Source organism: Choloepus didactylus (genome assembly GCF_015220235.1).
Source record: "Choloepus didactylus isolate mChoDid1 chromosome 23 unlocalized genomic scaffold, mChoDid1.pri SUPER_23_unloc3, whole genome shotgun sequence".
Classification (NCBI taxonomy): domain Eukaryota; kingdom Metazoa; phylum Chordata; class Mammalia; order Pilosa; family Megalonychidae; genus Choloepus; species Choloepus didactylus.
In genome coordinates this window covers 243803-387981 of record NW_023637597.1, presented here as the reverse complement: position 1 = coordinate 387981, position 144179 = coordinate 243803, and the positions used below count along the sequence as shown (strand labels likewise).

Genomic DNA, 144179 nt, shown 5'->3' with positions numbered 1-144179 from the left:
GATTGCCCTTCCTGGGATTCAGATTGGTTGTGCTGCATCATCTGGGAAAACACAAGCAAACCCGCGCCCCTGGGCGAGGAGTGGGGAGGGACCCTTCCAGGCATTATTCTCTGGGTCCTTCCAGTAAACCATCGGGGCCTGGGTGGGCCTATACGAGGGCCCCCAATGTTTATGTAGGGGCGAAAGCCCTTCTTTATTGAATGTGAGTAGATTAAGGTGAATAAGGGCTGCTATGATAAGGTCCCCTGGAGTTGCCTGGGGGAGCATTGCCCTTTCTTTTTCAATTTGTGTTTTTAAGCGGCGATGGACTGCTTTTACAATGGCTTGTCCCTGAGGATTATAGGGGATGCTGAAATGATGGGTAATGTTATATAACTGAAGAAAGGCTGCAAAGGAGGCACTGCGATAGGCAGGCCCATTGTCTGTTTTTAGGTCCTAGGGGACTCCCATGAAGAGAATTGCTTGTTTTAGGGCCTTGATACAGTGTTTGGCTGTTTCCCCGGCAAGGGGGACTGCATAACACATGGCCGAGAAGGTGTCAATTATTACATGCACATATTTGAGGCGTCCAAAGGACGGAACGTGAGTGGGACGGAACGTGAGTGGGTTTTAGGCCTCGTGGGTTGACTCCCTGAGGTTGCAGGGGGCCAAGTGGCGCAAAGGGCGCACAAGTTGCGCAATTGCGGACAAGATGTTTACAGGTGTCTAGGGGGAGGCCACATAAATGATGTAACGACGTAGCCGAAAAGTGAAACCTGGAATGCAATAACTTGGCCTGGTTAACAGCATTCCCCGGAGGGGCTGCCGTGTTGGTTAGCATAGCTTGGGTATTCTGAGCTGAGACCGCTTGGTCTACTATACTATTGCCAGTAGCCAGGGGCCCCGGAAGGCCTGAGTGACTACGAATGTGGCTAATGAACCAAGGATTCTGTCGATGCTCCAGGATGCTCCTGAGGTCAGAAAGTGCTTTATCAATGGCTGAGTCTCCCGGGAAAAAGGTGGAAAACGCGAGGACTCGGCAGACCTGATACGTGTAGAGGCTGTCTGTGAAAATGTTTACTGGGTGGTTGCAGTGGGCGTTTAGTGCGTATGACACCGCCAGAATTTCCCCCACTTGGACTGAATGAAGGTTGACATAGCTGAATAGGTGGGGTTTTGGGTGGCCTGGGGGATAAGAGAGGAAGGCGAAACAGGTCTTGGAGGCGTCAGTAAAGACGGTAGTGGCACCCGGGATGGGTGCAGAGGAGGGGAAAGGGTGGAAAGGGCTGCGGAAGGGAAGCTTGGTGAGCCCCTGTAACAGTCGATGGCTAGGATAGTGGCAGCTGAATTCTCCCTGAAATTCTTCTAAGAGGATTTGCATGTCCGGGTTATCATGTATAAGCAGGCGGGTTTGGCCCGCGTCCAGGGGCCAAACAATTTTTTCCGGCGGCTCTCCAAATACATGAACAGCCAGGGTGACTAGATCTGAAGCTAGGCTGATCCAGAGCCGCACTGCGGGGCAAATTTTCCTAAGCCGGCTTTTAGCGGGGTGCACCCAAAGTAGAGGGCCTTCCTGCCACAGGCAGCCCATGGGTGTGCCGGGCGTAGGAAGGATGAGTGCTATAAGATTGCCCTCTTTAGTGCTAAACCTGTTGAGACAGCAGGCGGCGAGCGCCTTGTTAATGGCGGCAATGGCTTCCTTTGCCTCCTGGGTGAGCTTAATGCGCCGAGAGATTGCTAACGGCGGGGCTTCAGGGACACTTAGCAGCATAAAGAGTGGTTGGAGCTGCGCGGTGGTGATTGGCAACGCAGAGCGGAGCCAATTGATCTGGCCGCAGAGCTGTTGGAGCTCAGTGATAGTGACCCGATCCGGTATGTCCAGCTGGGGAGCGGACGGGGCAATGGTTTTATTAATACTAAACCCTAAGAAGGCTAATGGAGGCACAATCTGAACCTTTTCGGGCTGAACCGTAAGGCTGAGGTCAGCTAAATTAGTGGTGAGGTCTTTAAGGATTAGAGGAAGCGCCTCGGCGTCCTCAGAGGCCACCAAGATGTCATCCATGTAATGGATGAGCATGGCCCGCTTTCGCAGGGGGGCCACTGCATGATTAACATACATTTGGCAGATGGCCGGACTGTTACGCATCCCTTGAGGGAGGACTTTCCATTGGTACCTGCTAGCCGCGCCCGCGTGATTGGGGACGGGAACTGTAAAGGCAAAGCGCGGGCGGTCTCGCTCATGTAGCGGGATGGAAAAGAAACAGTCTTTGATGTCAATAGTGGCTACATGATAGTGGGCTGGGATGGCCACCGGATGGGGGAGACCAGGCTGCGGGGAACCCATGGGAAGAATATGCTTATTGATCTCCCGCAGATCATTGAGGAGCCTAAATTTCCCTGTGGCCTTTTTATGAATAACAAATACTGGCGAATTATATGGACTAGTAGAAGGTTCTATGTGGTTTGCGTTTAATTGTTCTTGGACAAGGGCTTGGAGTGCGACTAATTTGTGCGTGGGAAGGGGCCACTGCTCCACCCATAGCAGGGTGAAACGAGCAGTGGCGCACATTATTGGGGGGGCTGCGTGGTAAGCACTGCCCCAGAGGCGGCGGCAGCTGCCGGTAGTGGCTCCGAGGGGGAGCTTGTCGAAGGGGGAGGCGGAAGTGGGAGGCCCCAAGCGTCGCAAGATGGCGGCGCGGTAGGCGTGGCTAAGACACAAGATGGCGGACTAGCTCCGCCCTGTGAAAGGGCGGGGTCTAAGGCATAAGATGGCGGACTAGCTCCGCCCTGTGAAAGGGCGGGGCCTAAGGCATAAGATGGCGGACTAGCTCCGCCCTTTGAAAGGGCGGGGTAAAGCGCATGTGGTCTCCGGCCTGGCTTAGGGCTGACGTCATCACTAGAGCACTTCCTCCCCTTAGTAGAAGAAGAAGGAGGAAGTTTGCCATTTTGGAGCAGTCTGGGGGGGTGGTTGCAAAGAGGCACACGGCGCCAAACAAAGAAACAAAGACACAAAGGACTACAGCAAGGTAATGGAGGGGAAGAGGGAGAGCTACTGGAGGAAGAGTGTCAGGAGGAATGGGGGACATAGGAAGAGAAGACGAAAGGTAGTCGGGGGCAATAGCTGGGTTAATACGGGAAAGGAGGAGCGGTCCGGGCGCGGAGCGGTGAGGGAGAGGCGGCTCCGGACGTGGAGCGGCGAGGGAGAGGTGGCTCCGCGGGGCGGCGAGGGAGAGGCGGCCCTTACCTTGCAGGCGAGGAGAAGGGGAGTTGGAGAGGCGTCCGGGTGAGCGGGTGGTTTACTGGACCGCTGCGTGGAGAGGACCGGCCCCACGTTGGGCGCCAGTTGCAGTCGCAGTTGATTTGTCTGGTGGGGGGGCGGCCGGTTGCTGAACCCTTGGCTCTCGGCATTGCTCGGAGGGTACCGGCGGCGGGGGCTCTTTCCCGGAGGCGAGGGCGAGGCGGGGGACTGGGCCCGGTCCCCGGCGGAGGCGTGCAAGGTGTGGAGGGCGGCAAGAAGGAACAGGCAGGACACGGTTCTTTGAGGGTGAAGAAGCCAAGAGAGTTTATTAGGGGTGAGCACAGGTTATATAGGCTGGCATAGAGGGCGGGGGTTGTTACAAGCCAATGCTGAGGGGATAAAGGCTAGGATTGGTTCTGAGAGGGTGCGGAGGTTAGGATTGGTTCTAAGAGGGCACGGAGGTTGTTTGAAAAGGGGCGGGAGTTGCTCTGGCAACGGTGTCTGGCAACAGTGTATGCGCACTGGTGGTGATGGGAGTTGCACTGGCAACGGGGAGTGTCCGGGCAAGATAAGGGGGTGGGGAAAAGGCGGTTCCCTCCAGCAAGCCTCCCCTAACGGTGGTATTTTGGGTGAGGAAATGGGGCCTGCCTCCAGCCTCACTTTCCCAGGCCTGGGGGGCTGTGGAGGGCGCTGTCGCCCGTGCCCACCACCCTCCCCAGGGGCGGATCCGGTCCCCTGGCCCAGGCCCGCCAAGTTGAAGCACGTAATCAGTGTCCCGCACCCAGCTCCATTTTAAAATGTATTGCTTAATTTCCAAACTATTGTTTTTTTTTAAATTATCTGTTATTGATTTCTAGTTCAACTCCACTGCAGTCATGGGTAGCTGCAGCAAGCCCTATATCTAATACCATAATTAATGGTGTACTATAGAATATGAGTTTAGGAACAAGACACAGATGTCCACTATAACCACTTCAAGTGAACAAAGCCTCTGGAATAGCCAAGAAAATTTAAGACCAAAGCTGGAACACTTAAAGAGACACAGACTTACATAAAGCTACAATAATTAAGATAATGTGGAATTAGCACAAAAATAGAGAACTGGACAAACAGAATGGAATAAAATCCAGATACACATAAACAGTCACTTACCTAGTTCACATTAAGTTTTGCTGCAATACAGTGGGGTAAAGAGTGGTTGTTTTAGTAAATGGTGCTGGTTAATTTGGATATGCATATGGGGAAATTTCAACCACGAAGGCTTAATTTCTAACACCTTAAAGAAACAATGAATTTGAGATGGATCATAGACCTAAATGTTAGACAGTAAAACTTTTAGAAGAAAACATAGCTGAAATATCTTAAATTTCTTAAAAAGCACACATAAAGCCCCAACCACAATGTACATAAACATACACATGAAACCACCATCAGTTCAAGACTCGGGTCATTTCAGTGCCCCAGCATTTCCCTCACCCCCCATTCCAAATGACAACTGAGTTTAAAAAAAATCAAGACTTAAAACAGACACCACATGAGATACCACTACAACTTTAAGTGAATAGCTCTAATTACAATGTCTGACAGTACCAAGTTTTGGAAACGATTTGTATCAATGGAACTCTCAGTATGGCTGGTGGGAATATATATTGTTTCTATTACTTTTGAGAAAATTTGATGGTATCTACACTTTATCTGCAGTTCCAGCACTTTTTCACATAGTTATATATACCCAAGAAAAAATGAGTCCAGGTGCCCACAAAGAGTGGCACAAGAATGTTCAGAGCAGCTTCCTTTAAACAGCCAAAGAATCAGGCTAAAAGTCAGTCAACAGTAAAATGAATACATAGAAGTGTGTTATATTCATTTAATGGAAATCCACCATGAAAAGGAATGCATTTCTGCTACACACATCCAGGATGCATCTCACAGACATAATTTAAAAGAAAGCAAAGGCAAGAAGACATTGCATGATTCAATTTATATTAAGTTAAAAAACAGACAAAACTAACCTATGGGAGTAGAGATTAGAAAAGATGTTACTTAAGGGGAAGATGGCTGGAAGGGAGCATGAATGAAACTTTGGGCTACTTCTTGAAACCAGAGAGCTAAAGAATTGGCAATGGAAAACCCACATTTGATGACATTGCTTGTGAGCATCAACACCCAAGATATTCAGATGGCCTAGCCTAGCTTGTGTCTTTCATAATTCCTATAAGTGGGCACAAAATATACATGTCAGCCAGAACGCTAGGTGCAAGGGAGTCTGGAAAATCGAGTGTTCATGGCCATTCCCATTTTGGTTTTAGCAGGTGACAACCTAGGGTCAATTCTGTGACTGATGCTGACAACAATGGATGCTGCATCTCTTGATCCTGGCTGAACTGAAGTTTGAATAATAACCTCTGTTTTAGGAGCAACTCTTCCAGTTGCTCTGGCTTTTTAAATGTTTCATGTTTCTTGGTTCTGTGCTCCATGTTCTCTTTCAAAGTCAAAAACTCTAAAGCTGGCACTAGGAAAACTGAAAGACTCTCTTGTTCCAATGCTGCCAAAAATGATCCGCATATGATGTTGCTGTTATGTAAATTTTCAGACCAAATGGACACAGCAAATTTTTAGTGTTTTCATGGCAGGCTCTAAAATGCATTTCCACATCAGCAAAGGCTGATGGCCTACAATTGCAAACCTTGCATACATAAGGCATTTCACCAGGTTTATGATTGTCCTTCATGTGTTGTAAGAGAATCTGATCTGTTTATGACAATTCACAGATTTTACAAACAGTAGAGGGTCCATGGGGGATGTGCAAACTTTCAATGTGACACTGCAGCTGGAAGGGAGTGGGAAACTTCCAGTGGCAGTGCTGGCCTGTGGTGTGGCTTTCCCAGCTGTCACTCCTCTGCTTCTCAAGTTTCAAATGGTGCTTCATATGGTTCATAAACTTAACATTTTTTTAGAACTTTCAAGCAGCTGAGGTATTTAAAGTTTGTGTGAGTCTTCTCTTCTGGCCACCTGTCTCCTTTATGCTGTCCATAGTAAAAGTCATGAAGTAGCAAGATCTTATTTCCTTTCTTGGAATCCACTGTCTTGCTCTGGCTTGTTATGCTTTTATTTGCTATGTCCAAAGTTACAAGATCCAAATGTGTCTTGTCATCTGCACATGCCCATGGAAACATTGTTCCATTTTGATCATGTTTTAATGAGGTGGGAACACCTTTTGAGGGTGTACCAGCATTCATAGTAGAAAGGATACCTGAAAGGGTTTCTGAAGAATGTTCTCCTGGGATTCTATCAGTGAGTTTATGCCTTTTGGGATTTCCACTGTTTACATCAGAAGGGGAAAATTGCTTTGAATCATTAGGACTTTCACCCTTGCCTCCTATAGAATGGATAGGGCAACAACTGCATGGAAATAATTCAATGAAAACTCTCACCCACAGTTGATTGAATCACATCTCCATGGAAACACTGAACCAATAGGTTTCAACCTAATCGAAATTAATTTATCTGCCCCCACAAGATTGTATCCAAGATAATGGCATTTTGGGGGACATAATACATCCAAGCTGGCACAATAATTGAAACAGAAGTTTGGTAGAATAATAACTTCACTACATGGGATATACTCTATCTTCTATGCTGTTAACACATTTCATTGATTCTAAGGGGCCTGCTTATATTCAGTTTCATATTTACATTTTAACATCTCTGACATCAGATTACATATCCTCAATAGCATTTCATTAGTTTGTTTGGCAGGATGTATTCTTTTTATTTTATAGCAGTCCAAAAAATTATGCATCTTATAATTCATAGCATCTTAGAGTCAACTAAAAACTCTTCTTCCTTTTTGTAAGTTGACTGCAGCCCATGAAATTGATTTAACAATTCACTGTTGGGATGTTAGCTGCGTTTTGGCAGAACTTGGTTTAAGGCAGAAATTAGCAAATTGGCCTGCCATGTTTTTGTAAACTAGGAAGCTAAGAATGAATTACTAACTTTTTAATTTTTTTTACATTATGAAGGATTTTTACATTTTTACAAACATTTTCGAATTTTTCAAGTTTTTATTTTTCAATTTAGAAAAAAAGGCCAAAACCTTCCATCAAGTCCATCTAAAGAAAGAATGTGAGTGGGGTCACAGGGCCAGGCCCAGAGCCTCACCAGGTGGGGTCCAGTGGTGGGAGTTGCCCTCCTCTCTCAATTTTGCAGAACCCTAGCACCTTATCTCCAGTTCACCAGGGTCCTGAGCTATTGGGGGTGGGCAGTGTGTCCACACAGCAGTTCAGAAAGGGCTAGACAGGGATAAGGAACTTAAAAGGGGAAAAAGTCTTCCCAGATACAGTTTGTTATTTCTAGGATGTCAATGTCTATAAATAAAATTTTATTAGAACACAGCCATGATCATTGTTTTACTGCTGTCTATAGCTGCTTTCAACACTGCTGCACTCCTGCAGAGTTCAAGTAGTTGCAATGATGGTAAGGCCCCACATAGCCTAAAATATTTACTACGTTGCCCTTCTGGAATCCAACCCCTAGTTTAAGAGAAGCAAAATGGACATACGAAATTTCTTAGTTCATCAGTTCCTGAACTCCAGAGAACTAAAACCTGCCAGGATCCAGTCCTGGGGCAGCCTGAGGGAGGGTCCCACTCCTTGGATGGATGCCTGGGTGTTCTGCACTTAATCCCTGCAGCGTTTTTCATGCAACAGCCCACTTCCTTCTTAAACCATATCCCCCAGGGCCCAGGATTGTATTGTGGCTGCACTGGGGCCTCTCACTGTCTCCCCTTCTCCTTCCCTTCTCCCACCTTCTAGATTGAATCCTACTTTCCCTCCCACCTCCCTTACTTCCTCTGCAGAAAGCTCCTCCAGGGAAGGGAGGGCTTCAAGCTTCCCAAGACAGGCAAGAATTATGAGTATTCCACCCCTTCCAATGCAACTGAGACACAGAATTAAAGCAAAAATCCACTTGCAAATTAAAATGTTCGAAAGTGCCTTTCTATGGAAATGTGACTAGTGAAGCCCAAGATTCCCGTATGGCTGCACCAACAGTGGCCGCCGGAGCTGGCCACAGTGCCGCTGGGCCTGAAGTCCACCTGCGGCGTCTGCAAGACCATGTCGTCATCCATGTGAAAGAAAGGCCCGCGCGCGGCAGGAGATCCTCTGTCGCCACTGCACGGGCGGGGGAGGCGGCTAGGAGCGGCCGGCGCGACTGAGGGCAGCTGCTGCAGCTTCAGAGCAGCAGCCTGCGCCAGCACCTCCGCCGCCCCGCCGCAGAGAAACGGGGGTGGGGGCAGCAAACAGAGTAGCAGGAAATTCGCAAGACGTCTGCTGGGCTCAGAAATACGAAATACAAATCTGCTCCGGCTGCTGAAAAAAACAGTTTCCCCTAAAGGAAAAGGGAGAAGACACATTTTTTAAGTTTAAAAGATCCCATCCAAAGCTCCTGGGTCAGTTTCCACCATAATCACTGCAGAATCAATCTTCTACAAGGAAATGTATTCCCAAATTGGAGATGTTTCTGTGTTTGATGAACAATATGGAAAACCTTGCTCAGATCAGGGGTTTCATCCAGGATCAGTACTGCGAGACGAGTGCAGCCCTGACACGGCTCATCCCACCCTCTCTAGCCCCAGAGACCAATCTGTTCCCTCATCGTGTATGGTAGAAGCACAGGAACATCTTCTAAGGAAAATGGAATATCTGGAATTTGTCATTCACCTTCTGAATATTTCAAGTCACGATCGTTACCATTTCACACAGTTCCTACCAGACCAGAGAAGGCCTATATACGGACTCATCTTGGACCCAGTCCTGCAGTAACTATTAAGGAAACAGTTACCAACCACTAATAATTTGAAAATTAAAACTGGATTTCCTGGTTATCTTATATTCATACCATATAAGAAGCTCTTAAATGGGAAAAAAGTGTTTTCCCTACTACCCAGTAATCTGTTAATATTTTTTAATAGTCACTTGGAAAAGTAAAGGGGATAGAAAAGAATGAAATATATTTTGAAGTGTAATGTTACATTCTATATGTGTATCTTGCCATGCAAAGGCTGTACTTTCCAGGTGAAACCATTAGGATCAGGTAATCTCCATTTTTCTCCAAAATTTATTTCTAGAAATTGTCAAAATCGATTGTGTCCGCAAGAACAAAATGCTAATTAAGGTTTATTTTTCTGAGCAAGGGCTTACAATCAAGTAAGGGGTAAATGTGACCAACAGTGTCATAAAGTCACATGGAAATGCTAAGACAGTTCAAAATTCATTGTTTGCTTCAAGAAAGTGGAGGATGATTTTATTGGCTCAGGTTTCTTAAAACTTTCATCTAATTCTGTAGCAAACAGGCATTCAGAATCAGTTGATTTTTGTATAGCTGCTCTTCATTGCTCTCACCTACAACATCTTCAGTGAAAATGAGGATTCCAGTCAAACCAAAGAATTTTATAGTGCAGATAGCTTCACTACAACCACACAGGAAAAAGGTACTGTTCATCCTACTTGCCAGTTTCCACCCAGAGGTAATCCAGCTGCTATGGACTCAAAGGAGCAGACCCAAAACAATGTCTTGCAGTAGAAGACATTGTGTATGAAACTGTCCAGAATTTCACGTATGGATTTTACTTCAAGTGCAGATCAGTGAAATGAGGGAGTAACAGTGTAGAAAATGAGGAAAGTGAGAGGCGGGGCAAGATGGCGGACTGGTGAGCTGTATGTTTTAGTTACTCCTCCAGGAAAGTAGGTAGAAAGCCAGGAACTGCGTGGACTGGACACCACAGAGCAATCTGACCTTGGGCATACTTCATACAACACTCATGAAAACGTGGAACTGCTGAGATCAGTGAAATCTGTAAGTTTTTGCGGCCAGGGGACCCGCGCCCCTCCCTGGCAGGCTCAGTCTCGTGGGAGGAGGGGCCGTCAGCTCCGGGAAGGAGAAGGGAGAACTGCAGTGGCAGCCCTTATCGGAAACTCATTCTACTGATCCAAACTCCAACCATAGATAGACTGAGACCAGACACCAGAGAATCTGAGAGCAGCCAGCCCAGCAGAGAGGAGACAGGCATAGAAAAAAAACAACATGAAAAACTCCAAAATAAAAGCGGAGGATTTTTGGAGTTCTGGTGAACATAGAAAGGGGAAGGGCAGAGCTCAGGCCCTGAGGCGCATATGCAAATCCCGAAGAAAAGCTGATCTCTCTGCCCTGTGGACCTTTCCTTAATGGCCCTGGTTGCTTTGTCTCTTAGCATTTCAATAACCCATTAGATCTCTGAGGAGGGCCCTTTTTTTTTCTTAATCCTTTTTTCTTTTTCTAAAACAATTACTCTAAGAAGCCCAATGCAGAAAGCTTCAAAGACTTGCAATTTGGGCAGGTCAAGTCAAGAGCAGAACTAAGAGAGCTCTGAGACAAAAGGCAATAATCCAGTGGCTGAGAAAATTCACTAAACACCACAACTTCCCAAGAAAAGGGGGGTGTCCACTCACAGCCATCATCCTGGTGGACAGGAAACACTCCTGCCCATCGCCAGCCCCATAGCCCAGAGCTGCCCCAGACAACCCAGTGTGACGGAAGTGCTTCAAATAACAGGCAAACACCACAAAACTGGGCGTGCACATTAGCCTTCCCTGCAACCTCAGCTGATTGTCCCAGAGTTGGGAAGGTGGAGCAGTGTGAATTAACAAAGCCCCATTCAGCCGTCATTTCAACAGACTGGGAGCCTCCCTACACAGCCCAGCAGCCCAGAACTGCCCTGGGGGGATGGCACTCACCTGTGACATAGCACAGTCATCCCTCAACAGAGGACCTGGGGTGCATGGCCTGGAAGAGGGGCCCACTTGCAAGTCTCAGGAGCCATACGCCAATACCAAGGACTTGTGGGTCAGTGGCAGAGACAAACTGTGGCAGGACTGAACTGAAGGATTAGACTATTGCACCAGCTTTAAAACTCTAGGATCACCAGGGAGATTTGATTGTTAGAGCCACCCCCCCTCCCTGACTGCCCAGAAACATGCCCCATATACAGGGCAGGCAACACCAACTACACACGCAAGCTTGGTACACCAATTGGACCCCACAAGACTCACTCCCCCACTCACCAAAAAGGCTAAGCAGGGGAGAACTGGCTTGTGGAGAACAGGTGGCTCGTGGACGCCACCTGCTGGTTAGTTAGAGAAAGTGTACTCCACGAAGCTGTAGATCTGATAAATTAGAGACAAGGACTTCAATTGGTCTACAAATCCTAAAAGAACCCTATCAAGTTCAGCAAATGCCACGAGGCCAAAAACAACCGAAAATTATAAAGCATATGAAAAAACCAGACGATATGGATAACCCAAGTCCAAGCACCCAAATCAAAAGACCAGAAGAGACACAGCACCTAGAGCATCTACTCAAAGAACTAAAGATGAACAATGAGACCATTGTACGGGATACAAAGGAAATCAAGAAGACCCTAGAAGAGCATAAAGAAGACATTGCAAGACTAAATAAAAAAAATGGATGATCTTATGGAAATTAAAGAAACTGTTGACCAAATTAAAAAGATTCTGGACACTCATAGTACAAGACTAGAGGAAGTTGAACAATGAATCAGTGACCTGGAAGATGACAGAATGGAAAATGAAAGCATAAAAGAAAGAATGGGGAAAAAAATTGAAAAAATCGAAACGGATCTCAGGGATATGATAGATAATACGAAACATCCGAATATAAGACTCATTGGTGTCCCAGAAGGGGAAGAAAGGGGTAAAGGTCTAGGAAGAGTATTCAAAGAAATTGTTGGGGAAAACTTCCCAAATCTTCTAAACAACATAAATACACAAATCATAAATGCTCAGCGAACTCCAAATAGAATAAATCCAAATAAACCCACTCTGAGACATATACTGATCACACTGTCAAACACAGAAGAGAAGGAGCAAGTTCTGAAAGCAGCAAGAGAAAAGCAATTCACCACATACAAAGGAAACAGCATAAGACTAAGTAGTGACTACTCAGCAGCCACCATGGAGGCGAGAAGGCAGTGGCATGATATATTTAAAATTCTGAGTGAGAAAAATTTCCAGCCAAGAATACTTTATCCAGCAAAGCTCTCCTTCAAATTTGAGGGAGAGCTTAAATTTTTCACAGACAAACAAATGCTGAGAGAATTTGCTAACAAGAGACCTGCCCTACTGGAAATGCTAAAGGGAGCCCTACAGACAGAGAAACAAAGACAGGACAGAGAGACTTGGAGAAAGGTTCAGTACTAAAGAGATTCGGTATGGGTAGAATAAAGGATATTAATAGAGAGAGGGGAAAAATATGACAAACATAAACCAAAGGATAAGATGGCTGATTCAAGAAATGCCTTCAAGGTTATAAACATTGAATGTAAATGGATTTAAACTCCCCAATTAAAAGATATAGATTCGCAGAATGGATCAAAAAAAATGAACCATCAATATGTTGCATACAAGAGACTCATCTTAGACACAGGGACACAAAGAAACTGAAAGTGAAAGGATGGAAAAAAAATATTTCATGCAAGCTACAGCCAAAAGAAAAGCAGGTGTAGCAATATTAATCAGCAGTATAAAATAGACTTCAAATGCAGGGATGTTTTGAGAGACAAAGAAGGCCACTACATACTAATAAAAGGGGCAATTCAACAAGAAGAAATAACAATCGTAATTGTCTATGCACCCAATCAAGGTGCCACAAAATACATGAGAGAAACACTGGCAAAACTAAAGGAAGCAATTGATGTTTCCACAATAATTGTGGGAGACTTCAACACATCACTCTCTCCTATAGATAGATCAACCAGACAGAAGACCAATAAGGAAATTGAAAACCTAAAACAATCTGATAAATGAATTAGATTTAACAGACATATACAGGACATTACATCCCAAATCACCAGGATACACATACTTTTCTAGTGCTCACGGAACTTTCTCCAGAATAGATCATATGCTGGGACATAAAACAAGCCTCAATAAATTTAAAAAGATTGAAATTATTCAAAGCACATTCTCTGACCACAATGGAATACAATTAGAAGTCAATAACCATCAGAGACTTAGAAAATTCACAAATACCTGGACGTTAAACAACACACTCCTAAATAATCAGTGGGTTAAAGAAGAAATGGCAAGAGAAATTGCTAAATATATAGAGATGAATGAAAATGAGAACACAACATACCAAAACCTATGGGATGCAGCAAAAGCAGTGCTGAGGGGGAAATTTATAGCATTAAAATGCATATATTAAAAAGGAAGAAAGAGCCAAAATCAAAGAACTAATGGATCACTGAAGAAGCTAGAAAATGAAACAGCAAACCAATCCTAAACCAAGTAGAAGAAGAGAATAACAAGGATTAAAGCAGAAATAAATGACATAGAGAAACAAAAAAACAATAGAGAGGATAAATATCACCTAAAGTTGGTTCTTTGAGAAGATCAACAAGATTGACAAGCCCCTAGCTAGACTGACAAAATCAAAAGAGAGAAGACCATATAAACAAATCATGAATGAAAAAGGTGACATAACTGCAGATCCTGAAGAAATTAAAAAAATTATAAGAGGATATTATGAACAACTGTATTGTAACAAACTGGATAATGTAGAAGAAATGGTCAATTTCCTGGAAACATATGAACAACCTAGACTGACCAGAGAAGAAATAGAAGACCTCAACCAACCCATCACAAACAAAGAGATCCAATCAGTCATCAAAAATCTTCCCACAAATAAATGCCCAGGGCCAGATGGCTTCACAGGGGAATTCTACCAAACTTTCCAGAAAGAACTGACACCAATCTTACTCAAACTCTTTCAAAACATTGAAGAAAATGGAACACTACCTAACTCATTTTATGAAGCTAACATCAATCTAATACCAAAACCAGGCAAAGATGCTACAAAAACGGAAAACTACCGGCCAATCTCCCTAATGAATATAGATGCAAAAATCCTCAACAAAATACTTGCAAATCGAATCCAAAGACACATTAAAAAAATCATACACCATGACCAAGTGGGGTTCATTCCAGGCATGCAAGGATGGTTCAACATAAGAAAATCAGTCAATGTATTACAACACATTAACAAGTCAAAAGGGAAAAATCAATTGATCATCTCAATAGATGCTGAAAAAGCATTTGACAAAATCCAACATCCCTTTTTGATAAAAACACTTCAAAAGGTAGGAATTGAAGGAAACTTCCTCAACATGATAAAGAGCATATATGAAAAACCCACAGCCAGCATAGTACTCAATGGTGAGAGACTGAAAGCCTTCCCTCTGAGATCAGGAACAAGACAAGGATGCCCGCTGTCACCACTGTTATTCAACATTGTGCTGGAAGTGCTAGCCAGGGCAATCCGGCAAGACAAAGAAATAAAAGGCATCCAAATTGGAAAAGAAGAAGTAAAACTGTCATTGTTTGCAGATGATATGATCTTATATCTAGAAAACCCTGAGAAATCGACGATACAGCTACTAGAGCTAATAAACAAATTTAGCAAAGTAGCGGGATACAAGATTAATGCACATAAGTCAGTAATGTTTCTATATGCTAGAAATGAACAAACTGAAGAGACACTCAAGAAAAAGATACCATTTTCAATAGCAACTAAAAAAATCAAGTACCTAGGAATAAACTTAACCAAAGATGTAAAAGACCTATACAAAGAAAACTACATAACTCTACTAAAAGAAATAGAAGGGGACCTTAAAAGATGGAAAAATATTCCATGTTCATGGATAGGAAGGCTAAATGTCATTAAGATGTCAATTCTACCCAAACTCATCTACAGATTCAATGCAATCCCAATCAAATTTCCAACAACCTACTTTGCAGACTTGGAAAAGCTAGTTATCAAATTTATTTGGAAAGGGAAGATGCCTCGAATTGCTAAAGACACTCTAAAAAAGAAAAACGAAGTGGGAGGACTTACACTCCCTGACTTTGAAGCTTATTATAAAGCCACAGTTGCCAAAACAGCATGATACTGGCACAAAGATAGACATATAGATCAATGGAATCGAATTGATCATTCAGAGATAGACCCTCAGATCTATGGCTGACTGATCTTTGATAAGGCCCCCAAAGTCACTGAACTGAGTCATAATGGTCTTTTCAACAAATGGGGCTGGGAGAGTTGGATATCCATATCCAAAAGAATGAAAGAGGACCCCTACCTCACCCCCTACACAAAAATTAACTCAAAATGGACCAAAGATCTCAATATAAAAGAAAGTACCATAAAACTCCTAGAAGATAATGTAGGAAAACATCTTCAAGACCTTGTATTAGGCGGCCACTTCCTAGACTTTACACCCAAAGCACAAGCAACAAAAGAGAAAATACATAAATGGGAACTCCTCAAGCTTAGAAGTTTCTGCACCTCAAAGGAATTTCTCAAAAAGGTAAAGAGGCAGCCAACTCAATGGGAAAAAATTTTTGGAAACCATGTATCTGACAAAAGACTGATATCTTGCATATATAAAGAAATCCTACAACTCAATGACAATAGTACAGACAGCCCAATTATAAAATGGGCAAAAGATATGAAAAGACAGTTCTCTGAAGAGGAACTACAAATGGCCAAGAAACACATGAAAAAATGTTCAGCTTCACTAGCTATTAGAGAGATGCAAATTAAGACCACAATAAGATACCATCTAACACTGGTTAGAATGGCTGCCATTAAACAAACAGGAAACTACAAATGCTGGAGGGGATGTGGAGAAATTGGAACTCTTATTCATTGTTGGTGGGACTGTATAATGGTTCAGCCACTCTGGAAGTCAGTCTGGCAGTTCCTTAGAAAACTAGATATAGAGTTACCATTCGATCCAGCGATTGCACTTCTCGGTATATACCCGGAAGGTCAGAAAGCTGTGACACGAACAGATATCTGCACGCCAATGTTCATAGCAGCATTATTCACAATTGCCAAGAGATGGAAACAACCCAAATGTCCTTCAACAGATGAGTGGATAAATAAAATGTGGTATATACACACGATGGAATACTACACGGCAGTAAGAAGGAACGATCTCGTGAAACATATGACAACATGGATGAACCTTGAAGACATAATGCTGAGCGAAATAAGCCAGGCACAGAAAGAGAAATATTATATGCTACCACTAATGTGAACTTTGAAAAATGTAAAACAAATGGTTTATAATGTAGAATGTAGGGGAACTAGCAATAGAGAGCAATTAAGGAAGGGGGAACAATAATCCAAGAAGAACAGATAAGCTATTTAATGTTCTGGGGATGCCCAGGAATGACTATGGTCTGTTAATTTCTGATGGATATAGTAGGAACAAGTTCACAGAAATGTTGCTATTTTATGTAACTTTCTTGGGGTAAAGTAGGAACATGTTGGAAGTTAAGCAGTTATCTTAGGTTAGTTGTCTTTTTCTTACTCCCTTGTTATGGTCTCTTTGAAATGTTCTTTTATTCTATGTTTGTTTTCTTTTTAACTTTTTTTTCATACAGTTGATTTAAAAAAGAAGGGAAAGTTAAAAGAAAAAAAAAAGAAAAACAAGGAAAAAAAAAAGATGTAGTGCCCCCTTGAGGAGCCTGTGGAGAATGCAGGGGTATTGGCCTACCCCACCTAGTTGGTTGCTAACATGACCACAGACATAGGGGACTGGTGGTTTGATGGGTTGAGCCCTCTACCATAAGTTTTACCCTTGGGAAGACGGTTGCTGCAAAGGAGAGGCTAGTCCTCCCTATGGTTGTGCCTAAGAGCCTCCTCCTGAATGCCTCTTTGTTGCTCAGATGTGGCCCTCTCTCTCTGGCTAAGCCAACTTGAAAGGTGAAATCACTGCCCTCCCCCCTACATGGGATCAGACACCCAGGGGAGTGAATCTCCCTGGCAACGTGGAATATGACTCCCGGGGAGGAATGTAGACTCGGCATCGTGGGATGGAGAACATCTTCTTGACCAAAAGGGGGATGTGAAAGGAAATGAAATAAGCTTCAGTGGCAGAGAGATTCCAAAAGGAGCCGAGAGGTCACTCTGGTGGGCACTCTTACGCACACTTTAGACAACCCTTTTTAGGTTCCAAAGAATTGGGGTAGCAGGTGGTGGATACCTGAAACTATCAAACTACAACCCAGAACCCATGAATCTCGAAGACAGTTGTATAAAAATGTAGCTTATGAGGGGTGACAATGGGATTGGGAAAGCCATAAAGACCACACTCCACTTTGTCTAGTTTATGGATGGATGAGTAGAAAAATAGGGGAAGGAAACAAACAGACAAAGGTACCCAGTGTTCTTTTTTACTTCAATTGCTCTTTTTCACTCTAATTATTATTCTTGTTATTTTTGTGTGTGTGCTAATGAAGGTATCAGGGATTGATTTAGGGGATGAATGTACAACTATGTAATGGTACTGTAAACAATCGAAAGTACGATATGTTTTGTATGACTGCGTGGTATGTGAATATATCTCAATAAAATGAAGATAAAAAAATAATTAAAAAAAAAAAAAAGAAAATGAGGAAAGTGCAGACTGTACATACTTGCTGCCTCTTCTGTCCTGATTTAAACAGCATTTTTTTTTAACCCCAGGATAATACGTCAATCTAATCATAATGATTTTAAGATTTAGCAGTATGAACTATTACCCTTTCTCAACACAGTTATGATTTGTATGTTGGAAAGAAGCAACTATAGATAGGTCTCAATATTGTTCCACGTACATAGTTACGTCGTTCAGGAATTCACACAACGCAGCGAGTCATGGTTTAAGTAGAGAGTTTAAGATTTATTAGAGGAAGAAAGCAGGTGGGAGCCATCAGAAAAGAAAAAGGAAGAAAATGGCTCTGGCTCTCTATCTGAGAGCAGCATTTTTTAAAGGAAAAACCTACGCTGGGTGTTGGGGGGGAAGGTCCTGCTGAGTGTGTTCTGTGCCTCGATTGGATGAGTGCTTATCAGTTTCTGAGCCAACTGGTTACTAAGGTTCTAACACACTACTCTTCTTTGATGTGCACTGTATTATCTATGTGGAGGAAGAAGGCCTTTTGGCTTGTTTGTGGTCGTTCATCTTATGGGCCTATCTGATCCTGCCTTGTCCACCCCCTGGGTCTAGGTGCCACTGTGGCTGGGATTCCTAAAACAGCCTTCAACCCTTAGTTTATGGCACACCTGGTATCTATGAGATAAGCAGCAGGGCCCCTGAATCAGACATTCCTTCTATACGTTAGACTCTTTTTTCTGCGGTCTGACAATAGTTACCTATATAATAAGGGGTATAATAAATTGATGGTATATATCATTGTAAATAACTTTCTAAATGCTAATATTCAAAACTTTTGGTTAAAAAGTATTTTTCACAATGTAAAGAACATATATATATATGGCAGAGGGTCCTGAGCTTTATTGGGGCCTGGGAGAGGGCTGCCTGAATGAGTTTCAAGTACCTAAGGGCATTTCCCATAAGGAAACAGGATTATATACTGTGGTGAGGTTTAAACAATAGAAAGTCCTAAAGCATCTGGCCCTACTCTTCCTTGGCCCCTCCCACTTCCCCCTCCATCCCACTACTTTACTCTTTGTTACTCAGTCATTTTGCCTTCCTTGTCTAGGACCTTTGCACCTTAGTTCCCTTTTTCTGGAATATTCTTCATCCAGACATCCTCTTGACTCTTTCCCTCACATCATTCAAGACCTTATGGCAGCAAGTGGGGCAAGATGGCAGTATAGGGTAGTGTGGAATTTACTTAGTCCTCTAGAGTAGCTAGTGAACAGACAGGAACAACTACTAAATAGTCTGGAACAACTGTTTGGGGGACACATGACCAGGCACGCATCGTACACCAGGCTGGAATTGATGAAAGGGCTGAGATCACAGCATAAAACTGTAAGTAAAGCCCCTCAAATGGCAGAGGCTGGCACCCCTCACCATCTGGCATTGCAGGCTGAGATGGAACACTTCCCTATGGGAATAAGAAGCAATGGAAGGTAGCCCAACCAAGCACCAATCACAGTTTTACTTAACAAATTTGAAGCTACAAGCACAGATATCTGGAGCAAGCAGTAAAGGAACCCTGAGGTCTCTCTCAGCAGAGAGGAGGTGGGATTGATGGGAAAAAATAAATTAAATAAATAATTAAAAACAGAGGCTTTTGGAATCAACCAAACTCAGAATACTAGAAAAGGGTTCTGCCCCCTTAAAAGGGGCACATAGAGTCTGGTACCAACCCTGGATCTTGACTGGCAAAACTAGGGGGGCTGGGGAATGCCTCTGAAAAGGGGATTCCCTTTTTATGTCTCTATCTTTTTAAAAATTATTCTAAGTAGTTAATTAGAAAAGCTGCAGGCATTTTCCATTGTCAGTGCCAACCCAGGCAAGTGTGGTGTTAAGATAGGTCTGAGAGAAAAGTAAGAGTCAAATGAAGGAGATAATTAGTTTGGATGTATTGTGTCCCCCAAAATGCCATGTTCTTTGATACAATCTTGTGGGGGCAGATGTGTTAGTGTTGATTAGACTGGAAACCTTTGATTGAGTGTTTCCATGGAAATGTAACTCAATCAACTGTGGGTGAGACCTTGATTTGATAATTTCCATGGAGGTGTTATCCCATCCATTCAGGGTGGGTCTCAGCTGAATCACTGGAGGCCTATAAAAAGGATTCACAACAGAAGGCACTCAGAGCAACTGAGAGTGACATTTTGGAGAGAAGCTATAGCTGAGAGACACATTTTGAAGACAGCTATTGGAAGCTGACACTGATTTTCTGGAGAAAGCCATTTTAGAACCAGAACTCCTGAGCAGCCACCAACCACATGCCTTCCCAGCTAACAGAGGTTTTCCAGATGCCACTGGTCATTGTTCAGTGAAGGTACCCAATTGTTGATGTCTTGGACACTTTGTAACCAAATAAACCCCCTTTATAAAAGCCAGTCCATTTCTGGTGTTTTGCAAAAGGGCAGCATTAGCAAACCAGAACATTCCCTAAAGGGCATATCTTCCCCAAGAAAAGCAGGGGGGGAGGGAGACATGGCCCTGCTTAAGTAGCAGCTCTCCTTCAGAGAATTCAGACCATAATGGCTGGGAAAAAATCAGAAATGGCTTGAGCTTGGTTTCTGACTCACCCTCAGTCCCAACCATGCACCTGGCAGGGACAGGGTCTGCTGAGGATTAAAGGCAACACTCTTGTTTATGTGGGTGGGGAGCTGCAGGCTGACAAACACCACTTGCTGGGCAGGATAAGAAAAGCACAAATGCTAGAGACCTCTCCAGAATGTCTGACAACCTACTGGTTCTCATCCTTAGGGAAACGTGATACTGATTACACCCTCCTCCTGAGATCTGGAATTGTCTGCTCTGGGAAAATATGTTTGGGGTCAATCATATCTGGGTGTACACTCCTCAAAAAAGAAAAATGTTCCATATAGGCAGGGCAAGAACCAGAATAACAAGAGCTGAAAAATTCTGATCAGTTAAACAGAAGTTATGCTAGAGGTTAGAATAAGTTGGCCCAAATGTCAAAGAACTGGTAGAGAACAAAGCCAGCCAATAAGAAAACCCTAGGAAAAAAGAAAAAACAACCCCCAGAACAAACAACTCAAGGAAATCAGATGCCTAAACACAGCAAAAAATCACAAGTCATACCAGGAAACACAAAGAAAGGAAACAAATGAAACAAAATAGAGTTTCAATGACTGAGAGATTTCAAATGGAGTAAAGAGGTCATTCTGGAGGTTATTCTTATGCATTATATAGATATCCCTTTGTAGTTTTAAGTGTATTGGAATAGCTATAAGGAAATACCTGAGACTATTGAACTATGATCCATTAGCCTTGATTCTTGACGATGATTGCATAACTATATGGTTCTTAAGGTGTGACTGTGTTATTGCAAAAATCTTGCTTTTGAGCTCCCTTTATCAAGTGTATGGACAAATGAATAAGAAAACAGAGACAACAAATAAATAAATAAATAAATAAATAATAGGGGCATAGGGTTATGGGATATTTTGGGTATTCTGTTTTTTAATTTTATTTTTATTCTCTTTTTTTGGAGAAACAAAAATGTTCAAAAATTGATTGTGGTGATGAATCCACAACTATATGATGATATTGTGAACTACTGATTGTACACTTTGGATGATTATCTGGTGTGTGAATATATATCAATAAAACTGCATAAAAAAGCAGAACTAGTGATTAAACTTAGGCAATCTAATACTCTTCTGATACATGTATTTGTTCAGATCCTTTCACCTATTGAAAGTTAATTCACTATTAGAATGGTATCAATAATAATTTGTGTCTTTATCTTCATAAGAACTTTTTAAGGAAAATGTATGACAGAAATTTGCTAGCAAATTTCCTTTTATATGAAGTGTGGAAAGCATTCTGATTTCAGAGATTTTAAAATATATTTTTAAAGTGAGCAAATATAAAAGGCAGAAATTTTTTTGTGTATGTCAGTTTTCTTGGTTAGAAAACATGAAATAAACTGTGCTGTGCTTGCTATTGGAATTTATTGAAAAGATAAATTTATTTGTATGTATTGAAGAGGACAGATTTCAGTAATGGAGAAGAAAGTGAAGGGGGAAATAAAAAAATAAGAGAAGGAAGCTTCACATTACTAGGGGATTTCTATTTTGATAACTGATTATCGTAATGGTAGAGCAGTGTAATAATGACACACCACAATTCTCAGATTGAAAATAAACAGTGATAGCAATTATGTCATCTAGGGATATGTTAGTGACAAGTTAGAAACTGTAATAAAAACAAATCCCTTGGATATGCTCTTAACATGACTAAAATATTAAATTTCTATATTAAAAAAAATAGGATCTTATGGCAAATCTGCTTCCCAATGAAGTCCACCCTGAATGCCCTATTTAAAATTGCCACTTTCCCCCATTTTAAAATCCCCTCTCCCCCTTGCCCTGCTACATTTCTTCTATGGTTTTTCCCCAGTCCTCTTCCCGTTCTAATAGACTATGTAATTAATTACTAATTATTTATGTTTACTGACTGCTCCCCTTCATAGAACTTAAGCCCCATGAAGAGAGGAATTTTTTTTTGTCTGTTTCATTCATTAACATATCCCAAATACCTAGAATATAGCAGGCATTCAAGAACATTCATTGAACAAACAAAACATATCTAGATAGATGTAGAAATAGATTCAGCAAAAGGATGTAAAGCCCAACAGTGGGTCAGAGCATTCAGACTGGGAAATCAGCCAGTTCCCTCAGTTATTTGTGATTCACTGAGGTGTGTCTGTGCCATGCCTGTGAACTTGGAGCCAAGAAGAAGAATGCCTCCCCCCGTGATGTCATCACTCCTCTGCAATCGTGGATTCGACTGTTGGGAGGGGAAATGTACAGTTGGGACCTGCAACCAAAAACTCCTTATGGGGCTGTGCTTCAGGCAGCAAACAGGTTTGGTCATTCTCCAAAGTTGCTATTTATTCACTTCTTCTTACTTCCAGAAGCAGCATCCTGGTGAGAAGATTCCAGGACATGTCAGCTTTGGAAGGGGGTGGAAATGATGCTTGTTGAAAGTGGTCAAGGTGATGTTGAATGTCTAGAAACAGCTGGAAACATCTCAGAGTGACTCCTTCATCTCATTACCTGCTATTGCTCAGTTTTAATTCATTTTTTAATGTTTGTAGGTTTACAGAAAAATCATGCAGTCAGAATTCCCATATACACCCCTCACACAGCTTTCCCAATTATTAACATTTTGCATTAGAGTGCTTCATTTGTTACAATTGATTAATCATATAATTATAATCATAGTATAAGCTAAACCTGTAGTTACATTAGAATTCATTCTTTGTGTTGCACAGGTTGATTGTTTTTTTCTTTTGTTTTGTTTTTTAATTTAATTGTGATACCATAAATGCAATATAAAATTTCTGTTTGACAATTTTGAAGCATACAATTCAGAAGTATTAACTGTATGCACAATGCTGTGCTGCCATCAACACCATCCATGGCCAAACTTTATCATCCCCAAACAGAAGCTCTTCACCAAGTAATATTAACCCCCCTTTTCCTACCCCAACCCTGCCCCTTATGACCTGTATTCTAACTTCTGACTTGATAAATTTGTTGCTCAGTTTTAACAGTCCAAAAACTACAAAAATGATACCTCATCCATAAACCAAGCTATTCTAACAAATTCTGTAGTGTCAAAATCAGATGGTCTGAATATAATTTTGCAGATGGAGGCATAACTTTTCCAATAAATGAAATATTTGCTCCTTGAAAAATTTATCCTCTGCTGGCACTAGGGTAACATGCAGACCAAATCAGTCATAATGGATGTAAAGCCTATGGATGTGGTAAGGCATCCTCAGAGCTGATACTCCATCCCAGCTGGGTGGGAGCAGGCACCAGTCTCTTTAGGGGGTCCTCTGCTTTAGAGAGACTCTCACTGGGAAACTCCCTACAGGACTCTCAGAATAGCTCCTCTTTACGGACACATAAGTCTAGTAATTAGCTTAAAGTTTATCATAATTGTATTATTACATACTTTTCAAATGATTAGTTGCTTCAAACATTAATTCAATCAGATCTATTGTGTGTTATTTATTGAATCATTTATTCATTCAAGAGACAGAATAGAAAATGGATTGAGGGTCATGAAATTGCAGAGATCAAGGATAAGTTGGAGATGGCTGGCATCTACCATATTGTGTAAATGAAACAGCCAGAAGGCTGAAAGTTAGATGCTGGTAATGCAGAGAGTGGCCCAATCAAATAGACTCAGACTTGAAATTACTGTTTTTTAGGCAGACAAGAAAAAAAAAAAAGAATGTGGGGAGGAAAGAATGAGAGGTGACTAGCAGGGAAAACTATTTTCCAGACAGAGGAAAGGCCCAGTGGCACAGGTATTTCTTGGCCTATAACAGGAGAAGCAAGGAGGCAAGTGTGGCCCGAGTTAAAGGGACAGAGGGAAAAAAGGAGATAAAGGCAGAGATGTGGCCACTGAAAGGATTTTGGAATTTATGCTGAATGAGACAGGAGATCTCAAAGAGAGGAAGTGGTTTATGTTTTAGTCTTCATCACATTTGAAAAATCTTCTGCCATTATTACGTCAATATTTTTTCTGTTATCCTCTCTCTTTCTCTCCTGTCCTTTGGGGCCTCCATTTACATGTATTATTGGGCTGCTAGAAGTTGATGCACAGCTCACTGATGCTCTGTTCATTTTCTTTTTCAGTAGTGTTTTTTTCCTGTTTGGAGAGTTTCTATTGCCATGTCTTCCAGTTTACTAATCTTTTCCTCTTCAGTGTTTAATCTTCTCATCTTCTATTAATCATATTCAGTATATTATTCATTTCAGATATTGAGTTATCTTTTCTTTTTTTTACTCCCTAGAACAATAGTTTAATTATAGCAACTTTTGCATAGTAATGCTTAGAGGAAGTTGGACACTTCAGTTTCTTCTGGAAGAAAAGGAGGGAAGAGGATCTTCTGATTCAGATTTTTTTGGGGAGGCATTAATTTGCTTCCTTCAGGAATGATTACAGATGCCAAATCTCCATTAAGTCTGTCTCTTAAACAGTGAACAGTTCTATCTGGGCCTTCAAGGGGAATATCATTACAAGAGTCTGTATCTGAGTAGGTTCTTCAGCATCACTGGGATGATCAGTGATGTATGGATTCTGGTTCTTTTATAGAGTGGCTACTCCTTTCTGAACTGTAAGAACCCAGGGTGGCTGACAGAATGTTTCATCATTTGAAGAGAAGAAATTGACACAGAGTTTTGAAACTAAGGGAACTGATGAGGCAGTTGAAACATCTCAGATTTAAACTTGGCATTTGCTATCTTCACACATTCCTCAAGTGTTGGAAAAGTGATGGATATTAAAAGCCTTGCATGAAATCCTCTCTTGTGAGCAGGACCCATTGGATGACTTTCTTTCCTCCCCATTCCCTCCACCTCCTCCCCCTGTTGGGGCAGAGAGTATCACACTCACTGTCTCTGACACCTGGGGGAGAAGTGACACCTCCCAGTGCAAGTCTGGCAGCAGTGCCATCCCTGTCTGCAAACTTGGAAAATGCAGGTCTGATGACAGTGCTGTTTCCACACCCTCTCCTGCCTGTGAGCCTGGCTGAGCTCCTTAGCACTCCTCCAGTACCCCCATATGATCCTGCTGGAGGAATAACCTCCCCATCTCTTACCCATAGTGGTGTGCAATTTGGACAGGGTGTGACCTCTTCTGGGGCAGGGCAATTCCCAATGTGTCAGGTCCATTTAGAAATTGATGAGGAGGGACACTCTTGGGGAACTATGTTGGTCCACATGCCATTTTCAACATCTGACTTGTTAAAGTGGAAAAACACACCTGGTTACAGGGCTGATCTGGACCAAAGGGAAAGACTGTTTGTGCCTATTTTTGCCACACACACCCCAAATTGGGTTGATATTCAGTCACTGATGAATGTGTTGCTAACTTTGGAGGAAAGACAATGGTGTTAAATAAAGTGAGGCAGGAGGCAGAATGCTCATGAAAGGTTTCTCCCCAGGGCTCCATTTATGCTGTCCCAAGTGCCACTGATCCCTGCTGGGATCCTAATGACTCTGGGGAGCATGCTCCTTTAGAGCATTATAAAACATGCCTTTTGGCTGGCCTTAAGAAAGGGGCCCCTAAACAAAAATCTCTGAACAGAATATGGGAGGTGCAGCAGGAGCCCTTTCTTAAAGAGAGTATTTGAAGCATACTACAGGTATTCTGCTATAGATCCAGAAAGTCCAGAAAATATCAGAATAATTAACATGACTTTTATTAGTCAGAGTGCTCCAGACATTCGGTGCAAATTACAGAAGCTAAGAGGGTGGGCTTAGGATGCCCATGGCAATGCTCATAGATATTGCTTTCAAGGCATTTAACAATCCATAACAAGCCCTGCAAAAACAGCAGATGAAGCAACAGACTGCCCTTCTGGCAGCTGTTCTAAGTGGAAGCTGCACACATGACAAAAAAATGGCAGAGACAAAAAAGAGCCCTAGTAAAGATCAGTGTGCTTACTGCAGGAAGTCCCAAACTGACAAATAAGAAAAAAGAAAAGAATAAGATCACATTAAAGTCCCGTGGATATGGACTAAAAGATTCTGATTAGGGGTGCCTGAGGGCACTGGCAGCATTTTCTTCTGCCATACCTATATCCTGCAAAACCTTGGGTAAAGATAAAGGTGAGAAGTAAATTAGTGGACTTTCTCATTGATACAGGAGCAACTTATTCTGTGATAAACCAGCAATTAGCCACTGAGACAAATGAGCAAATTATGATTGTTGGAATAAATGGCCAAAATATACCTAAGGTGCTGCTACAACCTTTAGATTGTAAAATTGGAAAAGAATATTTGCAGCATCAATTTCTGTATGTGCCTGAATGCCCTATACTGTTGCTGGGAAGGGATCTGCTAACTAAATTAAATGCTCAAGTTGTGTTTTCAGAAGGAGAAATAGAGATCCAAGTGCCTCCAAACAAAGGACTGCATCTGCAAGCTGCTCTTTTACAAGCTGAAGAACCTAAAAAAGAACTGGAACCGGCTCACATACTAGAACATGTCACCTCTGAGGTATGGTTGTCTGGCACTCTGGGAAGAGCTGTAACTGCCCATCCTGTAAAAATTAAGCTCAAGGCAGGATCAAATCAACCCAAGGTATGTCAATATCCTTTGTCATTATAAGTGAGGAAAGGCATTAAACAAGTAATAGAAACTATGAAAGAAAGTGGCCTCATTCGGCCTTGCCAGTCTCCATATAACATGCCTATACTCCCAGTCTTAAAACCTGGCACTAATAGAGAATATACATTTGTACAAGATTTAAGGGCTATAAACAAAATTGTGAAAAACATTTGTCTAGTTGTGCCTAATCCTTACACTCTATTAACAACTCTGACTTGGGAACTTCAAGTGGTTCTCTGTATTAGAATTAAAGGATGCTTTCCTGTACATACCTCTGGACCTTGAATCCCAAGAACCATTTGCTTTTGAATGGGAAGATCCAGACACTAAAGTTAAAGAGGAACTTACATGGATTGTTTTACCACAAGGATTTAAGAATTCTCCCACACTCCGTGGAAAATTCTTAGCAAAAAACTTGCATGATTTACAACTGCATCAAGGGGTCCTTTTGCAATATGTAGGTAACACTTTAATAGCCAGTGAAACTGCTGAGGATTCAGATGCAAATATTAATAAGACTCTGAACTTTCTAAATGCTAGGGAATATAAAGTGTCTCAGAGGAAAGTTCAAATCACTAAGCCCCAAAGTATTTAGGATATTTGCTCTCCCAAGGTCAGAGAGCCCTTCTTCCTGGTAGGCACCAAGCCCTGATGAATATTTCAGCCCCTAAGACAAAGAGGCAGTTATGGGGATTTCTAGGAAAGGCCAGTTTCTGCCACATCTGGATCCTCAATTTTGGGCTTATTCCCAAACCATTGCACATCACTGTGCAGGCTCAGACAGAGAAGCCCTGAAATGGACTGCAGAGTGTAATCAGGCCTTTCATCAAATTAAAGAAAAGCTGAGCACTGCTCAAGCCTTAGGACTGTCTGATGTGCACAATCCTTTTAATCCATTTGTACATGAAAGGCAGGAAATAGGGCTTGGTGTTCTCACACAAAACTTTAGGGGGCATGAACAACCAGTAGCATATTTTTCAAAGAAACTGGACTTATTGTCACAGGGATGGCCACCTCTCTTCAGGCTGTGGCTGCCTCTTGTGATATTTTATAAGAAGCTAAAAAATTTACCTTTGGTCAGGAGGTTGTAGTACACACTCCACACAGTGTGCTCTCTCTGCTTGAACAGAAAGGAGGTTACTGGCTCTGCCAGTTTGAATGTATTATGTCCCCCAAAATGCCATTATCTTTGAAGTAATCTTGTGTGGGCAGATGTATTAGTGTTGATTAGATTGTAATTCTTTGAGTGTTTACATGGAGATGTGACCCAGTCAACTGTGGGTGATGACTCTGATGGGATGGTTTCAATGGAGGTGTGGCCCTGCCCATTCAGCATGGTCTTTGATTAGTTCACTGGAGCACTATGTAAGCTCAGACAGAAGGAGCAAGCTTGCTATATAGCCAAGAGGGACACTTTGAAGAATGCACAGAAGCTGAGAGAGTAGCTGCAGATGACAGTCAGTTTGAAGATGGCTGTTGAAAGTAGATTCTTGCTCCAGAGAAGCTAAGAGTGGCATTTTTGAGGAACTGCAGCCTAGAGGGGAATGTCCTAGGATAAAGCCATTTTGAAAACAGAACTTTGGAGCAGATGCCAGCCACATGCCTTCCCAGCTAACAGAGGTTTTCTGGACGCCATTGGCCATCCTCCAGTGAAGGTACTTGTTTGCTGATGTGTTACTTTGGACACTTTGTGGCCTTAAGACTGTAACTGTGCAACCAAATAAATCCCCTTTTAAAAAAGCCACTCCTTTTCTGGTGTTTTGCATTCTGGTAGCATTAGCAAACTAGAACACTGGCTAACTGCTGGCAGGCTGGGAAAATACAAGCCATATTATTAGATAACCCTAACATGTGACTCTACAGTCTTAAGTCCAGCTATGTTGTTACCTGAATCTGAGGGACCTGCTTTGCATGACTGCATTCAGGTAATTGAGGAAGTGTTCTATAGTCAACCAGATTTGGGGACACCCCTCTAAATGAACCTGACCTGAAAATGTTCTTGGATGGGAGCAGTTTTAGGGACCATGGACATCAAAGTTCAGGATATGCCATAGTAACCCTGACAGAGGTGCTAAAAGCCAAACTCCTGCCACCAGGAACATGAGCCCAGAAAGCTGAACTCATTGCCCTGACCCAAGCCTTGATCATTGGACAAGGTAAAAAAATAAATATTTATACAGATGCTCACTATGCCTTTTCTGTAGTGCATGCTCATGGTGCAATTTGGAAGGAAAGAAGACTTTTAACCATGAATAATAAAGAAATTAAGCACCCGAAGACCATATTAGCTTTATTAGAAGCTGTACTACTACCATCAGAAGTTGCTGGGATGTATTGTTTGGGGAATCAAAAGTCAAACAGCTATTTAGCAAAAGGGAATCATAAAGCAAATTTGGCAGCAAAGGCAGCTACTAGGATTCTTTTTAAACTGCAAAGACCAAGGAATTAGCTCTTATCCTGACTGCAGACCTCTCATCATTCACCCTACTTTATGAAACAAAAGACTTAAACAGAACTAAAGAATGGGGAGTTAATATCAAGAGAGAAAAGGAATGTTTGCAATCAAAGTTAAGCCAAGCTTTGCTACTCCCCCCCCCCCCACAAAAAAACTAGTAGAACCTGTGCTGTCATATTTGCACCAGGGAACTCACTTTTTTAAAACAGCTTTTGCAATCTAGGTCAGAGGCTGCATTGCAGGACCAAAAATGCAGGCAACAATCCATAAAGTAATCAGCATATGTGTCCTATGTCATAAAAATAATCCCAAAACTAGCAGTCCCCCTTTGACAGTAGGAGTGCAGGCTCATGGGTTCTCATATGGAGAAAACTGGCAAATAGACTTTACAGTGATGCCCTGAGCAACTAGAAATTTCTGCTATCTCCTAGTGTTAGTTGACACATTTTCAGGGTGGGTAAAAGCCTTCCCAACCCACAATGAAAGAGCAACTAGTGTCACAAAAGTATTGTTAAAAGAAATACCTAAATTTAGGGTTCCATTCACTGTTCAAAGTGATAATGGCAGTGCCTTTGTTTCAAAAATAACTCAAGAAGTTTCACAAGCACTTGAAGTAAAGTGGAAATTGCACACATCTTGGAGACCTCAATCAACTGGAAAGACTGAAGAAATGAATCATATTCTGAAAAAAAAACTATTGCTGAGATATGTCAAGAAACTAACCTCACCTGGGGCAAGGTACTACCTAGTGCCTTCCTCAGAATACGGGCTGCCCCTAGAAGTGGACTACATTTAACTCCTTTTGAAATGGTCTATGGGAAGCCCTTCCTCAAAAACGCAATTAAGAATATGTCTAAGCAAACCCTGTATAATAAATTGCCAAGGGATGCAGTCATCTCCCTTGGGATACTATAAAGATAATTTCTGAGTTTGCTGATAATTGACTTTCTTTCCCTACAAATATAGCCTTATACCCTTACAAGCTGGGAAACCAAGTGTTATTAAAAACATGATAGAATAAACACCCTAAAGATCAACTTACCCCCAAGTGGGAAGGACCTTACATTGTGTTGCTAATCACTCACTTTTCTCTCAAACTGCAGAGTATTAAGCCTTGGATTCACCATTCATGAGTGAAGCCATCCCCATAAGAGAAAGAACTAGAAAAAGATACCTCCTACTCTTGCACCCCCACTGCTGACTTAAAATTACTCTTCTGCAAATTGCCTAAAACAGTATAATAATTAGGATTAAGTTGTACAACTTTTTTTCCCTATTCTGTTTTGTTCAAGGTAATATCTTCCTAAACTGGACTGCAAGAGTAGCAAATATCCACCAGAGGAATGATTACTGGGTATGTACTTATTTGCCTACTGCTGAAAGTTCAAGTTTGCCCTGAGCCATCTTACCTTCCTCAACACAAAATTGGTCTGATTGGTTAATCCTAATTTATCCTACTATGCCACTTTTCCTTACACAGTGGAACTTTCCAACACCCAGCCTGGGCCCTAACATAAGCCCTTGGGAGAGTCCTCAGTTTAACTTCATGGTGGCCCAGGAAAAGTACTTCCAGTCTAAGCTAGAAGACTATTATTTCTCATCACCCCCCTTGCATACCTTAGCTCGGATGGGAAAGGGTGGCTAATAGCAGGAAATGGGGTGCTACATGATAACACTCCCCTTTATGTAAAACAACAAAACACTTCTGCCCAACATAGCTTTGTAGGAGATATACCCCATTCTAAGAGTGATAAAGTCATCTCTCCTTGGAAAGATAAATGGGCCAGTGTGAACCCATTACAGCCAAGGAATCTAATCCCAGAGCTAGCCTCTGTAGGAAAAGAATTACCAACCTATTTGCCCCCAGCTGGAGCCAGGTGGCTCTGCAGGTCTAACTTCTAGCCATATTTGCCATATAATTGGATAAATAAATGCACTATTGGATACCCCTTTTGGCCTGGGCAAATACTTAGCAGTCTACCTGAAACACCAACTAATGTAAAGGCCTTAGAGGCCCATTTAAGTTTGCATAAGAAAGACTTATACTCAGGCAGGACCAAGAGAGCCTTGTGGTGGTGGGAAAGGCCTTTAGCTGTCTTCCTCCCAGGATCTGGTGCAATAGATGCCCTTTCACAAGTTACTGCCCTGGCTAAGGTCACAGCCCAGTTTATGCAAAACACCAAATGAGAGCTTAGTCTCTTAAATAAAGAGGTTGCTCAAACGAGAAAAGTTGTTCTTCAAAACAGAATGGCTTTACACCTCAGCAGGTGAACTCACTGCCCTCCCACCTACATGCAACCTGACTCCCAGGGGTATAAACCTCCCTGGCAATGCAGGATATGACTCCTGGGGATGACTCTGGACCTGTCATCCTGGGATTGAGAACATCTTCTTGACCAAAAGAGGGATGTAAAATGAAAAAAACTAAAGTTTCAGTGGCTGAGAGATTTCAAATGCAGTTGAGAGGTCACTCTGGTGGACATTCTTATGAACTATATACATAACCTCTTAGGTTTTAATGTATTGGAATAGCTAGAAGTAAATATCTGAAACTATCAAACTCCAACCCAGTAGTCTGGACTCCTGAAGATGATTGTATGGCAATGTAGCTTACAAGGGGTGACAGTGTGACTGTGAAAACCTTGTGGCTCTCACTCCCTTTATCTAGTGTATGGATGGGTAGAAAAATGGGGACAAAAACTAAATGAAAAATAGGGTGGGATGGGGGGAATGATTTGGGTGTTCTTTTTTACTTTTATTTTTTATTCTTATTCTGATTCTTTCTGATGTAAGGAAAATGTTTAAAAATAGATTGGGGTGATGAATGCATAACTATATGATGGCACTGTGAACAGTTGATTGTGCACCATGGATGATTGTATGGTATGTGAATATATTTCAGTAAAACTGAATTTAATTAAAAAATAGAATGGCTTTAGATCTACTGACAGCAGCTCAAGGAGGGACCTGTGCTCTCATTGGCATTAAGTGCTGCACCTACATACCAGATGAATATAATATCTCTTCAGTATTAAATCATATGTAGGATGATATTGATAGTGGTAAAGATTATAGTAAACTGGACTCATTTTCTAAGTGGTTAATAAACTTACCTATGAAATGGAAAATAGCCCTTATTAGCATAACGTTCATTCTGCTTGCCATATGTTTGTCTTTTTGTTGCCTATATTGTATCTGTGGGTTTATGTCCAGAGCATCTTCCAGATTAATTTAGAACCTCTTGCCCTTGCTCAGCAGGAAGCAGTTACACAAGCTAGGCCTTCACCCACTTTCCCTTTTATAAGAGATGCTCATAAGATACTGTTACTTAAGAACAAAAAAAAAGTCTCATGAAAGGGGGATTTGATAGCTGGATAGGTAGAAAATACCCAATATAATTCTTTAGCTGGAAAATGTTTAGTATAGTCTTCAATAGCCAATAGAGGAAAAAAAAAACACAACTGTTTATTAAGATCACTTCATTCAAGCAGCCTTGAGTTATTCTGACCATGAAAAGCCCTTGTTAAAATAACTTGCTCTTGCTCTAGTCTCAACAACAAGAAAAAAACTTGCTCTCTGCTCCCAGGAACTTTCCTATCATTGCCCACAGGAGGAACTCACCATATGGTTTGATAAAAAACTGGCTTTTTGAAAAACAAACCTGAATAAGGGGAGGAATTCAGAACTTCAAGATAACAAGGAGATGCTGACAAAACAGCTTTTCTCTTTTCTATTTATTTTTCCTTTCTGCTTTCTTTCTGGCTTCTGACCATTTCTTTGTCTGTTTGGGATTATAAAAGCCCAAACAACTCTTCTCACTCTGAACCAGGCTTGAAAGGTTTTTCTTTCCCTCCGGTTCCTTGTTGATGCATCTTCAGTTAAACTCATCTTCTCACCAAAGCAAAGAGACTTGTTTCTCTGTTTGATGAGGCATCAGGTGGGCTATTTAGGACTGTGTTTTCTAGCAGTAATATTTTCATCTCTAGAAGTTTGATTTGGGACTTTATTTTATATTTTTCCATGTCTCTACTTAACATCTTCAATCTTTCCTCTACCTTCTTTTAACATATGGAGTATAGTTAGATTACAGTTAAAATAACTGCTTTTGTGGCCATGCCTACTAATTCTATCATCTGTGTTATTTCAGGGCCTATTTCTATTGATTGCTTTTTTCTCATTATGAATTGTACTTCCCTATTTCCTTGCCTGTGTCTGGCAATTTTTTATTAGGTGCCAGATACTGTGAATTTTATCTTGCTGGGTGCTGAATATTTTTGTATGACTTTGTAGTCCTTTATAGGCCAAGGAATATCTGTGCCTCTGGGCCTTTCTTCTGTCTAGAAAATTCTTTCCCCTGATATCCACCTTCTGTTCCTTCCTCCTCTCCCTCATTCTTTCCTTTGACATTGCTGTCTCAAAACAGCAATTCCAACTCTGAGTCCATTTGATTGGGCATCTCTCTTCATCTCCCAAATTTAACTTTTAGCCTTCTGTCTGTTTCATTTACATGGTATGGTGGATGTAAGCCACCTTCAACTTATCTTTGACCTCTGCTCTTTCATGAACCTCAATCTACTTTTCCTATTCTATCCCTTGAATGAATAAATGATTTGGTCAATAATAATGATAGGTCAGATTAAATTTATGATTGAAGCATTCAATCATTTGAAAAACATATAGTATGATTTTGATAAGCTTTAACCTAATCACTAGACCTGTTTGTAAATTGGGGCTGCTCTGAAAGAGTCCTATAGAGGGTTCCCCAGTTGAAGTTTCCCCAATATCCCTAACATTCTTGTAAGTCTATGAAGTGTTTAGATCAGGATTCTTAAACTCAAATGCCTGTAAGAGCCAAGTAAGAAACACAATACTGCAAGGAGATGATCAAGTATAGAAGAAAGGGCCCCCAAAGAAATCAGAATCATTGAGGGGCCATCCAAATAATGCTACTTGATTTCATTTTATTTCTGCCCAGTCAGTGGCAATGTCAGTGTTGTTGATCAATTTTGCAGCAAAGTTGAAAATCTGAATTTTTATGTTGTCTCCCAATTTTAAAATGTTAGTAATTTTAAAACACTTTAGTAATTTAAAAATATGTATAAAGGACAAATAATTTACAGCTATCAGCATGTTATTTTTGCCTGTGGACTGCAGATTAGCAATCTGTGGTTTAAGGTAGATATATATTTTATAATTCTCTAGTTTCAGAATTTACAGATTGGTGGCATGCTGTGAAATTGATGTGGTGTAATGCAGTTCCTCATGTTCCACAGAAGTACCTCCAGCAATTGTGGTATCTCAGTCTAATTGAAATATCCCATGTCTGCCTCCCACCCTAAATATGTATTAAGACATTTTTGCAAGCCATCTAATACAGGATGTTTAAGCCTGTGGCTCTGGCTGTGCCTCCTCATTAGGCATGCCTGGTACCTTTTAGAAACACCAATGGGCAGCCCCACCCCAGGTCTATTAAATTAAAATTGAGGGGAATCCCTTTCCAGATCCTCAACATCCATGTACACTCCACCTGAGAAAAGGCCAGTGGTGGTCCACTTGATGGAGAAAGGCTGGATCTTTCTAGGTTAGATGGCTCAGGGTATAAAATCCTCCCAAGGCACCAAACTATGGAACAATTTGAAATATTGGTGAAAAGTGAATGCTTCTAATGACTGGATAACAAGCCTTTCAATTTCTTTGTGTGTATAACTCAAAAAGTGTCCAAACAAGTGAATGAAGCTGATAACTCTCTCCATTCCTATTTACTTATGTATTATACATTTCTCAATATTATCACCTAGAAAAATTAAAAGTAGAAAGAGAATCAATGCTGAAACCTGTCTCATTCTAGAGCAATGATTCTCATTTGGGACAACTTTGGCCCCTAAAATATATTTGGCAATGATTGGAGACAGTTTTGATTGTCACAACTGGGGGTTGCTACCAGTGTTTAGTGGGTTAAAAGCCATGGATACATCCTACAACACGCAGGACAGCTCCCCAGCACAAGGAATTTTCTGGCCCAAAGTGTCGATAGTGCCAAGGTTGAGAAACCCTGGCTAGATTTGCGATGGTTACCTTCATGTGTCAACTTATAACTTGGCTATGTTATGGTGTCCAGGGGTTTGTTAAAGCAAACACTGACCTGATTGTTACTGTGAGAGTATTTCACAGATGGATTTAAATCCTTAGTAAGTTTGATTGCATTTATGGCTGATTGCATCTATAGCTGATTGCTTCAACCATCAATAGGCTGACTGCCTTCAGCCATGAGAGGACTCTCCTCACTACATCAGGTAGAAGTCTGAAAGTGAGAACAGAGGATTTCAGCAACCAGAAAGAAGACTATTTCTACTTCAGACAGCCCACGTCTCCTGGAGAAGTCAAGGTCACTTTCTTTGGAGTTCCCAAGTTGTAGCCTGCCCTACAGAATTTGGACTGGCCAATCCCCATGGTTGCATGAGCCAATTCCTGTAAACACTTGCATAGATATACAGATGGATCTGTATATATTTATTTCTTCTGTCAGTTCTGTTTCTCCAGAGAATCCTAATGTTGAAGAAAAAAACAAACTGTTCCACACTAAGTCTGTATGACTTCCTTGGTACCCTCCTTCTAGGAAGAAGTTAGCATTTCTGACAATAGTGCTTAGACAAATATGTGATGAACTTTAGCAGGATTAAGATTTATTTTTGAAAATTAGCAAATTCTTCCTGTATGACTCTCAGTGGAGTTATTGACTTACCCTTTTATTTTTCTTTTTTGATTTAGTGAAATGATTACTAAACTTTCCATTTTTCCACAACATTTCCCTACCAAGAGTAAATCTTTGATTTGGATTGACTTGCTTTTGGCTGGCTATACCTTTCTCCTTGTAGCAAACTTGTAATAAAACTAAGACAAGTGCTCATAACTGAATTGTCTTGAATATTTTTCTTTTCTTTTTTCCTTTATGGTGGTAAGAGCCCTATTTCCAATAAGGTTTTGTTTTTACATTTAAAAATTACATGTAAAAACTAGGAATATATTTTTGTTATGTTATCAATTCTATATTATTAATTATTTTATAGATAACAATAAAAACATTGAGCATATGCTCCCAGGAAATTATTTTTAAAACTTAAATTTTAATTTATAAATGTGTTTTTGTGTAGAGAGACATGAGAGGGTAATTAATAATGATTTTCATGCATAAAGTCCATTGCATTATCATAAAATCCTATAGGGAAAGTAGGTTAGAAACAAGAGTTGATAGAGTTAAAGCAACAGAATAGAAGTTTTAATAAGAGCTTATTGGTGTATTTGTTTTTTAAAAAAACATGATGGTATCAAACCGTATGTTATTTACAGTATTTGGATACAGTTAAGAGAGATATTAATAGCTTTATTTAGTGTCAATTTTTAGAGCATGCCAGAAATGGCATTCTTTCTAGGGTTTAAACTTATGATGAAAAATTTTGGATGTCAACTTGAAAATGTTTGATGATGAACATAGCTTTGCAAAAATAATTTAGAGGAAAAGAAGGAAAAATGTGACCACTACAGGTTTAGATCATGTTCCTGAAAATTCTTCAAATATTAGAATTAATTCAGACATTTGTTAAACATACAGACTCAAGGAAATTCACACCTAGGAAATTCAGTTATTCAGGGGAATTCAATTATTCCTCCTCAGAGTTTCCAGGAACTCCACCTTCATTTCAGGGGCTTGTGATACCTGCAATGCTGAGGGAGGTTGGGAGGTACAAGCAAAGCCAGGGATCTGGGTCATACTTCTCACTTGTACTTCGCACTTTTGAATCACTGCAGCCTTGCTTCTTAAGCTTCAATGAATCAAATGAACTGCCTGTGAGTTTTGTGAAAGCGCACATTCTAGTGCAGTGGTTCTGGAATGGGCCTGACAGTCTAGTTCCTAACAAGCTTCCAGGTGATCCCATGTGGTGTGAATGTGAACTAAATTTTGAGCTGCAAGGGCTAGGGAACTTGTAAAAATACCCATATCCTAGCCCTCCCCCATGCCAAGTGAATCAGTCTCTCCAGGGGTGCAGTCTGTGTTATTAAAGCTTCCAGATATTTCTGAGTGAGATTCCAGATATTACAGATGAGAAACCTGGATGGAAAGCCACTGCTATAAGTGGGTACCATCCCTACTTAGCATTCCCCAGGTGAAGCTCTCTTGCCAATGAAGCCCTTACTATCACTCCCCAAAACAGAGTGTGACTTTGCTCAACTCTATGAGTAGCCAATGGGAATGATTCCCTCCAGAATAGGTAGGGGGCTGTGCAGGTGATAATTCAGCCTGCAGGTGATTCCTGACCACAAACCAAGAGACACAGGGCCCAACCCTATCTTCAGATGTTGGGAAGGTCTGCTAGGGCAAGTGACTACTTACCCAAGGTACTTTCCATGGAGAGGGAAAAGATACATTTGCAGATGGGTTGAGAGAAAACAAACATCATAAAGAACATTGGCCTATTGTCAGTAAGGGAATATGAGCCAGAGGAGGAATAGGAAAGTGGAGTATGATCTTCTCAATCTCTCCACCTCCAGAAGCCTCCATAATATGAGCTGTGGGCACAGGAGCTCCCTGGAGCTAGGGAGGAATGTCTAGTCTTGACCTCATCAAAGTCTGTAGCCATACAGGCTGCCCCCACCACCACCACCCAGCCAGCATGGAGATATACTCCCACAGGAAGTCCCGCTCAGGAAATTACCTGTTTCCACCCCCGTTTCTCCTACGGATATTCCATGGCCAAACAGAACCCCTCTGAGCAGCAGTCAAGGAGGCTGCCACTGAACCCTTCAAATTGTTCTGGGACCTGTTGATGCAGTCAGCAGAGAACTGAGGCCTCCTTCCAAGTGAGAGAGCCATCTTGTTGCAAGACCCTCCAGCCCCATTCAAGCAAGCTCTGCTAATATTTTTGAGGGTAACCTTATGAGAGGCTCTAGAGTTAGAACCACTTAGCTAAACCAGAGTAACTATGAAATGTTAAATACTTATTGTTGTTTAGAGCCAGTAATTTTTGTGGTAATTTTCAATGCAATTTTATTGAGATATATTCACAAACCATATAATCCACCCAAAGTATACAGTCAGTGGCTCACAGTATCATCATATAGTTGTGCATACATTGCCACAAAAAATTTTATAACATTTTCATTACACCAAAATAAGGAAAAAATTAATAAAAATGGAAAAGAACAATACAGACATCCCATACTTGGGGAAAGTGTTAATGTAGCAATAGATTACTAATTGTTTCATTTTCCTCCAGCTGCTCTTTGTCTCATGCATCACACCTGAACCTCCTGTAACCTGACAATGCCATGACACTTCCCTCATCTGTCCACCTCTGTGGCTCTCCTCAATTATGCTATGTCCAAGCCCAGATGACAGTCATGCCTGCTCAGGGTTCTCCCTTCCTCCACAGCAGCTCCCTTTCAGCATCACTGTAGTGAGCTATAAAACATGAATCAGGACTTGAAAAGATTACTGGATCCTCTTTTCATTTAGAAAAACACCCAGCTCTCTTATCTCTTCTCCCCTGTAATCTGTAGCTTCCCTTCCTGCCCCTCTCATCTCCCTCCTCTACACCTCCATTTTATGGCTTCTTCCTGTTCTAAAACTGGCCAAGCTTAGGCAGTATGTCCCAATGTCCAGACTGCCACCCCCTCAAGCTCTCCTGCCTTTGTCACTTGCTATATCAAGTTGACTGTTTCTTCAAGAATTAGATACAATGTGCTACGTCAAAACAAAGTTCTTCTTGATTTGTGTGTGTGTGTGTGTGTGTGTGTGTGTGTATTTTCTATGTTCTCAGCTAAGCATCACCAGTCAGAGCCAGTGTTTTTCTCCTTGAGCCCTGCATCTGCTGCCACTCAAGGAAAAATGTTTGTTGAATGAGTCAAGGAAGGAGGCAGCTGAATGTCTCAATCCCAATGGTGAGAAAATGAAGGTTTTTACATTGGCATCACAGGTCTAATGGGAATAAATGCAATGACCTCATTTATGTTCATTCATTCATTCATTCATTCATTCATTGTGTATCTGGGAGCCTGAAGCTCTGTAGATCACAAGCAGGAATATGTCTGGGGAAGAGCAGGGAGGTCCAGAAAGGAAAGCCACTGTGACTTTGGTGGCACCATGACCATTTGTGCCAGTTTGAATGTATTATGTCCCCCAAATGCCATTATCTTTGATGCAATCTTGTGGGGCAGACATTTTAGTGCTGATTAGATTGGAATTCTTTGAGTGTTTCTGTGGAATGTGCCCTATCCAACTGTAGGTGATAACTCTGATTAGGTATTTCCATGGAGGCATGGCCCCACCCATTCAGGGTGGGCCTTGATCAGTGGAGCTATATAAATGAGCTGACAGGCAGAAGGAACTCAGTGCAGCTGTGAGTGACATTTTGAAGAGGAGCTACAGCCAAGAGGGACACTTTGAAGAAAGCACAGGAGCTGCAGATGAGAGACAGTTGAAGACAGCCGTTGAAAGCAGACGCTCGGTCTGGAGAAGGTGAGAGAGGACAAATATCCCAAGTGCAAGTAAGAGCGACATTTTTGAGGAACTGAAGCCTAGAGAGGAATGTCCTGGGAGAAAGCCATTTTGAAACCAGAACTTTGGAGCAGATGCAAGCCACGTGCCTTCCCAGCTAACAGAGGTTTTCCAGACACCATTGGCCATCCTCCAGTGAAGGTACCCGATTGCCGATGTGTTACCTCAGACACTTTATGGTCTTAAGACTGCAGCTGTGTAACCAAATAAATCCCCTTTTACAAAAGCCAGTCCATCTCTGGTGTTTTGCATTCTGGCAGCGTTAGCAAACTAAAACACCATCCTATGGCCTGCAGTAAAAGATGTGGGGTCATTTCAAATGACAGGGACATGTACCAGACCACACTCCCTCCCATCCCTTTACAAAAACACAATGCACAGTGTAACCATGTTGAGTATTTCCCAAGCCCCAGTGATCCATAATAAGATCCGAATAAGACCCCAAAGAAATCCCCTGTCCTGGCTTGAATGACAGGACTGGGGCCCTCACTTTCCTCCCACCCCTGCCTCTTCTCTCTGCCAGGGAAGGATCCTCACTCCTCTCAATCCTCTCACTCTCTCCATCTGTCCTGAAGCCTGACTGCACCCCCCCCCACACACACACACAAAGGACTGACCCCACAGAAGCAGACACCAAAATCCAACACATAACAGTTCAAACATCCCCCAAATGGACACAGACTGGTTCAAAGAGCCCCGGTTCTTGTGCTTCAGGCCCCCTTGTTGCCAGAGACGTAAGGCCTGTTGGCAAAGAGGTGTAGATTGGGAGACCCTGCTCAACCCCCCATCCCTACTCTGTGCTGCCCCCTCTCCTGGCTCAGCATCCTCTCAGGCTGTGCTGTCCCTGGCACCCTTGGCTGCTCACTGTGGCCCCTCACAAGTCTGAGTTTTGCAGCCGGCATGACTGAGAAGAGATTTGTTGGTGAGGTAAAAAGAGGACAAGAGAAATCTGAAGTACTCCTTAGGGTTGCAGGAGGCTAAGTAGAGTGAGGACAGGATGTTTTGGCTTCTGTGGAAGATTTGGAAGAAAGAAAGGCCAGGGGGTGGCTGAGGAAAGAACATTCTGGAGATAAGTAAATCTAAGGGCATCACTGCTGGGAGAGGGTGGGCTGCCACTTCCGGGACACAAAAATGGGTAATGAGTGGCAAGCAGGCATCTAGGCTCTCCTCTGGAGGACAGAGAGGGGCTCCGGGGCCAACCCTCATCTGTTGCTGGTGAGCTACCACACCCCCACAGACTGGGCCCTGTACCCTAAATCTGAGAGAGGAAAGTGGACACCAGAAGAGTAGGCCACTGGGGGTGGACCATGGCCTTGCCCTGTCTCTCCCCATCCTGGAGCCCTGCAGTTTGGTGGGTGTGGTAATGGGGGGAGCATCCTGACCCCCAGCTCCCAACCCCATCCCTGCCCAACCATCACACCAGTCCCAGCCCCCTGCCCACCTCCTAGGCCCGGCCCCCGCCCCCCCTCCCCTCCCCACAACCCAAGCCTAGTGCTTCCCCTAACTAAGGAGTAATCCGGGCCCCTCCCCCAACTGACACCCACTTCCTACCCCACCTCAGGTCCAGCCAGGTACCCTCCCCACACCCCAGGAGGAGACCTACTCTGGCTCCAGGCCCAGTCTCACCCTATAATCCTCACCCTGTCTTATCAATGCTTTCCACCCTGCCTCTTCCCCATCCTACCTCCACCTGCTGTTACCCTCCTAGATCCCTGCCTGCAAAAACAAACCCCTTTCAGGTTCCCTGGGCAGTCCTATTCAAAATCCCCCTGACAGGACCAGAAGCCAGCTTTGGTCAAACAACACCATCACTAATAACCATTTTTCTCTTCTGCTGAGCTCTGGGGAACTTGCTGAGTTGGAGCCCCCATTCTTTCTCTTCAGCTCCTGTGCAACTGGAACACCATGGTGAGATGCATGTGATTTAGATGGAAACCACCTAAGTTCAAACCCTGATTCCTCCATTTTTAAGCAGAGTGACTTTCAGCTACACCCTGTTTACCCTCCTGGGCTTCTGTTTGCCATCTGTAAAATAGGGATATCACAATGTAGGGTTCCTGTGAAGGCAAAATGAAATCATGTGCTCCCCTCAAGTCATCCTGGGGCTTCTGCTTGGTAAAAGTAATTGCAGTTATGATTTGTTGAACTAACACATTGGTATTGAATGATTGATTGATTGATCTCATTAGCTAACTGGGTAACTGCCTTGAAATTAAATGGCCTGGCCCTAGCAATCTGCCTGTCTTGCCATGTTGGAAGGTGGGGGACCAGAAGGGAGGAAGAGGTCAGGGGGTCAAATTCACCAAAGGCCTTGCTCCTGGAGGGACAGAGAGCTGCATCCTGAGAAGGAGAGAACAAAGGGGCACAAAGGGGTGGAAGGACAGTAGTCAGTCATTTTTGATGAAGGATAGGGTATGTCACTCAAATTGCCCTATGGTTCAGCTAATAAGGAACTGAACCTCAGATTTAAAACCAAAGAGGCAAGACATACTGAAAGGGCAGGATTGGCTCTCTAGTTTTCAATTTCCTCAGCCCTATTGGCAGAGGTTTTCACAAGAGACCATTGCTTTATAAATGGATGTGGTAAAAGCACCGTCTTTTTGTTTATGGAGCATTGTGGTAACTGCACTCTGACTTGAGTGCACTGTGGTAACTGCACTTTCCACTTGAGTGGAAACAGGCCACTGAAACCATAGGAGACCTGAGAAAAGAAGTCTTGCAAGACTCGAGTTCAGTCTGAGTTGGAGCAAAGTGGGCAAAGGACATCTTCAGGTAAGATGGCCCCCTAAACCATCACTCCCTCTGTCCTTGTCACTGAGGAGTTAGACTGTGTCTGTCTGCTGAGGTCCTTGGTAGGGGAAAGAAGAAGCAGGTGCATTTCTCCTGCTACTTCTTTATCAGAAGCAACCAAAGCCACTGTCGCATTCAGAACGTATGCTTAGGATGAAGGTACAGGGCTGGCATTAGACACCAAAGGCTCAGCCTTGTGTTTGGGGGTCTAGCAGAGGATGATATATGAGCTTAGGTGGGGGGGGGGTTGGGGCTAACTTCCCTTTGGGCTGGGAGCTCAGTGAGAAGGGAAGTGTTTGCAAATGAGCAATGAGAATGCACAGGCTTGTCTGTAGCTGTATCACTGGGTGCCAGGGGAGGCCAGGTAGCCCAACTTGGAGGGGGAGAATCAAGTTGGAACCCCAAGATCTGAGAATGACCCCATGCATTAGGACTTTGGGAGCAGCTTGTGGGTGCTGCTGGTACCAGGACACCTGGTTATAACTGCCATTGTCACTGCTGCTTCCAGCACGGAAGATGGTGACCATCTGACCCAGAGCCCCAGATGCTGAGTCAGGGCATACTGAGGCCAGGACCCTGAGAGGAGGGGTACATGCAGAGAGGGACAGGGTTAGGGTCATGACCACATGGCCTGGGCAAGAGAGAAGAAAGGATCAACCCTGGGGGCCCAGAAGTTCCCCTCCTTGATATCTCTCACCTTTGCAGGAAGTGAAGGCCATGGTCGAGACAATCCAGAGCTCTGCCTCCTGCAGCCCCAGCCCTGGGCTCTCCTCTCCTCTTGTTGCCTCAAAAGTGGGGCAGCCTCCATCCCCATCTGCTCTCACTTGGTCCAGGTCCAGTGGGTGAGTTCTGCTCAGGGTGCTCTAGTTACTTACTTCTAGCAAGGAGGTGGAACTGGGGCAGTGTTTCCTCTGAGCCTCACTTACTGGAAGGACAGCTGCTAAACTGAGGTGCCTTGTATCGGGGAGCACCAGACTGTCTTGATTCCCCTCTGAATATTTACTCTCCTTCCATCTTCCTGCAGCCCCTTCTGCTGAGCACAGAACTTTGTGAGCCCCTCATAGTGGGGGTGGTGCCACACACTTGCAGACTCCCTTCTCTCATTGTTGGCCTTGTCAACAAGGCCACATAGAGACAGAGAGTGGGATGTCCCCTAGCACAAATTCTCAAAGCACAGCTGCAGCAGGCTGGTACATGTGCAAGTCTGGGAGTGAGCCCTGGATGAGGACCCAGGAGCCCTGTTCCCATCTCACCCTCACCCAATGTCTCAGTGTTGATTGACTCCCTATGCAGAGCATCAGTTACTGTACCTGGAAGGGAAAGGTCCATGTAAGCCCACTGCCAGCTTTCCACAACTTGGGGGAGGAAAACAAAATGCTTTGGTTGTTTTTAGGTTCTACCAAATAGAGGAACTTTTTCTTACCCTGTCATCATAGTACAGGGTCCTGCCCATTCCATCTCAGGCTCATATTCCCCATCTCCCAGAGAAGCACAAATGAGGGAAGTGGATGTGAAGAAAAGGATGAAGATGTCCTGGAGGAAGTGATGCTGGCAAAACATCATGTTAAAAGAACTCTCAGAAATATTGCACAGTATCAAAAGGGCAATGGATAAAATGTTGGAAGCTGATACAAACTTAGAGAGGAGTGTGACAGTTCACCAAAGCATAGAAAAGATGCTTGCTCCTTTACAAAAGTTATTTGACAAGAAGACAACAGCAAGCATTACTCAAACTACTCTCCACAACATTTTTTGGCAAATAAAATTCTTTAATTCTCAGTGTTTTAAATTACGGTAAATTAAACAAATTCTAGTTTCCTGATTTTTTCATTTTTCTATATATTTATAAATGACAGTAAGCAAGTCCTTAATGTTTTGACAGAAATATTTTACAGGTCATAGAATAATCCCAACTTTTCCCATTGATTAGTAAGATTGTTTATACAGTTTCAGCTTGCATGGTCATGTTTACAGTCCCATGGTACCAGGCAAAGGGAAATCTGCCTGTATTTAATTTATTTTCTCAGCTTGTTTTTTTTTTTTTTTTTTTTTTTTTTCTTATCCAATAGAACATAAGGTCCAGGCATATGCGGTAACTTGAAAGAGGGGCAATGTCATTTCATCCCCATCACCCTTAACAGCAAGTGGCATACTCTGGGAGCTCAGTAAATGTTTTTAAATGAATCAAGGAGAAGATCAAGGGGGAGGCTGGGTGTGGGGATAAAGAGTGTCAGTTGTACCAGAGACTTCCTGTGAGCATGCCCACTGTCTCCTGCCATCATTGTCTCCTGCCAGCCCTCAACACTGGACATTAGAGGGTTTTCCAGTCAAGGGGGAGGTCACTGCCTCTGGAACTTCTGAGGACTATTGATCCCCCCTTTTTTTTTATTCCATTGGAAAGTACCAGACAGCCTAAGGTGCACTGGTTTTACCCTCATCTACCATGACCTTCCTGTGGGTTGGAGAAGGAGATTTGGTGTCACTTGGATGACAAGGACACAGAACCAGATGCCAATCTTTCTCATTAACTCCCCCCAAAATACAATCTTGTTGCCCAGTGAGGCTGTGTTACTGAGGGGTTTGAACCATAAAAGTTCCAAGAATATCCCTTTCCTAAGCCTGAATGCCCAGGCTGGGGCCCTCCCCTTCCCTCTTATAAACTCCCTTGACTGTGCCCGGAATGGATGTTCACCATGCTCTCTCTCCCTGGACTTCCCATTGGCCTGACTCTGTCCTTAGGGGGAAGGGAGGTCAGACAGTGGACCCTCACCCAGGCCAAGAGGGAAGAAAGGAAACAAAGCCAGTCCCTTGGGACACTCCAAGTCACAGTGCCCCAGTGAACTCAGGTACAAGTCCTCAGCCACTAAGGAGAACAGCTCTGTGAGAGCCATAAAACCTGGTCTTCTCCTATTGCCATCTCTTCTCCCTCATCCTGGGCCATTCCCAGTTCATCCTTCCTTTTCTCACCTTAATCCCTCTGCTCCACTCAGTCTTGAGTGAGTCAACACCCCCTGCCCCTCATGCCTCTCAAAGAACATCCCTCAGGGTTAATGTGCTGGATCCAGGGTTACCTTGTCATAGCCAGGTCTTTATTGGTGAGGAAGAAGAGGGAGAGCTACTTGTTTAGGGCTAGATACTATGGCAACTGAAGTGAAAGTGGACCCTGTCAAGAACTGGAGGAATCAAGTAGGACCAAAACAGAGACTTGGACTTTTACAAAGGTGCAGAGGATAAAACATTTCAGTCTAAGAAGATGTCTGACATTGGAGGTAAACAAACAAGGAAACAGACAAAAAAACACTTATATGATCCCAAATGGAAACTTGTCTGCTGAGTAAAGAGAAGCTAATGAAGGGAGAGCAGCTGGCATCAGACAGCTTTGGAGGTGGCACTTATTAGCTGAGACCCTCAATCAGGACAAGTCTGTCTCTTCCTCTGGATCCCAGAAATGGGGGCCCTCCAGCATCCTGGTGCCTCTTTGGATCCAGAAAAGCAGCTAGGAACTTGTATGACTGTGGCCCGTCATGTTCACCAAAATAGCTCAGGGGAGAATTCCCTGATTCCTGCTTGATACTAGTGGAAGAATGTTTCCCAGCACTGGGGCCACAGGATCCAACTTGTGATTCTGTGGCTGGAGAAGGTGCAGGACCTCAGAAGGCTGCTCTCACCTTGGCAGCAAATGAGGACCATGAGGAAAACAGACACCAAAGACCTGGCAGAAATGTTCCCCCAAATACATGCCTCTCGCCTGGCCCTGAGAGCCTGGCTGGGCCTCCAGTCTCTTTGCCCTTTCTTGGTTTTGGGCAGGTACTACTGTACTCATCCTTTCTGAAATGTCCCAGTGGAAACAGGTCTATGTAGATGTGGACAGAGGTGTATCCATTGCTTCATGGGGGAAGAGAAACAGGGAAAGATGTCTGGCTTATACTTCTCATGTTTAGGTCATTCAAAGCCAGTGGTCATTCTTTCCTCCTTCGACTTAAAGAGAAGTTGGGGTCCCATAGACTCCTAGCTAGGACTTCTGAAATTTTCCCATTTTCCCCAAGGTTTACATGAAGTAAGTCAAGTTGTTTGTAACATTTAGGTTATCTGACCACTTGGAAATTTATCTGAACCCCTCACCTTGAATGGGGGTGGGGCGGCTACCAGTTACTCACTGTTGTGAATTTAGTTAGGCTCTCTCCAGCTACTTTGAGAGTTTACTGGCCTAAAAGTGGGGAACACAATAGTGAACATAAGATTTTCTCTGAAGAGTATTCAAAGTACTGGATGCAAAGTCCCAGCAGCATTTCTGGGTCTGGTAGATGCTCAACAACAAAAATGTTTATGATTGTCATTGTTTCTAATTTTAGTCTCTTTCAGCTGATTACTAAAGGTGATTGTCTGGAGTTACCATGTCTGTAGAACATGTCCTATTGGTCCTGAGGGTAGAAATGTAGAAAATAGAAAATCTTTTCCGGAAAGACACCCAGATGGAGAATTTCCTTTAAAGAGGCACAGCCTGGGGGAAAGCTGGACTCTGCCAGTAGAATTTGAGAATTGTTCAGGCATCCCATTGAATTGACAGAGAGAAAAATGCATGGAGAATTCCCTGGGGTGAAGGAAGGTTCTCTGTGTTCTGACACTTCAAAAGAATCAGTGTGTGAGCTATCCTGAATGGGAATCATTGCTATATTTGATGAAACTTAAATGCAAAATCTAGCCCAAATTTTGCAGGGATGAAGGTGTTGGTGTATGTGCACTGTGTTTAATAGGACAGAGAAGAATAGAATTTTATTGATAGGCCTAATGGGGTCACTTGATTTAGAATCTGTGTTGGAGACAGTAGCAAGAAGGGAATCTTTTTGTTTAATTCACTTTTATTGAGAAATATTCACGTACCATACAATCATCCATGGTGTACAATCAACTGTTCACAGTACTATCACATAGTTGTGCATTCATCACCCCAATCTATTTTTGAACATTTTCCTTACACCAGAAAGAATCAGAATCAGAATAAAAGATTAAAAAAAATTTAAAAAATAATAAAAAACACCCAGATCATCCCCCCATCCCACCCTATTTTCCATTTAGGTTTTGTCCCCATTTTTCTACTCATCCATCCATACACTGGATAAAGGGAGTGCGATCCACAGGGTTTTCACAATCACACTGTCACCCATTGTAAGCTACACTGTTATACAATTGTCTTTAAGAGTCAAGGCTACTGGGTTGGAGTTTGATAGCTTCAGGTATTTACTTCTAGCTATTCCAGTATATTAAAACCTAAAAAGTGCTATCTATATAGTGTATAAGAATGTCCACCAGAGTGACCTCTTGACTCCATGTGAAATTTCTCAGCCACTGAAGCTCCATTTCATTTCATTTTGCCTCCCCTTTTAGGTCAAGAAGATGTTCTCAATCCCACAAAACCAGGTCCAGATTCATCCCCGGGAGTCATATCCTGCATTGCCAGGGAGATTAATACCCCCAGGAGTCAGGTCCCACCTAGGGGGGAGGGCAGTGAGGTCACCACTGAGGTGGCTTAGTTAGAGAGAGAGGGCCACATCTGAGCAACAAAACGGCACTCAGGGGGAGACTCTTAGGCACAATTATAAGCAGTTAGCCTCTCCTTGCAGCAACAACCTTCATAGGGGCCAGTCCCAAGACAGAGGGTTCAGCACATCAAGCCATCAGTCAAGAAGGGGCTTTTTGAAGCTACATTTGCATCAGTCATTATCCAAGTTTGAGGAAACATCCATCATCAAAATAGACTGGGAAAGGGACCCTTGGAAATCATGGTTAGGCTAAAGACCCTTGGAAAGTACTTGAGCTACTGCTACTGATCTCTGCTGTGAGAAGAGGAGTCCTGACTCCCAAAGAGAAGGTCTCCTGGTAGCAGCTGCCTTAGACAGGGATACAGGATTTTGACCCATGGATTTTTTCTCCCTGGTTCCAATATACCAAAGAAGCCACAGATTCCATGCCCCATGGCTCTGAGTCTTCAGTCTGTCTTCCCAGGTTTGGCCTTCAGTATAAATCTCTGCCCCTCCCCCAGTTCACATACCTAGATGAATCTTCTGAAGCCAATTGGCTGAGCAGAATCCATTTCTCTGGGAGGAAACAACTTTCAGGTCCAGGGAGGGATGAAAGATGGAGCCTCCCTCCCTGTCCCCAGTGATTACAATGGTTAAAGGGTCAAAGCTGCCTCCCCTTTTAATTTCTAATCTTGACCCAGACGAAGTATATTTTACATTGCGTTCAGCCATTCCCTTTGTCCCACTAGGAAGATGCAGCCCAGCCCCGCCCCACCCCACCCTTCTGGTCAACTCCTAATTGTAACATTGACCTGACCTCCTACAGAAGGGCTGTGCCCCTCTGATTCTGGAAGACCAACTACCTCTCCACTGAACTCTATTCCTCCCTGAATGGGCACATGATGATTTGCTCTGTCAGGTAACATGAAGTGTGACACTAGATACACAGAAATATTTGTTACATTTCTTGATAAACTTTATTTTTTAGAGCAGTTGTAAGTTTAGAGAAAAATTATACAGAAAGTAGATTTACCATATACCTCCCATCCTCACACATGCACATAGTTTTCCCTATTTTTGACATTTTGCACTGATGTAAATGGAGGTGTTTTATTTTTAATTACTAGTTGGGAAGTTTTTTTTAATAATGAGATGAAACACATACAGTAAAGTCTATAAAGTACACAGATCTTAAGCATACAGCTTGATGAATTTTACATATGTATAAACCTGTGGAACCACCACCCAGATCAAGATATAGAACATTTGCACCACCCCATAAGATTTTTAAATGGAGGTTTTTTGGTTCCGGTTTCTTTGGGGTGACACACTGTCTTCTTGAAGCAGTTTTCACTCTGGAGCATTTTGACCATTATGATGGGGCCAAATAGTCTGCAACAATTTTGCTTGCAGTTTGAGAGTATTAATGAGTTCCTGACTTTCACCCTAGCCTTAATTCTTCCCCTTACATGAGCAATTCAGTCTGTCATTGAATCATATTAATTAATCTGGAGAAGCCAAAGACCCAAGCAGGATTATCTGGTTGGATTTCAGGAATGTAACTAAATTTTGCTTTTCAATTGGAAGCTAGGAGTCAAAAGGGGGAGCTGCGAGCAAAGAGGTCTATAAAAACTTCCCGGGAGCCAGAGGAGGAACCTGAGTCCTTAGCGCTGTCCTCATCACTGTGATCTTCTGTGAGGTCAGAGTTGGAGCTGGTGAGTGAGAACTTCTGAGGACACCACCATCTTGCTACCCTTAGCCAGCGTCTCCACAGGGGTGTAGGCCATGATCTCCCAGTTTTCCTTTTTCTTCTTTGCAAATGAACAGAGTTTAGGCTGTGCTTTGGCCTGTAAATGCAGTTTTGTTTTACCTCCATCCCAACCATTTTGATTTGTCTTTGGACTTACATCACTTTATGACTTTGGACTTGGTCACTTTTTTAAAATACTTATTTCTTAACCAAGAAGAGTTTGTGAAATGTAAAACAGCTAACTGGGTAGGATTTTATTTAATGACATTTTCAATGTTCAATTTTGTGCCCTGAAATTATATTTCATGTAATTTATGGCTTTGTGATTTTGTTAGTTTGGCCTCCTTTTAAAAGATTAAGAAATGTTCTGCAGGATATTTATTCTGGATGTGAACTATTCCCCTCAACTCAATCAAAAAATGGTGATCCTAATATACATTAAAAGAGGTAGGTATTAAAATGTACATCTCAATGCTAGTGTTGTCATCTCTTATGTCAGATGCTATGTAATTGTTACACTACTTCTGTTTCCTCTTTCCAATTTTTTCCATATAATGGCACCAATTTTCTGGCTCTCCTTTAATCCTTCCTAGCCTGATTATTTGTTGGAACATACAGAATGTAAGCTCTGCTGAGCCATACGACCCTCCCATCCCATTCCCATTGTTTTAGCTCCTTGAGTGATTATCAGGAACTTTTTCCCTAAAGGATAGGGCCAGATGGAGACTTATCTGGACTCACTGGGAACTGGGATTAGTGGAATGGGGCCAGTGGTAGTCTTCCCACCTCTTTAGTGCTTGGTGAGACACCCTCTTATTGGAGTGCAGGGTGTAATTGGGGTAAACTGAAGATACCCCTCTCCTGCCCCCATTGCCAGAGCAGTTTCAGCCCAGAGTTGGTTCCTCTGGGAATGGAGGAGATGATGGGGTTGTTTGTGCTTGGCCTGTGAAGGATGCTTTTTTCCCTGGGTGTTTCCTAAGGATTCCTTTCAAAGAAGATTCATCAGGATGAGCAGCCAGGCCCTACTCAGGCTTCTGGAACTGGTCAGTCAGAGCCTGCTGAGGGAGAAGGTGGTGGCCATCGCAGCACTGGAGGAGCTTCCTATGGAGCTCTTCCCACCACTGTTCATGGCAGCCTTCATCAGGAGACACTGTGAGGCACTGAAGGCCATGGTGCAGGCCTGGCTCTTTGTCTGCCTCCCACTGGGGACACTAGTGAAGGATCAGTGGCTTCACCAGGAGACCTTACAGGCTGCATTCAATGGGATTGATGACCAGCTTGCCCAGAAGTTTCACCCTAGGTAAGAGTGATCCAGTCAACTGGTAGGGCCTGGTGAGTCAGAGCAAGAGACAGGTGGGGTCAGGGACTCTGAAGGTGCCATGAGGAAGTTTGGGGAAGCCTAGGGCTATTGCTAAGTTCACATAGGGAAAGCTTCTGGAAATGGAAGGTGAATTAAAATGCAGAGGTAACAGAAGGAACATGTACACCCCCTCTCCTCCCAGGGATACTTAAAGGTTCTTGAAATGGGGATGTGGAAGGATCTCAGAGCAGAATCTGGAAGGGGGAACAGCTGCTGTCTGCTGTATAGAATTAAAAGTGCCTATCAGATCTCTGGCCTAGTCTAGATCCTGACCCTGTTAGTCTTTGGAGTTGATTTTGAAGTGTGTAAGCCACTTTCTCCACAGGAGATGGGAACCACACATGCTGGATTTATGGAAGCATGCTCATCAGGACTTCTGGAATGTTTAGTCTGGATACACAACCCATGTTTTCTCATTGATGGAGCCAGGGGCAGCCAATCCTTTGACTAAGAGGCAAAAAGTGGAGAGTTCCAGGGTGGAGGAGAAGAAGCCCTCAGCTCTCCTGGAGGTGCTCCTGGACCTTTGCCTCAGGGAGGGTACCCTGGATGAATTCCTCACCTACCTCATTAAGAAGGACAAGCAGAGGAAAGATTTAATACAACTGTGCTGTAAGAAACTCATGATTTTTGCCATGCCAATCCAAAATATTAGGAAGATCCTGAAGACAGTACAACTGGAGTCAGTCCAGAATTTGGAGGTGAATTGCACCTGGAAAGTGTCCACCCTGGGGAGGTTTGCTTCTCATCTGGGCCAGATGGTTAATCTGTTCAGGCTCCTCCTCTCCCACATCCACGTATCTTCTAATATGTCTACAGTGAAGGAAGAGCTGTATGTTGGCCAGTTTACCTTCCAGCTCTTCCATCTGCAGCATCTCTGGGTGCTCCATTTGGACTCTGTTGCCTTTCCGGAAGGTTGCTTTCTGGAAGGTTCTCAGGTGAGGAGTGGTGAGGCTTCTCTGCAGACCAGAGCCCAGCCATCTCCATTTCCTTAAATAATATTCGGTATTGACTGTGTACCAGCTGCCAGCAATGTAAAGTTCAGGGGACACTTTCTTCATGTTGCCTTCAATATTGCCTGCAAAGTGGGATAGCTGCTGCAAGGACAGACCATGTTAGGAAACTCTATGATGAGGGATTTGGGCCTAGCAAGGGCAGACTTGAGAATTCTGCTTTAGGAAGTAATGTCTAAGTTAAGATGAAAATAACAAAGAAGACAGCATTGGTGAAGAGGGAAAGCCCATTAAATGAGAGGTGTCAAAATGTAAGCTCTGCACTCACCAGCTCTGTGAACATGAACCACGTCCTCCAAGCCTCCCTATCTGTAAAAGGGTTGCTTTGTCCTCCCAGTGAGTTGTTTTATGGGAAATGCATGATTCTGTAGGTTTGGGTGAAGGTGAAAGAGCAGCAAATTGTAAAACATGAGTCACTTTGTCCATGACACAGGGATGTAGGTGAACCCCCACAAGCTGGCAAACTCAGGTGATTTGGCCAGACCTTGCCCAGGTTTCCCTTTTATGTGTGTCTCCCAGGAGCCTATTATGCCCCTGTTATATGTCTGTCTGGCCTGGGTTTACACACCAAAGGCTTGATTCTGGGTGCTTGGCAACTAAAACTAGGACATAAGTTCATCATAAAGAAACATAGAGGCTGCAGTTTCAGACAGTCATTCAACAAGAAAAGAAATGATGATTGGGGCAGGGTGGTGTTGTGTTTGATGAGGCTTTCCAGGGACATGTGTCCCATAGAGTCAGAAATATGAATCTGACTTTCTATAGAGGGATGGGGGTTTGAGGGGTACATCTGGGAGTTATCCTTGCATGGATATTTATAAAGAGACAGTTAAAAATAAAGGAAATTTCATTGTAAATCATCTGGTATTTCAAAATATATATTTACCTGTTTTGCAAGTTTACAAACTTCAGGAATTTCCAGTTACTGATTAAATAAAAAGGCACTGCATGTTTATGGTGTTTAGAAACTCAAAGCGCTCAGACAAGATTCGGCTCCAGGATCTCACAGCATCTTCTTTCCCTCAGGTTTGTTTCTTCTGTCTGAGATATCTCTTACCTCATTGCTTATTTCTGTGATTTTTCAGTAGATTACTGCACATAAAGTACATACTCAGTTCTGGAACATACTTAGTGGCCAATAGTGAGCAGCAGTGCAGTACAGTGTTCTTTGCAGAGGCCCTTGGCCCTGATTCCACTGAGACCCTGGACCTGAGCACTCCCCAGGGTTCAACAGTGTGTCCATAAACCTTAGGCCCTGACTGAGGCCTGAAAATGCCAGAGCTGGGTTTCATATAAGCCAGGCTAGGGTCCAGCAAATGCCATATCTGTCAGGCCTCTGCCAGTTCCCTACTCTCCTGTCCCTGATGAGCAACTGCATAACTTTATTCACAGCATATTCATTTGTATAACTTCCTTTGCTAAAATTATCTGTGCTATTTTACCCTGGATGAAGATGCATGAGCTCCACTAGCTTTCTTCCTATTAGGTCAACTCCCCTAATGTTTTAGTTGAGGAATAGGGGATTGTTTCCACACAGTCCTTAAAGGGCCCCAAATCAGGACAGGGATGAAGCCTGAATTACCAATAATTGCTTGCTCTTGTCAAGTCTCCTGTTAATGAGGAACCCATGCTGCACGTTTGGTTTCTTGTTGGTGGATAATAGCCCACAGAAAGTAGAAAGATGAATCAGGGGAGGAAGGTGTGCTGGTTTATTTATACAAAGGTTTGTTAACCCTTGCCATTATGCCAGATTCTGTGCTAGATGCTGGGGGTACCTAATACATAAGACAATATGGTTACCTCCCTCTCAGAACTGGAGAGGACAGAGGGGCATTGGGAATGAATCATGGGGTGGGTTGAACATGGGTTGATTATGAGTCTTATAGACTGACTCACACACGAGGTGGTCTCTCAAATATTTCAATTTCCTGGGAACTTCAAATTACAGTAACTTCTGGGGAAAAAAAACACATAGTAGGGTCCAGGGGATTAGAACCAAGCTGAGATTATAGCTTCTTTATTCCATAAATTTTAATGTGCAGTCATAGACACCATTTATTGAGTATAAATCCTTTAATCCTTAGTATTTCCACTCGGCAGATTCAAGGGTCTCAGAGAACCAGTACATGCAGGTGCTCTCAGCGTTTTGGCCATCCTGGTTGAATATACTCCCTCCAGATGATCATACTACCTGCTCTTTCAGATACCAGGTATAGGACTGCTCAGATCCCAACTGGGTGACACTGGTTTCCATTTCACTCTTTAGCTGCATTCAGTGCTAGAAAGTATTGCTTCTTATTGTAACATGAAGGTTTGGGAATAATAAATACTCATTCACCACTGACTTCATTCTCCGAGAAGAAAGAAAATCAAAATATTGGAAGGAGCCAAATTCCTGTTGATCAAGATAGATGTCCCAAAATTCAGCTTTTTAAAAAGAAACTGGTTTATCATGATGAAAAGAGATGTTTTAACCTGTAAGTGAAAAATTAGGTCAGTCTATAATGTCTAATACTGAGTTTTTCAAGTTGAATAATATAGATGAAATTCTGGTAATGATGTTTACTGGAAATATTTGGATATTTCATAAACTCTGATGGACCTAATAAACATTTCTTCAAAGAAGATATACAAGTGGTCCATAAACACAAGTATAGTTGCTCAACATGATTAGTCTTTAGGAAAATGCAAATCCAAACTAATGAATTTGCATATCTACTTCAGCTCCACTAGGATGGCTTTTGTTAAAAAAAAAAAGTCAGTGAAAATGTGAAGAAATTTGAACTCTCTTGCATTGCTTGTGGGAATGTAAAATGGTGCAGCTTCTGTGGAAGACAATTGGGTGGTTCCTCCAAATGTTAAACATAGAACACCATGTGACATACCAATTTCACTTCTGGATATAAACCCAAAGAATTGAAAGCAGGGACTCAAACAGATACCCGCACACTGATATTCATAGCAAAATTATTCACAATAGCCAAAAAGTGGAAATAACCTAAGTGTATATTAACAGATGAATGAATAAACAAAATGTGGTATAACCATACAATGGAATATTATTTGGCCGTAAAGAAGAATGAATTTTTGTTACATGCTACAATGTGGATGTATCTTGAAAACATGCTAAGTGAAATTAGCCAAGCAGAAATGGACAAGTATTGTATGATTCCACTTATATGAAATATCTATAATATGCACATTCATAGAGACAAAAAGCAGATTAGAGGTTATCAGGAGCTGGAGGAAAAGGAGAATGGGGAGTTATTGCTGAATGGATACAGAGCTTCTATTTAGGGTAATGAAAAAGTTCTGGAAATAGTAGTATTGAATACACATTATTCTGAATGTAATTAGTGCTGCTGGATTGTACACTTAACAATGGTTAGAATGGTACATTTTGAGTTATGTGTATTTTACCACAATAAGAAAATGAAAAGAACTTTTCTCCTCTACAGCCAACTTAATTTAGTGGGGGAAAAAACAGTTTAATACATAGAATTTTGTTTTCTTTACCAGTGTACTGATGTGATGATAAAACACAGCTTTATTGGTGTTGTGGTTTGAAACTGTATATTCCCCAGGAAAACATGTTCTGAAACTTATTCCATTCCCGTGGTGTGAACCCATTGTATGTAGGGTCTTGTGATGTGACTACTTCAGTTAATGTATGACCTACCACATTCAGGATGAGTCTTAATCCTCTTCCTGGAGTCCTTTATAAATGGAATGAATACACAGAGAGAAAGCACAGAAGCAAGAAGCTGAAAGCAATGAAATCCCAAAAGGAAAGGAGATACCAGCAGTCACCACTATGTGCCTTGCCATATGATAGAGTAGCCAAGGATTGCCAGCAGTAGGTCATTGAGATGAAAGCATCACCTTGATGATGACTTGATTTGGACATTTTCCTGGCTTCAAAATATGAACTAATAAATTCCCATTGTTTAAGCCAACCCATTTCATAGTGTCTACTTAAGGCAGCCTAGGAAACTAAAATAATCATTATCTATTGCTACATTAAAAAGTACCCCAAAAGATAGTGGTGACAACAATAAGTATTTAATATTTTGTGGTTACTGTGGTTTAACTGAGTGTTCTGGCTCTAGAGTCTCTCATAGACTTATCCTCAAAAATGTTGGCTGGGGTTGCTTGAATGGGGAGAGCCATGCTCTCCCAAGATGGCTTTCTCACTTGGATGGAGGACTCATTCCCTGCTGACTGCATCCACAGATCCCAGAGAGAATTTGAAGGTCAAGGGGCAGCCTCCTTGATTGCTGTGCAGAGAGGCTGTGCTTGGCCATGGGATACCCATGGGAGAAAGTGGGGGGGAGGAGGGCAGGTAATTTCCTGAACTGGGCCTCCTATGGGAACATATCCCCATTCTTGATGGGGGGAGGCAGCTCCTATGGCCACAGGGTTTGATGAGGTCAAGACTAGACATTCCTCCCTGGCTTCAGGGAGCACCTGTGGCCATGGCTCATATTATGGAGGCTTCTGCAGGTGGAGAGATTGAGGAGATCATACTCTACTTTCCTATTCCTCCTCTGGCTCATATTCCCTTACTGACTATAGGCCCATATTCTTTATAAGTTTGTATGCTCTCAACCCATCTGCAAATGTACCTTGTCCTTCATGGAAAGTATCTTGGGTAAGTAGCTGCTTGCCCTAGCAGACCTTCCCAGCATCTACAGAGCAGATTGGGTTCTATGCCTCTTGGTTTGTGGTTAGGAATTACCTGGGGGCTGAGCTGTCATCTGCACAGCATCTACCTGTCCTGGAGGAAACCACCCCCACTGGCTACTCAAAGAGTTGAGCAAAGTAATGCTCTGGTTTTTGGAGTGAAGGTGAGGGCTTCATTGGCAGGAGGGCTTCACCTGGGGAATGTTAAGCAGAGATGGTACCCACTTACAGCAGTAGCTTTTTATCCAGGTTTCTCATCTGAAATATCTGGAATCTAATCCAGAGATATCTGGAAGTTCTAATAACACTGACTCCACCCCTGGAGAGACTGATTCAGTTGGTGTGCAGGGGTGGGGGTGGGGAAGACATGGGTATGGGTATTTTTACAAGTTCCCTAGCCCTTGCAGCTCATAATTTGGTTCATAATCAAGCCACATGGGATCACCTGGGAGCTTGTTAGAACATCAGACTGTCAGGCCCAGCCCAGAACTACTGGATCAGAATGTGCATTTCACAAAACTCACAGGGAATTCATTTGGTTCATTGACACTTAAGAAGCAGGGCCTCATTGACTCAAAACAGCAGTCATAAGCGAGAAGTACAGACCCAGATCTGGTTTTGTTTGTACCTCCAACCCTCCCTCAATATTGCAGGACATCCAGAAGCCCCTGAAAAAGAGGCTGGGGTTCTGGAAACTCTGAGGAGGAGTGGAGAAGTTCCCAGTTCAAGCTCCAGCCCCTGCTAGTTCTACCATGTCACCCATCTCTGTGCTTGGGCCAAAGTTAATGCTCAATCTAATTGTCAAATAAATGAAGGAAAATAAATTCCTGACCTTCAACCCACCCTTCAGGCTTCCCTTGAAGGAATGAGTGCATGGATATTTTAATCATTCTACAGAAACCAATGATTTCTAAGGTGCCAGATCATAAGTAATGGGGCAAACATTAAACATTCAAATTCACAGCCCCCTCCCTGGAATAACTGAATTTCCTAGGTGTGAAGTGGGCCCTAGAGTCTGTCATGTTTAACAAATGTCCCAGGTCATTCTAATAAATGAGGAATTTTCAGACACATGATCTAAACCTGTAGTGGTCATATTTTCCCTTCTTTTCCCCTAAAATATTTTGGCAAAGTTTTGTCAATCATCAAACATTTTTAAGTTGACATCCAACATTTTTCATCATTAGTTTAAATCCAGGAAAGGATGTCATTTCTGGCATGCTATAAAAATTGACACTAAATACTAAATACAGTCTTTTAAATGTCTCCTAAAAATACAAATAACATAGGGTTTTGTTACTTACCATCATTTTTTTACAAAAAAATACACCAATGAGCTCTTATTAAAGATGAAAAATTTTATTCTGTTGCTTTAAGGCCATCAACTCTTTTTTTCTAGTCTACTTCCCCATAGGATTTTATGATAATGTGGTAGACTTTATGCATGAAAATCTCTTATTAATAACTCTTTCATATCTCTTGACACAAAAACACATTTATCAATTGAAATCTAAGTTTTAAAAATAATTTCAAGGAACATAGGCTGAAAAGTTTTTTTATTGTTATTCCTACAATTATTAATAATATAAACTTGATAAAGCAATAAAATATATTACAAATTTTTATATATAATATTTAAATGTCAAAAAATAGATTTTATTGGAAATAGAGATCTTCTTACTATTGTAAAGGAAAAAAAAAAAGAAAAGAAAAACACTTGAGATGGTTCAATTATGAGCACTTAGTTTTATTATGGACTTGCTGCAAGGAGAAAGGCAAAGTCAGCCAAAATCAAGCCAAGCCAAATCGAAGATTGACTCTTGGTAGGGATATGTTGTAGAAAAATAGAAATGTTAGCTATTTCACTAAATCAAAAAAGGAAATAAAGGGAAGTGTCAATGACTCCTCTGAATCATCTGCAGGGAGGAGTTGTAATTTTCAGAAATAAATCTTAATCCCATTAAAGTTCATCAGATAATTGGCTAATCACTATTGTCAGAAATGCTAACTTCTTCCTAGAAGGAGATTAAGTATGGAGCAGTTTTTTTTTTTAATTGGGGTTCTCCAGAGAAACAGAACTGACAGAAGAGATAAATATATGTAGATCAATTGATCAATCTACATATATATTTATTTATCTACCCCCCTCTGTATCCATCTATGTAAATAGTTACAGGGATTGGCTCATGCACCGTGGGGATTGGCCAGTCCAAATTCTTTAGGGCATACCACAATTCGGGAACTCCAAAGAAAGTTACAATGACTTTTCCAGGTGAAGTGGGCTGTCTGAAGTAGAAATAGTCTTCTTTCTGGTTGCTGAAATCCTCTGTTCTCACTTTCAGGCCTCTACATGCTGTAATGAGGAGACTCCTCTCATGGCTGAAAGCAGTCTCCCTGTTGATAGTTGATGCAATCAGCTGTAGATGCCATCAGCCATAAATGCAATCAAACTTACTAAGGATTTAAATCCATCTGTGAAATACCCTCACAGTAACAATTAGGTTAGTGTTTGCTTTAATAAACCCCTGGACATCATAACATAGCCAAGTTATAAATTGACACATGAAGTTAACCATCACAAATCTAGATCAGTGTTTCTCAACCTTGGCACTACTGATACTTTGGGCTAGACAATTCCTTGTTCTAGGGCGCTGTCCTGTGTCCTTACACCCACTAAATGCTGGTAGCATCCCACGACAATCAAAAGTGTCTCCAATCATTGCCAAATATCTCTTATGGGGCAAAATTTTCCCAAATGAGAATCATTGCTCTAGAATGAGACAAGGTTCACCATTGGTTCAATTACTGTTTTTAATTTTTCTAGGTAACAATACTGAGAAATATATAATAAATAAGTCAATGGCAATAAAAAGAGTTTTGTTAAAAGTAGCTTCATTCACTTCTTTGGACATCTGAGTTATATGCAAAAAATTGAAAGGCTTATTACCTGGTCATTAGAAGCATTCATGTTCATTACTAATATTTCAAGTTGTTCCATTGTTCGGTGCTCTGGGAGGATTTTATACCCTGGGACATCTAACCCAGAAAGATTCAGCCTTTCCCCATCAAGTGGCCCACTACTGGCCTTTTTTCTGGTGGAGCGTATGCAGATGTTGAGGATCTGGGAAGGGATTCCCCTTGTTTCTAATTTAATTGACCAGGGGTGGGGCTGGCTAATGGTGTTTCTAAAGGCTATCCAGGCAGGTCTGCAAGAGCCACAGGCTTATCCATCCTGTGGTTAGGTAGTTTGCAAAATGGGTTACTAAAATACTTAGGGTGGGAGGCAGAAGAAGGGATATTTCAATGAGTCTGAGCTACCACAATTGCTGGAGGTACTTCTGTGAAGCATAAGGGACTGCATCATGCCACATCAATCTTATGTCATATATACAACTGACCCATAAGTTCTGAAACTAGTGAATTATAAAATTAACATCTCCTTTAAACCAGAGATTGCTAATCTGCAATCCACAGGCCAAATTCACAGTCAGATATCTTTAATTTGGCTTCACTGTATTTTTAAATTACTAATGTGTTTTTAAATTACTAACATTTTAAAATTGAGAGACAACATAAACATTCAGATTTTCAACTTTTGCGAAATTGATCAACAAATTTGGCGTTGCCCCATGGCAGAAATGAAGTGAAATCAAGTAGCATCATTTGGATGGCCCCTCAACAATTCTGTTTTCTTAGGGCCTCTTTCTCCTATACCTAATCATTTCCTTGCAATGTTGCTTTTCTGGCTTGGCTCTTACAAGCATTTGAGTTTACAAATCCTGATCTAAACACTTCATTGACTTACAAGCATGTTAGAGATACTACGAAAACTTCAACTGGGAAAACCTTTATAGGACTTTTTCAGAACAGTCCCAATTTACAAACATGGTGTTGATGGTAGCACAGTATTGAACATGTAACTAACACTGCTAAACTGTGTACTTCAAAGTGGTCAAATGAGAAATTTCATGTTGCATATATGGTATCATAATAAAATATTTAAAAAGGCAAAACCCAGCATTGACCTGGAATAAATTTATTTCTTGCCTTTCATGGGAAGCTTGAAGCCCTCCCTTCCCTGGAGGAGCAGAATGCAAAGGACAGTAAGGGAGGTGGGAGGGAAAGTCCAAGATTCCATCTAGAAGGTGAGGGAGGGGAAGGGGACCAAGGACAAGGAGGTGTGGGGTATGTGGGCAGGGAGATAGTGAGAGGCACCAGTGCAGCCAGGATATCATCTTGGGCCCAGGGAAATGGCTTAAGAAGGGAGTGGGCTGCTGCATAAAAAATGCTGGGGGGTTAAGTGCACACCACCCATCCATCCATCCAAGGAGTGGGACTTGCCATCAAGCTGCTCCAGGACTGGACACAGGTAAGGTTTAGTTCTCTGGAGTTCAGGAACTGGTGAGCTAAGAAATTTGCTGTCCTCCATGCTGCTTCTCTTAAACCAGGGGCAGATTCAGAAAGGGCCAAATAGTAAATATTGTAGGCTATGCAGGTCATACCAGTGTTGCAAATACTTTAACTCTGCAGGAGTGGAGCAGTGTGAAAGTAGCCACAGAGAGCAGTAAACCAATGATCACAGCTGTATTATAATAAAACTTTATTTAAGATATTGTCAACTAAGAAATAACAAGCTGAGCTGCAAGGGAACAAAGGCATTTAGTCGGGGTCTTAGAAATGCAATTTGGGGAGCATAGATTTAGGTAGCAACCAAAAACATGTCCTGTCTTGGCATTTCCAGGCAAGGGTTTTTTAAAGGAAAAGCAGACTAGACAAATTGTTTGTTGTTAGTGGATATTTGGGGTGTTCTCTTTGTCTTTCAGGTTAGATAGATAGCTGAGTTCTTTATCTTGTGTTTTGTTTTACAGTCCAGATGTCCTCTGGGTTTGAGGACCATTGTTGCTTGATGCTTTGCGTATTTGGGCAGTTTGTGATATCTGGCTGACATTTGCCCGAGAGTAATCTCCAGAATGACCTCCTGATTCCATTTTAAATCTCTAAGCCATAATAACTATTTTTTTAAAAATTTCTTTTTACAACATTGAAATTTGAATTTCATTTAATTTACATGTGTCACGAAATATTCTTCTTTTGTTAATTTTTCCAAATTCAAAAATAATAAAGTGTTTTCAAAAATGTAAAAAAACAAACAAAAAACCTTCACAATGTAAAAAACATTTAAAAAGTTAGTAACGTAAAAGTTTCATTCTTAGCTTCCTAGTCTACAAAAACAGGGCAGGCTGATTTGCTAATTCATGCCTATTTTGGTTTTTGCTCGAGCTGCTGGAAATGCAATATACCAGAAAATGGGTTGGCTTTTAGGAATGGGGATTTATTAAGTTACAATTTACAATTCTAAGGCCATGAAAACATCCAAATTAAGGCATCAAGAGGTAGATAACCTTCTTGGAGGAAAGGCTGCTGGCATCTGGAATTCCTCTGTCACATGAAAAGGCACTTGGTGACATCTGCTGGTCCTTCTCTCATGGGCTCTGGCTTCAATGGCTTTCTCTCAGTTCTTGTGGGTCCTTCTTGCATCTCCCAGGTCATTTTCTCTCTGGGACAAACTCTGGATTTCATCTCTTAACTTTTCTCCTGGTTGTAGTTTCAATGGCTGTCTCCAAAATATCTCCAAAACGTCTTTCTCTGGTCTCTGAGTTTCATTTGCCTTTTATTCTCTCATAAATAACTCCAGCAAGGGGATTAAGACCTACCTTGAATGGACTGGGTCACATCCCCATGGAAAGAACCTAATCAAAAAGTCCATCCCACCAACAACAGGTCTGCCCCATAAGAAGGAATTAAAAGAATATCGTCTCCTCTGAGGTACAACAGCTTCAAAGCAGCACACTGCCTTAAACCAGTTTTTGCCAAAATGCAGCTAGCATCCCACCAGTGAACTGTTAAATCAATTTCTAAGCTGCAGTCAACTTAGAAAAAGGAAGAAGTGATTTCATTGACTCTAAGATGCCATCAATTATAAAATGCATTATTTTTGGGCTTGCTATAAAATAAAAAGAATACATCCTGCCAAACAAACCAATGAAATGCTATTGAGGAGATATAATCTGACTTCAGAGATCTTAAAATGTAAATATGAAATTGTGAATATAAGCAGACCCCTTAAAATCAATGAAATCTGTTAATGGCATAGAAGATAGAGTATATCCCATGTAGTGAGGGTATTATTTTACCAAACTTCTCTTTCAATTATATATACACACACCAACATACATCCTGGCTTAATTTCTCCATTGCCTGGCAGGAAGAAATCATTTAGATTTTGAATTCCATTGAATGCTGGAGATCCTGGAATTAGTGGATTTGACCCTGTTGTACCCAAAAATGATCATATTAAAAACAGCTACTATTTACTTATGTAACAAATGCTGAGCACCTACACTATGGTGAGCATTGTCCTAGAAGCTGGGGGTACAACAGTGAACAAAACACAAGTCCCTGCCCTCATGGAGCTTACAGTCCAATGGGTAGAAATAAAAAAGAAGCAAGTATATTTTATATAATGTGTGTTAAAATAAGAACTTGAGCAAGATTTGGCTAGATTTTAGAGACTTTTATTCAATCAATTCATGAATCAGGGAGGTTCCAATTGCCTCAAAGTAGAGAGGTATTCTGCTGATCATAGAGTGCAACAGTCTGTTATAGACAGAAAAAGGGAGTATATTAGGAGGAAATCTTCACTGGTTAATGCAGACTACGTTTCCTAATATGGTTAGTGCAGGCAGTTGCTTAGCAATGAGAAAGTTAGCTGACCTAAGATTAGGGAGATGGAGATAACTGATTGGATGACCTAAATTCAGTTTTCTGGGAATAGAAACTTAGATTTTGGTTTTGCTAACATGGGGCTTATCACAGGCACCTCCAGTTGGGCCTACTAGATTTTATTTATCATGTGTGATGATAAATGCTAAGTTGAAAGATAGCTAGTTGAGATATTCCAAATGTTCACAGTATGCCAAGCCTTAATCAACAGTAGTCCTGAAATACCTAGGTCCCTATCTGAGACTCTATAATAAAGTTTCATTCACTAAGTTTATTTTTTCTGAAACTTAAATCCCCCAGAGTGTTCCTATGCCAGTTAAGTCCCCAAACCCAGAGACAACAGCCTCTTTGAGAATATGAACCAGATGCAGCCCCCTTCCCCATAATGTTGACACCCCTTTTCAATATGAACTGGTCAGGATGGTCATTGTCTAGACATCCCTGAAGATTAAGAAAGTGATTAAATGAGAGGAAGGGTTAACAACAGACAAGATAGGATTTAAGAAAGGATTATGAATACTGAAACTTTATATGAACATTCTTGTAGATGCTAGGGTATTAGAATAACTAGAAGGAAATAACTGAAACTGTGGAACTGTGACCCACAACATTCTTTGAAATTTGCTCTATAGCTACTCATTAAATTGTACTTTGAAAGTTATCACCTTTCTGTATATATGCTATATTTCATAATAAGGAAATAACTGAAATAGCTAGAAGGCAATAACTGAAACTGTGAAACTGTAACCCATAACAGTCTTTGAAATTTGCTAACACTTGTTAAATTGTACTTTGAAAGTTGTCACTGTTCCATATACGTATTTCACAATAAAAAATATAAAAAATTAAAATAGCCTACCTGGGTGAATACAGCATGAAATTTGGGGAAGATTGCACTTTTTGATAGTGTGGTCAGGAAAGCTTTGCTGAAAGAGATTGGGCCTGAAGGAATCCAGGGTCCAGGATGGCGGTGTCTGGGGAAAGAGCATGCAAAGCAAGGGGGTTCAACAAAAGCCATCAGAAAGTAACCGGCCTGATGAGTCCCAGACTCACAGAGCTCATGGTGGCTTTAGTGGAGTGTGTGAGTGGCTGTAAAATAGATGGGTATGGGCACATGGCCTAAGGCCATATTGAACATTTTAAGTCCACTGATGTCTTCCTATGAGTGAGATGGGAAGCCACTGGAGATGTTTAAAGGAAAGAGTGAATGCCAGCTCAGCTATATATCTCTTATCAGGAGCATTGGGGCTGATGTGGGAAGTTCTGACAAAAGAGGCTGGAAACATCTGCAGTGATTCAGGGAGAGAACAGGTGCCTTCCATCGGGGAAGTGGCAACACAGGTAGAAAGGAATGGTCTGATTCTGGATACCTTTAGAAGAGATAGAATACGGGCTTGCTAATTGATTGCCTATAAGGTTTGTCAACTGAGAAATAATAAATTAAGCTGCAAGGCAACAAAGGCATTTATTTGGCATCTTAGAATCATAGTTTGGGGAGCACACATTCAGGTAGCAACCAAAATCATGTCCTGCCTTGGCATTTCCAGGCAAGGGTTTTTAAAGGAAACGATTAGACAAGTTGGTTATGGTTGGTGGATATATGGGGTGCTCCAATTGTCCTTCAGGTTAGATAGTTAACTGAGTCCTTTGTCTTGTGGTTTGTTTTATGGTCCAGATGTCCTTGGGTTTTGAGGAACATTGTTGCTTGAGGCTTTTCATACTTTGGCAGTTTATGATATCTGGTTGATATTTGCCCAAGAATAATCTCCCAACTCCATTTAAAATCTCTTAGCCATAGTAACTATTTTGTTTTATTTCTTTTGACATGTTTGAAGGAAAGATGACCAAAGTTTGTAAACTGAGTAAAAGAATGGGTTTATAAAAAAGGGAATGCTCAAGAGGAGCAGAGGTTTTAGAAGAATGTCTAGAATTAAGTTTTGTTAAGGTTGCTTAGAAATCTTAGCTATCCAAGAGGGTACAGTTGGGTCTGGGGCTAGGAGGAAGGGAGTGAGGCATCTAGGACTCAACATTTAAGAGGTGCTCACTCAGAGATGTTGAACCCGTGCCTCCTTCAATTTTTTCTTTTCAAGCAGTTATATTGAGATATATTCACATGCCATATGATCCACCCAAAGTGTACAATCAATGGCTTTTAGTATAATCAGAGTTGTGCATTTACCACTACAATCACTTTTAGAACATTGTCATTACTCCAAAAAGAAAAACCACATACCCCTTAGCATTCACCTCTCGATCCCTCTATCCTTCCCCAAGCCTACATAGCCACCAATCTAATTTGGCTGTATAATTTTATTCATCTTATATAAATGGAATCATCCAATATATAGTATTTTATGTCTGGTTTCTTTCACTTAGCATAATGTATTTTTTATTATTATTTTTTGAAATTGGAGAGGTTGTAGGTTTACAGAAGAGTTGTGTAAAAAATACAGTGTTCCCATATACCCCTATATTATTGACACTTTGCATTGGTGTGGTACCTTTGTTACAAATGCTGAAAGAATATTAAAATAGTACTGCTGCTTTAGTCCATGATTTATATTAGGTGTATTTTACCCATATATCACCTTATTCTTAACACCTTGTAATAGTGTCATACATTTCTTACAATTGATGATAGAACATTCTTATGTTTGTAGTGTTAACCACAGTCCATCATCCATAACAGCTTACTGTTATACAGTCCCATGTTTTATCTTCTAACTTTCCTTCTAGCAACACACACAACCCAAAACTTCCCCTTTTAACATTCACATATAAAATTCAGTGCTGTTTAAGTGTTACCATCACCACCATCCATTTCCAAATCTTAACAATCAACCTAAATAGAAATTCTGTACAAATTAAGCATCAACTCCTTTTCTCTGCCCCATTCTATCCCAACAATCTATATTCTAGATTCTGACTCTATGAATTTGTTTATTATAATTAGTTATCAGTGAGATTATACTATATTTGTTCTTTTACGTCTGTTTATTTCACTCAACATAAGGTTCTCAAGGTTCATCCATGTTGTTGCATGCATTAGGACTTCATTCCTTCCTACAGCTAAATAGTATTCCATTGTATGTATATACCACATTTTGTTTATCCCTTCATTGGCTGATAGACACTTGGGTTGCTTCCATCCTTTGTCAACAGTGAATAATGTGCTACCAACATTGGTATGCAAATGTCTGTTTGAGTCCCTGTTTTCATTTCTTCTGGGTATATACCTAGCAGTGGAATTGCTGGATCATATACTTAGCTTCCTGAGGAATTGCCAAACTGTCTTCCAAACTGTCTTCCTGAGGAAGCTTCCTGAGGAATTGCCGAACTGTCTTCCAAACTGCCTTCCACAGTGACTACATCTTTTATATTCCTACCAGCAGTGAATGATTGTTCCTATTTCTCCACTTCCTCTCCAACACTTGTAGTTTTGTTTTTTTTTTAAATGTCCATTCTAGTAGGTGTCAAATGATGTCTCACTGTAGATTTGATTTGCATGTCCCTAATAGCTAGTGAAGTTGAGCATTTTTTTCATATGCTTTTTGTATTTCCTTTAGAAAAAAATGTCTATTCAAGTCTTTGCCCATTTTTAAACTGGGCTTGTCTTTTTATTGTCAAGTTGTAGGATTTTCTTTTTATTATGGATATTAAATCCTTATTGGATATGTGGTTTCCAAATATTTTCTCCCATTGACTAGGTTGCCTTTTTACTTTCTTGACAACCCCTTTAAAGCACAAAAGTTTTTAATTTTGAGGGGGTCCAATTTATCTATCATTTCTTTTACTGCCTATCACAGGATCTTGAAGATGCTTCCTTACATTTTCTTCTCAGAGTTTTATAATCCTGGTTCTTATATTTAGGTCTTTGATTCATGAGGAGTTAATTTTTCTATAAGGTGTGAGATAGGGGTCCTTGTTCATTTTTTGCATATAGGTATCCAGCTCTCCCAGCACCATTTGTTGAAGAGACTGTTCTTTCCCAACTGAGGTACTTGGTAGCCTTGCCAAAGATAAATTGGCCATAGATGTGGAGGTGTATATCTCAACACTCAATTGAATTGCCTTGGTCAGCATATCTGTCTTTTTGCCAGTACCATGCTGTTTTGACCACTATAGTTGTGTAACACACTTTAAAGTCAGGAAGCATGAGTCCTCCAACTTTCTTCCTTTTCAAGACATATTTGGCTATTCTGGGCCCTTACCATTCCAAAAAAAATTTGATAATTGACTTTTCCATTTTTGCAAAGTAGGCCATTATAAATTTTGCTTGCAATTATGTTGACTCTTTTGGACATGAAGAGAGGGTCTTCTTGGTAAAGGTAGTCATTCAGTTACAAGTATTTATCTTCTCTCCTTCCCCAAATTCTGAGTATATATTGCAAGATTCCTTGAGACTCTTTAAAATTGTGCTTCTTTCCCAGATCCTTTGCTTCCTGGGTGTTCTCATGTGCCCAACTTTATGTGGTCTGTGTCCTGAGAGGGTGGCCCTTACTTTGGTGTTATCTGGCTACCACTTGGCCAAGAAGAGGGTTGTCAGAGTTGGGGCCACTAGGAGAACTCTGAGGTCCCTGCAAAGTCTGGAGTACAAAAGCTGACAGCAGGAAGCATGGGGGGACAGAGCAGGGTCCAAGGCAAAAGAGAAGGGCGTTCACAGAGCCCAGAGGCAGTCAAGGGAGGTTTTCCAAGAGAGAGAAGGTGGGCATTCATGGGCTGGGTAGGGTGGGGGGATAGGAGATAACTGAGGGTAAGGTCCTTCACTTTTTTGTGCCAGATGACTCACTCTTTCACCCTAGTTCCTGCCCTGCAAGAAGGGATGCTGAGCAGTTTATCTTACATTCCAGGGCCTTGGGTGGCTGGAATGGCTTGAGAGGTACAATTTGAATTATAAGCAAATAGGTAGTGAAGATATGAGGCTGGGTGAGAACCTAAGTGAGTCTGAGAGCAAATGCTATACTAGGAACTGGGCTTAGTACTTTACAAGTGGACCTTCCTCTGTGACTTATGCTTAGCAATTTTATCTAGTGTTTTATAGAAAGAACCACAATCTGTAACTCAAGCTCTGATGCTGGAATCAGACAAAACTGGGTTTCTAATCCTGGCTCAACCTCTAACAAGCTGTCACTTAAAAGTCTTCATTGTGGTTTCCTCAAGTGTACAACAAGGATGTTAATAGTTAATCTCAGTGTTTTGGGGTATTACAACAACCAGGTTTAGATGAATGCTCTAAATTAAATAGGGCAATGATTTTTCTCTTTTCAAATAAATACTGACTTATGTCATGTGGTTGGCCTTAGGTGGCAATTTATAGAAAGCAAGCCCTGGAAGTTGAAAGGACCACTAGCTTCAAGCAAAAAAAAAAAAAAATGTAAAATAGCAAATCTCTTATGTGAGAAAGAACAGGAGCCAGCAGCACAGATGAAGAATGGAAAAGAATCCAAATGCGAAGATGATGAAGATGCTGAGTTTTGTTTGGATGGAACATGAAAGTGAAGGTGCTGAAATTCTCTTTGTCAGGGTGATTTCAAATGGAAAAGCCATCATTTTAAATATTTTGAACAGAGTTACCCTGGGCTTATGTTCAAAAAGAAAGAAAGGCCACATGAGTCAAGAGACCACTCATGCATCAAAATCTGCAAATGCTGTGACCCCGACATCAAAAGCAGTGACCAAATTGCCTGTTACTCAACCTGAATCAAAAGCAACAGATCTCCTATTATTATGGAGCATTCGTCTAAACCTAGTTTTAAAAGGAGCCCGCCACAAGTCAGATTTGCCCTCACCATGGACTCAGCAAGTAGTTGGAGCTGCTTTTTCTATAAAAGGCAAAGATGAAAGTCCTTGTGATTCAAAGTGACTTTCCTCTTCTGTTGTAAACAGTGGAAACACCAAAAGGCCTAAACTAAGTGATGGAATCCCAGGGGAACATTCTTCAAATACCCTTTCAGGTATCTTTCCTTCAGTGAATGCTGGTACACGCAAAATGTGTTCCTAATTTATTAAACCAAGAACAAAAAGGAACTTGATTCCATGAGCATGTATATGCAAATGACAAGACACATTTGGACCTTATGACTCCAGACAGAGCAAATAGCTTTGAAAGACTGGATAAAACAGACTTTTTGAGCATAAGAAGCCAGAACAAGACTGTGGATTCCAAGAAAGGAAATATGATCATGTTACTTCATGACTTTTACTATGGACAACATAAAGGAGATGGACAGCCAGAACAGAACACTCACACAAACTTTAAATGCCTCAGCTGCTTGAAAGTTATAAAAAATGTTAAGTTTATAAACCACATGAAGCACAATTTGGAACTTGAGAAGCAGAGGAGTGACAGCTGGGAAAGCCACACCACAGGCCAGCTCTGCCACCACAGTTTCCCACTCCCTTCCAGCTGCAGTGTCACACTGAAAGTTTGCACATCCCCCAGGGACCCTCCACTGTTTGTAAAATCTGTGAATTGTCATTTGAAACAGATCAGATTCTCTTACAACACATGAAGGACAATCATAAACCTGGTGAAATGCCTTACATGTGCAAGGTTTGCAATTACAGACCGTCAACCTTTGCTGATGTAGAAATGCATTTTACAGCATGGAATTAAAAAACCAAAAATTTGCTGTGTCCATTTTGTCTGAAAATTTTCCAAACAAAAATATCATAGGTGAATGATTTTTGGTGGCATTGGAACCAGAGAGTCTTTCAGTGTTCCAAGCGCCAGGTATAGTTTTTTACTTTGGAGGAGAAAATGGAGCACAGAACTAAGGATTGTCAAACATTTAAAAAGCCAGAGCAACCGGAAGGGTTGCCTCCTGAAACAAAGGTTATTATTCAAACTTCAGTTCAGCCAGGATCAAGAGATGCAGCATCCATTATTGTCAGTCAGCATCAGTCACAATAACTGACCCTAGATTGTCACCTGCTAGAACCAGAAAGAGAATGGCCATGAACACTAGATTTTCCAGACTCCCTTGCACACAGTTACTGGCTGACAATTATATTCTGTGCCCATTTACAGGAATTATGAAAGACAAAAGCTAGGCTAGGCCATCTGTAAATCTTGGTTGTTAATGCTCACAAGCAATGTCATCAAATGTGGGTTTTCTGTTGACAATTCTTCAGCTGTCTGGTTTCAAGAAGTAGCCCAAAGTTTCCTTCATACACCCTTCCAGTTACCTTCCCCCTAAGTAACACTTATTAAACCTGCACCCCATAAGTTAGTTTTGTCTGTTTTTTAACTTTAAATAAATGGAATCACACAGTGTCTCTTGCCTTTGCCTCTTCTTAAATAATGTCTGTGAGATGCATCCTAGATATGTGTGGCAGTAATGTATTCCTGTTCATGGCTTTATGGATTTCCATTAAATGAATGTGGTATAGTTTTATATATCCCTTTTACTGTTGATGGACTTTTAGGCTGTTTCTTTGGCTGTTTTTAATGAAGTTACTATGAATATTTTTGTGCACCTTTTGGTGGGCACATGGACTCATTTTTACTTGGGTATATATAGTTATGAGAAGAAGTGCTGGAACTGCAAATAAAGTGTAGCTACTATAAAATATTTTTCAAAAGTAATTGAAATGATTTTTATTCCCACCAGCCATAGTGACAGTTCCATTGAAACAGAGCCTTTTCAACACTAGTGTCAGCCCTTTTAATTAGAGCCATTCTCTTGAAGTTGTAGTGGTGTCTCATTTAGTGCCTGTTTCGACTTGAATTTTTTTTTTTTAACTAAATTTTCAGTTGGGAGTGGTGTGAGGCAAATGCTGGGGCACTGAAATGTCCCGTGTCTTGATCTGGTGGTGGTTTCATGAGTATGCATATATACATTATGGGTGGTGCTTTGTGTGTCTTTTTAAGAAATTTAAAATATTCCAGCTATGTTTTCTTGTAGAAGTTTTACTGCCTAACTTTTTACATTTAGGTCTATGATCCATCTCAAATTCATGTGTTCTTTAAGGTGTGAGAAATTAAGGCATCAAGGTTAATATTTTCCCATATGTATATCCAGATTAACCAGCACCATTTACTAAAGAGACCACCCTCCCCACCCCACCCCACTCCGCATTGCAGCAAAGCCTTTGTGTGAACTAGGTAAGTGACTATAATGTATTTCTGGGTTTTATTCTATTCCATTTGTCCAATAGTCTATCCTTGTGATAATTCCACATTACCTTAAATATGTGTATCTGGGAGTTTAAGTGCTCCAGCTTTGGTCTTAAATTGTCTTGGTGATCCCAAATGATTTGTTGACTTGAACTGTTTATAGCAGACCTCTGTGTCTTATTCTTAAATCCATGTCAGTAGATCACCATTAATTATGATATTAGCTGTATGGCTTGTTGTAGCTACCCACAACTGCAGCGAACTAGTAACCAACAACAGATAACTTGAAAAAAACCCCAATAGTTTTGAAATTAAGCAATATATTTTTAAAAAGAGCTGGGAAGAGGGTAAGGCAAGAAAGGGATCTATGGTGCAAAGTGCCATCTGTCTCTGAACTTTCACAAACATGAGAGTAGGTGGCTCCTTAATTTTGTGCTTAAGGCTCCTTGTTATCCCCATTCTAGTTCTGGTCTTTGTTCTAAATAATCCATAGATCCACCAAGAAATCATTGGAGAAAACAAAATATTTAGAACTGAAAAATATATGGGAATGAGTCAACGCACATGTTTTAAAAGAAGGTCAAAAAATCAAATCACTGCCATCTAGAAAACTTTCTGAGATGATGGAAATGTTCTGTATTTGCACTGTCCAATATAACAAATATAAACACATTTGACTTGATCTCATGAGCTGTGGCTTGTTTGACTTATGTACTGTATTTTCAAGTTTATTTAACTTTGATCTTCCTCACAAAAGAATCCAAAATAATTTATGTAGATACACTCACCCCAATATGGTAGAATTTAACTCCCCTCCTCCCCCACTTCCAACTCCGCTCCATTAGTTTGTAGTTAGTAACTACAAACTAGTGTAGTTTGGAGTTAGTAACTTGCTTCCAAGGACCAGAGTATGAATAGGAGACAATAACTCTACAGTGGAGAAACTTGTAAACCCTTGACAGGTTGTTCAAGGCAAATGCTCCAGTGATAAATAAGGTTGATAGCACGTATCCCTGCTATGAAGTGATGAGGACTCATCACTTCTGTGGTATTCCTAAAAACCCATAACCTCAGAGTGATGGTGAGAAAAACAGCAGGCAAATTGAAATACCTGACCAATAGTTACTCCTTAAAATTGCTAAGGTCATGAAAAACAAGCAAAGTCTGAGAAACTGTCACACACCAGAGTAAGCCAAAGGAAGTGATGGCTAAATATGTTGTGGTATCCTGGATGGAATACTGGAACAAAGGGCATTAATGGAAAAACCAGTGAAATCTGGATGAAGCCTTAGTTAATAGTTATATACCAATATTATTATGCCTAAGGAGATCATTTCACATATATGCATTTTAGACATTGCAAATATCTTCTTTAAATCTCTGATCTCTTAATTTTGATTATGAACAGAAATCTTCAAATGCAAAGTATCAATTATAGTTAGATTGTTTGATCTGACCATAATACAACAAAATTAGAAATTGATAAAGGAACAGCTTTAAAAATGCCCACAGATTTGGAAATTAACATATTACCACAAAACCCTGGTGATAAAAGAGAATCACTAGGGAAATAAACAAATACATGGAATTGAATGACAATGAACATATTACAGTCAAAAGTTGTGAATAACGCTAAATTAGTACTTAAAGGGACATATATAGCATTAAACACAGGGGGAGGGGTTTATAAACAATGAGTTAGGCATTCATGCCAAAAGTTGTAAAGAATAGCAACAAAGCAAACCCACAGGGGTCTAGAAGGAAGAAAATAATAAAAAATGGGGAAAAATAATGAAATAGAGAAGAAAATAGCTTTACAGAAGATTAACAAAACCAAAAGCCGGTTCTTTCACAAGATTATTGACACAAACTTTTGGAATAACTGGGCAATAAATTAAAGAAGAAAAAGTACAAATTAGCCCACAACCTGCAAACTTTGCCTATAAAGAGCCAGGAAGTAACTATTTTAGGCTTTGACAGCAGTAAACACAGTCTCTGTTGTAATTAACCAACTCTGATGCTGTAGCAGAAAATCAGCCATACAATACCGAAATGAATGGACGTCTGTGTTCCAATAAAAACTTATTTATCGACCCAAATTTAAATTTCATAATGTTCACGTCAACAAAATAATGTAGTACTTTCAATTCCGCCCCCCCCCCCAACGACTTAAAATTGTAAACACCCCTCTTAACTATCTGCAAGGTGTGCAAAACCAGGCAGTGGGCTGGATTGGATTCGCCCCCAGATACAATTTCAAGGGAGGAGGCGTCAAGGCCCAGTTGCATTGCCAAGTTTCCTAACCATGGGGTATGCACTAATTCTTTTATGGAAAAGGTGACACACGGAAGGGTTATAAGAGCTGGACTCTAGGATGGGAAACGTATTCTGTAAGGGAATGAACCTCAGCACACCAAACCTTTCCAGGGACTGTGGGTTTTTGCCGCTCTCCCTGCTCCCGGCTGCCACACTGCACAGCACTGGGTAGCCGGCAGGGGCGCCAGAGCGCGCGCATGCACTCCACCCCCGCCAGGCCTCACGCAGGGACCTGGCAGCCAATCAGAGGTCCCAGCGGGCGCGCGTGCGGAGGCGTGGGCGGTGTCTGCGGAGCCCGGGGCCCAAGGAGGAGTTGTTGCCGCGGGCTTCGCTAGGGGAGCGTGTCGAATTCTGTGCGTCGTTGGGAGCGCCGTGGACCAGGACCGGTAGGGACGCCGGGGTGGCGGGTTCCGCACTTAGAATCGCCCCGAGCGTTCTTTTCGGGGAAGCGGGAGGGATTCTGCAGGCAAAGCCCCGCGGGTCCTGTGTCGCTCCGGGTCCTGCGCAGCCTGAGGGGTCTGTCCCCGCGACGCGGCGCTCCGAAGGGATTGTGTGGCGATCCCCGGTGGGTCTCTTTCACCTTTTCTCTCCGTCCCTCATTCTCACTCCCTCCCCTCAGGATACAGACCCCTTTCCTGCCCTGAAGGCCTGCTTCCCCTTCTCCACCCCTCACCGCGGCTTCTCCCTCCACTACCCCGCCGTTCCCCACCTGCTCTCCCGGGGAAGGGGCCTAATTAGGACCTTAATGCCCTTGCCTTCCTGGTACCCTATCCTTCACGTGGACTCTTCAGGTGCTTAAAGCTTTTAAAAATCTTAAGCCTCCACAACGCGCGCTGCCGGCCCAGACCCATTAATGCCTTTGGAAGCACTTAAAATCGGCCCCAACTCCAGTGCAGCCCCCCCTCCCCAAATTTGATGAAGCCCCTGAGAGCCGGGACCAAGGGTAATTTCCAGGATTTTGATTTGGGTGGTTCAAAGGTAGAGTGTTTTTTTTACTGACTCAGAGTAGATTGGAGGAACAGGATTTTGGGAAACGGAGTTCAACTCTTTTTTCCAGCTAAGTGTGAGATGCTTGATAAACATCTAAATGGCAGTGGCAGATAGACAGTGTGATGTAAACTATCCCTGGAAAATGTAAGTATCCCTAATTCTTCTCTCTGGTTGACTCTAGGCTGTGACCTTCTGCCTGAAGTATTTCAAGTGCTTTAGAGGTTTCAGTGCACACCTGAGGTAAGATGAGAGAGGTTTTTTTAATAAGGTCCAAGGTTGTTTCTTCTTTTCTTCAGTTTTTCTCTTCTCTACACTCTTGTGCTAGAATATTACTATCTAGGCAGTGTTTCCTGAGGGAATTGGAATATATATGATAAATTCAGGTATTTCCAGGGCTTTCTAAATTGCTTCCTTAAAAAAATGAGGAAGATGGCATTTTATCACCCAATCTTCTGAAAGGTAAAAGAGAATAAGAGTACCAGAGAAATTAAAGCTTTGTAAATTTTTTTGACTTCTTTTACCATATTTGGGGGCTAAAATGGACCAAGTCATGTAGTTTATACCCTAGGATTTCAGCTAATGAATTAAAGTAGTTCATTCACAGGAAATGTGTATTTTTTTTTTAAAAAAAAGTTTATATGGAGTTAGTTTCCTTCTATATCTTTTCTCTTAAGGCTCTATTTCGTGAGGTAATTGCATTCAACTAGATAGGGGAGGCTATCTGAACTCATTACATGCCAGTAGGTGAGATTACAGGTCAATTCTTGCCCAACACATTTAAGAATACAGCTCAGTGAGATCCCTCAATGAGATTAGTTATCTGTTTCTGTGTAACAAATTATCCTAAAATTCAGAAGCCTAAAATCACGTTTATTATCTAATGCAGTTTCTGAAGGTTAGACATCTGGCTCAGGGTCTCTCCTCAAGATTGTAGATAAGAATTTGGCTGGGTCTGTACTCTCTGAGGACTTGGCTAGCTTGGATGATCTGCTTAAAACTCACTAACTTGGCTGTTGGCAAAAGGTCTCATTTCCTTACCCTGCGAAGCTCTCCCTGGGGCTATTCTGGCATGGTTCCCCCAAAGAAAGTGTTCCAAGAGAGAGCCTGCACCCAAGAGGACCAAAGCCATGGAGTCTTTTCATAACCTAATTTTGAAATTGACATAGCATCAGTTCTGCCATATACGATTGGTACTACAGACCAACTCTGGTACGGTGGGGTCGAGGACTACATAAGGTATGAATACCAGGAAGCGGGATTCATTGGTGGGAGGTGGGGGATGGTGGGCATATTGGGGACTGGCTACTACAGCCATTTATTCACCATTCCAGCCTTTCTCCATAACATCTCAGGTATTGTCCCATTACTGTTGGTGAATTATTTGTTTTCTAGCTCAAGTGAAACCCTCTGTACTAAATCCAAGTACTCTTGTTTATTCGAGGATGTTGTTTGAGGAAGGATTGTTACGTTTTCTGTGTCTCTGGATCGTCTCATCAGCAAAAATATTGATTGTAATATCACCTCTCATTAAACCTCCATTTTATGATGCTACATCCCTGTCCTGCTTATTTTATTTCTGCTTGTGCTTATAGAAAAATTTCTCCTGGGTTGTCTGTATTTTGATCTCCAATTCTTTTTCCATTCTTTTTTGAAATTACTCGTCAAAGTCAACAGTGAATTCCACATTGCTTAATCCAGTGATCTATTAGCATTTGTCAGAGTTCATTTCCCCCTACTTCAAGATGATTTTTTCATTTGGATTCTAGGATGCCTCCTTTCTCAGTGGCTCTGAGTTCCTTCCTGATGTCCTCTTCTGTTTCCTTCTTATCTCCCTGATATTTAACTGAAGGTGTGTCCCAGGACTTTTTTTCTCAATCTCATTCCATACATGATCTCATTCAGTCTTATGTTTTAAATAACACTATATGCTGAAGACTCCAGAATTTTTGTACCTAGCCCAGACCTCTGCCAGATTTCTCTCTCATAGATCTATGTGCTAAGCATCACCTTTTGTGTCATCATCCTTCTTTCTTTAAGATTCCAAATCCAATGCATCAACAAATTTTGTGGGTTTTACCTACAAGATTTTGATCCAGAATCTTACCTCTCAGTATCAGTCTACTGTTTGATAGCACCATCATCTTTTTCTCTATTATTCCAGTATCTTTATAACTTGTCATCCTCCTTTCACCATCAGTCTCTACATTCTGTTCTTCATGCAGCAGCCAGTGTAATCCTTTTAAAATGAAAGTCAGATCATATCCTCCCTCATAACCTTCCAGTGACTGCCCATCACACTCAGAGAAAAGCCCAAGAACTTAGAATGGTCAACATAGCCCTACATGATCTTGGCTCTTTTCCATCACCTCTGGTTCATTCTTTGATCTTATCTCCAACTTCTCTCCCTTTCCAGTGGCTCACCTATTGGCTGTTACTTAATGTATTAAATATGGTCCAATCTCAGAGCCTCTGTGTTTGCTGTTCCCTTTGCTAAAGTACTCTTTCCCTAGATAAACATAGCCACATCATGCAAGTATCAGTCTATGTCTGTACTCCCTGTCCTTGCTTTATTTTTTTGATAGCATTTATAATTGTCTGAAGCACTGTATATCTGTATTTCTGTCTATTATCCATCTATCTATCTAAATTTATTTTCTGATTGCCCTTACTGGAATGTTGGCTCCCTGAAGATAGGGACTTTGTTTTGGTGTATCCTCAGAAACTAGACCAGCACCTGGCACAGGATAGGTTCACCAAGCTTGTTGAATGAATGGCTTTCTGCTAAAGTTCCTCTCAAGCATCGCTTTAATGCCCCTCCTCCCCACTCCATTTTTTTCTCTTTTAATCACAAGACTCTAAACTGTGCAAACTTTTCTTAATTATTCCTGTGTCATTTCTCTGTTTCTCAGTTTCTTATGGACAGGGATAAGTTCTAGTTCTACTGATTCATTGCATTTTATAGCTACTGAAATAATGAGCATCAAAATATACCAAACATGAATATATGATTATGTGTAGAACCACTTAGGAGGTTTCCATAGATCAATAATTTCTCCCTCTTAAAAAAAATTCTGCTTCCTTTTTATATTGTTTTTGTTTTCCAGACTCAGGAGTTCTAATGCAGCAATATTACTTTACTGCCAGTTTGACATGATGAGAAATAATAGTGGCTTTCAGCTTGTGAGTTCATAATACTTAGTAAACATGGGCACAGGCTATCTGAATCTTATCCATGTAAGCTCCCTATACTTGTAAATTACCTGATTCTAGGTCTGTTCCTCATTCTTTACCTTAATATATAAATTAATCAGTCATTTGAATAGCACTGAATAATACAATCTTAAGAGTATTGTGCAAGTTTGGAAGGGAAAAAAGGATGCTCTGAAAAAGTCGTATCAGGATTTTTCTCTTGTGAGTTTTCCAGCAGGAGATCCTAGTTACCTAGAGATTCATGACAGGGCCCACCTGGCTTGCATGGAAGACCCTCTCTTAACCTCTTGATTCCTTAAAATGAGGGTAACCATAAAAGTTGTTACCCAAATTGGCACACTTTTAAAACTGAAAAGGAACACTATTAATAACTACACTTGAGGGCAGCAGGTGAAACTGGGACTGTTGTGGTCAAACCAGGATATTTGGTCACCCTACTTAAAACAGATTTTGTCTGCTAAGTCCTTGGTACCAGAAAAGTGCCCACTCTGCAGGAAAATATAAATATTCCATCCCTGGGAAAGTATGCCTCCTGTAAACTTATAAATTAATCACCTGATTCTGGCTTAACTCTATTAGTTAGATTAGCTTACATTGTTCCCATGATCCCAATTATTGAAGCCTTGTTCCATATACATGGTCTGTTTTGGGGCTTTGAGAGTTCAGCATCATTTCTTGGGATGTACTGGTCACACCAGCCTGTGGCCTTTTTGTCTTTTTAAATTGAAATATAATTCACATACATAAAATTCACCCTTTTAAAGTATACATGTGAGTGTTTTTTCATATTTAAAAAGTTATTCAACTGTCACCACTATCTTAATTTTCATCATTGCAAAAGGAAATCCTATACCCATTAGCAGCTACTCTATATTAATTCTTGTAGCTGCTGTAATGAATTGCCAGAAACTAGGTAGCTTAAAACAAAATAATTTATTTTCTTACAGATTTGGAGGCCAGAAGTCCAAAATCAGTATCACTGGGCCTGAATCAAAGTGTCTTGGCAGGGCCATCCTCCTAGACTCTAGAGAAGAATTTGTTCCTTACCTTTTCTGGCCTCTGGTGGCTGCCAGCATTCCTTGGCTTGTAGCTGCATCACTCCAGTCTCTGTTTCTCTCTTTACATCACCCTCTCCTCTCGTATGTGAAATCTTTCTCTGTTTTATAAAAAAAGCATATTTGGGGCCCACCTGGAAGATCCAGGATAGTACCCTATCTCAAGATCTATGTCAAGGTCTACAAAGACCATTTTTCCAAATAGATAAAGTTTACAGGTTTCAGTGATTTGGGGGGGAGGGGGCAGTATTCAACCTACTATATTCCCCATTCCTTCTTTCTTTATTTTGTTTTTTTTCTTTTTTGTTGTTTTTGTTTATTTTTAATTTATTTTGTTTTTGTTTTTGTTTTTATTTTCCTCCTTTCTTTACCCCAGACCATGACAACTAGTAATTCACTTTCATTCTCTATGCATTTACCTATTCTGGACATTTCATATAAATTGAATCACACAATATGTGGTGTTTTGTGACTGGCTTCTTTCAGTTATCATAATGTTTCCAAGGCTCATCGATATTCTAGCATGTACCTTATTCCTTTTTCATGGCTGAATAATATTCTGTTGCATGGATAATACTACCTTTTGTGTATCCATTCATCAATCAGTGGATATTTTGGTTGTTTATACTTTTTGGGTATTATGAAGAATACTTCTGCAAATATTTGTGTACACGTTTTTTTGTGGACTTGCTGCTGGGTCACATGGTAACTGTTTAATTTTTCCAAAGCAGCTACACCATTTTACATTCCCATCAGCTGTCTGTGTGGGTTCCAATTTCTCCATATTCTAGCCAGCAGTTGTTATTGTCCACGTTTTTGATTAAACCCAGTTTAGTGAGTGTAAAGTAGTATTTGACTGTGATTTTGGTTTGCATTTCCCTAATGACATTGAACATCTTTTCATGTACCTAATGGCTATTTGTATATCATTTTTGAGCAACTGTTTATTCGGGTCCTTTATTGTGTTAAAATTTTTAATTGGTTGTAAGAGGTCTTTAAATATTCTAGATACAAGTCTCTTATCACATACATAATTTTTGCAAATACTTTTTTTCCCATTCTGTGGATTTCCTACATTTTCTTGATGATATCCTTTGAAGTGCAACATTTTAAAATTTTGGTAATGTTTAGTTTATCTATTTTTTTTCTCTAATCATTTGTGTTTTTGGTGAAATATCTGAGAAACCACTGCCTAACCCAAGGTCAGGAAGATTTATTCCTATAAATCCTAGGTGGAAATCTAAGAGGTTATAGTTTTAGTCTTAAATTTATACATACGATTCATTTTTTTTTATTATTCATTTTATTGAGACATATTCACATACCACACATTCATTTTTAAACAGAAATGTAATTAGAATTTTTATTTTTAGATAATTGTGAATTCACTTGCTATTTTTTTTTCCACTGATGCTCCAAGAGAAGCTAGAAATTATTTTCAACTGAAATCTTTTGGATTTTAAATGTTGGCAACTAATTCAATCATTTGAAACCCATGTAGGCTGAAGCTGGTAAGGTCAAACACAGACCTCTTTGGACTGCTTTGGCCCTTAGGCCCTTAGCATCACACTTTGCCACAAGCTGCAGTTTCCAAAGAGGAAGATTCCTCAGAAAATGGGTGTTTTGCATGACAGTACCAACGGGGGCTGTGGCCAGAATGTCAGGGGTTTGGGTGAAACAAAGTAATCATGCATCAAAGAAATAGTACAGAGGGAATCCTTGTATACAAAATTTTATCAAAAAATTATTTATATAGGTATGTATATCCACTACTACAGTCAAGATACAGAACAGTCATTACCTCAATAGCCACTGTATCTGTTTTCTGCCTCTATCAATTTGTTATATCAAGAGTGTTATATAAATGAAATCATACAGTATAGTGGCTGCTGCTGCTGCCTTTTTTTTTTTTTTTTTAATTCTCTTGTCTTATTATGGCTGAACTCCCATAAAAATGCAAACTCATGAGACTAGGGGCCAGGTTTGCACAGCAGTCCATTTTATACTGAGCACTTAACACAGAGCAGAGATCATGGTTTTTTGTTTTTACATTTTTTCTTGTGTAGTAAAATGTATATAATATAAAATTTATTGTTTTAACTACTTTAAAGCATACAATTCAGTGCCATTAAGTACATTCACAATTTTGTGCAACTGTCACCACTGTCTAGTTCCAGAACTACAGGAAACCCTGGACACATTAAGAGCAGTGGTTCTCCATTCTTGTCTCCACTCGCCTCTCCCCCAGCCCTGGCAAACACATCTACCTTCTGTCTCATGAATTTCCCTACTGTGGATATCTCATATAAATGAAATCGTGTAATATGTGGCCTTTTGTATGTATCTTCTTTCAGTTAACATAATGTTTTCAAGGTTTATACATGTCGTAGCATGTATCATACTCCGTTCTTTTTATGACTGAATAAAATCCCATTGTTTGGCTATACCTTATTTGTTCTTCTGTTCATCATTAATGGACATTCAGGATATTTCATCTTTTGGCTACTATGCATTATGCTACCATGAACATTTGTGTACAGGTTTTTGTTTGAGAATACCTGTTTTCAGTTCTTTTGGGAATATATTTAAGAGTGGAGTTACTGGGTCATATGGCAATTCTTTGTTTAACTTTTTGAGGAATACTCTGATGCATTTTGAGTTAATTTTTATATATGGTGTGAGTAAAGAGTTAAACTTTTTTTTTTTAATGTGTGGATATTCATTTGTCAAGCACCTTTAGTGAAGAGACCATTCTTTCTGTCGTTGAATTGTGTTTGTAATCTTCTGAAAATCAATTGACCATAAATGTAAGTGTTAATTTCTGGACTCTTAATTCTGTTCCATTTATCTATATTTCTGTTCTTATGCTAGTACCATACTCTTCATTAATGTAGCTTTGTAACAAGTTTTGAAATTGGGAAGTTTGAATCCTCCAACTTTGCTCTTGTTTTTCAGGATTGTTTTGACTCTTCTGAGTCCCGTGCCTTTCCATATCAATTTTAGGATCAGTTTGTCAATTTCTGTGAAAAATCCAGCTAGGATTTTGATAGGGATTGTGTTGATGTTAGAGAACTTTGCCGTCTTAGCACTATTAACTGTTCTGATCCATGAAAAAAGGGATGTCTTTCCATTTATTTAGTGCATTAATTTCTTTCAAGATTTTTTTTTTGCAGTTTTCATTATGTTTTGCATCTCTTCAGTTAAACTTTTCCTAAGTATTTTATTCTTTTTTATACTCTCAAAAATGAAATGGTTTTCTTAATTTCATTTTCATAATGTTCATTGCTATTTATAGAAATATTAACAATTTTTATATCTTGACCTTGTATCCTACAGTCTTGTTGAACTCATTCGTTAGTTGTAGTAATATTTTTATGTGTGGATTCCTTAGGGCTTTCTATATACAGAATCATGTCATCTGCAAATAGAGATAGTGTTACTTCTTTTCCAATCTGGATGCGTTTTACTTCCTTTTCTTTCCTGTTTGCCCTGACTGTAGAGATCAGAGTGGCAGAAGTTGACATCCTTGTATTGTTCCTGATCTAAGGAGAAAGGCTCTAAGTCTGAGGATATTAGCTGTGGGTCTTTCACAGAGGCCCTCTTTTGGGTCAGAAAATTTCCCTTCTCTTCCTAGTTTGTTGAGTGTTTTTTGTTTTTTATGAATCATGAAAGGGTGTAGGATTTTATCAAATGCTTTCTTGTGTCTGTTGAGATGGTCATGTGGTTTTGCCTTTTATTCTATTGAAATAGTGCATTACACTGATTGATTTTTGTATAATGAGCCAACTTTGCATTCCTTGGATAGACCTCAGTCATGGTGTATGATCCTTTTTATATATTGTTGGATTTGATTTGCTGCTATTTTGTTGAGGATTTTCCATCTATATTCCTAAGGGACATTGGTCTGTAGTTTTCATTTTTGCATGTGATGTCTTTGTGTTTGGTAACATGGTAACACTTGCTTCATATAATGAGTTAGGATGTGTTCCCTTCTTTTCTACTTTTTCCAAGAGTTGATGAAGGATTGGTGTGAATTATTTAAATGTATGGTAGAATTCACCAGTGAAACCATGTGGTCCTGGGCTTTTCTTTGTGAGAAATTGTTGATTATTAACTTAATCTCTACTTGTCGTGGGTGAATGCTTATTTTCTGTTTCTTCTGGAGTCAGTTGCAGTTTGTGTCTTTCTAAGAATTTGTCCATTTCATCTAGGTTATCTAGTTTGTTGGCATACAGTTGTTCATAGTATTCTCTTATAATTATTTTTATATCTGTATGGCTGATTTTATTTCCTGATTTTAGTAGTATGAGTATTCTTTCTTTTTCCTTGGTCAGTCTAGCTAAAGGTTTGTAAATTTTGTTAATGTTTTCCAAGAACCAACTTTTGGTTTAATTGATTTTTCTTGATTGTATTTCATTTTTTTATTTTTAATTTTTCTTATTTCCTTCTTTCTTCTTCCTTTGAGTTTAGTTTGCTCTTCTTTTTCTAGTTTCTTTAAATGGAAGTTTAGGTTATTGATTTGAGATCTTTCTTCTTTGTAAATGTAGCTGTTTACAGCTTTAATTTTGCTCTAAGTACTACTTTAGCTGTATCCCATAAGTTTTGGTGTGGTGTATTTTCATTTTCATTCACTTCAGAATATATTTTAATTTCCCTTTTGATGTCTTCTTTGACACATTGGTTATTTATGAGGTTTTTTTTTTTTGTTAATTTTCACATGTTTGTGAATTTCCTCCTTTTATTGATTTCCAGTATCATTCTGTTATAGTCAGAGAACATACTGGGTATAATGTCAGTCCTTTGAAATTTATTGAGACCTGTTTTATGCCTGACATGTGGTCTATCCTGGAAAATAATTCATGTGCCCTTGAGTAGAATGTGTATTCTGCTGTTGTTCTAGAGTGTTCTAGAGTGTTCTCTGTTTCTTTGTTGATTTATGTCCAGATGTTCTGTACATTATTGAAAGTGGTATATTGAGGGGGGCGGGGCAAGATGGCAGACTGGTGAGCTGTATGTTTTAGTTACTCCTCCAGGAAAGTAGGTAAAAAGCCAGGAACTGCGTGGACTGGACACCACAGAGCAATCTGTCTTTGGGCATACTTCATACAACACTCATGAAAACGTGGAACTGCTGAGATCAGCGAATCTGTAAGTTTTTGCGGCCAGGGGACCCGCGCCCCTCCCTGCCAGGCTCAGTCCCGGGGGAGGAGGGGCTGTCAGCTCCGGGAAGGAGAAGGGAGAATTGCAGTGGCTGCTCTTATCGGAAACTCATTCTACTGATTCAAACTCCAACCATAGATAGACTGAGACCAGACACCAGAGACTCTGAGAGCAGCCAGCCCAGCAGAGAGGAGACAGACATAGAAAAAAAACAACACGAAAAACTCCAAAATAAAAGCAGAGGATTTTTCGAGTTCTGGTGAACACAGAAAGGGGAAGGGCGGAGATCAGGCCTTGAGGCGCATATGCAAATCCCGAAGCAAAGCTGATCTCTCTGCCCTGTGGACCTTTCCTTAATGGCCCTGGTTGCTTTGTCTATTAGCATTTCAATAACCCATTAGATCTCTGAGGAGGGCCGTTTTTTTTTTTTTTTTTTTTTTTTAAATCCTTTTTGCTTTTTCTAAAACAATTACTCTAAGAAGCTCAATACAGAAAGCTTCAAAGAATTGAAATTTGGGCACGTCAAGTCAAGAGCAGAACTAAGAGAGCTCTGAGACAAAAGGCAATATTCCAGTGGCTGAGAAAATTCACTAAACAACACAACTTCCCAAGAAAAGGGGGGTGTCCGCTCACAGCCACCATCCTGGTGGACAGGAAACACTCCTGCCCATCGCCAGCCCCATAGCCCAGAGCTGCCCCAGACAACCCAGTGTGACAGAAGTGCTTCAAATAACAGGCAAACACCACAAAACTGGGCGTGGACATTAGCCTTCCCTGCAACCTCAGCTGAATGTCCCAGAGCTGGGAAGGGGGAGCAGTGTGAATTAACAGAGCCCCATTCAGCCATCATTTGAGCAGACTGGGAGCCTCCCAACACAGCCCAGCAGCCCAGAACTGCCCTGGGGGGACGGCACTCACCTGTGACATAGCACAGTCATCCCTCAACAGAGGACCCGGGGTGCACAGCCTGGAAGAGGGGCCCACTTGCAAGTCTCAGGAGCCATACGCCAATACCAAAGACTTGTGGGTCAGTGGCAGAGACAAACTGTGGCAGGACTGAACTGAAGGATTAGACTATTGCAGCAGCTTTAAAACTCTAGGATCATCAGGGAGATTTGATTGTTAGGGCCACCCCCCCTCCCCGACTGCCCAGAAACACGCCCCACATACAGGGCAGGCAACACCAACTACACACGCAAGCTTGGTACACCAATTGGGCCCCACAAGACTCACTCCCCCACTCACCAAAAAGGCTAAGCAGGGGAGATCTGGCTTGTGGAGAACAGGTGGCTCGTGGACGCCACCTGCTGGTTAGTTAGAGAAAGTGTACTCCACGAAGCTGTAGATCTGATAAATTAGAGATAAGGACTTCAACTGGTCTACAAACCCTAAAAGAACCCTATCAAGTTGAGCAAATGCCACGAGGCCAAAAACAACAGAAAATTATAAAGCATATGAAAAAACCAGACGATATGGATAACCCAAGCCCAAGCACCCAAATCAAAAGACCAGAAGAGACACACCACCTAGAGCAGCTACTCAAAGAACTAAAGATGAACAATGAGACCCTAGTACGGGATATGAAGGAAATCAAGAAGACCCTAGAAGAGCATAAAGAAGACATTGCAAGACTAAATAAAAAAATGGATGATCTTATGGAAATTAAAGAAACTGTTGACCAAATTAAAAAGATTCTGGACACTCATAGTACAAGACTAGAGGAAGTTGAACAACGAATCAGTGACCTGGAAGATGACAGAATGGAAAATGAAAGCATAAAAGAAAGAATGGGGAAAAAAATTGAAAAAACTCGAAATGGACCTCAGGGATATGATAGATAATATGAAACGTCTGAATATAAGACTCATTGGTGTCCCAGAAGGGGAAGAAAAGGGTAAAGGTCTAGGAAGAGTATTCAAAGAAATTGTTGGGGAAAACTTCCCAAATCTTCTAAACAACATAAATACACAAATCATAAATGCTCAGCGAACTCCAAATAGAATAAATCCAAAAAAACCCACTCCGAGACATATACTGATCACACTGTCAAACATAGAAGAGAAGGAGCAAGTTCTGAAAGCAGCAAGAGAAAAGCAATTCACCACATACAAAGGAAACAGCATAAGACTAAGTAGTGACTACTCAGCAGCCACCATGGAGGCAAGAAGGCAGTGGCACGATATATTTAAAATTCTGAGTGAGAGGAATTTCCAGCCAAGAATACTTTATCCAGCAAAGCTCTCCTTCAAATTTGAGGGAGAGCTTAAATTTTTCACAGACAAAGAAATGCTGAGAGAATTTGCTAACAAGAGACCTGCCCTACTGGAGATACTAAAGGGAGCCCTACAGACAGAGAAACAAAGACAGGACAGAGAGACCTGGAGAAAGGTTCAGTACTAAAGAGATTCGGTATGGGTACAATAAAGGATATTAATAGAGAGAGGGAAAAATATGGCAAACATAATCCAAAGGATAAGATGGCCGATTCAAGAAATGCCTTCACGGTTTTAACGTTGAATGTAAATGGATTAAACTCCCCAATTAAAAGATATAGATTCGCAGAATGGATCAAAAAAAATGAACCATCAATATGTTGCATACAAGAGACTCATCTTAGACACAGGGACACAAAGAAACTGAAAGTGAAAGGATGGAAAAAAATATTTCATGCAAGCTACAGCCAAAAGAAAGCAGGTGTAGCAATATTAATCTCAGATAAAATAGACTTCAAATGCAGGGATGTTTTGAGAGACAAAGAAGGCCACTACATACTAATAAAAGGGGCAATTCAGCAAGAAGAAATAACAATCGTAAATGTCTATGCACCCAATCAAGGTGCCACAAAATACATGAGAGAAACATTGGCAAAACTAAAGGAAGCAATTGATGTTTCCACAATAATTGTGGGAGACTTCAACACATCACTCTCTCCTATAGATAGATCAACCAGACAGAAGACCAATAAGGAAATTGAAAACCTAAACAATCTGATAAATGAATTAGATTTAACAGACATCTACAGGACATTACATCCCAAATCACCAGGATACACATACTTTTCTAGTGCTCACGGAACTTTCTCCAGAATAGATCATATGCTGGGACATAAAACAAGCCTCAATAAATTTAAAAAGATTGAAATTATTCAAAGCACATTCTCTGACCACAATGGAATACAATTAGAAGTCAATAACCATCAGAGACTTAGAAAATTCACAAATACCTGGAGGTTAAACAACACACTCCTAAACAATCAGTGGGTTAAAGAAGAAATAGCAAGAGAAATTGCTAAATATACAGAGATGAATGAAAATGAGAACACAACATACCAAAACCTATGGGATGCAGCAAAAGCAGTGCTAAGGGGGAAATTTATAGCACTAAACGCATATATTAAAAAGGAAGAAAGAGCCAAAATCAAAGAACTAATGGATCAACTGAAGAAGCTAGAAAATGAACAGCAAACCAATCCTAAACCAAGTACAAGAAAAGAAATAACAAGGATTAAAGCAGAAATAAATGACATAGAGAACAAAAAAAACAATAGAAAGGATAAATATCACCAAAAGTTGGTTCTTTGAGAAGATCAACAAGATTGACAAGCCCCTAGCTAGACTGACAAAATCAAAAAGAGAGAAGACCCATATAAACAAAATAATGAATGAAAAAGGTGACATAACTGCAGATCCTGAAGAAATTAAAAAAATTATAAGAGGATATTATGAACAACTGTATGGCAACAAACTGGATAATGCAGAAGAAATGGACAATTTCCTGGAAACATATGAACAACCTAGACTGACCAGAGAAGAAATAGAAGACCTCAACCAACCCATCACAAGCAAAGAGATCCAATCAGTCATCAAAAATCTTCCCACAAATAAATGCCCAGGGCCAGATGGCTTCACAGGGGAATTCTACCAAACTTTCCAGAAAGAACTGACACCAATCTTACTCAAACTCTTTCAAAACATTGAAAAAAATGGAACACTACCTAACTCATTTTATGAAGCTAACATCAATCTAATACCAAAACCAGGCAAAGATGCTACAAAAAAGGAAAACTACCGGCCAATCTCCCTAATGAATATAGATGCAAAAATCCTCAACAAAATACTTGCAAATCGAATCCAAAGACACATTAAAAAAATCATACACCATGACCAAGTGGGGTTCATTCCAGGCATGCAAGGATGGTTCAACATAAGAAAATCAATCAATGTATTACAACACATTAACAAGTCAAAAGGGAAAAATCAATTGATCATCTCAATAGATGCTGAAAAAGCATTTGACAAAATCCAACATCCCTTTTTGATAAAAACACTTCAAAAGGTAGGAATTGAAGGAAACTTCCTCAACATGATAAAGAGCATATATGAAAAACCCACAGCCAGCATAGTACTCAATGGTGAGAGACTGAAAGCCTTCCCTCTAAGATCAGGAACAAGACAAGGATGCCCGCTGTCACCACTGTTATTCAACATTGTGCTGGAAGTGCTAGCCAGGGCAATCCGGCAAGACAAAGAAATAAAAGGCATCCAAATTGGAAAAGAAGAAGTAAAACTGTCATTGTTTGCAGATGATATGATCTTATATCTAGAAAACCCTGAGAAATCGACGATACACCTACTAGAGCTAATAAACAAATTTAGCAAAGTAGCAGGATACAAGATTAATGCACATAAGTCAGTAATGTTTCTATATGCTAGAAATGAACAAACTGAAGAGACACTCAAGAAAAAGATACCATTTTCAATAGCAACTAAAAAAATCAAGTACCTAGGAATAAACTTAACCAAAGATGTAAAAGACCTATACAAAGAAAACTACATAACTCTACTAAAAGAAATAGAAGGGGACCTTAAAAGATGGAAAAAATATTCCATGTTCATGGATAGGAAGGCTAAATGTCATTAAGATGTCAATTCTACCCAAACTCATCTACAGATTCAATGCAATCCCAATCAAAATTCCAACAACCTACTTTGCAGACTTGGAAAAGCTAGTTATCAAATTTATTTGGAAAGGGAAGATGCCTCGAATTGCTAAAGACACTCTAAAAAAGAAAAACGAAGTGGGAGGACTTACACTCACTGACTTTGAAGCTTATTATAAAGCCACAGTTGCCAAAACAGCATGGTACTGGCACAAAGATAGACATATAGATCAATGGAATCGAATTGAGAATTCAGAGATAGACCCTCAGATCTATGGCCGACTGATCTTTGATAAGGCCCCCAAAGTCACCGAACTGAGCCATAATGGTCTTTTCAACAAATGGGGCTGGGAGAGTTGGATATCCATATCCAAAAGAATGAAAGAGGACCCCTACCTCACCCCCTACACAAAAATTAACTCAAAATGGACCAAAGATCTCAATATAAAAGAAAGTACCATAAAACTCCTAGAAGATAATGTAGGAAAACATCTTCAAGACCTTGTATTAGGAGGCCACTTCCTAGACTTTACACCCAAAGCACAAGCAACAAAAGAGAAAATAGATAAATGGGAACTCCTCAAGCTTAGAAGTTTCTGCACCTCAAAGGAATTTCTCAAAAGGTAAAGAGGCAGCCAACTCAATGGGAAAAAATTTTTGGAAACCATGTATCTGACAAAAGACTGATATCTTGCATATACAAAGAAATCCTACAACTCAATGACAATAGTACAGACAGCCCAATTATAAAATGGGCAAAAGATATGAAAAGAGAGTTCTCTGAAGAGGAAATACAAATGGCCAAGAAACACATGAAAAAATGTTCAGCTTCACTAGCTATTAGAGAGATGCAAATTAAGACCACAATGAGATACCATCTAACACCGGTTAGAATGGCTGCCATTAAACAAACAGGAAACTACAAATGCTGGAGGGGATGTGGAGAAATTGGAACTCTTATTCATTGTTGGTGGGACTGTATAATGGTTCAGCCACTCTGGAAGTCAGTCTGGCAGTTCCTTAGAAAACTAGATATAGAGCTACCATTCGATCCAGCGATTGCACTTCTCGGTATATACCCGGAAGATCGGAAAGCAGTGACACGAACAGATATCTGCACGCCAATGTTCATAGCAGCATTATTCACAATTGCCAAGAGATGGAAACAACCCAAATGTCCTTCAACAGATGAGTGGATAAATAAAATGTGGTATATACACACGATGGAATACTACGCGGCAGTAAGAAGGAACGATCTGGTGAAACATATGACAACATGGATGAACCTTGAAGACATAATGCTGAGTGAAATAAGCCAGGCACAAAAAGAGAAATATTATATGCTACCACTAATGTGAACTTTGAAAAATGTAAAACAAATGGTTTATAATGTAGAATGTAGGGGAACTAGCAGTAGAGAGCAATTAAGGAAGGGGGAACAATAATCCAAGAAGAACAGATAAGCTATTTAACGTTCTGGGGATGCCCAGAAATGACTATGTTCTGTTAATTTCTGATGGATGTAGTAGGAACAAGTTCACTGAAATGTTGCTATATTATGTAACTTTCTTGGGGTAAAGTAGGAACATGTTGGAAGTTAAGCAGTTATCTTAGGTTAGTTGTCTTTTTCTTACTCCCTTGTTATGGTCTCTTTGAAATGTTCTTTTATTGTATGTTTGTTTTCTTTTTAACTTTTTTTTTCATACAGTTGATTTAAAAAGAAGGGAAAGTTAAAAAAAAAAAAAAGAAAAAGAAAAAAGACAAACAAGGAAAAAAAAAAAAAAAGATGTAGTGCCCCCTTGAGGAGCCTGTGGAGAATGCAGGGGTATTTGCCTACCCCACCTTCATGGTTGCTAACATGACCACAGACATAGGGGACTGGTGGTTTGATGGGTTGAGCCCTCTACCATAAGTTTTACCCTTGGGAAGACGGTTGCTGCAAAGGAGAGGCTAGGCCTCCCTGTATTTGTGCCTAAGAGTCTCCTCCTGAATGCCTCTTTGTTGCTCAGATGTGGCCCTCTCTCTCTGGCTAAGCCAACTTGAAAGGTGAAATCACTGCCCTCCCCCCTACGTGGGATCAGACACCCAGGGAAGTGAATCTCCCTGGCAACGTGGAATATGACTCCCGGGGAGGAATGTAGACCCGGCATCGTGGGATGGAGAACATCTTCTTGACCAAAAGGGGGATGTGAAAGGAAATGAAATAAGCTTCAGTGGCAGAGAGATTCCAAAACGAGCCGAGAGATCACTCTGGTGGGCACTCTTACGCACACTTTAGACAACCTTTTTTAGGTTCTAAAGAATTGGGGTAGCTGGTGGTGGATACCTGAAACTATTAAACTACAACCCAGAACCCATGAATCTCGAAGACAGTTGTATAAAAATGTAGCTTATGAGGGGTGACAGTGGGATTGGGAATGCCATAAGGACCAAACTCCACTTTGACTAGTTTATGGATGGATGTGTAGAAAAGTAGGGGAAGCAAACAAACAGACAAAGGTACCCAGTGTTCTTTTTTACTTCAATTGCTCTTTTTCACTCTAATTATTATTCTTGTTATTTTTGTGTGTGTGCTAATGAAGGTGTCAGGGATTGATTTAGGTGATGAATGTACAACTATGTAATGGTACTGTAAACAACCGAAAGTACAATTTGTTTTGTATGACTGCGTGGTATGTGAATATATCTCAATAAAATGATGATTAAAAAAAAATAAAAATAAAAAAATAAAAAAATAAAAAAATAAATAAAAAAATTCCAGCCAAAAAAAAAAAAAAAAAAAAAAAAAAAAAAAAAAAAGAAAGTGGTATATTGAAATCTCCAGCTATTATTCTAGAACTGTCTATTTCTCCCTACAATGCTGTCAGAATTTGCTTCATATATTTTGGGGTTCTGCTTTTAGTTGCATATTTTTATCATTCTGTATTCCTGATCATTATCAAATGTCTTTGTCTCATAACAACTTTGTCTTAAAATATATTTTGTCTGATATTAGTATAGTCACCCCAGCTCTCTTTTGGTTAATGCTTGCATGGAATATCTTTTTCTTGTTTTAAGTGTGTGTTATGGCAGGCTTTCAATATTCAGGCAGGCAGTTTACAATTCTCCTTTTGTTTTTACTTCCTGCTTGTGCAGAGCCCTAAGATCAGAGGTGAGCACTTATGTACTTCTCAGATATTTCCCAGGCATCTGTATAACAGTATGCATAGTTGTGGCCTCTAGATTCCCAGGGCTATTTCTAGAATAATTTGAAAGTTACAGTTTTTCCAAGTTACTTATGAACATCTTATTTCCCAGTTTTTCCTTTTAAGACTTTTGGTCAGCTTTTTGGGTGTCCCAGCTGTTACTGTTGTCTTGGACATCTATGATGTTAAATGATTGCCATTGATAGTTTTTGACAAATACCCCCAGGGAAAGATTGTTTGCATCGTGTGATATCTGAGTCAGGTAAATAAAGAAAAATCCTGAGTGGAGTTTTCCACAGAATTGCCAGATTAGTTAAATAATGACCGTTCTTTCAGAATGGTGCTTTTGGGATACTCTAAACCTGTTCTAACATCAGTGGCTCTAAAATGCTGGTTTTCACCATGATTATGGAACTCTTTTTTTTTCTTAATTTTTTTTTTTTTTTGGTATAAAAACGCCATGTGTCATTTACTTTTTGCAGTGCTGTGTAACTTAGAGGAAAGGCTTATGTGGTAGCACAAACCAGGTAGGAATTTTGTAAAGAAGTGATTAAATACTTATAGTCCGTATAGGTGTTAAGGCATCAACAGTAACATGGCACCAAATGCCCAAAAATAAAAACATGAAAAATAATTATGAACTCTCATTGGAGTGGCTCTCCCAATATAACTTCCAGTTGCTGAATAGTCATTTTTTTTTTTTGAGTCTTTTTTTTGAGGTTTTTTTAATTGACGTTGTTCACATACCATACAATTATCCAAAGATCCAAAGAGTACAATCAGTTGTCCATGGTACCATCATACAGCTGTGCAACCATCACCACAGTTAGTTTTTTTTCTATTTTTAGAACATTGTCATTAGTCCAGAAAAGAAATAAAGACACACAAAAAAGGAAACTCAAATCCTCCCATACCCCTAACCACCACCCCTCCATTATTGATTCATGGTATTGGTATAGCGTATTTGTTACTGTTGATGAAAGAATGTTTAAAAACCAATAACTGTAGTCTATAGTTGCAATATGTACATATTTTTTTCTATATGCTCCTCTATTATTAACTTCTAGTTATAGTGTCATACATTTGTTCTAGTTCATTTGAGAGATTTCTAATATTTGTACAGTTAATCATGGACATTGTCTACCAAGATTCACTGTTTTATACATTTCTGTTTTTTAACCTCCACCTTTCCTTTCTGGTGACATACGTGACTCAGAGCTTACCCTTTCCACCATCTTCACACACCATTGAGCACTGATAGTTATTCTCACAACATGCTACCATCACCTCTGTCCATTTCCAAATGTTTAAGTTCACCCTGGTTGAACATTCTGCTCATAATAAGCAACCGCTCCCCATTGTTTAGCCTTGTTCTATATCCTGATAACTTACATTTCATGTCTAAGAGTTTACATATTATAATTAGTTCATATCAGTGAGACCCTGCAATATTTGTCCTTATGTGTCTGTCTTATTTCACTCAATGTAGTGCCCTCAAGTTTTCTTCATCAACCCATTATTTTCAAGATGGTTTTGTTTACACACTATACATTCCGTCCTAAGTAAACAATCGATGGTTCCCTGTATAGTCATGTATTTATGTATTTACCACCATCGCCACTATCTGTATAAGGACATCTCCATTTCTTCCACGAAGGGGGAAAAAGAGTCAAAGAAGGTAGAGGGACAGGAGAAAAAGAAAAAAGAGAGAAAAAACAAAACAAAACATGACAGCTAGGAATCAACAGAAGGAAAAATAGCATTAAACTAAAGTAGAATAAAGAGTCAGACAACATCACCAATGCCAGGAGTCCCATAGCCTTCCCCTATATTCCCCCTCCATGTGCATTTAGCTTTGGCATATTACCTATGTTATAGTAAAGGAAGCATAATTCAGTGTTTCTGTTAACTGTAGTCTCTAGTTTGCATTGATTGTATTTTCCCCCAAGTCCCACCCCATTTTTAACACCTTGCAATGTTGACATTTGTTCTACCTCATGTAAAAACATATTTGTACCTTTTATCACAATCGTTGAGCACCCTAGGTTTCAGTGAGTTATACAGTCCCAGTCTTTATCTTTCCTCTTTCCTTCTGGTGTCCCACATGCTCCTAACCTTCTTCTTTCAACCATACTCACAGTCATCTTTGTTCAGTGTACTTATATTGCTGTGCTACTATCTCCCAAAATTGTGTTCCAATCTCACACTCCTGTCTTTTCCTTTCTGTCTGTAGTGCTTCCTTTAGTGTTTCCTGTAGAGCTGATATCTTTTTCACGAACTCTGTCATTGTCTGTTTGTCAGAGAATATTTTAAGCTCTCCCTCATATTTGAAGGACAGTTTTGCTGGCTATAGGATTCTTGGTCAGTGGTTTTTCTATTTAAGTATCTTAAATATATCGCCTCACTTCTTTCTTGCCTCCATGGTTTCTACTGAGAAATCTGCATATAGTCCTATCAAGCTTCCTTTGTGTGTGATGGATCGCTTTTCTCTTGCTGCTTTCAGGACTCTTTTTATCTTTGACATTTGATAATCTGATTATTAAGCATCTTGGCGTCGGCCTGTTCTGATCTATTCTGTTGGGGGTATGCTGTGCTTCTTGGATCCATAATTTTGTGTCTTTCCTAAGAGATGGGAAATTTTCATTGATTATTTCCTCTATTACTGCTTCTGCCCCTTTTCCCTTCTCTTCTTCTGGGACACCAATGACACATACATTCTGCATTTTGTTTTGTCCTTAAGTTCCCAGAGACATTACTCATATTTTTCCATTCTTTTCTCTGTGTGTTCTTTTGTGTGTAGGCTTTCAGGTGCCTTGTTCTTGAGTTTCTGAATGTTTTCCTCTGCCTCTTGAGATCTGCTGCTTTATGTCTGCATTGTGTCCATCTCTTGTGTTGTTCCTTTTATTTCCATAGATTCCACCAGTTGTTTTTTTCGAACTTTGGATTTCTACCTTATGTACGCCCAGTGTTTTCATTATACGCTTCATCTCTTTTGCCATATCTTCCCTAAACTTTCTGAATTGTTCCAGCACTAGTTTAAATTCCTGTATCTCAGTTGAAGTGTAAGTTTGTTCCTTTGACAGGGCCATAACTTTGTCCCTCCTAGTGTGGGTTGTAGTTTTCTGTTGCCTAGGCATCTGATTTCCTTGGTTACCCCAATCAGGTTTTCCTAGACTGGAACAGGCTCAGGTCTTGGAAGGAGGTAGTAGTTTCAGGTGTCCCTGAGGGTGTATCTTAGAAGATTGGTGCACCCTGGGAGGCCTTAATTCACTATGCTTTTCTGCCCAGCAGGTGGTGCCTGTCATCCTGTCTTTCCTGACTGTTGCAAGGAGGTGTGGCCCGTGGCTGTTTTCCCCAGGCTCTGGGGTCTGGTTCTGAATGGAAGGTGGGTAGTACAGCTTGACACCACCTCTTTCCTCTTAGGGAAGATATACCCTTGGGGGAGAGGTCATTTGCATTTGAATAGTTTGTTACTCTGCTGTCTCCACCCTTGTCTGGGTCTGACCACTGGGAACTGAAAATGGCTGACGCTTTCTCCAGTGAGCTGAAAAAGGGACAGAAACACCTCTTTCAGGGTCAGTTTGTGGCCACCCTCAGTTTCACCCTTCGGCCAGAGACAGCATCTGGTCTTCTGGGCTCCCCTTGCCTCTCAGAGAGATCCTCCGACTCTCCAAGGTCAGTGGTCACCAAAAGCTTCTCTCTGCTTGTTGGGGATTCATAGCTTGTATTGAGCAGTCCATGTTTGCTAATTAAAACCCCAGTTGGAGTTCAGCTGAGTTATATCAGAAAGTGCTGCTCTCTAGCACAGTGAGGCTTTGCAGTTTGGGAGAGTGCTGCTCTCTAGCACCACAAGGCTTTGCTGTTCAGGCCGTGGGGGGAGGTGGCTCCCGGCTCAGATCTGCAGGTTTTACTTACAGATTTTATGCTGCGCTCTCAGGCCTTCCTCCCAATTCAGGTTGGTGTATCATGAGTGGACGGTCACATTTGTCCCCCTGCAGTTATTTCAGATTATTTATTGTTTGTTCTGATTGTTTATTAGCTGTTCCAGCAGTACTGACTAGCTTCCACTCCTCTCTATGCTGCCATCTTCCCTCTTAATTTTTTTTAAATTTTAAATTTTTTAATGTAATAACGTGTTATAATATAAAATTTGCCATTTAAACCATTTTTAACTCTACAACTCAGTGACATTAATTACATTTACGGTGTTGTGTACTTTTGAGACCATCCATTACCAAAACTTTTTCATCACCCAAAACAGAAATTCTGTACCAGTTAAGCAATAACTTCCTATTCCCATCTCCCCTCAGCCCTGGTAACCTCTAATATACTTTCTGTCTCCATGAATATGCTTATTCTAGATATTCCATGTAAGTGGAATCATACAATATTTGCCATTTGTGTTTGTCTAATTTCACTTAGGGTAATGTTTTCAAGGTTTATCCATGTTAAAGCATGTATCAAAAATTCATTCCTATTAATCCATTCCTTGTTTAGCCATTCATCTGTTGGTGGATACTTGGATAGTTTCTACCTTTCAGCTATCGTGAATAATGCTGCTATGAACATTGGCATACAAGGATCAATTTGAATCCCTGTTTTCAGTTATTTTGGGTGTATTCCTGGAAGTGGAATTGTCAGGTCACATGGTAATTGTATATTTAGCTTTTTGAGGATCCGCCAAGTGTTTTCCACAGCTGTTGCAACATTTTGCATTCCCACCAGCAATGCACAAAGGTCCCATTTCTCCACATCCTTGTCAGCACTTGTTATTTTCTACTTTTTTAATAGTAGCCATTCTAGCAGGTGAGAGGTTGTCTCTCATTGTGGTTCTGATTTGCATTTACCTAATACTAATGTTGAACATTTTTTAATGTGATTATTGGCCATTTGTATATTTTACTTGGAGAAGTGTCTATTCAAGTCTTCTTCCCATTTTTAAATTGAGTTATCTTTATGTTTTTGAGTTGTAGAAGTTCTTTATATGTTCTGCATATAAAACCCATATCAGAGATATGATTTCCAAGTGTTTTCTCCTATTCTGTAGCTAATGTCCTTTTATGTACCTGTGTTTTTAATTTTGAGGAAGCACATTTTACATTTATTTTTTCTTTTGTTACTTGTGCTTTTGTTGTTAGAATTTAATAGCCAAATCCAAGGTTCTAAAGATTTTCCTCTGATTTTCTTCTAGGGGTTTTATTACTTCTCTTATATTTAGGTCATTGATCCAGTTTTAGTTAATTTTTGTATATGATATGAGGTAAGAGTCCAACTTAACTCTTTTGAATGTGGATATCCAGTTTTCCCAGCGTCATTTTTTGAAGAAACTGTTCTTTCCCCGTTGAGGACTTGGCATCCCTGTAAAAAATCAGTAGGCCCTAGATGTGAAGATTTATTTCTGGACTGTCAAAAAAATTCTATTGCATTGGTCTCTATATCCGTATACCACACTGTTTTGTTTACCATAGCTTTGTAGTAAGTTTTGACATTGGGTGGTATGAGTCTTCCAAATTTATTCTTCTTCAGAATCGTTTAGGCTATTCAGGTCGTCTTGTAATTCTCTATGAATTTAATCATTGGATTTTCCTTTTCTGGAAAAGATTGCTGGAATTTTGATCACAATTGTGTTGAATCTGTAGATTGATTTGGTGACATTGAAATCTTACCAATAGTAAGTATTCCAATTCATGAACACAGGATGTCTTTCCATTTATTCAGGTCTTCTTAATTTCTTTCAGCAATATTTTGTAGTTTTCACTGTACAAGTCTTTCACATACCTGGTTAAATTTATCTCCTAGATGTTTTATTTTTTAGATGCTGTTGTAAATGGAATTTTTTTCTTGATTTCTTGTTTGTATTGTTCACTGACGTATAGAAGCATAACTGATTTTTGTGTGCTGATGTTAATACCCTGCAAATTTGCTGCATTCATAATAGCTTTCTTGTGTATACTTTGGGATTCTCTACATATAGGGTCATGTAATCTGTGAATATGTGAATGGAGATAGTTTTACTCCATCCTTTCCAATTTGGATACCTGTTATTTCTTTTCTTTTCTCTTTTCTTTTCTTTCTTTCTTTTTTTCTTTTTCTTTCTTTCTTCCTTTTTTCTTTTCTTTTCTTTCTTTTTTTTTTTTTTTTTGTCTAATTGTTCTGACTAGAACTTCCAGTACAAAGTTGACTAGTGCAGTTCCCGTCTATTTCTGGTTTTCTGAGTTTTTATCAAGAAAGTGTGCTGAATTTTGTTAAATACTTTTTATGCATCAATTGAGATGTTCATGTGTTTGTCTTCCTTCATTCTATTAATGTAGTGTATTACACTGATTTTCTTATGTGGAACCTCCCTGACATTCCTGGGCTAAATCCCATTTGGTCATAGTATTTAATCCTTTTAATGCATTTTTTTATTTGGATTTTTAGTATTTTGTTAAGGATCTTTGCATTTATATTAATAAGAAGTATCAGTCCATAGTTTTCTTGTTATGTGTTTATCTAGGTTTAGTATCTGAGTAATTCTGCTCTCATAGAATCAGCTAGGAAGTGTTTAGGACTGTTGTTTTCTAAAGCTCCTACAGAGCTGGGGATAGGACTAGGACAAGTTAATATGCCATAAATACTGCTTTTCTTACCAAAATGTAACCGTTTTTCTCATATAAACACTCCCCAGATTATTGCAAGCCTTTGGTAATTTACAGATTTGAAAAAAGTTGATTTTGACAATTTTTGCTAGCATTCTCATTGTTTTTATGAAGGATTGGTGTATTAGTTAGGGTTCTCTAGGGAAACAGAAGCAACAGGAGATATCTGTAAATTTTATAAACATTTTATAGATTTTGTAGATTTTATAAAAGTGTCTCATGCAACTGTGGGGATGCATGAGTCGAAATTCTGTAGGGTAGGCAGCAAGCTGGAAACTCTGATGAAGGTCTTCGATGAACTCTGCAGGAGAGGCTGGCTGGCTGAAGAAGTAAAGGTTCTCTCTCTTCTCCCTTAAATGTTTTCAACTGATTGGATTAAATCCAGCTGATTGAATTCTCTCATTGCAGAAGATACTCCCTTCATTGATTTAGTCAGCCACAGATGAAATCAATTGACTGATCATTTAATAAACCAGCCTTCTGGTTTATTAACCAGCCACAAATGTCCTTGCAGTAATGGTTAAGCTAGTGATTGATTGATCAGACAACTGGCATCATCACCTGGCCAAGATGACACATGAACCTAACTATCACAATTGGTTTTACAGGTTCTTACTCTACCATTTCCACTGATGTCACCTTCTTGCTGAGTGTTTAATAATTGACATTGTTATGGTTTTTGGTCATTTTTTTTTTCCTTGCTCTTCCTTAACCCCTGTTTAAATCATTCTCCATGCTTCTAGTACTTTCAAACCCTTTCTGGACCCTCTACCTCAGTGAAAGGACTTGTGTCCAAGGTAACACATAACTTTTCATTTGGACTGCCACCCTGATCATCTCTCTCTTTTTTCTACCCTTCTCAGCAAGATTCTGTTGTTGGGAGGTATGCCAGTTTGGATATATTATGCCTTCCATAAAAGTCATGATCTTTTAACCCAGTCTTGTTGGGTGGAACCTCTTGATTGAGTGTTTCCATGGTGATGTGACTCACCCAAATGTGGGTGATACCTTTGATTAAATTATTTCCATGGAGGTGTGGACCCCACTCTGATTCACTGGATTACTTGATTCATTCAGTGGATTACTTAAGAGAATTCAAGAGCAGACACAGATACTTGCTGACACTCCAAGACACATGTGGATACAGACAGAAGGACGTTTGAAGATGCTGAGCTAAGAGATGAAGCCCAGAGTTTGCCCCAGAGAAGCTAAGAGAGGACCCCCACATGCTTTGAGAGAAACACCCTGGGAGAAAGAAGCAAGGACACAATGGGAGCTGAGAGAAAAGAGCAAAGACAGAATCTCAGAGATATTTTGGAGAAAACCATTTTGAAATATAGCCTGGGAGCAGAGGACCAGCAGATGCCTTCCCAGAGGTGGCGAACAGAGTTGTTCCAGACACTGTCGGCCTTTGTTCAGTAAAGATATCCTCTTGTTGATGCCTTAGTTTGGCTACTTTTTTGGTCTTGGAAACGTTAAGTTTGTAACCTAATAAATCCCCTTTATAAAATTTAATCTGTTTCTGGTATTTTGCATAACGGCAGCATTAGCAAACCGGAACAGGAGGAAAGAAGGAAGAAGGGAAAATGACTGATTTTTCTCTGCTACTTGGGAGAACATCTGTGCAGGACTCTAACTATGCTGATCTGAGAAGAGGCTTCCCCTAAATATCAGTCCCTATGATGGGATGACTTTAAGCATTCTTCTTCTGAAGCCCCAGGATCATAGGCATCTCTCATTTGCTATAACAGCACACCTTGGATGCTTCCATACTTGAAGAAATTGGTTATTTCCAAGTTTTGAACATTTCCTAACTCTTTCCTTGTTCACCTTCCTTTGTTGAATTTATTTCTTATTCCTTCAAGGTAATTTTTTTTTCCTTCAGTGCCTGTTTGAGTTCTTATATGATCTTGGCAAAATCAGTGACCAAAACAGGCAAAGAATAAAAGTTGAATGTATTAGACATAAATTTTCTAGTATAATAGGAGGTACAATAAGGGAAAAGAAAGATCACTATTAGAAGATTGGAACTTGGGGTTGTAGTTGGGGTTGAAGTTGGGGTTGTTTTACAAATGAAGGTCAGAGTAAGTTTCATGGAGTAGGAATGTTTGTAACACAGATTTCAAGAAGATGAAAGTGTTAACGTTGGGGACATCTGAGGGACAAGAGTTTCTGCTAGAAACTCTTCAGAGAGGTGTTCAAGCCAGGTGACCACTGTGATTGGATTGGAATGATGGTTAGAATAGTGAGAGAGGAGGTCAGCAGTGTAACCAAATTGGGAATTCTTGATTTTTTTCCTCAATCTAGTCTATGGAAATAGTTATATCTTTTGACAATAACACCTTTGTTTAGTAGTTCCTCTCCTAGACTCCCAAGCCAGATTAGATCCCATTTTTGCACTCCTCTACCATCCTGGTTGTACTTTTACCTACCATTTCTGCCTACCATTCTGCCTCCATAGCACATGCTGTTTTTTTTTCCTTTTTTTTGGAAAGACATGGGGAAAAAGATACTGTATCAAGATATAAATATCCAGACTTTTTTGATATGGAAAAATAATTTGTTTTGCTTAGTTGAACTGGGATGTAATTTAGTGTTTCCTGCAGGTCCAGGGAGGTAAGAAACTACTGTTTGCACAAGGAACTGTGTTTAGTGGGCATTATATTCTAAGGCAGCAAAGGTATGGGGTTAATGAAGTGGGGGAGGGGCAAGCTTGCTTTGGAAGGGGAGAGAGATTGAGGGGTGGGGCAGGAATTTGGAGGAGGTAAAGTGGCATAAGAGAGTGAGGGGCGAAGGGAGATGGTGGGGGTAGTTACCAGAGGAGTTCTGGTGGCTTGGGATCTAATCTCTGGAAGTTACTTTAAGAAGGGAGATGGCCAATAGCTGGAAAAAACTGGTGTGTGGATGTAACAAAGACCCACTGAAAGGGCCATTGTTTGAATACACAGGAATAACCTGGGAGGTGGTAGGTCATGACAAGCTGACTTTGCAGCCCTCTTTGGCTGGTCCCTCACCCCAAATCCTTGCTTATTTCTTTGATGGTGTTAGTAAGTAATCTTTGAAGACTAACCTGTTAGATCTGGTAGGTCTTTGCATGTCCAGTGCCTCCACCCCAGTATCTCAATATTCTAATAAATAGTAGAAAATAAAGATGGGGCTCTAGACACACAAAATAGGTGACAGAAAAGTCCCACTGTCTAATGCTACTCTTGTTCTGAATGAACTTATCCAGTAGTTTATTAGCTCTGTGCCCGATTTGTGCTCCACTTATTATTTCTTATTTTGGACGATAGGTTGGATGGAACATTCAGTTAATGTAGACGACAGCCAAAACTCCAACCAAGATGAGCTGTGGGGGAGTCCAGCAATATTACTGGAATGCGGTTTAAGTTTTGTAGATTGCGTATGCTGGTTTGAGGGGTCCATACTGGGCTATAGTGAATCCTGACATAAATTTTCAGAAACTGTTGAGTTATGTAATGTGGTTTAAAGCACTCCCATTTGGATACTCTTTTTACTTTTTTATTTATTTACATTTTTAAAATTGTGAAATACAACATATATACGGAACAGTGATAACTTTCGAAGTACGATTTAACAAGTACGATTTAATGAGCTTTGAAAGTGTTGGCATCTTTTTAATGGTGAAATGGGTTTCAGGGTGAAGAGGAAGGTGTCAAAACACAACTTAAATGCATACAGTAAGATAAAGTATTGTTCTTTGATATTGCCTTTGGCTTTAACTGTTTTATGCTTTTGAAGAGACACTGTGCTTTTGTTCTGTGGATTTGTCCATTTGCTATTCAACAATAAATCAGAAAGAATTTGTAAATCAAAAAAAAAAAAAACAAAAACAAACAAACAAAATACCAAGTAGTTATTAAATTTCAAATAATGTTATGGGGTGCAGATCCACCATTTCAGTTATTTCCTTATTGTGACATATAGCATATATACCAAAAGGTGATAATTTTCAAAGTACGGTTTAACAACTAGTTGTAGAGCAAATTTCAAAGAATGTTATGGGTTACAGTTCCACAATTTCAGTTATTTCCTTATTGTGAAATATAACATGTACAGAAATTTGATAACTTTCAAAGTGTAATTTACCAAGTAGCTATAGAGCAAATTTTGAAGCATGTTATATGTTACAGTTCCACCATGTCAGTTATTTCCTTTTAGCTATTCTAGTACTCTAGAGACTAAATAAAGATTCGATATTTGTAATCCTTTGTTAAATCCTATCTTGTCAGTTGCTATCCCTCTCTCTTGTTTGATCACTGTTTCAATCTTCAGGGATGTCTGGGCAGTGACTAACCTAATTTGTTCATATTGAAAAGAGGTGTTGACATTATGGGGAAGAGGGTTGCATCTGGTTGATGTTCTTGGAGAGGCTGTGCCTCTGGATTTTGGGACTTATCTGGCATAGGAACACTCTAGGGGATTTAAGTTTCTGAGAAGTAAATTTAGTGAGTAAAACTTCTTATAGAGTCTCAGATGGGAACCTAGGTATTCTTTAGTATTTTTCAGGACTGCTGGTGGTTAAGACTTGGCATACTGTGGGCATTTGGAATAGCTGGCTGGAGCTTGCGTAAGAGTAACCTCTAGGATTGACTCTTGACTATTTTTGAAATCTCTTAGCCACTGAAACCTTATTTTGTTACCTTTTTTTCCCCCTTTTGGTCAAAAAGGCATTCTCAATCCCTCAATGCTAGGATCAGGCTCATTCTTGGGTGCTGTGTCCCCATATCTCCAAGGAGATTCATGTAGCTATGGAGGATTATCTCCCTAGCTAATTGCTGGGATGGGTGCATGGGAGTGGAGATCTGCTCATTCATCTGGTCGGTGGCTGTTTTGCCACTGCCAGCCCCTGGTGGCGATCCTGGCTGGATAAACTCACCCTGTCCTTTGAGATGCAGTTTCTCCACTTTTTTGTCCAAGTTGCCACCAACATATTGTTGGCACCCTGAAGCTGCTGTTCTGGGCATTCTCTGGTCTTTCTCTAGTGTTTTTCATGGAGGAGAAGTTTGCTCCGCCTTACCTCTTCTGCTCTCTACCTGGAAATCCCATTTGGCTACTCTTAAACCAGTATTTTTCAAATGACAAAGTAGTAACCATTGATGAATTTTAATTATTGTTGTGGGTCACAATTGATTTTAAAAGAGAAATAAATTGTCAAAATACATTCCATGTAGTAAGGGCAAATGTGTATTTGTGTGTTTATGTACACTTCTGCACTGGGATTCCTTGTAATATGTTCTGTGATAGGTGGTCAAAAATGTTTGTAAAATGCTAGCAGCATTAAATTCTTATTGGCCTACTGAATTTCAGACTTGGGTCTTCTGAGTGGCCCAGTAAAATGTCCTTGAAGAGGAGTTGCTTAGGTGGCTTACAGTAACTCTGGAGTTTAAGTGGAGTCATTAGAGAAATTTACCTTGTGATAAGCAGGGATTTTGTTAAGCTGTCTTTATTCTGAAAGATCCATTTTGGGCCATACTGAATCCTGACATTCAACTTCAGAAACTGGTGAGTTAAAAAATGTGATTTATGATGCCTCCATTTTGCTACCTCTAAGCCATTGTTTTTCCAACCATTAGTAGTTACCCACTATCAAGTCTTTAATTGATTTCTGTGGGTTCCGATCAATTTAAGAAAAATGAAATAGAAAATAGTATAATGCATCCCCATATAGTAAGAGCAAATATTAATTTAAATGTGTCTATGCTTGTGGGACTCCATATTTATTACTTTTCTTCCGATGGGTGTGGTTAAAAAATGTATGTAAAATGCTAGGTACTTATTGGCCTAAGAATTTTTGACTTGGAAAGGTTCTCAGAGTAAATTCATGGAAAACACATGGAATTAATGGAGCATAGTCTGTCCTGCAAGCAAAAGATCTTATTAATTGAGAATTACATTAATTCATTTAACAAATCCTGTATTTGTTGAACACTCCTTCTGTGCCAGGTAGTGTTTTTTGTGTTGGTTATACAGCAGTGAAAAAAAAAATAGAATTTTTGCCCTTGAAGTTTAAATTCCACTGGATAGATGATAGAAAAGAACAATGTTAGTGAGTAAACTTTATAGTATGCTAAATGGTGATAAATGCTTTGAAGATAAAAAAAAAATCAGGGATGGGAGATAGGGAAAGTGAGCTGGAGATTGGTTGGACACTGAGAAGGAGACCTGAAGGTGATGAGCAGCCAGCCGTATTGGTATCTGGATGCAGAGCATTCATGTTAGAGGCAAGAACAGATACAAGCATGTTGAAGTTTGGTGTGTTCAGGAAACAAAAAGGAGATCAGTGGGGCTGAAGTGAAGTGGATGGGGGAAAAGAGTATGAAATTATTTCAGAACAGTATGTGGGGTGGGGAAAGTACATTGGAAGGACTTGGCCTTTTACTCTGAGTGAACCAGGAAGGCACTGGGGGTGGGATGTGGGGGTGGGGGATTCTGAGCCAAGGAATTCATTTACTCTGATTCGATTTAACAGTGTCAATAATAAGTCAGAGTTGATTTACTCTGACTTGATTTAACAGTGTCACTCTCCTTGCCATAGGGTGAAGAGGCTAAATGGAGTAAGGGAGGAAGCAAGATCGGTTAAGTTGCTGCTTCATTTAAAATCAGTGGAAAAGACAGAACTGGAGGGAGAAATTTAGGAGAAAGCAATGAAAAGATTATACATAAGGTTGTGAGTCAAGAAGAGAGATATTAAGAGAGTTCATTCCTAATTTGTTCTGCTAGACACATGCTAAGCACTTGACATTGCATTATGCCATTTGACCCGTGTGTGGGTACTCAGTTTACTCTTCACATTTAATGCCTCTTTTCTATATAATCATTCATGAAATTATTATATATGAGTCAATTTACATGTGCATTTAATATATTTTCCCTCCAATTCTACAAAAGAAACTGCCATTGAAAAAGTAGTGCTTTTTAAAAATAGCTGTATTCTTAATTCTAAGAAATAATAATTTGTCTCTTTAGATGTAGAAATACATTTAAAAGTTCAAAAATTTACCAAAGAAAACACAGCTGGTGTGTCACAGACTTAGGATTCCAACTCAGTCTTTTCTGACTCAAAGCCCATGTTTTTAAACACTTCACAATGCTCCCATTGTAAAAATATTTGTTCTTTCCATATAATTTCTCTTTGTGATTAATTGTTGGAAGAGTTTTTTAAATTTTTTTTTTTTTTAAATAGGAGAGATAGTAGAGTGGAAAGTTATCATTCTGGAGTTGCACAACCTGATTTTATAATCTAGGCTTTAAGCTATCACTTACCTTGTTTGAGTCTCATTGTCCTTATCTGTAAAATAAGGGTGTTTATAACTACCTTAGAATTTTGGGGAAGAATTAAGTAAGATAAGATAATGCATTTGTGGTACTTACTGATATAATGTGTTTGTACTTAGGTGGCATTTTATTTAAAGGAAGCACTGGGACTTGTGGCTACACCCTCCAAGCATAAAAACATTTGAAAATGGAAGATCCATGTATGTTACCTGAGGAAGGACAAGAGCGGGAACCACAGAAAAGTGTAAAAGAAACCAAACAAGTGGATGGTGAAGATGCTGAGTTGATCTTTCTTGGGGTGGAAAATGTAAATGAAGATGCTGAGCTGATCTTTGTTGGGGTGACTTCAAATTCAAAACCAGTTGTTTCAAACATTTTGAACCGAGTCACTCCAGGTTCTAATTCAAGGAGAAAAAAGTATGGTCACCTCAGACAAGGTGCTGCTCATACATTGCAGTCTATAAGTCATATGACCCCACCATCAAAAGGAGTAGCCATCTTGCCATTTTCTCAATCTGAATCAAGATCAACAGATAGTCCTATTATTATTGAACCTTTGTCTGAACCTGATTATAAAAATAATTCACCACAAGTTGTGCCTAATGGCTCTTTAGAGCTATATTCTCCTTTGAGTACATTCACCAGTTCATTGCAGCATGCAGGAAGAGCAGCACTTTCTGTAGGAGGTATGAATGAAAGTCCTTGTATATCAAAGCAACTTTCTACTTCTGAAGTAAATACTGTAAATACCAAAAGGCCTAAACTCAGTGATGGATCTTTTTTAGCTTTGTCCCCCTCGGTTATATCTCGTACAAAAAACAATCAGCAAAGTATACCCTCTAGAGATGGTCATACCTTGTTAAACCATGTTCAGAATGGAGCACTTTTTCCAGTAGCTTTTCCAAAGGACAATTTCAAGCCTGTAAATCCAGTCAGGGAAAATGGAGGACTGACAAAAATAGATTTTTCAAGTATGGCAAGTCAAAAGACTGCTGATCCCAGGAAAGAAAATATGATTGTGTTACTTCATGACTTTTACTATGGACAACATAAGGGAGATGGGCAGCTAGAACAGAGGACTGACACAAACTTTAAATGCCTCAGCTGCTTGAAAGTTCTAAAAAATATTAAGTTTATGAACCATATGAAGCACCATTTGGAACTTGAGAAGCAGAGGAGTGACAGCTGGGAAAGCCACACCACCTGCCAGCACTGCCACCGGCAGTTTCCAACTCCTTTCCAGCTGCAGTGTCATATTGAAAGTGTGCACATCCCCCAGGAACCCTCCACTGTTTGTAAAATCTGTGAATTGTCATTTGAAACAGACCAGGTTCTCTTACAACACATGAAGGACAATCACAAACCCGGTGAAATGCCTTATGTTTGCCAGGTTTGCAATTACAGATCGTCAGCCTTTACTGATGTGGAAACACATTTTAGAACATGCCATGAAAACACTAAAAATTTGCTTTGTCCATTTTGTCTAAAAGTTTTTAAAACTGCTTCACCATACATGTGTCATTATAGGGGGCATTGGGAAAAGAATGTTCACCAGTGTTCTAAATGCCGGCTACAGTTTTTAACTTTCAAGGAGAAAATGGAGCACAAAACCCAGTATCATCAAATGTTTAAGAAGCCTAAGCAACTGGAAGGATTGCCTCCTGAAACAAAAGTTGATATTCAAGTGTCCTTGGGGCCTCTTCAACCAGGATCACTGGAAGTAGCATCCATTACTGTGAGCACATCTGACTTGGAACTATCAGCCCTCACACCTAAAAATCGAATTTCAAAAACCCCTCATTAATTCTAGTTTTGGTAAATTTCCTAAAGCAGATATTTCAATCCAAATCAAAACCCCCCACAAAAACAAAATATTCAAACCATGCATTTGTCAATAGTACCAAAATAGAGAAACCAGTGGATTATTCATGAATTTCTTTTAATTCGTGTTGTACAGTATAGTTTGATCTGAATTATGAGGTGTTACTTTAAAATATATTACTTGGTTTTCATGTAACTAGCTTAACATATAAAAGGTGTTTGTGTGTGTGTATGAGAAAGCGTGAGACAAAAGAAATACCTTTTTTTATTTTGTTTTATCTAAGTTTGAAAGTTTTTTCCATCTGTATATAGAATGTCTCAGGTTTTTGAACTACTTAATTTTATTTTCAACTTTTTCCGTACATTGAAGATTTCAATATTAACTCTGTTCCAACTGGAATGGCTTTGTTATGGGGTGAGACCTGACCTGGTTTGTTGCTGAACTCCAGAAGTGCCTCTGCTGTGCTGGCCTGAAATAATCTGAGTGTGAGGAAGCCGGAGGAGAAGCTGTGGCATGAATGGAACCAACCAGACAGAGGTTAGTCAAGGGAGGAGCAACGGCTCCTTGTCCCAGTTGAGGGAGTTGCACCCATTCACTTAGGTTTTGGAGCCAAGGCAGAAGGAACACTGTCTGAGAGTGTCTTCATCTGATGCCAGAATATCTAAGGAAGCAAAGTCATTCAAAGTAAAATGCCTTTGCCCTGCATACATGAAACAACCATATCAGGGTATCACTGGCTTCAGATGAGGGAATAGCAGTAATTAATAGAATGGGGCCTGTACCAGTGAACCTCCTGTTGAATAATCCAAAGAGGAATTTGCTTCATCCCCTCCCATCTCCCTTCTGGCTGGCCTTCAGTGGAGAATGAACTGGGCTATGTCCCTCTCAGCTGCAGGCTGTTAGAGCACATAAAGCCTCCCAATGGAAGTGGGCCCTGATTCCCACAGTTTGAAGTCTACTGGATCCATACTTTTAACTGATGAGGGCCAAACAAAGGTATCTGACTAGTTCATGGATGGACTAAATTTAGTTCTCCCACTGTTAAGCTAGAATGGGGACTTGTCCAAGAAGAGTAGGTACAATTGGACAAAAATAGGATAGCCCAGAATGACTGACTAAAATTAAACCCATTACAAGGCTTTTCCATTTACTTTTCTGTGCATGTGTATCTTACCCTAATTGAACATGTGACACATGCAGTGTTGTATCTTACCTTGGACTTGAATATCTTATAAGTAACAGTTACTCTCTAGTATGTGTAGTTTTTCAAATTTATCAAACTGATTCTGAGTTTGGGTCTTACTTGATACTCTGGAGTGCAAGAAATGTACCATTTATTTCAGTAAACAGTAAGTCATACAGAGTTCAGGGTTCCCAGGAATTTAATCTTTCACTAACTATGGGGGAATCCTTTCCCCTTGCCCCCCCCCCCCGGGCTCTCTAATGGAACTGAGGATTGTTCTCTGAGTGTAGGTTCCTGAACATTAGCAGCCATGACTGCTTCTGTGGGTTCCCAGGGTTTATTCTCCCTAGGCATGTTCCAGTGCCATCTCTCCTTCCACAACTGACCGAAGTGCAAAACAGCCTCTGTGCACCACTTAGGGAATGTGGGATTCTGGCTCTAGAACTGGGCCTGAAGAATTGTTTTTCCCTTCCTTTCTCCTCCTCCTTAACGGCACCTTCCCTCTCCCCGCTTCCTGCCTCTCCAATCTAGTTAAATTTCCTAGGCTCTCATAAAAAGCCAGGAAGAGATAATCATGAAGGGCTTGGCTTCCCTCTTAGAATTGGAGGAGAAGGGATTCTAGGTAACAAAGTAGTTTTGTGAGTATACTGTCCACATTTTAGTGTAATTTTATTTACTGAGTGTAGTTCTGTTGTATTTATATGGTTGATGTTTGATTGATTTGCAGTTGAACATTTTACTAGGCTTTTTAAGTTAGTTTGCTTGGACCAAGGCACTTTCCTTAAAATTTCAGGCCCAATACCTTCTTTAGGAGGAGAGAGATTTTTTTTTCTTTTCCAATTATTAAAAAAAAAAAAATGCCTCTCTTCCTCTTGTTATGGTCTCAGGTAGAAAATCCTGTGTATAAATAGTATCTGCATTCTCTTGCATACTTATCTCCCTTATTATTGCATATATGTTTTGTGGTTGTCAACACTGTTATTGTTGTTTACTGCTTCACTAAAGCAGGCTCCTAAGGAGTAGATTGTCATTTATTGCCAGCTATACAGGTTCCGGTGATCTGGTCCCTGCCTACCTCGTCTCTCTTTTCCATTCTTTGCCTTGCTTCTCTGCCATTCTTCCCACTGATGCACTATTTTCTGACAGCTTTTTCTTAAGGAAATCACACTTCTCTGAGATTTGAGATTCGAGATTTGGAGATTGCACACGTGCTGTTTGCTTTGTTAGAATATTCTTCCCCATAGGCCTGCATGGCTTGCTACCTCACTTTATTGTTCCACACTTCCTTTGGTTCATTGAGCTTCATCAGTGTCCTGTCATGCAGTCTTCCTTCTTTTTTTCCTTATCTTGTCCTCTTCCTTAAAGGCACTTTACCTCCCTCCCAACTACTTTCTTTCCTCCCCATTCTAATTCAGTTTCCTAGCCTTTCACAAAAAGCTGGGAAGATAATCATCAAAGGCTTTGCTTCCCTCTTTAGAATTGTGCTAGCTTGAGTCAGTCTCTGTGCCTGCAACCAAAAGGAAATTAATATAGTGAGTTCTTTCTCTGTTTTTGTATTGATATCTCTATATTTTTTTTAAGGCAATGTTACTTTGTTTTGTTTACAAATATATTGAATATTTGTCAAGATTACTATTTTGTTATCCTTTGTGGATTTCCTCATCTATTTTGCTTGTTTGTTATTCCAGATAAACTTTATTATTTTATTAATGTGGCAAAAATTCTAAGTAATTTTCTAAGTAGTTCTTAGTAATTCTTAGTAATTCTAAGTAAAATAGCAATTATAAATAATAAAATGTTTGTGAAAAAACATCACTGTATTGTCTTTCTTTAATAACAGTATGCTGCTGTTAAATTTTATTTAGTATCACTGTGTAAACTCTTCACCTTCCTGCCAGTTGTGTTTATTTTTAGTCTTGTTACATTGACGAGAATTTCAAACAATGGTACCTATGATGGAGTTAATGGGCTTTCTTGTTCCTAGTTTTAATGAGAAATTGTTTTACCATGAAAGGTAATGAATAGATAGCTTAAAGATATATTGCATAGATGTTTCTATTTTTAGAACATTAAAGATAATGATTGTTTCTTTTTTTTTTTTTAATCATCATTTTATTGAGATATATTCACATACCACGCAGTCATACAAAACAAATTGTACTTTCGATTGTTTACAGTACCATTACATAGTTGTACATTCATCACCTAAATCAATCCCTGACACCTTCATTAGCACACACACAAAAATAACAAGAATAATAATTAGAGTGAAAAAGAGCAATTGAAGTAAAAAAGAACACTAGGTACCTTTGTCTGTTTGTTTGCTTCCCCTACTTTTCTACACATCCATCCATAAACTAGACAAAGTGGAGTTTGGTCCTTATGGCATTCCCAATCCCACTGTCACCCCTCATAAGCTACATTTTTATACAACTGTCTTCGAGATTCATGGGTTCTGGGTTGTAGTTTAATAGTTTCAGGTATCCACCACCAGCTACCCCAATTCTTTAGAACCTAAAAAAGGTTGTCTAAAGTGTGCGTAAGAGTGCCCACCAGAGTGACCTCTCGGCTCGTTTTGGAATCTCTCTGCCACTGAAGCTTATTTCATTTCCTTTCACATCCCCCTTTTGGTCAAGAAGATGTTCTCCATCCCACGATGCCGGGTCTACATTCCTCCCCGGGAGTCGTATTCCACGTTGCCAGGGAGATTCACTTCCCTGGGTGTCTGATCCCACGTAGGGGGGAGGGCAGTGATTTCACCTTTCAAGTTGGCTTAGCCAGAGAGAGAGGGCCACATCTGAGCAACAAAGAGGCATTCAGGAGGAGACTCTTAGGCACAAATACAGGGAGGCCTAGCCTCTCCTTTGCAGCAACCGTCTTCCCAAGGGTAAAACTTATGGTAGAGGGCTCAACCCATCAAACCACCAGTCCCCTATGTCTGTGGTCATGTTAGCAACCATGGAGGTGGGGTAGGCGAATACCCCTGCATTCTCCACAGGCTCCTCAAGGGGGCACTACATCTTTTTTTTTTTTTTTTTCCTTGTTTGTCTTTTTTCTTTTTTTTTTTTTTTTTTAACTTTCCCTTCTTTTTTCAAATCAACTGTATGAAAAAAAAAGTTAAAAAGAAAACAAACATACAATAAAAGAACATTTCAAAGAGACCATAGCAAGGGAGTAAGAAAAAGACAACTAACCTAAGATAACTGCTTAACTTCCAACATGTTCCTACTTTACCCCAAGAAAGTTACATAATATAGCAACATTTCAGTGAACTTGTTCCTACTACATCCATCAGAAATTAACAGACCATAGTCATTTCTGGGCATCCCCAGAACGTTAAATAGCTTATCTGTTCTTCTTGGATTATTGTTCCCCCTTCCTTAATTGCTCTCTACTGCTAGTTCCCCTACATTCTACATTATAAACCATTTGTTTTACATTTTTCAAAGTTCACATTAGTGGTAGCATATAGTATTTCTCTTTTTGTGCCTGGCTTATTTCGCTCAGCATTATGTCTTCAAGGTTCATCCATGTTGTCATATGTTTCACCAGATCGTTCCTTCTTACTGCCGCGTAGTATTCCATCGTGTGTATATACCACATTTTATTTATCCACTCATCTGTTGAAGGACATTTGGGTTGTTTCCATCTCTTGGCAATTGTGAATAATGCTGCTATGAACATTGGCGTGCAGATATCTGTTCGTGTCACTGCTTTCCGATCTTCCGGGTATATACCGAGAAGTGCAATCGCTGGATCGAATGGTAGCTCTATATCTAGTTTTCTAAGGAACTGCCAGACTGACTTCCAGAGTGGCTGAACCATTATACAGTCCCACCAACAATGAATAAGAGTTCCAATTTCTCCACATCCCCTCCAGCATTTGTAGTTTCCTGTTTGTTTAATGGCAGCCATTCTAACCGGTGTTAGATGGTATCTCATTGTGGTCTTAATTTGCATCTCTCTAATAGCTAGTGAAGCTGAACATTTTTTCATGTGTTTCTTGGCCATTTGTATTTCCTCTTCAGAGAACTGTCTTTTCATATCTTTTGCCCATTTTATAATTGGGCTGTCTGTACTATTGTCATTGAGTTGTAGGATTTCTTTGTATATGCAAGATATCAGTCTTTTGTCAGATACATGGTTTCCAAAAATTTTTTCCCATTGAGTTGGCTGCCTCTTTACCTTTTTGAGAAATTCCTTTGAGGTGCAGAAACTTCTAAGCTTGAGGAGTTCCCATTTATCTATTTTCTCTTTTGTTGCTTGTGCTTTGGGTGTAAAGTCTAGGAAGTGGCCTCCTAATACAAGGTCTTGAAGATGTTTTCCTACATTATCTTCTAGGAGTTTTATGGTACTTTCTTTTATATTGAGATCTTTGGTCCATTTTGAGTTAATTTTTGTGTAGGGGGTGAGGTAGGGGACCTCTTTCATTCTTTTGGATATGGATATCCAACTCTCCCAGCCCCATTTGTTGAAAAGACCATTATGGCTCAGTTCGGTGACTTTGGGGGCCTTATCAAAGATCAGTCGGCCATAGATCTGAGGGTCTATCTTTGAATTCTCAATTCGATTCCATTGATCTATATGTCTATCTTTGTGCCAGTACCATGCTGTTTTGGCAACTGTGGCTTTATAATAAGCTTCAAAGTCAGGGAGTGTAAGTCCTCCCACTTCGTTTTTCTTTTTTAGAGTGTCTTTAGCAATTCGAGGCATCTTCCCTTTCCAAATAAATTTGATAACTAGCTTTTCCAGGTCTGCAAAGTAGGTTGTTGGAATTTTGATTGGGATTGCATTGAATCTGTAGATGAGTTTGGGTAGAATTGACATCTTAATGACATTTAGCCTTCCTATCCATGAACATGGAATATTTTTCCATCTTTTAAGGTCCCCTTCTATTTCTTTTAGTAGAGTTATGTAGTTTTCTTTGTATAGGTCTTTTACATCTTTGGTTAAGTTTATTCCTAGGTACTTGATTTTTTTAGTTGCTATTGAAAATGGTATCTTTTTCTTGAGTGTCTCTTCAGTTTGTTCATTTCTAGCATATAGAAACATTACTGACTTATGTGCATTAATCTTGTATCCCGCTACTTTGCTAAATTTGTTTATTAGCTCTAGTAGGTGTATCGTTGATTTCTCAGGGTTTTCTAGATATAAGATCATATCATCTGCAAACAATGACAGTTTTACTTCTTCTTTTCCAATTTGGATGCCTTTTATTTCTTTGTCTTGCCGGATTGCCCTGGCTAGCACTTCCAGCACAATGTTGAATAACAGTGGTGACAGCGGGCATCCTTGTCTTGTTCCTGATCTTAGAGGGAAGGCTTTCAGTCTCTCACCATTGAGTACTATGCTGGCTGTGGGTTTTTCATATATGCTCTTTATCATGTTGAGGAAGTTTCCTTCAATTCCTACCTTTTGAAGTGTTTTTATCAAAAACGGATGTTGGATTTTGTCAAATGTTTTTTCAGCATCTATTGAGATGATCAATTGATTTTTCCCTTTCGAGTTTTTAATGTGTTGTAATACATTGATTGTTTTTCTTATGTTGAACCATCCTTGCATGCCTGGAATGAACCCCACTTGGTCATGGTGTATGATTTTTTTAATGTGTCTTTGGATTCGATTTGCAAGTATTTTGTTGAGGATTTTTGCATCTATATTCATTAGGGAGATTGGCCGGTAGTTTTCCTTTTTTGTAGCATCTTTGCCTGGTTTTGGTATTAGATTGATGTTAGCTTCATAAAATGAGTTAGGTAGTGTTCCATTTTTTTCAATGTTTTGAAAGAGTTTGAGTAAGATTGGTGTCAGTTCTTTCTGGAAAGTTTGGTAGAATTCCCCTGTGAAGCCATCTGGCCCTGGGCATTTATTTGTGGGAAGATTTTTGATGACTGATTGGATCTCTTTGCTTGTGATGGGTTGGTTGAGGTCTTCTATTTCTTCTCTGGTCAGTCTAGGTTGTTCATATGTTTCCAGGAAATTGTCCATTTCTTCTACATTATCCAGTTTGTTGCCATACAGTTGTTCATAATATCCTCTTATAATTTTTTTAATTTCTTCAGGATCTGCAGTTATGTCACCTTTTTCATTCATTATTTTGTTTATATGGGTCTTACTCTCTTTTTGATTTTGTCAGTCTAGCTAGGGGCTTGTCAATCTTGTTGATCTTCTCAAAGAACCAACTTTTGGTGATATTTATCCTCTCTATTGTTTTTTTTGTTCTCTATGTCATTTATTTCTGCTTTAATCCTTGTTATTTCTTTTCTTGTACTTGGTTTAGGATTGGTTTGCTGTTCATTTTCTAGCTTCTTCAGTTGATCCATTAGTTCTTTGATTTTGGCTCTTTCTTCCTTTTTAATATATGCGTTTAGTGCTATAAATTTCCCCCTTAGCACTGCTTTTGCTGCATCCCATAGGTTTTGGTATGTTGTGTTCTCATTTTCATTCGTCTCTATATATTTAGCAATTTCTCTTGCTATTTCTTCTTTAACCCACTGATTGTTTAGGAGTGTGTTGTTTAACCTCCAGGTATTTGTGAATTTTCTAAGTCTCTGATGGTTATTGACTTCTAATTGTATTCCATTGTGGTCAGAGAATGTGCTTTGAATAATTTCAATCTTTTTAAATTTATTGAGGCTTGTTTTATGTCCCAGCATATGATCTATTCTGGAGAAAGTTCCGTGAGCACTAGAAAAGTGTGTGTATCCTGGTGATTTGGGATGTAATGTCCTGTAGATGTCTGTTAAATCTAATTCATTTATCAGATTGTTTAGGTTTTCAATTTCCTTATTGGTCTTCTGTCTGGTTGATCTATCTATAGGAGAGAGTGATGTGTTGAAGTCTCCCACAATTATTGTGGAAACATCAATTGCTTCCTTTAGTTTTGCCAATGTTTCTCTCATGTATTTTGTGGCACCTTGATTGGGTGCATAGACATTTACGATTGTTATTTCTTCTTGCTGAATTGCCCCTTTTATTAGTATGTAGTGGCCTTCTTTGTCTCTCAAAACATCCCTGCATTTGAAGTCTATTTTATCTGAGATTAATATTGCTACACCTGCTTTCTTTTGGCTGTAGCTTGCATGAAATATTTTTTTCCATCCTTTCACTTTCAGTTTCTTTGTGTCCCTGTGTCTAAGATGAGTCTCTTGTATGCAACATATTGATGGTTCATTTTTTTTGATCCATTCTGCGAATCTATATCTTTTAATTGGGGAGTTTAATCCATTTACATTCAACGTTAAAACCGTGAAGGCATTTCTTGAATCGGCCATCTTATCCTTTGGATTATGTTTGCCATATTTTTCCCTCTCTCTATTAATATCCTTTATTGTACCCATACCGAATCTCTTTAGTACTGAACCTTTCTCCAAGTCTCTCTGTCCTGTCTTTGTTTCTCTGTCTGTAGGGCTCCCTTTAGTATCTCCAGTAGGGCAGGTCTCTTGTTAGCAAATTCTCTCAGCATTTCTTTGTCTGTGAAAAATTTAAGCTCTCCCTCAAATTTGAAGGAGAGCTTTGCTGGATAAAGTATTCTTGGCTGGAAATTCCTCTCACTCAGAATTTTAAATATATCGTGCCACTGCCTTCTTCGCCTCCATGGTGGCTGCTGAGTAGTCACTACTTAGTCTTATGCTGTTTCCTTTGTATGTGGTGAATTGCTTTTCTCTTGCTGCTTTCAGAACTTGCTCCTTCTCTTCTATGTTTGACAGTGTGATCAGTATATGTCTCGGAGTGGGTTTTTTTGGATTTATTCTATTTGGAGTTCGCTGAGCATTTATGATTTGTGTATTTATGTTGTTTAGAAGATTTGGGAAGTTTTCCCCAACAATTTCTTTGAATACTCTTCCTAGACCTTTACCCTTTTCTTCCCCTTCTGGGACACCAATGAGTCCTATATTCGGACGTTTCATATTATCTATCATATCCCTGAGGTCCATTTCGAGTTTTTCAATTTTTTTCCCCATTCTTTCTTTTATGCTTTCATTTTCCATTCTGTCATCTTCCAGGTCACTGATTCGTTGTTCAACTTCCTCTAGTCTTGTACTATGAGTGTCCAGAATCTTTTTAATTTGGCCAACAGTTTCTTTAATTTCCATAAGATCATCCATTTTTTTATTTAGTCTTGCAATGTCTTCTTTATGCTCTTCTAGGGTCTTCTTGATTTCCTTCATATCCCGTACTATGGTCTCATTGTTCATCTTTAGTTCTTTGAGTAGCTGCTCTAGATGTGTCTCTTCTGGTCTTTTGATTTGGGTGCTTGGGCTTGGGTTATCCATATCGTCTGGTTTTTTCATATGCTTTATAATTTTCTGTTGTTTTTGGCCTCGTGGCATTTGCTGACCTTGATAGGGTTCTTTTAGGGTTTGTAGACCAGTTGAAGTCCTTATCTCTAATTTATCAGATCTACAGCTTCGTGGAGTACACTTTCTCTAACTAACCAGCAGGTGGCGTCCACGAGCCACCTGTTCTCCACAAGCCAGATCTCCCCTGCTTAGCCTTTTTGGTGAGTGGGGGAGTGAGTCTTGTGGGGCCCAATTGGTGTCCCAAGCTTGCGTGTGTAGTTGGTGTTGCCTGCCCTGTATGTGGGGTGTGTTTCTGGGCAGTCGGGGAGGGGGGGTGGCCCTAACAATCAAATCTCCCTCATGATCCTAGAGTTTTAAAGCTACTGCAATAGTCTAATCCTTCAGTTCAGTCCTGCCACAGTTTGTCTCTGCCACTGACCCACAAGTCTTTGGTATTGGCGTATGGCTCCTGAGACTTGCAAGTGGGCCCCTCTTCCAGGCTGTGCACCCCGGGTCCTCTGTTGAGGGATGACTGTGCTATGTCACAGGTGAGTGCCGTCCCCCCAGGGCAGTTCTGGGCTGCTGGGCTGTGTTGGGAGGCTCCCAGTCTGCTCAAATGATGGCTGAATGGGGCTCTGTTAATTCACACTGCTCCCCCTTCCCAGCTCTGGGACATTCAGCTGAGGTTGCAGGGAAGGCTAATGTCCACGCCCAGTTTTGTGGTGTGTGCCTGTTATTTGAAGCACTTCCGTCACACTGGGTTGTCTGGGGCAGCTCTGGGCTATGGGGCTGGCGATGGGCAGGAGTGTTTCCTGTCCACCAGGATGGTGGCTGTGAGCGGACAACCCCTTTTCTTGGGAAGTTGTGTTGTTTAGTGAATTTTCTCAGCCACTGGATTATTGCCTTTTGTCTCAGAGCTCTCTTAGTTCTGCTCTTGACTTGACGTGCCCAAATTTCAATTCTTTGAAGCTTTCTGTATTGAGCTTCTTAGAGTAATTGTTTTAGAAAAAGCAAAAAGGATTTAAAAAAAAAAAACAAAAAAAAAACAAAAAAAAACGGCCCTCCTCAGAGATCTAATGGGTTATTGAAATGCTAATAGACAAAGCAACCAGGGCCATTAAGGAAAGGTGCCCAGGGCAGAGAGATCAGCCTTGCTTCGGGATTTGCATATGCGCCTCAAGGCCTGATCTCCGCCCTTCCCCTTTCTGTGTTCACCAGAACTCCAAAAATCCTCTGCTTTTACTTTGGAGCTTCTCGTGTTGTTTTCCTTCTATGCCCGTCTCCTCTCTGCTGGGCTGGCTGCTCTCAGAGTCTCTGGTGTCTGGCCTCAGTCTATCTATGGTTGGAGTTTGAATCAGTAGAATGAGTTTCCGATAAGAGCAGCCACTGCACTTCTCCCTTCTCCTTCCTGGAGCTGACAGCCCCTCCTCCCCCGGGACTGAGCCTGGCAGGGATGGGCGCGGGTCCCCTGGCCGCAAAAACTTACAGATTTCGCTGATCTCAGCAGTTCCACGTTTTCATGAGTGTTGTATGAAGTATGCCCAAAGACAGATTGCTCTGTGGTGTCCAGTCCACGCAGTTCCTGGCTTTTTACCTACTTTCCTGGAGGAGCGATTGTTTCTTTTTATTGGATTGTTTGTAGCATCTATTGAGACAATCATTTATTTCTTTATTAACCCAAGGTTTTGCTGGTCTGCATTTATAACTTTTCTTTTAGAAATCTTCCTTCCTTGAAGCAAAAAAAAGCCCCCCTTGAGTTTGTTTTCCTTCTCTGTTTTTATCTCTTCATTATTGCTCTCCTACTTTCTTTAGGATTGTTCTTTTTAAAGCCTTAAAAGCTTTGTTTTTCTTTAATTAAGGAAGGTTTTAAGTCCTTGACTACCTCTGCATACAGCCTTGCCTGAATCCCAAATGTTTTGAAGCATATTACTTTCATTCTTATTAGAGTTTTTATTCTCAATACTTTTTGACGAGATAAAAATCCCAGAGATTTAGAATATTGCAGGCTGAATGTTTTGATCTTAATTCTTAGTTTTATCAAGGTTTAGGTTTTCCTGGAAGTTTTGAGGGCATATGTATACACTTACATGCCTATTTGTATATGTATGTTATATATGTGTATGCGTATTAAACATTCTTTACAAATTACTACATGCGTCATTGAAAAAAGTATATGTTTTGTTTCTGTGGTAAAAATGAAATATTAAATTATTATTTCTTCTAGAAATCTATCCCAAGAACATACAGTATAGAAGGTAGAGTTATGAAAATACTCATTTGAGAATAATTCTAGTAATAAAACTTGGAAAACAAACCAAAGATCACTCAAAGAAATTGTTAAATATATGCCTACAATACACATAGCCTTAGTTATCAAAAGTGATGATTGTAACATCTGTGGCAGTTCAAATTTCATTAAACTATCATGAAAAATGAGAGCAACATAAAAGTTTCATTAACTATATGATTATAGTTATGCTTGGTAATAGCTATGAAAAAAAGTGATAACTAACTGGCTAACAGTCGTTGAATTTGCTAACAGTGGTTGAGATCATGGTGATTATTTCTTCTTCCAAATAAATGTTACATAATTCAGTTATTTTGCCTTAAAAATATTTGTCATATAAATAAAAAAAAATAGATTGCTTTTCAGTGGGTGTCCCCCTCTTAAAACTCTTTCCTTCCTCATTATGGGTTTGAAACAAGAACAGTTGCCAGTGTGTAACAAGACTGCTAGCAAGACACAAGTGTTTTTTAGCTTTACGGCAAGAATTGGCAAGCTATAGCCTGCAGACTCAGAATGGTTTTTAAAATTTTAAAACTTTGTTAAAAAATGAAATGAGAGACCCATATTTACCCTGCAAAGCAAAAAATATATACTCTAGAAGTTTACAGAACCCTGCTTAGCTTATGAATTATGACTTAGACTCTTCTGTACTTAAGCCTTGTATTCCCATGTGTGGCTAGTTCCTTAGAAGAACTTTGTATAGGAATGGGATAGGAATAGGATTTCCTCATAGTATCCAGTGATAAGGAAGAAGCCTGAACAGTGGGAAGAGATAGCTGTCAAGAAAATGACAGAACAATGCCTGGTGTGTGTGTGTGTGTGTATGTATGTATGTGCATGTGCACCCATGCACAAATGGAGCCTCAATACCATGTTTCCCTGTTTTCTGGTGAGTGGGATTGTGTGCTTTTGAAAGCATCAAGGAAGGGAGTGTATTATCTATTGCTTCATAACAAAGTGCTACAAAATTAACAGCTTAAAACAAGCATTTATCATCTCATACGGTTTCTTGAGAGTTGGGAGTCCAGGAATGACTTAGCTGATGGTTCTGGCTGTGGGTCTCGTGAGGTTGTAGTCACACTGTTGATGGAACTGGAAGATCTGCTTCCAAGGTGGGTCATTCACATGGTTGTTTTCAGGATACTCCTGTTCTTTGCTTGCTGTTGGGAGAAGATGCCCAGTTTCTCCACTTGGGCCTCTCTGTTGGCTTTCGGCAGACTGAATGGTACCCTGAAGCATCACCTGTGATCTTACAGAGCCTTAAAAAAGCTTTTACAGTTACAACCTCTCTTTAGCCCACCCATCTTCAGTGACCTGGATGTGATCTTTGCTTGGCAGTCATTATTTTTTTCATCTGCCATCTGAAAAGGCCAAGAATCTTCAAACCAGCAAGCTCTGTCTCCTTTTTTGTTTAACCCTCCTTCCCTTAGCTTATTTCTCTCCCCTCATGTTTTACTGTAAGCAACAAGAAGAAACTAGGCAGCATATTCAGGACTTGGGGCTGGAAATCTCCATACTGGGTGACTCAGTTAATTACATACATTTTCTTCCTTCCACAGAACTGCAGGTGTGATATGGTGTTAGTAAACTTTGTGACACTACGTAAGAAGTTTCTAATGTGTTCCTTCTTTTTAAACTCTTACAGGCAGCCTCCTTAAATATCCAGTTTTCTACTTAGGCTTTCACTAACATTCTCCTCAAAGTCCTTGCAGTTTCTACCCACTGCTCACTTCCAAAGCCAATACCATATTTTAGGTGTTTGTTACAGCATCCCTTCTAGGAACCACAATCTTTTATTATCTATTGCTAATGTATCAGCTTAAACAAATTGTCAGCTTGAAACAAGTTCCTGAGGGCCTGAAATTTGAGATTGAGCTGAGTGGTTCTGGCTCAGTTTCTTGCAAGAGTTTCCAGTCAAAATGTTGGCTGCCTCTACAGTCATCTGAAGGCTTGACTTCGGCTGATGAATAAGCTTCCATACTCATGTGGCTGTTGGCAGGAGGCCTCAGTTTCTTGTCATGTGATCCTAATGTGAGAAACAAGCACTATTCCTTAAAAGGAATAAACGCTCACCCGATTGTGGAGAAGAAAAGAATTTATTCAGGATCTTGCAAGAACAGGCGCACAACCAAGATGTGGGAGTTGGGGTCCAGAACAGTAGACCCAGCGCAATTTATTCCCTATACCTAATCCACAAGTATCTCCCCTGTTTCTCCAGTGGCTGGATACATCAGAGGTTACATTCTATTCAACAGGCCTACCTAAGGTGCCCAAATTGGAAACATTTGGAAAAAGTCTTCTGCAGGAACTTGAAACATTTGAAACAAATCTCCACCCCTCTTTTCTTTGTTCTTTAACTGCAGAGCCAGTATGAGCTAGTTTGGTAACTTATGAAGCTATTTTAGGAACCTCTACCCTGGAGTCTCCACCTCACAAGGATAGTGGGCCAATAAACAGGAGGACTGGCCACTAATTACAGCTTGGCTTCTTGACCCTCTGCCATACCCTCCCCCCCAGCTGCCCCCACCCTGTGTGAAAGCTAAACTTAATTTAATTCTCACACTAATGACATATCAGCTAGCTGCTTCCAGAATCTGTGATCCCAAAGAAGGCAAGGAAGAAGTTGCAATGCCTTTTATAATGTAGGCTTGGAGGTGAAATGACATCACTTCTGTCATATACTACTGGTCACACAGATTAACTGGGATATAAGGTGGGGATGGGCCACCCAAGGGAGGTCAGTACCAGGAGGTGGGAAATCATTGGTGGCCGTCTTGGAGGCTGCCACAGGGGACTAGAACATTAGAAATTTTTATAATGCTCCACAGGGAATGCAGATAAAACTGAGTTAATGGTCATGTTGTCAACTTCCCACTGCCTGGTGTGCCTCTGTGGCTAAAACAGGCGTATTTGAGAGAGGATTCTTTTGGAAGTAATTAGTTTTAAAACATTGAATAAATAGAAGACTTTAAACATCAAAAAGTATAACAACTCTTCTCAGGTTCTTTTTTAGCTTTCAAGATAATTTCTTAATTTTTTCCTTTTTTTTTTCTGCACTTTTTTTTTTCTTTTTGAACAATGTGAGATGTTCACAATGTTTTATGGGATATAAATGGGAAAAAAATGACCTGAAGTTATGTCAGGGACAAATTACAGGAAATATATCTGGAATGTTTCTAGAGATCACTAAGAAAAATCTCAAATGCCCTGTTGTATAATTGAGTAAAGAAAATAGACTGTCCAATTTGCAAAGAAGAAATACTGCTGGTTAATAAATAAATGCAATATATTCACTCTCAAGAGCAAACATAGAAATGGAAATTAGAAAAATGGTATCAGAAATTATAATGTAGATGGTCAATGATTGTGTTGAATGGCATATCAATTGGTAACAACCTTTCAGAAATTGTATCAAAATATGAATAAAAAGGCAATAATATGGTCATATGCTTTCACAGAATGTTTTTATGTATCCAAAAAAATTCATAGAATGTATTTTTATGTATCCAAAAAGTTTAGCATACAAGAAAATTTGTCAAAGTTTTAGTTTCTATTAATGGAAAGTATGAAAAGTGTAAATGTTCAAAAATGGAACATGGTTCTAGTCAATGGCTGCACAACATATTTAAAAAATAGATTGCAGTAATATGAAGTAAAACTAGCATAAAAATTTGTGTATATATTATAAGCTGAACTATGGAAAAATACGTGAGGAAGAAAAGACTAAAATAGGAACTTCTGACCAGTTTTGATCTTTTCAGGGTAGGAGAAAGTACTCCTTAAGGAAACAAATGGAAACACTATAATTTTTTCATATTTTATGCAGTGAACTTACATTGTTGGAAAACTTTATGTAAAACAGGAACTTTTCTTTGCTACTGGCAGTCAGAAATAGATCTTAGATGCTTTATTTGGAAAAAATATTTGACCACATAACTTTTCATCTAGTGCAGCTTCTGTTGTTCCATTTGGATTGGAAAATATTTGGGTTCTGTATCTTCTGGACCACATTTTCCCAAAACATGCACTGAAATCATTTTAGCCATCCTCCTGTCATGTTTTTTTCTCTACAACTGGCCAACATTTAGGCTTCCTTGAGAATAAAATGTCTATTTGATCCCCAATTCAGGTGATAATACATAGGCCTGGACTCAGTCAGGGAAGGCTTATGTCTCATATCCTCATCTGGACCTGTCACTGGGGCAAGTGCCAGGATATGCCAGTGAACAGTAGTGCCCAGCCTTGTCCTCAGGCTGGGCCTTCAGATGGTGAGGGTAGCTTTGCCACCAAGGAGGGAGCCTGAGAACCTGGCTGGGGTTCATGAGTGTCTCCTGTTTGTGTCATAAATCAATGCCCTTGGAACTTGGCCAGCCTTCTGCTGAAACCAGTATGGATAGTGGCATTGGGTGACCACTCCAGTGTTGGAGGCACAGGTGAGAGTAACCAGAGGGATTTCAAATGAAGTATGAAGTATAAGCCAGAAATTTCAGTTTCAGAGCTTTTGCAAAGAAAATGACTATGCTATAGGAGAAGAATTATACAAAGAAGTTCACAACATACAGTTTATAATGGAAAGAACATAAAATTATACAATACTGTGAATAATCTTAATAGTTGAATATTTGAAAGAATGCAGAGATGTATTGCTAAATGGGGAAAATGTATTGTAAACTATGTTGTAGAGTCTGAACCTCCACCATTTCTTCCTCTTTCTCCCATTCCCTCCTATCATAAAAGGAATATCATCTACAGAATTCTGGAGAGTATATGTTGTCAAAGTATTTCCATTGGCTAGCCTTAACTGGGATGATTGTGGATGGTTTTTGTTTTGAAATTTTTTTACATTGGCCATATGGTTTTTTTTGTTGTTGTATTATACCCACTCTTCTTTTTCAGCATTATTTAACTTGAAAGTCTGGGAAAGCATGTAGGAGCACCAAGAAAGGGAAGTAATTCATTCCTGATGTTAGATAAATCACCGGTACCCACGTCTTTCCTCTTTGGTTCCCTACCATCGATCTCCCTCTGAACGCTAGGGGCATTGGTAGCACTTTGTCTGTGCCAGTCCCTCTGCTGGGGGTGCCCTTCCTCCCTCTTGTCAACTTCTCCACCCCATGCACATGTCCCTACCTAGGTGAACTCTTTCTCGATTTCCCCAGAAAAGTGTAGTTGTTTTGAAAATTCTTTGTTTATTCTCTATAATAATAATTAGCATATCAGTTTATATTTTATATATTGTATCCTTGAATGTGATCTTCTTGACAGAAGGGACCCCTTTCATTTGTCTTTGTATTTAAGGCTTCTCAGACCAACCCAATAAAACATTTTATTGAATAAAAATAAATGTTTATTGTATGTATGATTTGAGTGATGGATGGATAAAAGTTTGAGCCTCAGATATCATATATTTGTAAAATGAGGTTTTTGGATTAAATGATTATTAATTTTCTCATATTTTGTTGTAAATTCATTTAAAAATATGGGCCCCACAGGTGATGATTAAGTAAAACTTTAGCAAAAGAAAATGAAACAAAAAAAAACAAATCTGAGGGCACCTTGAAAATTTAGTAAAATAGAATTTAGAGAAAACATATGCAATGTGTGTTTAATATTCATGTCTTTCTTTTGCTTTCACCATTTTCTGTAACAATTCAATTGCCACCTGTAATTTTCTTTGGTCTTTTTTGACTAATAGGACTTTGAACATGGAATCACCGACAGAATCCAAATTCATATTACTCCCATCACCTCCAGTAAGTCACCATCAAGTTTCATGGCCTGTTAGAATGCTGCTGGGCCAGCATAAAAGGAAGGATCTTGCAGGTGCTTTGTTCACACTGTCCTAGTCCTATACTCTACTATTGCTCTTGAAACCAGGTAAACTGCACCAAATATGAATTCTCCTTTTAATTGAATTGGTAAAATTCAATTAATAACAGGTTGGACCTGCTAATCAAGCATACAAGCCTGCATGTGTTCATGGACTAGACTAATACCCAGTGTTTGTTTTATATCAGATGTATCAGTCATATATTGCATAACAAATAACCACAAATATCAGCACTGATTACTCACTTGAGTGTTCATTTGGAGACCAGAGTGAAGGACCAGATATTAAACAGGAGATAGTTTCTTGGTATTAAGAGAAGCAAAAGGTGCAAGAACATTTTAAGCTTTGGCTTGCGTAAAGTCCAAAGTCAAGGGATGAGGGGAGGGGGCATTCTCCTCAGGGAACTGCAAAGCTACATGACAAAGGCATGGAAACAGGTAGTAATGTTTGGAATCAATATACTCAATTCAGTATACTAATGTGGTCATTGTGGAATGGTTAGGGCATATAGTTGTGGCAGAAAGGCAAATGGACAATTCAGATACACTCTGATAACTGGTACAATAGGGTAAGTGCAGGATGATATTTGAACAGTAATTCCCTGGAAGTCTAAATCAGATGTCCTGGTCTCAAGGCTTAGATGTACCTAGAACTTCCTGTGTTTAAAAGTGCCAACATGCTCAAAAGAGGCCATGAAATACCCTTTCCTGGTTCTAGTATCTACATTCACTTCTGATGATGATGACATAATCTTTATATACAAATATTTATATCCAGTACTTGACCTTGTAAAAGAAACTGCTCATCTGGCAGATATAGGAATGTATTTATACACCTACATATATGCATACATACTATGAACATGTTTGTGGGTATCATATTTCTATATTTATCAAAAGTAATTTATAGCAATACCTGTGATTTAATGCCAAATTCAAGGACTCATTCTAGCCTTTTCCTTCTCAATATGATATCTGCCTTCTCTTTTAGTAAAAAAAAAACTAGCTGCTATTAACTACAATGTATTTTCTTATTGGCTCAGTTCTAGAAAGCCCATTACATAGATTCAGAATTGCTAAGTCTTACTACTTGTATAAACAAACCTACTAATTAGTTCAGCCAGCAGTAGTACTCAGTCTTGTCCTTGGGCTGGGCCCCTGATAAGGTGAAGACAGGAGGGAACCTGAGAACTGGGCTTGGGTCCATGAGTATCTGATGTGGGTGTCATATCCATTGGCCAGATTTCTGCTGGAGCCAATATGGACAGAGTAGCAGTTGGTGACTGTTCGAGTGCTGGAGCCACAGGTGAGTAACTGTTCCTTTTGGGGACTCAGTGAAGGCTCCTGAGTCACCACAGCCTGACAGCTGGCTCCTAAAACCAAAAACAGACACATGCATGCTGGGCATAAAAAGGGAAGGCAGAGGGATCACCCCAAAGGCCATTTTCTGAGATCTCCATGAACCTAAGTAGTGAGTGAGGAAAAGGAAAGGAGTTCTGGCTATGGTATGGACCTCCTCTGCTGTACTGAACTCTGCTGGCTGTTTTACTCATAACCAGAATCACTTGGGTGAAGAGTATGTGTATGTACTAAGCACATCTCTGTTAGCCCCACTTCCCTGACTCTGTTATCAGGAGTTGGGTGGGGTGGTTGTGGGCTCTGGATTGGCCTGAGGAAGCAGTTGTAATCTTTTATATGATCTAGTGAGTCAAGAGCTCCTTAAATTTGAAGAGTGGGGTTTGTTTCAGGTTGTGCCCACCTCTGGGGGAAGGCACAGTGCCCACGATGGTTTTCTCAAGAGCAGGCGAATGCTGATGGGAAATAAGGAGGCTGAGTGGCCTCAAAAATTAAATATTGCTTAATTTCCTTGGTCCTTTGCCACAACCTGTGGCTTGCCTTTCACTTTCTTCCTGTTATCTTCTGATGAGCAGAAGTTTTAAAATTTTATAAAATCTAATTTATCAATTTTTCCTTGAATCCTTGGTATCTTTTTTTTTGCAAAAATTGTTATGGGTTACAGTTCCACAGTTTCAGTCCTTTTCTTTTTGGGAAATATAGGATATATACAGAAAGGTGAAAACTTTCAAAGAACAATTCAATGAATAGCTTTAGAGCAAATTTCAAGGAATGTTATAGGTTACAGTTCCACCATTTCAGTTATTTCCTTCTAGCTATTCTAATACCCTAGCATCTAATATATATACGTACACATATGTATATGAAATTTCAGTATTTGTAATCCTTTGTTAAATTGTATCTTGTCTGTTGCTAACCCTTTCTCTCATTTAATCTTTTTCTTCATCTTCAGGGGTGTCTAGGCAGTGACCTCTCTAACTTGTTCATATTGAAAATGGAGTGTCAACAGTGTGAGGAAGGGGCTGCATCTGATTGTTGATCTTAAAGAGGCTATTGCCTCTAGGTTTTAGGACTTGTCTGGCATAGGAACACTTTGGTGGATTTAAGTTTCAGAGAGATAAAACTTAGTGAATCCTTTATAGAATCTCAGATAGTGACCTAGGTATTTTGGGACTAATATTAGAAAGGGCATGGCATATTGTGGCCATTTGGGATAACTAGCTGGAGCTTGCATAAGAGAAATTTTCAGGATAGCCTCTCGACTCTATTTGAGATCTCTTAGCCACTGTAACCTTATTTTGTTACCTTCCTTTTTCTTCCTTTTAGTCAAGTAGGCGTTTTCAATCCCTCACTGCCAGGGCCAGGCGCATTCTTGGGCATCATAGGCTACATTGCCAGGGAGATTCATTTGCTTGGAAGTCATGTCTCTTGTGGGCGGTGTGGGGAGTTTAATGAATTTATTGGCTGAGTTGGGCTTAAAGAGAGAAAGGCCACATTTGAGCAACAAAAGAGGTTCTCTGGAGTTGCTTCTTAGACACAATTATGGGAAGGCTTAGCCTCCCATTTACTGCTCTGAGTTTCACAAAAGCAAGCCTCAAGTTGAAGGCCTGATTTATTAAGTAGGGGGTTCCTAATTTCACATAACATATATTCTGTCCCAAGATAGACAGTTTCTCATGTTGTCTTCACTTAGTTGTACGATCATCATCACTCGACTTCAAACAAGTATCATAACCAAACAACCCGGAGCTCTTATCAGCCACTAATTATTCCTCCCTAGTGTTCTGGTTTGCTAATGCTGCCATTATGCAAAATACCAGAAATGGATTGGCTTTTATAAAGGGGGTTTATTTGGTTACAGATATACAGTCTGAAGGCCATGAAAATGTCCAAATGAATGCATCAGCACAAGAGTATCTTCAGCAAAAGAAGGCCAGTGGCATCTGGAAAACCTCTGTTAGTTGGGAAGGCGTGTGGCTAGAGTCTGCTGATCCTGGGTTGTGTTCCATCTCCTCTCTCAGCTCCTGTGCATCCTTCAAAATGTTGTTCTTGGGTGTCCACTCTTAGCTTCTCTGGAGCAAACTCTGGGCTAGCATCTCTGAAGCATTAGGAAAAGTCTGCTTTCAGTGGCTGTCTCCAAAATGTCACTGTCAGCTGCTCTCAGGTCCTTCTTTTTGTGAGCTCTTTTATATGACCCCAGTGATTAAATCAAGACCCACCCTGAATGGGCAGGGTCCATATCTCCATGGAAATTATCCTATCAGATGTTTCACTTGCATTGAGTCACATCTCCATGGAAACAATCAAAAGATTCCAACCTAATGAACACCAGTATATCTGCCCCCACAAGATTGCATTAAAGAACATGGCGACAATCACGAGGCGGGGCAAGATGGAGGACTGGTGAGCTGTAAGTTTTAGTTACTCCTCCAGGAAAGTAGGTAAAAAGCCAGGAACTGCGTGGACTGGACACCACAGAGCAATCTGTCTTTGGGCATACTTCATACAACACTCATGAAAATGTCGAACTGCTGAGATCAGCGAAATTTGTAAGTTTTTGCGGCCAGGGGACCCACGCCCCTCCCTGCCAGGCTCAGTCCCGTGGGAGGAGGGGCTGCCAGCTCCAGGAAGGAGAAGGGAGAACTGCAGTGGTAGCCCTTCTCGGAAACTCATTCTACTGATCCATACTCCAACCATAGATAGACTGAGACCAGACACCAGAGAATCTGAGAGCTGCCAGCCCAGCAGAGAGGAGACAGGCATAGAAAAAAAAAAATAACACGAAAAACTCCAAAATAAAAGCAGAGGATTTTTGGAGTTCTGGTGAACACAGAAAGGGGAAGGGCGGAGCTCAGGCCTTGAGGCGCATATGCAAATCCCGAAGAAAAGCTGATCTCTCTGCCCTGTGGACCTTTCCTTCATGGCCCTGGTTGCTTTGTCTATTAGCATTTCAATAACCCATTAGATCTCTGAGGAGGGCCCTTTTTTTTTTTTTTTTTTTTTTAATCCTTTTTTCTTTTTCTAAAACAATTACTCTAAGAAGCCCAATACAGAAAGCTTCAAAGAATTGCAATTTGGGCACGTCAAGTCAAGAGCAGAACTAAGAGAGCTCTGAGACAAAAGGCAATAATCCAGTGGCTGAGAAAATTCACTAAACACCACAACTTCCCAAGAAAAGGGGGGTGTCCGCTCACAGCCATCATCCTGGTGGACAGGAAACACTCCTGCCCATCTCCAGCCCCATAGCCCAGAGCTACCCCAGACAACCCAGTGTGACGGAAGTGCTTCAAATAACAGGCACACACCACAAAACTGGGCGTGGACATTAGCCTTCCCTGCAACCTCAGCTGATTGTCCCAGAGCTGGGAAGGTGGAGCAGTGTGAATTAACAAAGCCCCATTCAGCCATCATTTGAGCAGACTGGGAGCCTCCCTACACAGCCCAGCAGCCCAGAACTGCCCTGGGGGGACGGCACTCACCTGTGACATAGCACAGTCATCCCTCAACAGAGGACCCGGGGTGCACAGCCTGGAAGAGGGGCCCACTTGCAAGTCTCAGGAGCCATACGCCAATACCAAAGACTTGTGGGTCAGTGGCAGAGACAAACTGTGGCAGGACTGAACTGAAGGATTAGACTATTGCAGCAGCTTTAAAACTCTAGGATCACCAGGGAGATTTGATTGTTAGGGCCACCCCCCCTCCCCGACTGCCCAGAAACACGCCCCACATACAGGGAGGCAACACCAACTACACACGCAAGCTTGCTACACCAATTGGGCCCCACAAGACTCACTCCCCCACTCACCAAAAAGGCTAAGCAGGGGAGAACTGGCTCGTGGAGAACAGGTGGCTCGTGGACGCCACCTGCTGGTTAGTTAGAGAAAGTGTACTCCACGAAGCTGTAGATCTGATAAATTAGAGATAAGGACTTCAATAGGTCTACAAACCCTAAAAGAACCCTATCAAGTTCAGCAAATGCCACGAGGCCAAAAACAACAGAAAATTATAAAGCATATGAAAAAACCAGACGATATGGATAACCCAAGCCCAAGCACCCAAATCAAAAGACCAGAAGAGACACAGCACCTAGAGCAGCTACTCAAAGAACTAAAGATGAACAATGAGACCATAGTACGGGATATGAAGGAAATCAAGAAGACCCTAGAAGAGCATAAAGAAGACATTGCAACACTAAATAAAAAAATGGATGATCTTATGGAAATTAAAGAAACTGTTGACCAAATTAAAAAGATTCTGGACACTCATAGTACAAGACTAGAGGAAGTTGAACAACGAATCAGTGACCTGGAAGATGACAGAATGGAAAATGAAAGCATAAAAGAAAGAATGGGGAAAAAAATTGAAAAAATCGAAACGGACCTCAGGGATATGATAGATAACATGAAACGTCCAAATATAAGACTCATTGGTGTCCCAGAAGGGGAAGAAAAGGGTAAAGGTCTAGGAAGAGTATTCAAAGAAATTGTTGGGGAAAACTTCCCAAATCTTCTAAACAACATAAATACACAAATCATAAATGCTCAGCGAACTCCAAATAGAATAAATCCAAATAAACCCACTCCGAGACATATACTGATCACACTGTCAAACACAGAAGAGAAGGAGCAAGTTCTGAAAGCAGCAAGAGAAAAGCAATTCACCACATACAAAGGAAACAGCATAAGACTAAGTAGTGACTACTCAGCAGCCACCATGGAGGCGAGAAGGCAGTGGCACGATATATTTAAAATTCTGAGTGAGAAACATTTCCAGCCAAGAATACTTTATCCAGCAAAGCTCTCCTTCAAATTTGAGGGAGAGCTTAAATTTTTCACAGACAAAGAAATGCTGAGAGAATTTGCTAACAAGAGACCTGCCCTACTGGAGATACTAAAGGGAGCCCTACAGACAGAGAAACAAAGACAGGACAGAGAGACTTGGAGAAAGGTTCAGTACTAAAGAGATTCGGTATGGGTACAATAAAGGATATTAATAGAGGGAAAAATATGGCAAACATAAACCAAAGGATAAGATGGCCGATTCAAGAAATGCCTTCACGGTTTTAACGTTGAATGTAAATGGATTAAACTCCCCAATTAAAAGATATAGATTCGCAGAATGGATCAAAAAAAATGAACCATCAATATGTTGCATACAAGAGACTCATCTTAGACACAGGGACACAAAGAAACTGAAAGTGAAAGGATGGAAAAAAATATTTCATGCAAGCTACAGCCAAAAGAAAGCAGGTGTAGCAATATTAATCTCAGATAAAATAGACTTCAAATGCAGGGATGTTTTGAGAGACAAAGAAGGCCACTACATACTAATAAAAGGGGCAATTCAGCAAGAAGAAATAACAATCGTAAATGTCTATGCACCCAATCAAGGTGCCACAAAATACATGAGAGAAACATTGGCAAAACTAAAGGAAGCAATTGATGTTTCCACAATAATTGTGGGAGACTTCAACACATCACTCTGTCCTATAGATAGATCAACCAGACAGAAGACCAATAAGGAAATTGAAAACCTAAACAATCTGATAAATGAATTAGATTTAACAGACATATACAGGACATTACATCCCAAATCACCAGGATACACATACTTTTCTAGTGCTCATGGAACTTTCTCCAGAATAGATCATATGCTGGGACATAAAACAAGCCTCAATAAATTTAAAAAGATTGAAATTATTCAAAGCACATTCTCTGACCACAATGGAATACAATTAGAAGTCAATAACCATCAGAGACTTAGAAAATTCACAAATACCTGGAGGTTAAACAACACACTCCTAAACAATCAGTGGGTTAAAGAAGAAATAGCAAGAGAAATTGCTAAATATATAGAGACGAATGAAAATGAGAACACAACATACCAAAACCTATGGGATGCAGCAAAAGCAGTGCTAAGGGGGAAATTTATAGCACTAAACGCATATATTAAAAAGGAAGAAAGAGCCAAAATCAAAGAACTAATGGATCCACTGAAGAAGCTAGAAAATGAACAGCAAACCAATCCTAAACCAAGTAGAAGAAGAAAAATCACAAGGATTAAAGCAGAAATAAATGACATAGAGAACAAAAAAACAATAGAGAGGATAAATATCACCAAAAGTTGGTTCCTTGAGAAGATCAACAAGATTGACAAGCCCCTAGCTAGACTGACAAAATCAAAAAGAGAGAAGACCCATATAAACAAAATCATGAATGAAAAAGGTGACATAACTGCAGATCCTGAAGAAATTAAAAAAAATATGAGAGGATATTATGAACAACAGTATGGCAACAAAATGGACAATGTAGAAGAAATGGACAATTTCCTGGAAACATATAAACAACCTAGACTGACCAGAGAAGAAATAGAAGACCTCAACCAACCCATCACAAGCAAAGAGATCCAATCAGTCATCAAAAATCTTCCCACAAATAAATGCCCAGGGCCAGATGGCTTCACAGGGGAATTCTACCAAACTTTCCAGAAAGAACTGACACCAATCTTACTCAAACTTTCAAAACATTGAAAAAAATGGAACACTACCTAACTCATTTCATGAAGCTAACATCAATCTAATACCAAAACCAGGCAAAGATGCTACAAAAAAGGAAAACTACCGGCCAATCTCCCTAATGAATATAGATGCAAAAATCCTCAACAAAATACTTGCAAATCAAATCCAAAGACACATTAAAAAAATCATACACCATGACCAAGTGGGGTTCATTACAGGCATGCAAGGATGGTTCAACATAAGAAAAACAATCAATGTATTACAACACATTAAAAACTCGAAAGGGAGGAATCAATTGATCATCTCAATAGATGCTGAAAAAGCATTTGACAAAATCCAACATCCCTTTTTGATAAAAACACTTCAAAAGGTAGGAATTGAAGGAAACTTCCTCAACATGATAAAGAGCATATATGAAAAACCCACAGCCAGCATAGTACTCAATGGTGAGAGACTGAAAGCCTTCCCTCTAAGATCAGGAACAAGACAAGGATGCCCGCTGTCACCACTGTTATTCAACATTGTGCTGGAAGTGCTAGCCAGGGCAATCCGGCAAGACAAAGAAATAAAAGGCATCCAAATTGGAAAAGAAGAAGTAAAACTGTCATTGTTTGCAGATGATATGATCTTATATCTAGAAAACCCTGAGAAATCGACGGTACAGCTACTAGAGCTAATAAACAAATTTAGCAAAGTAGCGGGATACAAGATTAATGCACACAAGTCAGTAATGTTTCTATATGCTGGAAATGAACAAACTGAAGAGACACTCAAGAAAAAGATACCATTTTCAATAGCAACTAAAAAAATCAAGTATCTAGGAATAAACTTAACCAAAGATGTAAAAGACCTATATAAAGAAAACTACATAACTCTACTAAAAGAAATAGAAGGGGACCTTAAAAGATGGAAAAATATTCCATGTTCATGGATAGGAAGGCTAAATGTCATTAAGATGTCAATTCTACCCAAACTCATCTACAGATTCAATGCAATCCCAATCAAAATTCCAACAACCTACTTTGCAGACTTGGAAAAGCTAGTTATCAAATTTATTTGGAAAGGGAAGATGCCTCGAATTGCTAAAGACACTCTAAAAAAGAAAAACGAAGTGGGAGGACTTACACTCCCTGACTTTGAAGCTTATTATAAAGCCACGGTTGCCAAAACAGCATGGTACTGGCACAAAGATAGACATATAGATCAATGGAATCGAATTGAGAATTCAGAGATAGACCCTCAGATCTATGGCCGACTGATCTTTGATAAGGCCCCCAAAGTCACTGAACTGAGTCATAATGGTCTTTTCAACAAATGGGGCTGGGAGAGTTGGATATCCATATCCAAAAGAATGAAAGAGGACCCCTACCTCACCCCCTACACAAAAATTAACTCAAAATGGACCAAAGATCTCAATATGAAAGAAAGTACCATAAAACTCCTAGAAGATAATGTAGGAAAACATCTTCAAGACCTTGTATTAGGCGGCCACTTCCTAGACTTTACACCCAAAGCACAAGCAACAAAAGAGAAAATAGATAAATGGGAACTCCTCAAGCTTAGAAGTTTCTGCACCTCAAAGGAATTTCTCAAAAAGGTAAAGAGGCAGCCAACTCAATGGGAAAAAATTTTTGGAAACCATGTATCTGACAAAAGACTGATATCTTGCATATACAAAGAAATCCTACAACTCAATGACAATAGTACAGACAGCCCAATTATAAAATGGGCAAAAGATATGAAAAGACAGTTCTCTGAAGAGGAAATACAAATGGCCAAGAAACACATGAAAAAATGTTCAGCTTCACTAGCTATTAGGGAGATGCAAATTAAGACCACAATGAGATACCATCTAACACCGGTTAGAATGGCTGCCATTAAACAAATGGGAAACTACAAATGCTGGATGGGATGTGGAGAAATTGGAACTCTTATTCATTGTTGGTGGGACTGTATAATGGTTCAGCCACTCTGGAAGTCAGTCTGGCAGTTCCTTAGAAAACTAGATATAGAGCTACCATTCGATCCAGCGATTGCACTTCTCGGTATATACCCGGAAGATCAGAAAGCAGTGACACGAACAGATATCTGCACGCCAATGTTCATAGCAGCATTATTCACAATTGCCAAGAGATGGAAACAACCCAAATGTCCTTCAACAGATGAGTGGATAAATAAAATGTGGTATATACACACGATGGAATACTACGCGGCAGTAAGAAGGAACGATCTGGTGAAACATATGACAACATGGATGAACCTTGAAGACATAATGCTGAGCGAAATAAGCCAGGCACAAAAAGAGAAATATTATATGCTACCACTAATGTGAACTTTGAAAAATGTAAAACAAATGGTTTATAATGTAGAATGTAGGGGAACTAGCAGTAGAGAGCAATTAAGGAAGGGGGAACAATAATCCAAGAAGAACAGATAAGCTATTTAACGTTCTGGGGATGCCCAGAAATGACTATGGTCTGTTAATTTCTGATGGATATAGTAGGAACAAGTTCACAGAAATGTTGCTATATTATGTAACTTTCTTGGGGTAAAGTAGGAACATGTTGGAAGTTAAGCAGTTATCTTAGGTTAGTTGTCTTTTTCTTACTCCCTTGTTATGGTCTCTTTGAAATGTTCTTTTATTGTATGTTTGTTTTCTTTTTAACTTTTTTTTTCATACAGTTGATTTAAAAAAGAAGGGAAAGTTAAAAAAAAAAAAAAAAGAAAAACAAGGAAAAAAAAAAAGATTTAGTGCCCCCTTGAGGAGCCTGTGGAGAATGCAGGGGTATTCGCCTACCCCACCTCGATTGTTGCTAACATGACCACAGACATAGGGGACTGGTGGTTGGATGGGTTGAGCCCTCTACCATAAGTTTTACCCTTGGGAAGACGGTTGCTGCAAAGGAGAGGCTAGGCCTCCCTATATTTGTGCCTAAGAGTCTCCTCCTGAATGCCTCTTTGTTGCTCAGATGTGGCCCTCTCTCTCTGGCTAAGCCAACTTGAAAGGTGAAATCACTGCCCTCCCCGCTACGTGGGATCAGACACCCAGGGGAGTGAATCTCCCTGGCAACATGGAATATGACTCCCAGGGAGGAATGTAGACCCAGCATCGTGGGACGGAGAACATCTTCTTGACCAAAAGGGGGATGTGAAAGGAAATGAAATAAGCTTCAGTGGCAGAGAGATTCCAAAAGGAGCTGAGAGGTCACTCTGGTGGGCACTCTTATGCACACTTTAGACAACCCTTTTTAGGTTCTAAAGAATTGGGGTAGCTGGTGGTGGATACCTGAAACTATCAAACTACAACCCAGAACCCATGAATCTCGAAAACAGTTGTATAAAAATGTAGTTTATGAGGGGCGACAATGGGATTGGGAAAGCCATAAGGACCAAACTCCACTTTGTCTAGTTTATGGATGGATGTGTAGAAAAGTAGGGGAAGGAAACAAACAGACAAAGGTACCCAGTGTTCTTTTTTACTTCAATTGCTCTTTTTCACTCTAATTATTATTCTTGTTATTTTTGTGTGTGTGCTAATGAAGGTGTCAGGGATTGATTTGGGTGATGAATGTACAGCTATGTAATGGTACTGTAAACAATCGAAAGTACAATTTGTTTTGTATGACTGCGTGGTATGTCAATATATCTCAATAAAATGATGATTAAAAAAAAAAAAAATAAAGAACATGGCATTTTGGGGGGACATAATATATCCAAACAAGTGCACCTAGTATTAGTGTAGTGCTGGTAAGATATTCCTATTAAATATAGTCTATAATATGTAATGGGTAGTTTTTCCATATAACACTGCTGTTAACTCCTTGTACCAGTGTCATACCCTGTAAATACATCATGCTAACAGTTATGTTATAGTGTTACTCTGTTGGATTACATGCCTTTAAACTACCATTTATGAACATGTTCACCTTCAATGCGTCACTGACACTTATAATCCCATTAACTAACCATAATCACATCTGTCCATTCCCATACTATTAAGTTCATCCTCATTATCATATCTGTCCATATTATATTATCGTTTCCCCTTCGCTAGCTTCTGTCTATCTCTAGGCCCCCTGTATTCTACAATATAAAACATTTATTTGACATTTTTTCACAGAGTTCACATTATTGGTAACATACAATATCTCTCTTTTTGTGCCTGGCTTACTTCAGTCAGCATTATGTCTTCAAGCACCCATGTTGTAGTATGTTTCAAGACCTCATTCCTTCTTACTGCTGCATAGTATTCCATCATATGTATCTACAACCTTTTGTTTATCCACTCATTTGTTGAAGGACACTTGGATTGTTTCTGTCTCTTGGCAATTGTGGACAATGCCACTATGAACATCAGTGTGCAAATGTCTGTTTGTGTCATTGCTTTCAATCTTCTGGATATATACTGACAAGTGAAATTGCAGGATAGTGGGGTAACTTGATATCCAGTTTTCTGAGGAACTGCCAAACTGTCTTCGCCAATGGCTATACCATTATACAGTCCCATCACATCTTCTCCAGCATTTGTAGTTTCCTGTTTGTTTAATGACAACCATTCTTATTTGTGTGAGATGATATCTCACTGTGGTCTTAATATGCATTTCCCTAGTAGCTAGTGAATATGAACATTTTTTCATGTGTTTTTTTACCCATTTGTATTTCCTCTTCAGAAAAATATCTTTTCATGTCTTTTGCCCATTTTATAATTGGACAGTTTGTACTATTGTCATTGAGTTGTAGTGTTTCTTTATATACACAAAATACCAGTCTCTTGTCACATAACATGGTTTCCAAATATTTTTGGAGATATCCTTATATGTTTTCTTTCAGCAGCTTTGTATTTGACTCTCACATTTGGGTATATAATCCATCTTGAATTAATTTTGCATACAGTGTAAGGTAGGTGTTGAAGTTTCCTTTTCCTCTCCCTATACAAACACCGACTCCCTCCACCACCACTTACATAAAAGACTTTTTTCCATCAAATTTCAGTGGTACCTTTACTGAAAAATCAAGTGATGGTGTATGTTTTATTTCTGAAATCCTTATTATGTTCCACTGATCTGTTTGTCTATCTTTATACCATTACTATTTACTTTTAATGATTATGGCTTTATAGAAAGTTTCAAGACTACTATTCTAGGTCCTTTACATACACACACACACACACACACACACACACACACACACACACACACACATAATATATATGCTTTATATATATTATATATATATATATATATATATATATATATATATATGCTTTATATATATATATTATATATATGTATTTAAAATCACTTAATTTCTGCCTAAACACCCACTGGAGTTTTGATTGGAATTGTGATGAATCTATATGTCAATTTGTAGATAATTAAAATCTTAAAAATACTGATTCTTCCTATATGTGAACATGGTATATTTTTCCTTTTATTTAATCTTTGATCCATCTCAGTAAAATTTTGAGTTTTTCAATGTAGAATTTTCACACTATGCTTGTTAAATATATTTGTAGTAAGTTACTTTTAAAATTTTACTGTAAATAATATTTTATGAAATTTTGCTTCCCATTTGTTTGTTGGTAGTATAGAACTATAACTTTGAACCATGACCTTACATTTCCCATTCTTGCAAATTCACTTATTAGTTCTGGTAGTTTTAAAAAATTACTTTGTATTTGCTATGCACATCACCATGTCTTGTGGACATAAAGACAGTTTTAATTCCTCCTTTCCAATTTTTAATGCCTTTTTTGGGGAACCAAATTTCAATTTCTGATTTATTGCAGGATTCACCTTGATTAGAAGTATTAGGTGAAATTAGTCTCTTACTTTAAAAATGTTTCACAGGTTTCCTTGTTATATTTTAATGACTTTCCAAGAAGGAAGTTTCTAGTTACATATGTTTTACTTTTTGTATAGCAATAAGTCAATAAACTATGACAGTCCAAGCTGGCAGTTTGTGTGAGAAAGATAGATTTGTTTTGGTATGAACGTAGGTCTGTTTAAGAAAGGTAAATTACCGTCTGTCTTTGACATGTACATTGTGCCAGTTTGAATGTATTATGTACCCCAAAATGCCATTGTCTCTGATGCAGTCTTGTGTGGGCAGACGTATTAGTGTTGATTAGATTGTAATTCTTTGAATGTTTCTGTGGAGATGTGACCCACCCAACTGTAGGTGATAACTCTGATTAGATAATTTCCATCAAGGCATGGTCCCACCCATTCAGCATGGGCCTTGATTAGTTTACTAGAGCACTATAAAAGCTCAGATAGAAGGAGCTCATGCTAGCTGCAGATGAGAGACAGTTTGAAGATGGCAGTTGAAAGCAGACTTTTGCTCTGGAGAAGCTAAGAGAGGACAAACACCCCAAGAGCAACTGAGAGTGACATTTTGGAGAGAAGTCTAGAGAGGACCATCCTGGGAGAAAGTCATTTTGAAGCCAAAACTCCAGAACAGACACCAGCCCTGTGCCTTCCCAGTTAAAAGAGGTTTTCCAGATGCCATTGGCCATCCTCCAGTGAAGGTACCCAATTGTTGATATGTTACCTTGGACACTTTATGGCCTTAAGACTATAACTGTGTAACCAAATAAACCCCCTTTTATAAAATCAATCCCTTTCTGGTATTTTGCATTCTGGCAGCATTAGCAAACCAGAATATTCATGCTCTGAAAATGAGTCCAATTTTCCACATCTCAGCAAAAACTTCATGAATCATGAAGATCAGGAAATCAAAAGTATGGTTGATGTATTGTTGCTTGGCATTTGGACTATTCTAATGGTGCCTCATGGTTGAGTACATCTCAGTGGTACTGCCAAGTGCATTTAAAGCAAATTATTTAAAAAGATTATCTTATAAATCATTGGGCAGATGAGTAATAAAATAAAGAAAAGAAAATAATAGGGTGGTGTTCCAGTTTGTTAAAGTTGCCATTATGCAAAATACTGGAAAAGGATTGGCTTATATCAAGTGGATTATTAGGTTACATATATAGTTGTAAGGCCATAAAAATGTCCAAACTTAGGCATCAACAAGAGGATATCTTCAATGAAGAAAGGTTGATGGTGTCTGGAACATTTCTGTCAGCTGGGAAGGCACATGGCTGGCATCTACTGGTCCTTTGCTTCTAGGTTCTGGTTTCAAAATGGCTTTCTTCAAAATGTCTCTGGGCTTCTTTCTCTCTTAGCTTCTCTCTCTCAGCTCCTGGGCATCCTTGCCTGTTCTCACAGGGTGTTTCTCTCTAAGTGTCTGGAGGTCCTTTTTTTAGCTACTCCAGGGCTAACTCTGGGCTTCATCTCTTAGCTTAGTATCTCCAAATGTCCTTCTGTCTGCATCTCCAAGCATCTGGAGATGTGTTGGACTCTGAGCTCTCATAAGGATTTCAGTAAACTAATCAAGAATGGGCAGGGTCATGCCTCTGTGGAAACAACCTACTCAAAACATCCCACCCATAATAAGTTTGCACCCACAAGTTTGGTTTAAAAGAACTTGGCTTTTGAGGCTGGGAAAGATAGCAGCGTAGTGAGATTTGGAATCTAGTTACTTCTCTAGGGCAGCTGGAAAATAGCCAGGAACTGTATGGAACAGCCGCTTCAGAGTCTTCTGTGATGAACCATGCAACATACACCAATGTGGAATGGGTGAAACAGCTGAAATCACAGAAAAAAACTAAGTTTCTCTGGCCATGGGGGATGGGACCCCTCCCTCCCCCCAGGCACAGCAGACTGTCTTTGAGCTGGTTCCCGGAGGGAAAATGAAAGTCTATGCTGGTGGCAAGGGGTGTGTGTGTGTGTGTGTGTGTGCAACCTAGCACAGTTGCAGAATTAATTAACAAATTCAGACTGAGGAATAAAAGCTCCAAGCACAGATAAACAAACAGCCGGCACCAAAGAAGGCAAGAGGAATCCATCCAGCAGAGAGGAGGCAGGGCTGATATCGACAACATTAAAAAAAAAGTTTTGGTTTCGGAGGTGATCAGATTACTGGAAAAGGGCTGGGCTCCAAGAAAAAGGGGCACATAGAGACAGTTACCAAATCAGGCTCTGGTTTCAAACCTGGGGAGTGGGGTCCTGCTCTGAAAAGGTTGTTTTTTTTTTCTGTTTTGCTCTTTGACTCTTTATCTTTTTACTTTTCAATAGCCCATCAAACCTCCTGCATCAGCATTGCCCCAGGTAAGGGCGGAAATAAGAATTAAAGTTGTCTGAGAGTAATTATTCAGGTGAAAGAGACAAGAGCTTAAAGCGCTTATCATTAAAAAGCCCATATCTTGGGGGCTGAGGAAAAGCCTTAAAAAGTGTTATTTTTTTCCTTTCTTTCTTCTACTTCTGTTTTTTCTTTTCTTTTTTTTTTAAACTATTCTAAGTAGCTCCTTAGAGAAAGCTTCAGATATTTGCAGTGGGCCTCTGGATCCAGGCAAGAATGGAGCTAAGATAGGTCTGAGAGACAAAGAAGACAAGGGGGGGTGGGGCCCAGCTCATGTGTGGCACTCCATCAGAGAACTCAGACCTCAGGGGCTGGAAAACAAACCAGCTTGAGTCAGCAGTGCCCCTTGCAGGACAGGGACTGTGGAGGATTAAAGGCACCTGTGGCACCTCTTTACACTGGTCGGGAGCTGTGGGCTGACAAGCACCACCTGCTGGACGGGATAGGAAAAACACAGAGTCTAGAGGCTTCACAGGAGGGTCTGACAGCCTGTGAGATCTCATTCTCAGAGAAACTTCATACACTCTTCCTGAGACCTGGGCCTCTATGGACTAGGAACATCTCATTGGGGTTGATCATATCTGGGGAGACCCTCTCACAAAAAGGTTATATAGAGGCAGGGCAAGAACTAGAAAAACAAGGGGGGAAAAATTCTAGTCAACTAAACAGAACTCAGTTTAGAGGTCTAAAATAAGTTGAACTGCGTGCCAAACAACAGATAGAGAATAAAGCCAACCAACAAGAAAATTGGTGGTAAAAGAGGAAAAAATAACTCCAGAATAAGCTAATTAAGAAAATCAGATGCCTAGACAGGTAAAAATAACAACCCATACTAGAAAACATGAAAATATGGACCAGCCTAAGAAACAAACTAACACTTCAACTGAGATACAGGAATTGAAACAACTAATTAAAGATGTTCAGACAAACATGCTAAATCAATTAAAATTCAAATCATTGAGCTAAGAGAAGATATGGCAAAAGAGAAAAAGGATATAAAGAAGAAATAGGGTGAACATAAAGAAGAACTCAAAAGTTTGAAAACACAAATGGCAGAACTTATAGGAATGAAAGACACAGTAGAAGATATGAAAAACACAATGGATACTCACAACACCATATTTGAAGAGGCAGAAAAAAGGATAAGTGAACTAGAAGAGGACATCTGAAATACTACACACAAAGGAACAGATAAAGAAAAGAATGGGAAAATATGAGCAGGATCTCAGGAACTGAATGACAACATGAAATGCATGAATGTACATGTGTTATGGGTTTCCCAGAAGTAGAAGAGAAGAGAAAGGGGACAGAAAGAATAAAGGAGGAAATAATCACTGAAAATTTCCCATCTCTTATGAAAGATGTAAAATTATAGGTTCAAGAAGTACGCATACCCCAAACAGAATAGATCCCAATAGACCTACTCCAAGACACTTACTGATCAGATTGTCCAATGTCAAAGACAGAGAATTCTGAGAGCAGCAAGAGAAAAGGAAGCCATCACATACAAGGGAAGCTCAGTAAGACTACAGATTTCGCCACAGAAACCATGGAGGTGAGAAGCCAGTAGTATGATATATTGAAGATATTGAAAGAAAAAAACTGCCAACCAAGAATTCTTTATCTGGCAAAACTGTGTTTCAAAAATAGGGAGAGATTAAAATATTTTCAGACAGACAGAGACTCAGAGAGTTTGTGAATAAGAGACCTGTGCTTCATGAAATATGAAAGGGAGTGCTACAAGCTGATAGGAAAACACAGGAGAGAGAGGATAGGAGAAGAGGGTAGAAATGAAGACTATCGGGATGGGTAAAAGGAGAGAGAGAGAAAAAATATGATATGATATTTGTGCCAGTTTGAATGTATTATGTCCCCCAAAATGCCATTTTCTTTGATGCAATCTTGGGTGAGCACATATATTAGTGTTGATTATATTGTAATTCTTTGAGTGTTTTCATGGAGATGTGACTCACC

General features: G+C 40.1%; 2 protein-coding genes and 3 pseudogenes across 4 annotated transcripts; 4 read left to right on the top strand and 1 right to left on the bottom strand.

The window, feature by feature from the left end:
- Positions 1–5729: 5729 nt before the first annotated feature.
- Positions 5730–6393, bottom strand: LOC119525017 (annotated as a pseudogene).
- A 1224-nt stretch (positions 6394–7617) lies between these two features.
- On the top strand, positions 7618–9071 carry LOC119525016 (annotated as a pseudogene).
- A 41913-nt stretch (positions 9072–50984) lies between these two features.
- LOC119525015 (melanoma antigen preferentially expressed in tumors-like) lies at positions 50985–59438 on the top strand. The gene is made up of 4 exons (XM_037823710.1): positions 50985–51277; positions 51598–51613; positions 51727–52272; positions 59373–59438. Exons 1-4 carry the CDS (start codon positions 50985–50987, stop codon positions 59436–59438), a joined length of 921 nt encoding a protein of 306 aa, XP_037679638.1.
- A 5339-nt stretch (positions 59439–64777) lies between these two features.
- On the top strand, positions 64778–70866 carry LOC119525014 (annotated as a pseudogene).
- Positions 70867–74583: 3717 nt separating this feature from the next.
- On the top strand, positions 74584–111437 carry ZNF280B (zinc finger protein 280B). Of its 3 annotated transcripts, none has more exons than XM_037823718.1 (4): positions 74584–74634; positions 75420–75478; positions 96076–96172; positions 106844–111437. In XM_037823718.1, exon 4 carries the CDS (start codon positions 106912–106914, stop codon positions 108526–108528), a length of 1617 nt encoding a protein of 538 aa, XP_037679646.1. In that variant the 5' UTR covers positions 74584–74634; positions 75420–75478; positions 96076–96172; positions 106844–106911; the 3' UTR covers positions 108529–111437. The 3 variants fall into 3 exon arrangements, with proteins under 3 accessions (XP_037679646.1, XP_037679644.1, XP_037679645.1); XM_037823716.1 differs by having other exon boundaries at positions 74629–74813; positions 96079–96172; XM_037823717.1 differs by having other exon boundaries at positions 74629–74813.
- The last annotated feature ends 32742 nt before the right edge of the window (positions 111438–144179 follow it).

What these genes read in the sequence shown, in the direction of transcription:
- ZNF280B (XM_037823718.1), top strand. Translation starts at nt 106,912, where the DNA reads ATGGAAGATCCATGTATGTTACCTGAGGAAGGACAAGAGCGGGAACCA.
- LOC119525015 (XM_037823710.1), top strand. Translation starts at nt 50,985, where the DNA reads ATGAGCAGCCAGGCCCTACTCAGGCTTCTGGAACTGGTCAGTCAGAGC. An exon ending in GCTTTCTGGAAGGTTCTCAG is followed by an intron (nt 52,273 to 59,372) that starts GTGAGGAGTGGT and finishes TCTCACTTTCAG; the next exon opens with GCCTCTACATGCTGTAATGA.